Here is a 143,574-nt window from a genome sequence, read left to right as displayed (position 1 = left end):
ATGTACTCCTCACATATTACATATACCCTGATGTACTCCTCACATATTACATATACCCTGAAGTACTCCTCACATCTTACATATATCCTGAAGTACTCCTCACATATTACATATACCCTGATGTACTCCTCACATATTACATATACCCTGATGTACTCCTCACATATTACATACACCCTGATGTACTCCTCACATATTACATATATCCTGATGTACTCCTCACATATTACATATACCCTGATGTACTCCTCACATATTACATATACCCTGATGTACTCCTCACATCTTACATATACCCTGATGTACTCCACACAGCTCACATATACCCTGATGTACTCCTCACAGATTACATATACCCTGATGTACTCCTCACAGATTACATATACCCTGATGTACTCCTCACAGATTACATATACCCTGATGTACTCCTCACATATTACATATATCCTGATGTACTCCTCACATCTTACATATACCCTGATGTACTCCTCACATATTACATATATCCTGATGTACTCCTCACATATTACATACACCCTGATGTACTCCTCACATATTACATATACCCTGATGTACTCCTCACAGATTACATATACCCTGATGTACTCCTCACATATTACATATACCCTGATGTACTCCTCACATATTACATATACCCTGATGTACTCCTCACACATTACATATACCCTGATGTACTCCTCACATCTTACATATACCCTGATGTACTCCTCACATATTACATATATCCTGATGTACACCTCACAGATTACATATACCCTGATGTACTCCGCACATCTTACATATACCCTGATGTACTCCTCACAGATTACATATACCCTGATGTACCCCTCACATATTACATATACCCTGATGTACTCCTCACATATTACATATATCCTGATGTACTCCTCACAGATTACATATATCCTGATGTAGTCCTCACATCTTACATATATCCTGATGTACTCCTCACATATTACATATACCCTGATGTACTCCTCACATATTACATATACCATGATGTACTCCTCACATATTACATATACCCTGATGTACTACTTACATATTACATATACCCTGATGTACTCCTCACAGTTTACATATACCCTGATGTACTCCTCACATATTACATATATCCTGATGTACTCCTCACATCTTACATATACCCTGATGTACTCCTCACATATTACATATACCCTGATGTACTCCTCACATATTACATATATCCTGATGTACTCCTCACATCTTACATATACCCTGATGTACTCCTCACATATTACATATATCCTGATGTACACCTCACAGATTACATATACCCTGATGTACTCCGCACATCTTACATATACCCTGATGTACTCCTCACAGATTACACATATCCTGATGTACTCCTCACATATTACATATACCCTGATGTACTCTTCACATCTTACATATACCCTGATGTACTCCTCACATATTACATATACCCTGATGTACTCCTCACATATTACATATACCCTGATGTACTCCTCACATATTACATATATCCTGATGTACTCCTCACAGATTACATATATCCTGATGTAGTCCTCACATCTTACATATATCCTGATGTACTCCTCACATATTACATATACCATGATGTACTCCTCACATATTACATATATCCTGATGTACTCCTCACAGATTACATATATCCTGATGTACTCCTCACAGATTACATATACCCTGATGTACTACTTACATATTACATATACCCTGATGTACTCCTCACAGTTTACATATACCCTGATGTACTCCTCACATATTACATATATCCTGATGTACTCCTCACATCTTACATATACCCTGATGTACTCCTCACATATTACATATACCCTGATGTACTCCTCACATATTACATATATCCTGATGTACTCCTCACATATTACATATATCCTGATGTACTCCTCACATATTACATATACCCTGATGTACTCCTCACATATTACATATACCCTGATGTACTCCTCACATATTACATATACCCTGAAGTACTCCTCACATCTTACATATATCCTGAAGTACTCCTCACATATTACATATACCCTGATGTACTCCTCACATATTACATATACCCTGATGTACTCCTCACATATTACATATACCCTGATGTACTCCTCACAGATTACATATATCCTGATGTACTCCTCACATATTACATATACCCTGATGTACTCCGCACAGATTACATATACCCTGATGTACTCCTCACAGATTACATATACACTGATGTACTCCTCACATATTACATATATCCTGATGTACTCCTCACATATTACATATACCCTGATGTACTCCTCACATATTACATATACCCTGATGTACTCCGCACAGATTACATATACCCTGATGTACTCCTCACATATTACATATAACCTGATGTACTCCTCACATATTACATATACCCTGATGTACTCCGCACATATTACATATACCCTGATGTACTCCTCACATATTACATATAACCTGATGTACTCCTCACATATTACATATACCCTGATGTACTCCTCACATATTACATATACCCTTATGTACTCCTCACAGATTACATATACCCTGATGTACTCCTCAGATTACATATACCCTGATGTACTCCTCACAGATTACATATACCCTGATGTACTCCTCACATATTACATATACCCTGATGTACTCCTCACATATTACATATACCCTGATGTACTCCTCACAGTTAACATATACCCTGATGTACTCCTCACAGATTACATATACCCTGATGTACTCCTCACATATTACATATACCCTGATGTACTCCTCACAGATTACATATACCCTGATGTACTCCTCACATATTACATATACCCTGATGTACTCCTCACAGATTACATATACCCTGATGTACTCCTCACAGATTACATATACCCTGATGTACTCCTCACAGATTACATATACCCTGATGTACTCCTCACATATTACATATACCCTGATGTACTCCTCACAGATTACATATACCCTGATGTACTCCTCACATATTACATATACCCTGATGTACTCCTCACATATTACATATACCCTGATGTAGTCCTCACAGATTACATACACCCTGATGTAGTCCTCACATATTACATATATCCTGATGTACTCCTCACAGTTTACATATATCCTGATGTACTCCTCACAGATTACATATACCCTGATGTACTCCTCACATATTACATATACCCTGATGTACTCCTCACAGATTACATATACCCTGATGTACTCCTCACAGATTACATATACCCTGATGTAGTCATCACATATTACATATACCCTGATGTACTCCTCACATATTACATATACCCTGATGTAGTCCTCACAGATTACATACACCCTGATGTAGTCCTCACATATTATATATATCCTGATGTACTCCTCACAGTTTACATATATCCTGATGTACTCCTCACAGATTACATATACCCTGATGTAGTCATCACATATTACATATACCCTGATGTACTCCTCACATATTACATATACCCTGATGTACTCCTCACAGATTACATATACCCTGATGTACTCCTCACATATTACATACACCCTGATGTAGTCCTCACATATTACATATATCCTGATGTACTCCTCACAGTTTACATATATCCTGATGTACTCCTCACAGATTACATATACCCTGATGTACTCCTCACATATTACATATACCCTGATGTACTCCTCACAGATTACATATACCCTGATGTACTCCTCACAGATTACATATATCCTGATGTACTCCTCACATATTACATATACCCTGATGTACTCCACACATATTACATATACCCTGATGTAGTCATCACATATTACATATACCCTGATGTACTCCGCACAGATTACATATACCCTGATGTACTCCTCACATATTACATATACCCTGATGTACTCCTCACAGGTTACATATATCCTGATGTACTCCTCACATATTACATATACCCTGATGTACTCCTCACATATTACATATACCCTGATGTACTCCTCACATATTACATATACCCTGATGTACTCCGCACATATTACATATACCCTGATGTACTCCTCACATATTACATATACCCTGATGTACTCCTCACATATTACATATACCCTGATATACTCCTCACAGGTTACATATATCCTGATGTACTCCTCACATATTACATATACCCTGATGTACTCTTCACATCTTACATATACCCTGATGTACTCCTCACATATTACATATACCCTGATGTACTCCGCACAGCTCACATATACCCTGATGTACTCCTCACAGATTACATATACCCTGATGTACTCCTCACATCTTACATATACCCTGATGTACTCCTCACAGATTACATATACCCTGATGTACTCCTCACATATTACATATATCCTGATGTACTCCTCACATCTTACATATACCCTGATGTACTCCTCACATATTACATATATCCTGATGTACACCTCACAGATTACATATACCCTGATGTACTCCGCACATCTTACATATACCCTGATGTACTCCTCACAGATTACATATACCCTGATGTACCCCTCACATATTACATATACCCTGATGTACTCCTCACATATTACATATATCCTGATGTACTCCTCACAGATTACATATATCCTGATGTAGTCCTCACATCTTACATATATCCTGATGTACTCCTCACATATTACATATACCCTGATGTACTCCTCACATATTACATATACCATGATGTACTCCTCACATATTACATATATCCTGATGTACTCCTCACAGATTACATATATCCTGATGTACTCCTCACATATTACATATACCCTGATGTACTACTTACATATTACATATACCCTGATGTACTCCTCACAGTTTACATATACCCTGATGTACTCCTCACATATTACATATATCCTGATGTACTCCTCACATCTTACATATACCCTGATGTACTCCTCACATATTACATATACCCTGATGTACTCCTCACATATTACATATATCCTGATGTACTCCTCACATATTACATATACCCTGATGTACTCCACACATATTACATATACCCTGATGTAGTCATCACATATTACATATACCCTGATGTACTCCGCACAGATTACATATACCCTGATGTACTCCTCACATATTACATATACCCTGATGTACTCCTCACAGGTTACATATACCCTGATGTACTCCTCACATATTACATATACCCTGATGTAGTCCTCACAGATTACATACACCCTGATGTAGTCCTCACATATTACATATATCCTGATGTACTCCTCACAGTTTACATATATCCTGATGTACTCCTCACAGATTACATATACCCTGATGTACTCCTCACATATTACATATACCCTGATGTACTCCTCACAGATTACATATACCCTGATGTACTCCTCACAGATTACATATACCCTGATGTAGTCATCACATATTACATATACCCTGATGTACTCCTCACATATTACATATACCCTGATGTAGTCCTCACAGATTACATACACCCTGATGTAGTCCTCACATATTACATATATCCTGATGTACTCCTCACAGTTTACATATATCCTGATGTACTCCTCACAGATTACATATACCCTGATGTAGTCATCACATATTACATATACCCTGATGTACTCCTCACATATTACATATACCCTGATGTACTCCTCACAGATTACATATACCCTGATGTACTCCTCACATATTACATACACCCTGATGTAGTCCTCACATATTACATATATCCTGATGTACTCCTCACAGTTTACATATATCCTGATGTACTCCTCACAGATTACATATACCCTGATGTACTCCTCACATATTACATATACCCTGATGTACTCCTCACAGATTACATATACCCTGATGTACTCCTCACAGATTACATATATCCTGATGTACTCCTCACATATTACATATACCCTGATGTACTCCACACATATTACATATACCCTGATGTAGTCATCACATATTACATATACCCTGATGTACTCCGCACAGATTACATATACCCTGATGTACTCCTCACATATTACATATACCCTGATGTACTCCTCACAGGTTACATATATCCTGATGTACTCCTCACATATTACATATACCCTGATGTAGTCCTCACATATTACATATACCCTGATGTACTCCTCACATATTACATATACCCTGATGTACTCCGCACATATTACATATACCCTGATGTACTCCTCACATATTACATATACCCTGATGTACTCCTCACATATTACATATACCCTGATATACTCCTCACAGGTTACATATATCCTGATGTACTCCTCACATATTACATATACCCTGATGTACTCTTCACATCTTACATATACCCTGATGTACTCCTCACATATTACATATACCCTGATGTACTCCTCACATATTACATATACCCTGATGTACTCCTCACATATTACATATATCCTGATGTACTCCTCACAGATTACATATATCCTGATGTAGTCCTCACATCTTACATATATCCTGATGTACTCCTCACATATTACATATACCCTGCTGTAGTCATCACATATTACATATACCCTGATGTACTCCTCACAGATTACATATACCCTGATGTACTCCTCACATATTACATATACCCTGATATACTCCTCACAGGTTACATATATCCTGATGTACTCCTCACATATTACATATACCCTGATGTACTCCTCACATATTACATATACCCTGATGTACTCCTCACATATTACATATACCCTGATGTACTCCGCACATATTACATATACCCTGATGTACTCCTCACATATTACATATACCCTGATGTACTCCTCACATGTTACATATACCCTGATATACTCCTCACAGGTTACATATATCCTGATGTACTCCTCACATATTACATATACCCTGATGTACTCCTCACATATTACATATATCCTGATGTACTCCTCACATCTTACATATACCCTGATGTACTCCGCACATATTACATATACCCTGATGTACTCCTCACATCTTACATATACCCTGATGTACTCCGCCCAGCTTACATATACCGATGTACTCCTCACAGATTACATATACCCTGATGTACTCCTCACATATTACATATACCCTGATGTACTCCTCACATATTACATATACCCTGATGTACTCCTCACATCTTACATATACCCTGATGTACTCCGCACAGCTCACATATACCCTGATGTACTCCTCACAGATTACATATACCCTGATGTACTCCTCACATCTTACATATACCCTGATGTACTCCTCACAGATTACATATACCCTGATGTACTCCTCACAGATTACATATACCCTGATGTACTCCTCACATATTACATATATCCTGATGTACTCCTCACATCTTACATATACCCTGATGTACTCCTCACATATTACATATATCCTGATGTACACCTCACAGATTACATATACCCTGATGTACTCCGCACATCTTACATATACCCTGATGTACTCCTCACAGATTACATATACCCTGATGTACCCCTCACATATTACATATACCCTGATGTACTCCTCACATATTACATATATCCTGATGTACTCCTCACAGATTACATATATCCTGATGTAGTCCTCACATCTTACATATATCCTGATGTACTCCTCACATATTACATATACCCTGATGTACTCCTCACATATTACATATACCATGATGTACTCCTCACATATTACATATATCCTGATGTACTCCTCACAGATTACATATATCCTGATGTACTCCTCACATATTACATATACCCTGATGTACTACTTACATATTACATATACCCTGATGTACTCCTCACAGTTTACATATACTCTGATGTACTCCTCACATATTACATATATCCTGATGTACTCCTCACATCTTACATATACCCTGATGTACTCCTCACATATTACATATACCCTGATGTACTCCTCACATATTACATATATCCTGATGTACTCCTCACATCTTACATATACCCTGATGTACTCCTCACATATTACATATATCCTGATGTACACCTCACAGATTACATATACCCTGATGTACTCCGCACATCTTACATATACCCTGATGTACTCCTCACAGATTACACATATCCTGATGTACTCCTCACATATTACATATACCCTGATGTACTCTTCACATCTTACATATACCCTGATGTACTCCTCACATATTACATATACCCTGATGTACTCCTCACATATTACATATACCCTGAGGTACTCCTCACATATTACATATATCCTGATGTACTCCTCACAGATTACATATATCCTGATGTAGTCCTCACATCTTACATATATCCTGATGTACTCCTCACATATTACATATACCATGATGTACTCCTCACATATTACATATATCCTGATGTACTCCTCACAGATTACATATATCCTGATGTACTCCTCACAGATTACATATACCCTGATGTACTACTTACATATTACATATACCCTGATGTACTCCTCACAGTTTACATATACCCTGATGTACTCCTCACATATTACATATATCCTGATGTACTCCTCACATCTTACATATACCCTGATGTACTCCTCACATATTACATATACCCTGATGTACTCCTCACATATTACATATATCCTGATGTACTCCTCACATATTACATATATCCTGATGTACTCCTCACATATTACATATACCCTGATGTACTCCTCACATATTACATATACCCTGATGTACTCCTCACATATTACATATACCCTGAAGTACTCCTCACATCTTACATATATCCTGAAGTACTCCTCACATATTACATATACCCTGATGTACTCCTCACATATTACATATACCCTGATGTACTCCTCACATATTACATATACCCTGATGTACTCCTCACAGATTACATATATCCTGATGTACTCCTCACATATTACATATACCCTGATGTACTCCGCACAGATTACATATACCCTGATGTACTCCTCACAGATTACATATACACTGATGTACTCCTCACATATTACATATATCCTGATGTACTCCTCACATATTACATATACCCTGATGTACTCCTCACATATTACATATACCCTGATGTACTCCGCACAGATTACATATACCCTGATGTACTCCTCACATATTACATATAACCTGATGTACTCCTCACATATTACATATACCCTGATGTACTCCGCACATATTACATATACCCTGATGTACTCCTCACATATTACATATAACCTGATGTACTCCTCACATATTACATATACCCTGATGTACTCCTCACATATTACATATACCCTTATGTACTCCTCACAGATTACATATACCCTGATGTACTCCTCACAGATTACATATACCCTGATGTACTCCTCACAGATTACATATACCCTGATGTACTCCTCACATATTACATATACCCTGATGTACTCCTCACATATTACATATACCCTGATGTACTCCTCACAGATTACATATACCCTGATGTACTCCTCACAGATTACATATACCCTGATGTACTCCTCACATATTACATATACCCTGATGTACTCCTCACAGATTACATATACCCTGATGTACTCCTCACATATTACATATACCCTGATGTACTCCTCACAGATTACATATACCCTGATGTACTCCTCACAGATTACATATACCCTGATGTACTCCTCACAGATTACATATACCCTGATGTACTCCTCACATATATCCTGATGTACTCCTTGTTATCGTTTCTTTCTTTTTGAATATAAAGAAATTTTGAGCTAAAACTACTTTTTATTTCCACTGCTCAATTCTAATACAATCGATGTAACACCTGTGGGCTCAAAATGCTCACTGCAGCCCTAAATGAATGCCCTGAGGGGTGTAGAATCCAAAATGGGGTCATTTGGGGAGGGTCTCCATACCTCCCAACAGTCCCAGATTCCAGGTGGTGTCCCGATCGGCCGCTGGCATGTCCCGGTGTAACCAACATCTACGTTCTCAGGACACAGATCAGGGCCACCGTCCACACATGGTCGAACCGGGCAAATGCCGGGGCCCCCTGCTCTTATAGGGGGGTCCACTCAGCTGACGGGTGCTTTATGCTGCCCAGCTCAATTTCACTTTGTACAAACTGGGGGTCTTTCATATTTGTTCTCCCGTTTCTGCCGCCGCGTGAGTTGCTCCGCAAAGAGTCCAGTAAGTCACATGGCACACTAGGGCCACATATGTCATATCACTAAACACTGCACAATCGGGGTAATAAATATTGAGCTGTGATTCTCTGTTATCATCTGCTGTGTTAGTGAAATAAAGGAATAAAATGATATCTGCAGAATAAGAGAAACATTCGGACATTTCACCCCCACTTTTTAGGGGGGGGGGGTAATATATTGTCCCTTGTTGGCATTACTTTATCTGTCCTTCTGTTTTATGTCGTTAGAAAATGTATAAATTTACCAGCAATTGTTTATATTTTCAAGAAAAATGCCAAAAAGCCTCCAGACAGATACAGAGTGATATATTCTGCAGATTATTACACCACTGACCTCTCTACAGATCTGCAGAACATTGCTCTGTCCTCTACTGACAGATACAGAGTGATATATTCTGCAGATTATTACACCACTGACCTCTCTACAGATCTGCAGAACATTGCTCTGTCCTCTACTGACAGATACAGAGTGATATATTCTGCAGATTATTACACCACTGACCTCTCTACAGATCTGCAGAACATTGCTCTGTCCTCTCCACCTCCTGACAGATACAGAGTGATATATTCTGCAGATTATTACACCACTGACCTGTCTACAGATCTGCAGAACATTGCTCTGTCCTCTACTGACAGATACAGAGTGATATATTCTGCAGAGTATTACACCACTGACCTCTCTACAGATCTGCAGAACATTGCTCTGTCCTCTACTGACAGATACAGAGTGATATATTCTGCAGATTATTACACCACTGACCTCTCTACAGATCTGCAGAACATTGCTCTGTCCTCTACTGACAGATACAGAGTGATATATTCTGCAGATTATTACACCACTGACCTCTCTACAGATCTGCAGAACATTGCTCTGTCCTCTACTGACAGATACAGAGTGATATATTCTGCAGATTATTACACCACTGACCTGTCTACAGATCTGCAGAACATTGCTCTGTCCTCTCCACCTCCTGACAGATACAGAGTGATATATTCTGCAGATTATTACACCACTGACCTCTCTACAGATCTGCAGAACATTGCTCTGTCCTCTACTGACAGATACATAGTGATATATTCTGCAGATTATTACACCACTGACCTCTCTACAGATCTGCAGAACATTGCTCTGTCCTCTACTGACAGATACATAGTGATATATTCTGCAGATTATTACACCACTGACCTCTCTACAGATCTGCAGAACATTGCTCTGTCCTCTACTGACAGATACAGAGTGATATATTCTGCAGATTATTACACCACTGACCTCTCTACAGATCTGCAGAACATTGCTCTGTCCTCTACTGACAGATACATAGTGATATATTCTGCAGAGTATTACACCACTGACCTCTCTACAGATCTGCAGAACATTGCTCTGTCCTCTACTGACAGATACAGAGTGATATATTCTGCAGATTATTACACCACTGACCTCTCTACAGATCTGCAGAACATTGCTCTGTCCTCTACTGACAGATACATAGTGATATATTCTGCAGATTATTACACCACTGACCTGTCTACAGATCTGCAGAACATTGCTCTGTCCTCTACTGACAGATACATAGTGATATATTCTGCAGATTATTACACCACTGACCTCTCTACAGATCTGCAGAACATTGCTCTGTCCTCTCCACCTCCTGACAGATACAGAGTGATATATTCTGCAGATTATTACACCACTGACCTGTCTACAGATCTGCAGAACATTGCTCTGTCCTCTACTGACAGATACAGAGTGATATATTCTGCAGATTATTACACCACTGACCTCTCTACAGATCTGCAGAACATTGCTCTGTCCTCTACTGACAGATACATAGTGATATATTCTGCAGATTATTACACCACTGACCTCTCTACAGATCTGCAGAACATTGCTCTGTCCTCTCCACCTCCTGACAGATACAGAGTGATATATTCTGCAGATTATTACACCACTGACCTCTCTACAGATCTGCAGAACATTGCTCTGTCCTCTACTGACAGATACATAGTGATATATTCTGCAGATTATTACACCACTGACCTCTCTACAGATCTGCAGAACATTGCTCTGTCCTCTCCACCTCCTGACAGATACAGAGTGATATATTCTGCAGATTATTACACCACTGACCTCTCTACAGATCTGCAGAACATTGCTCTGTCCTCTCCACCTCCTGACAGATACAGAGTGATATATTCTGCAGATTATTACACCACTGACCTCTCTAGATATCTGCAGAACATTGCTCTGTCCTCTACTGACAGATACAGAGTGATATATTCTGCAGATTATTACACCACTGACCTCTCTAGATATATGCAGAACATTGCTCTGTCCTCTACTGACAGATACAGAGTGATATATTCTGCAGATTATTACACCACTGACCTCTCTACAGATCTGCAGAACATTGCTCTGTCCTCTACTGACAGATACAGAGTGATATATTCTGCAGATTATTACACCACTGACCTCTCTAGATATCTGCAGAACATTGCTCTGTCCTCTACTGACAGATACATAGTGATATATTCTGCAGAGTATTACACCACTGACCTCTCTACAGATCTGCAGAACATTGCTCTGTCCTCTCCACCTCCTGACAGATACATAGTGATATATTCTGCAGATTATTACACCACTGACCTGTCTAGAGATCTGCAGAACATTGCTCTGTCCTCTACTGACAGATACAGAGTGATATATTCTGCAGATTATTACACCACTGACCTCTCTACAGATCTGCAGAACATTGCTCTGTCCTCTACTGACAGATACAGAGTGATATATTCTGCAGATTATTACACCACTGACCTCTCTACAGATCTGCAGAACATTGCTCTGTCCTCTACTGACAGATACAGAGTGATATATTCTGCAGATTATTACACCACTGACCTCTCTACAGATCTGCAGAACATTGCTGTCCTCTCCACCTCCTGACAGATACATAGTGATATATTCTGCAGATTATTACACCACTGACCTCTCTACAGATCTGCAGAACATTGCTCTGTCCTCTACTGACAGATACAGAGTGATATATTCTGCAGATTATTACACCACTGACCTCTCTACAGATCTGCAGAACATTGCTCTGTCCTCTACTGACAGATACAGAGTGATATATTCTGCAGATTATTACACCACTGACCTCTCTACAGATCTGCAGAACATTGCTGTCCTCTCCACCTCCTGACAGATACATAGTGATATATTCTGCAGATTATTACACCACTGACCTCTCTACAGATCTGCAGAACATTGCTCTGTCCTCTACTGACAGATACAGAGTGATATATTCTGCAGATTATTACACCACTGACCTCTCTACAGATCTGCAGAACATTGCTCTGTCCTCTACTGACAGATACAGAGTGATATATTCTGCAGATTATTACACCACTGACCTCTCTACAGATCTGCAGAACATTGCTCTGTCCTCTACTGACAGATACATAGTGATATATTCTGCAGATTATTACACCACTGACCTCTCTACAGATCTGCAGAACATTGCTCTGTCCTCTCCACCTCCTGACAGATACAGAGTGATATATTCTGCAGATTATTACACCACTGACCTCTCTACAGATCTGCAGAACATTGCTCTGTCCTCTACTGACAGATACATAGTGATATATTCTGCAGATTATTACACCACTGACCTCTCTACAGATCTGCAGAACATTGCTCTGTCCTCTCCACCTCCTGACAGATACAGAGTGATATATTCTGCAGATTATTACACCACTGACCTCTCTACAGATCTGCAGAACATTGCTCTGTCCTCTCCACCTCCTGACAGATACAGAGTGATATATTCTGCAGATTATTACACCACTGACCTCTCTAGATATCTGCAGAACATTGCTCTGTCCTCTACTGACAGATACAGAGTGATATATTCTGCAGATTATTACACCACTGACCTCTCTAGATATCTGCAGAACATTGCTCTGTCCTCTACTGACAGATACATAGTGATATATTCTGCAGAGTATTACACCTATGACCTTCGGACCCCCATAGAACACAGGTTCCCTGGATAAATTCCCCAATCTAGAAATGAAAACACTAAAAATGGTAAAAAATAAATCTGTTTATTATAGAATCTGGTAGAATTTCTGTGCGGTTTTCTGTGGCTCCGGCCCTTTAACATGCGATGATCGGTGAGATGAAGAGGGGGAGGGTCCTTCTTCACCCGTGGATATGGCCGCCAGTCCACCCTTACACAGCTCGATCCTGGATCAGAAGAAACCGAAAACGTTTTTCATATTTTCCAAAGTCGGATCCTAGAAAAGGAAAAAATACAAATAAGCAAAAAAAAATCACAAAACCTTCACCACAAGGAGAAGATGAAGACGAGCGGAAGACGTCAGACTTACCGGATCTCGCGTCTGCTCATCACTGGAGGAGTCTTCATGGGAATTTCTGATGTTTTAGGTGGTAAAGACCACGATGTTGGGGTGACAACTGCAAAACAAATCAGAAATTCAGTGTCCAGGCGGCTGTAGAAGAGTCGTGAGGTGAGAAGATCATCAGTGGACGGCACTTACCTCACCTAAAGATGGTAAATGGGCCCCGAGCGGCAGATGGAAATAAGATGGCCGCTATCTCTCCCGGGGGTTGGGGGCCCTGATGGTAAATGGGCCCCAAGTGGCAGATGTTACTAAAATGGCCACTTTCTCTTTCGGGGGTTGGAGGCCCTGATGTTAACCGTAGCCCCCGAAAGGTCGTCCATCTCCACATCAGGAGCTGGAAATTGGCGTCCGCCAACCTCCATCTTCCCATCCTCCATCTCCACGTCCTCTGGAAACTGGCGTCCGCCAGCCTCCATCTTCTCATCCTCCTCCTCCATCTCCACGTCCTCTGGAAACTGGCGTCCGCCAACCTCCATCTTCTCATCCTCCTCCTCCATCTCCACGTCCTCCGGAAATTGGCGTCCGCCAACCTCCATCTTCTCTACAACACTCATCATTGGAAACATCACCATCCTCCTCTTCTTCATATGAGACACGTCCATGACGAGAGCCAGCAAGAGAAACTGACACCGCGGTCAATTTGTGACCCCAATTTATAAACTTGATGATGTCACAACCTGAGGGCCATTATGTGCAAACGGAACACATGCAGATCACAGGCCCCGCCCTTCACATGACATCACGCTCAGATTCTCTAGAGGACGTCACGCTCAGAGAAATAGAATCTGCCCACATTCTAGATGACATCACAAGAAGCGTATACCAGTGAACCGTTACAACAGAGCGGCCATTTATAACGTAATATGGTAGAAGAATACAGACAGTCGGGGGTTTTAAATAAAACATTTTTACACCGTTCACTGTGTGAGTCAAATAATGCTATATTGTAATAGTTCCGGACTTTTACCGATGCAGCGATACCAATTTTGTTATTATTTTTTTCTTTTTACATTGTTCTTGGGGAAAAATGGGAAATGTTTTTGTTTTTTTTTACACACATTTTATTAGTTCCCCTAGGGGACTTGAACCAGTGATCATTAGATCGCTGGTACAATACACTGCAATACATGGATGAGTTACGGAAACAGCGTAACTCGCTGAGCTACGCTGTTTCCGGAACTCCCATAGTAGTGAATGTCAGTTATAGAAGCAGCGTAGCATGCTACTCTGTAGCCGTAACTACTATTCAGTTCTATGGGAGTTGCGGAAACTGCGTAGCTCAGAGAGTTACGCTGTTTGCGTAACTCGAACATGTAACCAGAAAGTGAAGTGGCCGGAAGACCGCGGAGCCGGGTAAGATGGAATGGGGCTTAGGGGGCCCCGTTCTAGAGATATTACACCTGTGGATATGTCATAAATGTCCTTCGTAGGAAAACCAATATAAATGCCGCGGTCGCTATTGACCGCAGTATTTAACTAGTTAAACAGCGCCATCTCTGTTCCTAGCCGTTAGTGCAGCGTGTCAGAAGCTGACACCTGCAGTGTATGGGGCAGGCTCAGCGCGTGAGCCCGCTCCATACATCATCCCCTCCCCGCCTGATGATGTGCTGGATGTGCTGGCTGGTACGGGTCGGGAAGGGGTTAAGTAAGGAGCGGTCAGGGGGCCCGGCACTGCCGACTAGAACACGCAGGGACTTGTTAGCAAGATTTATTCTTGCTAAAAACGGCGCCTTATAGTCCGAAAAATACTTTATATATATATATTGATTGTAGATTTTGTCAATTGTATTTTCGGTACATAATTAACCCTTTCATGACCAGGGGTCATTGATGCCCCTGCGTCCAGGGCAAATTTTCAGTTTCTGATTTGCACTTCTTTAGACGATAATAACTTTGCAACCGCTTTGAATATCACAACTATTTTAACTTTGATTTTTACAAGACTTATGAGGCTTTCATTTTCTAGATTAGTTTAATTAATTCCATGTTTTACAATTTTATTATGAGCAGAAAAATCACCAAAAAAATTGAAAAATAAACAATTTTGTAATTTTTTAAAATAGATTTACCCGTTATTTATGTGTGTGTGTGTGTGTTATATATATATATATACACACATACATATATACACATACATACACACATACATATATACACATACATACACACATACATATATACACATACATACATACACATACATACACATACATACATACACATATATACACATACATACACACACACATACATATATACACACACACACACACATACATACATACACATGCTACACGATAGCGGCCGGTGATGGTGACTATGGCAACCGGACACCAAACAATGGCGTCCGGCTATGCCATAGACGGAAGCCTAGTGGTTCCTGACAACGTCAGGACCCACTATGCTTGCTGTCAGTGAGTAGCTGACAGTTCTAATACACTGCACTACGCATGTAGTGCAGTGTATTAGAATTGCGATCAGGGCCTCCTGCCCTCAAGTCCCCTAGTGGGACAAAGTAATAAAGTTAAAAAATAGTTAAAAAAAAGATGTGTAAAAATAAGAAAATAAAAGTTTTAAAAAGTATTAAAAGTAAAAATCCCCCTTTTTCCCTTATCAGTCATTTATTATTAATAAAAATATATAAACAAACAAACTATACATAATTGGTATCGCCGCGTCCGTAACGGCCTGAACTACAAAATTATTTCGTTATTTATCCCGCGCGGTGAAAGCCGTAAAAGAAAATAATAATAGACCGAACCACAATCACAATTGTTTGGTCACTTCACATCCCAAAAAATGGAATAAAAAGAGATCAAAAAGTCGCATGTACCGAAAAATGGTCCTGATCGAAACTACAGTTCGTTACGCAAAAAATAAGTCCTCGCACGGCTTATTTGAAGGAAAAATAAAAAAGTTCTGGCTCTTAGAATAAAGTAACACAAAAAGGGAATGATTGTTTACAAAACGTATTTTATTGTGCAAACGCCATAAGACATAAAAAAAACTATAAACATCTGGTATCGCCGTAATCGTATCGCCCTGCAGAATAAAGTGAATGTCATTTATAGCGCACGGTGAACGCAGTAAAAAAAATAGAATAACAAAACAATAGTAGAATTGCTGTTTTTTAGTCACCACGCCACCTAAAAATAGAATAAAAACTGGTCAAAAAGTCGCATGCACCCCAAGAAAACTACAATGAATTACTCAAGGGGGTCTAGTTTCCAAAATGGGGTCACTTTTGGGGGGTTTCCAATGTTTTGGCACCACAAGACCTCTTCAAACCGTACATGGTGCCTAATAAAAAGGAGGTCTCATAATCCACTGGGTGCTCCTTTGCTTCGGAGGCCGCTGCTTCAGTCCATTACCGCACTAGAGCCACATGTGGGATATTTCTAAAAACTGCAGAATCTGGGCAATACATTTTGAGTTGCGTTTCTCTGATAAAACCTTTTGTGTTGTAAAAAAAATGGTATAAAGAGGATTTTCTGACAAAAAAAAAATGTAAATTTCACCTCTACTTTGCTCTAAATTTCTGTGAAACACCTAAAGGGTTCATAAACTTTCTAAATGCTATTGTGAATACTTTGAGGGGTCTAGTTTCTAAAATGGGGTGTTTGATGGGGGTTTCTAATATATGGGCCCCTCAAAGCAGCTTCAGAACTGAACTGGAACCTCAAAAAATAAATAAATGAGGCAACACTTCGCTTCTTACATTATACTGATAATGAGCCGTGCCCACCCCGAGATGGCCCCAGTTTTGACCGTTTGTATAAACGGAGACCCCTATTAGACCGTTCCAGTGCCCGGTTTTCCCAAGCATTCACCCCCGAGAAGTGTATTTCTATTGATGAGTCCCTGGTACATTTTAAAGGGAGGGTTCAATTCCACGAGTACCTGCCGGGTAAGAGGGCAAGGTATGGCGTGAAGATGTATAAGCTGCGAGAGTGCATCAGGGTATACCTACAGGTTTAGGATATATGAAGGAAAGGCCAACCCCAAACCAGACTGCATCCTGGACTACAATAGGTACATGGGAGGTGTGGACTTGTCAGATCAAGTCCTGAAGCCCTACAGCGCCATGCGGTGTGGTATAAGAAGCTGGCCGTGCACATCATACAGATGGCATTGTACAATGTGTTACGTGCTACGTCGATGTGCAGGCCAGAGGGGAACTTTCCTGGAATTTCAAGAGGTGGTTATCAAGAAACTAATCTTTAGGGACCAGGAAGGGGGGGCACCCAGTACTTCTGGAAGCGAGCCCACACACATCGTACCAGGGCAACACTTTCCAGGAGAAGTTCCAAAACCGGTGGAAAGGGAAAGAGTCAAAAGGGGTGCAGAGTCTGCTATAAGAGGGGGATAAGGGAGGACACAATATATCAATGTGACACGTGTCCCGAATAACCAGAGCTCTGTATGAAAGAGTGTTTTAAAATTGATCATACATCCCTTGATTTTTAATTTAGCCCAGTTTTACTTACCCTGATGCACTCCGCACAGCTTATCCCCCCTCGTCTTTCCCTTCTGAGCCCTGCGGTGTGCCCAGGCAGCTGATAACAGCCACATGTAGGGTATTGCCGTACCCAGGAGAACCCACATTACATCTTATGGGGTGTATATCTCCGGTGGCGCATGCTGGGCACACTATATCGGACACTGACATGCCATATATATATATAAAATTGCAAATCTCACTCTGCACCATCTGCTGCGCATTATCTTTTACACAGTACCTGTGGGGTCAAAATGCTCACTACACCTCTAGTCTTAAGGGGTGTCGTTTTTAAAATGGGGTCACTTCTCGGGGGTTTCAACTGTACTGGTGCCTCAGGGGCTTCTGCATACATGACTTAGCACCAGAAAAGCTTCAGTAGGCCAAATGGTGGTCCTTTCCTTCTGAGCCCACCCCCCCCCCCCATGGGCCCAAACGTCAGTTTATCGCCACAAATTGGGCATTGCCGCACTCAGGACAAATTGGGCAACAAAATGGGGTATTTTATTTCTTGTGAAAATAAGACATTTTCACCCAAAACTACATATTATTGGAAAAAATTAATTTTGTTTGAATTCCCAGTCCAATTCAAATAAGTTATGTGAAAAAACTATGGGGTCAAAATGGACACAACACCAATAAATGAATTCCTTGAGGGGTGTAGTTTCCAAAATGGGGTCACTTCTGGTGGGTTTCCATTGCTTTGATACCTCTGGGGCTCTGCAAATGCGACATTGCACCCGAAAACCAATCCAGCAAAATCTGCACTCCAAAGAACACACAGCGCTCCTTCCCCTCTGAGGCCACCCATGGGCCCAAACGGCAGTTTATCACCACAAATGGGGTATTGCTGCACTCAGGACAAATTGGGCAACAAAATGGGGTATTTTGTTCCCTGTGAAAATAAGAAATTTTTATCAAAAATGACATCTTATTGGAAAAAATTTCATTTTTTTAATTTCACAGCCCAATTCAAATACGTGCTGTGTAAAAACTGTGGGGTCAAAATGGTAACAACAACCATAAATGAATTCCTTGAGGGGTGTAGTTTCCGAAATGGGGTCACTTTTTGGGGATTCCTACTGTTTTGGTACCTCAACACCTCTCCAAACCTGGCATGCTGCCTAAAATATATTCTAATAAAAAAGGAGGCCCCAAAATGCACTAGGTGCTTCTTTGCTTCTATGGCTTGTGTTTTAGTCCACGAGCGCACTAGGGCCACATGTGGGACATTTCTAAAAACTGCAGAATCTGGACAATACATATTTAGTAGTGTTTCTCTGGTAAAACCTTCTGTGTTACAGAAAAAAATTTAAATTCAGCAGAAAAAATTTAATTTGCAAATTTCATTTCCACTTTGCTTTAATTCCTGTGAAATGCCTGAAGGGTTAAAAAACTTCTAAATGCTGTTTTGAATACTTTGAAGGGTCTAGTTTTTAAAATGGGGTGTTTTATGGGGGTTTCTAATACATAGGCCCCTCAAATCCACTTCAGAACTGAACTGGTACCTTCAAAAAAAGGCTTTTGAAATTTTCTTAAGAATATGAGAAATTGCTGTTTATGTTCTAAGCCTTGTAACGTCCAAGAAAAATAACAGAATGTTCAAAAAACGATGCCAATCTAAAGTAGACATATGGGAAATGTGAACTAGTAACTATTTTGGGTGGTATAACCGTCTGTTTTACAAGCAGATGCATTTAAATTCTGAAAAATGCTATTTCTTGTAAATTTTCTCAAAATTTTGCAATTTTTCACAAATGAAGACTGAATATATCGACCAAATTTTACCACGAACATAAAGCCCAATGTGTCACAAGAAAACAATCTCAGAATCGCTTGGGTAGGTTTAAGCATTCCGACGTTATTACCACATAAAGTGAAATATGTCAGATTTGAAAAATCTAGGCTGCGTCCTTAAGGCGTCACGGAAAATTGTATTTTTTTATATAATATTGCTTTTAGTAGGTCATTAAAATAAATTGTATTTATTTGTGTAGTACTTTTTATTTTTTTCTGGGGGCTACCATTTTTTTTTTCATCTCTGTATGTGTTGATTAACGACACATACAGAGATGGAATACGGCAGCTACAATGCATAGTAGTCAATGAACGGCTCCCGTCCATTGCCTCTGCTCTCTGGCTCTGTACTGCGCAGACGCAGGTCAGAGTCACACAGCAGAGCAGCTGTTTGCAGGGAGAGAGCAGGCGCCATCATGAAGACCGGCTGCACTGCATGTAAGGTGTGTGTGTCTGTCCCACTCTCTATCTCACAGACCCCCGCTCTCGTGACCCCCCCCCACCCGACGGCCCCCCCTGTGGTCGTGCAGGAGACTCTGTATAAAGGACACATGATGTAACTGTCCTGGGAATGCTGGGTGATAATATGCCCGGTGTTAGTGTGGTACCCAGCTTTCCCAGACCCCTGTCACATTCCCAAACAGTCTCAGCACAACTAGAGAGATTTACCGTTCAGGGGTCTGGGAAAGCTGGGTGACCACAATTACCCCTCCTACTGGAGTGTGTTTGGGGATGTGACTAATGAACCTCTCACACTCCAGTAGGAGGGGTAATGGTGGTCACCCAGCTTTCCCAGAAGCAGATATAACCAGGAAAGGGCTGGATTGACGGGCTGAGGGTGCACAGGGTTTTTGGTGATCCCCCTCTGTCATGTGATCGGACCTAGGTTACCGGTTCATCAGACGGGGTTCATGTGACTATAAATCTGTCCATAACAAGAGACAGTGCATTCAGGACAAGCCCTGCCCTCATGCCGTAGTTGTGGTTCTGTCTGCAGTGATGGCGGTGGGTGGCTCTGACACCCGCCTCCCCCGTCGGGTCATCTCAGGACAGAAGGGGTGTCCGGATTGGAGACACAGCGCCGCACCTGTCCTCAGGTTGTGTCTGGTATTGCAGTTCACCTCCATTGAAGTGAATAGGACAGAGCTGTAATACCACACCCGACCTGAGGACAGGTGCGGCGCCATGTTTTCCTGGACGACCCCTTTAACACTTTTCTCGTGTCTGCAGTGCTGTGTGTGTGTGTGTGTGTGACAGAGCGGAGTGTTAACGCGCGCCGCTGATACTTCATAGCCGCTTATCAGCTCTTTTGAAGAATCAGCGGCAAGCACCCCCCCCCCCACACACACACACACACACACACACACACACGCAAAATCAAGTGTAATCAAGCGGTTTTTGATTTTTTTGATGTGGTTTTTATAGCAAAAAAAGGGAAAGGGAGACCCCGCTGGCTGGCAGGCACAACACTGTAACAAAGTGAAACTAATCTGCGGTTAGGCAAAATAGAGAAGGGTTGCCCTTGTTTCCAGCCAGATACAGGAGTATTCAATAAGATAAAATATAACTTTTATTGGGTATGATTAAATAAGTAAATGATCAAAGACAAAACGACACTCGTTTAAAAACGAGCCAATGCTCACTGGCAGTAGAAGATCTGCGTGCTGAGATGCAAACAGTCAGTCCAGTGTAATGGGTCAGTGTTTAGACAGCGTCTGCAGTACGCTGAAATTGCAAAACAAGATCATAGCAGCGGCTGACAGTCAGTGAGACATTGCGTATAAAACATAGCGAGAAGCCCCCCCGACATGTTTCGCTACGAACGTAGCGTCCTCAGGGGTTCAAATGGGGCTACTGACGGCGTATTGTGGATCCACACCCTTTTAAAGCCTCGGTCCGCCATGACAGTGGGCGTCGGTCCGCAGGGACCCAATGAAAAGAGGCTAAACAGACCGGCCGTCAATAGTGAGACGAGCGGGTCGTAAGGCCAATCAGAATGGCCAATGGACTGCACCAATCAGAAATCCAGGAGGGCGCGCCTGCGCACAAAAAGTCGGCGTACATCCTTAAAGGGTGGGAAGACCTTCTAACCGATAATTCTCTACGCATGCTTCACTACCCCTTGGACTTTGAAAAAAGTGCCTTTGATCAAATTAACCTCCAGTTGCAAAAGGAAATTGAGGATATTAAAATCTTCAGTACCACATCCGAATATAACAACTGTGAAATCAAACTACAAAGAAATATCGAAAGCCTGCAAAGAGAAATGAAGGAACGCAACACCGTAAATATATACGAGACCGCAAAGACTTTGAAACGGGACAAGCGTATTCGTTCCGTAAACACACACCCCCTGTTATCCATCGTGAAATTAGATCTACTGACTACTCTGAATCTGATATCTCCGGTACAGATGACCCTAGGCCATCCCTTGAGGATAAGAGACTGGGGACAAAGCGAAAAACCAATAACAGGAGATATAATCCTCCAAAAAGAACCTTTTTACCTCTTAAAGTAAATAAACAAATATGCCCTATACAACCTGGCCAAGAAAATCCATCCAGAGTACCCATGTCGGCTCCCTCTTCTTCCTCCTCCTATGCTTTACCCACTATGTTCACGACCAATACGGTTACCACCCCCTTCACAGCGGGGAAAAACACTGGACCATTGGGAGCAAGCATTACAGTGTCAAGTGGCACTGGGAAGAGTCCATCTACTCTAAATACTCCGTTTCCTTTTTTAGGACCACCCAATTTGGGATGGAATCAGGTGAGTTGAGGGACTTGAAGTCAGGGGACCTGATGACTAAAAATGACAGAATGCAGATATATAATTTATCTTCTTTCCAACTGAACCCATATCAGATGGCGCTTCTACAGAAAGGCCTTTCATACCCTCCCACCCCTGGCTATGACGAATTCACTTGGACCAAAGATCTACATTTATTTGCACGGAAGTTAGCTCTACTTAAACATTTTAAAGTTAACCCTTCTCCGAACACTCCAAATACTACCAATGAATTGAGGACTCTTACTGACCTCGAAGCACTTCTTAATGAAAATGAATTTGGAGCTACTATGGCCACGGGTCCTTTCTCGTCTTTGCGACCAAAGTCACACATGACACCACCGTTCTCCCAATATGGCCACATCGACATATTTGTCAAGATTGTCAGTGCAGATATACGAGGGTTAAAATACGCTAAATCCAAAGTCTTTGGTAACCTCAGTCATATGGAGCAGGTTGCATTGGATGAACTCTCTAAGAATGAATCCATCATTGTTAAGCCATCTGACAAGGGGGGTAACACTGTCGTTATGGATAGGGATGATTACACATCTATGGTCCACAGACTTTTAGATCATGTGTCCACTTATACCATTCTTGCAAAAAATCCTACCGAACAGTTCACTAGTGAATTACATTCCTTCGTTTCGGAGGCGAAATCACAGTTTCTCATCACACAGGATGAGTTTAAAAGAATGTTTAATCCTAATCCAACCCTTTCAACATTCTACGCCTTGCCTAAGGTTCATAAAACATCTCGTCCAAAACCAGGCAGACCTATGGTTTCGGGGAACGATAACCTCACGCAAGGGATTAGTTATAAGTAGATGAGATGCTCTCATCCTTTGTCACAGCCTTGCCCCCTATCTTAGAGATACTAAGGACACTGTCACCAGGATCCAGGGGATTTCTGTTACAGCCACCACCTTAATAGCCAGCATTGATGTTGAATCTCTATACACTAACATTAGACACGATCTTGGTTTAACTGCTGTTCAATATTTTTTGAGCACGAAGGGCACTCCGTTCCAAGCACACAATGAATTCATTATTTGACTACTTAAAATTCTTTTATCCCACAATAATTTTATGTTCGATGGTGAATTTTACCATCAAATAAAAGGCAGTGCCACGGGCACAGTTTGTGCACCCACATATGCTAATCTTTTTTTACGGTGGTGGGAAGATAGTTTGGTTTTCACGGATGATTTATGTTTTTTTACCTGTCACATTTTATTCTGGGGTCGATACATTGATGATATTCTTATTTTTTGGGATGGGGACAAATCACTTTTCTTGGACTTTATGGAGATTCTCAACATCAATGACATAGGCATGAAATTCACTTACGAAATACACGAGAAAGAAATTAATTTCCTGGATCTCAAAATCTCGCTGGACCCTGGTGGCAGTGTGCACACCGACATCTATCAGAAGACTACTGCTACCAACAATTTCCTACATTGGGAAAGTTTCCACCCTCCGGCCCTGAAAAAGGGTATTCCCATAGGACAGTATCTCAGAGCGAAAAGAAACTGCTCCGATGAGAAGTCCTTCCAATCTGAATGTGACAAACTTTATGACAAATTTTGCGCACGTGGGTACCCTAAAAAGTCCCTACATAGAGCTTATGCCAGAGCTAGAGCCATCACTAGAGGGGAGTTACTTTATGGAAGAGGGAAGATAAATGCTCCATTATCACCCCAAATTAGATGCATAGGCAATTTTGATATATGCTCTCCTCAGATTTTCTAAATACTGCAAAAACATTGGCCTATTCTTCAAGCTGAGACAACCTAAACAAAACCTCACACCAAAAAATGGTGTATGCTGGGGTCCCTTATTGCAAGTAGACAACCTAGAAGCGAACCATGAAGGGACATAGCCCTTAAAGAAATAGTATACTGAATGATATACAAAAGTACAAAAAATCTTTATTAAATATAATCACCAATAACATATAATGGAATAAAAGATGGGATACATCATACACGGAGATATATACAGCAGGGTCAGATGGCATAGACCATAGACAAACAGAGTCAACCATACAAGGATGACCAAACCACGCTCAGATAGTTCATATGACAGAATTATAAACCCATGGGTATAAGGTAATAAGGCCCACACGTAGTATAGAGCTACCAGCTGATTATGACAATATGCAGAGATAGACAATAAGGTCTATCATTGCCTACAAAATATATAGCAATACATGAAAAGTGAAGCTAGAAGCATCCAAAGACAACATATAGGCTCAAATGGCCAGAAAGATATAACTCTGACGAAGCCGGTCTACATGGCGAAACGCGCGTCGAGGCGTTCATTCATCCATCCACTTTTTTGATCTCCTGCACTCCTTATCATGTCCCAGGGTATGTGCTAGCTTTTTCAGCCTCTACATGATTGTACTATTGCGTCCAGCTATTGTCAGTTATATCTTTCTGGCCGTTTTAGCCTATATGTTGTCTAACACAGGGCTGTGTTGGGTGAATAAATTCAAATTTTTTGCTGAGTGCTGCTTCTAGTCTCTTTTCTTGGATATATGTATGAGGAGTACGTCACTCCTTAATTTTTGAAGCTAGCACCAACCGTTTCTTGGCTATCTACACAGTGCCGCTCCTAAACCCTGTTCTGTAGTGTATATATATATATATATATATATATATAGGTGTAACCTGTCAGTGTAACCCTGCCTGTAATGATAATGAGATGGTACATTATGAATGGTGGATCCTGTGTTATCTATATATACACGTTACCTGTCAGTGTAATCCTGCCTGTGATGATAATGAGAGGTGTGATGAGAAGTGATCTATACAGAACAGGAAGGGTCAGTCCATTATGAATGGTGGATTCTGTATTATCTATATATAGATGTTACCTGTCAGTGTAATCCTGCCTGTGATGATAATGAGATGAGTGCTGAGAAATGATCTCTACAGAACAGGAAGGGTCAGTCTATTATGAATGGTGGATTCTTTGTTATCTACATATATAGATGTTACCTGTCAGTGTAATCCTGCCTGTGATGATAATGAGAGGTGTGATGAGAAGTGATCTATACAGAACAGGAAGGGTCAGTCCATTATGAATGGTGGATTCTGTATTATCTATATATAGATGTTACCTGTCAGTGTAATCCTGTCTGTGACGATAATGAGATGAGTGCTGGGAAATGTTCTCTACAGAACAGGGAGGATCAGTCTATTATGAATGGTGGATTCTGTATTATCTATATATAGATGTTACCTGTCAGTGTAATCCTGCCTGTGATGATAATGAGATGACTGCTGAGAAATGATCTCTACAGAACAGGAAGGATCAGTCCATTATGAATGGTGGATTCTGTATTATCTATATATAGATGTTACCTGTCAGTGTAATCCTGCCTGTGATGATAATGAGATGACTGCTGAGAAATGATCTCTACAGAACAGGAAGGGTCAGTCTATTATGAATGGTGGATTCTTTGTTATCTACATATATAGATGTTACCTGTCAGTGTAATCCTGCCTGTGATGATAATGAGATGACTGCTGAGAACTGTAAGGAGCAGTCTACTATGAGACTCATTGGCCAGAGGGCAAACTGCAAGATTAGATAAAGACAAAAAAATAATATAAAAAAAACGCACCAAAAAATCATAAAAAATATGTTTAAACGAAAATTGATTTAAACAATAGATCATTTTCTGATGACACATTCTCTGTAAGTGGTTGAACTGAGCTTTCCTAGATCTCGGCCTAGAGTGCAGCTGTTAATCGCAGCCGCTGCCCCCCAAAATCTGATGCTAAACCTAGTGCATGACCGGATTCATAGAACACCTTGTAGAGAACTTCTATGTGCAGTCACAGCTCCCTCAGGTGCTGCACTATGTATAACACATTGTCTGACGTGTTACTGTAATGTAGAACTAAGGAGGAACCCCACCTTAAAGAGAACAGAAAGGAGAAGACCTTTTCTCTCCTCAGTAGATGTTGACTCGCTCATTGCTGTGACGCTATCTAATCATAGTGGACAGCCTCACAGCGATGCAAAAGACCTGCAGGAAATTTCACAAAATCAGCAGGTTTTCTGCATCGCTGTGAAGCGGTCCGCTCTGATTGGACAGTGTCACAGCAAAAAGTGAGGCAACGCCTACTGAGGAGAGATGGTGTCTCCTCTTTGTACCTTTAATTACAACACGCATATGTTAGGTGCAAAACGGAGTAAGGGCTGTAGTGGAACAACATGGAGGGGGGCAAAAAAGAAAAAGACAGCGTTGGAATCTGGAGGACGCCAAGTATAAGGGGAGGAATGTGGTTAAAAAAACAACAACAAATAACACAGCAGGTCCTGCTTAATAAACCACGGAGTTCACTTTCTAAATTCATTATTACTGACCTCTGGTAACACCTCCTGGAATTTCCTCCTCCGGTTCACTCTTACACGGTTGATCGACCCTCACTCGCTCTTCTTCTTCATCCTCTGTTTTAATATTAGTCAGATCTTCCTCCTGATTTCACATATGTAACAATTCAGTACAATACAGCAGAGAGTGTGAAGAATCTAACAGATCAACATAAGAAACCACCAAACTCTATGACCTCATCTATGACCGTTAGGGATGCACGATGCATCGAAACTTCCATACTGTTTAGATACCGTTATTTCATGTATTTCGATACTTAGCTCTGCGGCCGCACAGCTCAGTATAGTAACACATGAATGTATGAGAGCGGGGCTGCGGCTGTGTGATAGTCATTGCCCGGCTCCTGAGTCATGACGAGTGCGCGGGGTCAGGATGATGCGTTGCGGCCAGCGCTGCACTAATGATTGCCGGCACTGAAGACAGAACATGGCGGGCGCGCTGCAAAACACCCCCATGTTCTGTCTTCAGTGCCTGCACCGCCGCTTATTATAGTGCAGCGCCGGCCGCATCACCTCATGCTGACCGCGCTCTCACTTATGTCAGGAGCGGGGCAATGGTTGTATTACACAGCCACAGCCCCCCTCTATAACGGCGGAGATCAGAGAAACCTCATGTCCGCCGCTATTCCCCTGAATGCTGCGATCACAGCGGACTGCAGCATTCAGGAGAAAGGGAGATGCCCCTTGGATCGCATCGCAGGAATCCCTGTGACGCGATTGAGGGACATACCATATATGGGCAGACAGCCCAGGGTCCATTGAAGGACCCCAGGGCTGTCCTACCATATTTCCTGTTGTTAGGGCATATTGAGGTATGTCCTAACAGCTGCCTGTGTACTATCAGTGCACAGGCTAATATACTGGTATGTAGCTATATGCCTGTGTGCTATCAGTATATAGATATATGCCTGTGTGCTATCAGTATATAGATATATGCCTGTGTACTATCAGTATATAGATATATGCCTGTGTACTATCAGTATATAGATATATGCCTGTGTGCTATCAGTATATAGATATATGCCTGTGTACTATCAGTATATAGATATATGCCTGTGTACTATCAGTGTATAGATATATGCCTGTGTACTATCAGTATATAGATATATGCCTGTGTACTATCAGTATATAGATGTATGCCTGTGTACTATCAATATATAGATATATGCCTGTGTACTATCAGTATATAGATATAATAAATCCTATATACAGGGCATGCATGCTGCATCATCTGGCAAAATATATATATATCCTCCCTTATGACTTGCGACTGTACTCCCAAAATATATTAAACCGAGCAAAGAAAGGACCGAGGAGTCTTTAAGTCAAAAAAATATATAATCTCTTTATTCAACATATTACACTATCAATACAATACGAGTTTCTAAAATGAATCACAAATAAAAAGCATGGCCGCCACATGAGTCAAAATATTATTAATCAGAATATAATCATGTGAGTAGGTATGGCTACAAGTAATATATTTAAACTACTTTACAAGTGGGTGAAAGGGATGTAACTTCCAACCATGCAAAGTGCAATTGAGACAGGACTGATATACCAATCATATAGTGTCCACAAAAAGGACTAATGCATGTATGAGTACTGAAATACCCGCATATATATAAGAACCCAGACAGCACCAGCAGCAATTAGTACAAAGACCGAAGTACTTAACAAAGTACTAACCCATGTAGCTGAGACTCCACAAATGGCGGCCGGCCCCAACGCGTTTCGGCTTCCGCCTTCGTCCGGGGGTGGCATCTACAAATATGACCCTCCTATTTAAACTAAGATGACGACCAATCAGAAATCGATTGGCCAGGTGAAAGTATTATACTATATACTTACCCCAATCAACTGTGGCGTCATGTCCGCGTTTGTCAATAGACAAACATCACATAGTGTGGGCATCATGTGATACGTGATGGGTGCGCCGCGTGATGATGTCACAGCGGCGCCCTTCATCCTGTGCACATTCAGATGCCGACTCGCAGTGAGTTGCTAAGGACGCCAGCGCATGCGCACTAGATTGGGGTAGGTTAATGATAATTCCACCGGATACAGTATATATATACGTGTAACGAAAGATTACACTCCATACAATGAAAACTAAGTATGCAATATTTCTAAATATGTCAATCCCCTAAGCGATCCATAAAAATATGTAATTTGTGATTTTTTATATATACTTTTAGATAGTTTTTTGAAACAACAAAAGAGTCCTTTTGATATACATCACACAATTTACAAGGGAATGCGCAAATAAATTTAAAAACATCACTTTGTATTACAACATATAAAAATTATTCAATAAACAGTAAATGTGGGGTAAACCATATCCGCACAAGGTATACCGTATTTAGAAGGCACACATATAAATATTATATGCATACACATATTTTATGTTAAATGTGACATGATGAAATATTAAAACAAATATAAGTAAGTGTAATCATAATACGAAATATAATAGATTTAATAACCTTTAAGTCATTCTAAAATAAGTATTATGCATGTTATGCATGTATAAACAAACGTGCACAAAAGATACATGATAATCTGTTATATACAAAAAGAATATAAAAATAAACATATATTATATGGTGGTAAACAATTATTATCATACTAATACATACATACGTACATAAGGCATATAGCCATATGATCAAGTGAAAAAATATATATATATATATACACATATATTTTTGTGAAATATATAAGGCAATTAATGCTAATATTATGAATACGTAGATATAGAAAAATATATACATATAAGTGACTAAAGTGCAGTAGTGCAGAAATTCATAGAATATAAAATTGTTTATTAAAAATTGCGCATTTCATTACTTTGTTTACACTGTCATATATAGACTATTATAGAAATTGAGAACATATAGATCACAAGTTGCTCGATATATATCTATAAATCATTGTGACACATCGCTTAAGCATGATTTGTTGTCTTTCACTGCAAGGATGATGAGTATCGATGGTATTTCATGCACGTATATACAGTGGAGGAAATAAGTATTTGATCCCTTGCTGATTTTGTAAGTTTGCCCACTGTCAAAGTCATGAACAGTCTAGAATTTTTAGGCTAGGTTAATTTTACCAGTGAGATATAGATTATATAAAAAAAAAAAAAGAAAATCACATTGTCAAAATTATATCTATTTATTTGCATTGTGCACAGAGAAATAAGTATTTGATCCCCGACCAACCATTAAGAGTTCAGCCTCCTCCAGACCAGTTACTGCTCCAAATCAACTTGGTGCCTGCATTATAGACAGCTCTTACATGGTCACCTGTATAAAAGACTCTTGTCCACAGACTCAATGAATCAGTCTGACTCTAACCTCTACAATATGGGCAAGACCAAAGAGCTTTCTAAGGATGTCAGGGACAAGATCATAGACCTGCACAAGGCTGGAATGGGCTACAAAACCATAAGTAAGACGCTGGGTGAGAAGGAGACAACTGTTGGTGCAATAGTAAGAAAATGGAAGACATACAAAATGACTGTCAATCGACATCGATCTGGGGCTCCATGCAAAATCTCACCTCGTGGGGTATCCTTGATCCTGAGGAAGGTGAGAGCTCAGCCGAAAACTACACGGGGGGAACTTGTTAATGTTCTCAAGGCAGCTGGGACCACAGTCACCACGAAAACCATTGGTAACACATTACCCCGTAATGGATTAAAATCCTGCAGTGCCCGCAAGGTCCCCCTGCTCAAGAAGGCACATGTACAGGCCCGTCTGAAGTTTGCAAATGAACATCTGGATGATTCTGAGAGTGATTGGGAGAAGGTGCTGTGGTCAGATGAGACTAAAATTGAGCTTTTTGGCATTAACTCAACTCGCCGTTTTTGGAGGAAGAGAAATGCTGCCTATGACCCAAAGAACACCGTCCCCACTGTCAAGCATGAAGATGGAAACATTATGTTTTGGGGGTGTTTCTCTGCTAAGGGCACAGGACTACTTCACCGCATCAATGGGAGAATGGATGGAGCCATGTACCGTCAAATCCTGAGTGACAACCTCCTTCCCTCCACCAGGACATTAAAAATGGCTCGTGGCTGGGTATTCCAGCACGACAATTACCCGAAACATACAGCCAAGGCAACAAAGGAGTGGCTCAAAAAGAAGCACATTAAGGTCATGGAGTGGCCTAGCCAGTCTCCAGATCTTAATCCCATCGAAAACTTATGGAGGGAGCTGAAGATCCGAGTTGCCAAGCGACAGCCTTGAAATCTTAATGATTTACAGATGATCTGCAAAGAGAAGTGGGCCAAAATTCCATCTAACATGTGTGCAAATCTCATCATCAACTACAAAAAACGTCTGACTGCTGTGCGTGCCAACAAGGCTTTTGCCCCCAAGTATTAAGTCTTGTTTGCCAAAGGGATCAAATACTTATTTCTCTGTGCACAATGCAAATAAATATATATAATTTTGACAATGTTATTTTTTTTATTTTTTTTTATATAATCTATCTCTCACTGGTAAAATTAACCTAGCCTAAAAATTCTAGACTGTTCATGTCTTTGACAGTGGTCAAACTTACAAAATCAGCAAGGGATCAAATACTTATTTCCTCCACTGTATCTGATAAACTAGGAAGGAAAGGAACATGTGTGTTAAAATCACAAAAATATTATTACATTACACAAAATGAAAGTTAAAAAATGATGCCACACAAACACATACACAGTGATCAGAGAAACGAAGCATACCCATGCGATTCGTTTAAGCCTCTCGGCTGCATGGTCTTCAAGGTCCAGATCCATTTGCTTTCCAATCTTAACAATTTCTTCATCAAATCTCCACCTCTTATGTTTAGTTCCACATGATCTATTCCTCGTACCTTCAATAACCTGGAATTACAGTTATGATGTTGTTTAAAATGACGTGGAATCGTTTTTAATTTTTCTATTTTATCAACATCATGGACCTCCTTTGCGGATTCAATATCTCGCACATGTTCACGGACTCTAATTCGGAATTCGCGTGTGGTCAATCCTATGTACACTTTGTTACATGGACACATTGCATAGTGTACCACCCCGCGTGTAGCACATGTAATGTGCCATACAATTTTAAATGTTTTAATTCTTTCAGAGTCAGTGAACTCTTCTGCGCGTTCGATGTTGGGGCATGAAATGCACCCTCCACAAGGGGAACACCCCCATTTGGGGCCCTTAGTTCCAAAGAATTTCATTCCCTGCGGAACTGGGGTGTAAAAACTTCGGACTAAATGGTCTTTCAGATTTTTAGCACGACGGTAGGTTACAGATGGAAAAGTGGGCAATATTTTATTGAGTATAGGATCGGCTTTCAGGATTGGCCAAAATCTTTTTAAATGGTCTTTCATCTCTTCCCACCGGGAATGGTATGGCGTGATAAACCTCACCTCATTGATTTTATTTACTCGAGTCGATGGTTGTAGGAGTTTATTTCTCTCCATTTCTTGAGCTCTTTTTTTCGCTTTCCTAATGCATCGATTGCTATAGCCCCGATCCATAAACCTATATTCTAAGTCCTTAGCCTGTGTTCTAAAGTCTTCTTCCCTAGAGCACGTACGTTTTAATCTAAGAAATTGGCCTGTGGGGATAGCAGCAATAGTTTGTTTCGGGTGTGCAGAGGTAGCGTGCAGAAGAGAGTTCACAGATGTCTCTTTCCTGAATAGATCAGTTTGGACATCACCATTTTCATCACATTGGATTTTGATGTCCAAAAATTCTACTTGTTTTTTATTACATTTATATGTGAGTTTGATATTCTGATCGTTCAGGTTCAGTTCTGCCATAAATTGTTGCAATTGCTCAAAAGTTCCCTGCCAGATCAAGAAGATATCATCAATGAAGCGGGCCCAAAAAATGACCCGGTTCATTGACGTACCGTGATCTGACAGGAATAAATTTCTCTCCCACAGCCCCAGGAAAAGATTGGCATATGAGGGCGCACAAGATGCCCCCATTGCCGTTCCCTGGAGCTGTAGGTAGAAAGACTCGTTAAACGTAAACACATTGTGTGTCAAAGCAAAATCTAATAATGTACCAAGCAGTTTAATGAGCCCTTCCTCCAAATTACTCATGCTCAGAAAGAAATTGGTAGCTTTAATCCCATCGTGGTGTCTGATGCTGGTATACAGCGATTCAACGTCGCAGGTGACTAACCACATATCGACATCTAGATGGGTGCATTCCAATTTCTGTAGAAGATCTGATGAGTCCCTAATGTAAGAGGGTAAGCATTCCACTAATGGCTTCAGATGATAATCTATAAATCTGCAAATATTTTCTGTAAAGTTACCTTGGCCAGAGATGATCGGTCTTCCTGGTGGAATCTTTATATTTTTGTGGACTTTTGGCAACAGGTACAATGTTGCTACTACAGGTATTGGGACAAGCAGTGCATCATATAAGTTTTTAGTCATAACTCCATCATCCATCGCTTGTTTCAGAATTTTTGCCAATTGTTCACTATATAAGGAAATAGGATTAAATGTTAATTTTTTATAGCATTTTTTATCCCTTAACTGACGATTCGCTTCGTTTTCGTACATTGTCCTCGGCCATACAACAATATTTCCCCCCTTATCGGCGGGTTTATAAATGACATCTCTCAGATTTTTTAATTTACGAAGGCTTTCTCTTTCCTGTTTAGATAGATTATCGTCAACCACCGTTGTCGATATCTTTTCAAATTCTTTGGACACTGTTTTTACGAATGTGTCAATTGCTGGACATAGGAATAAAGGTGGAAATTTTACCGATTTTCTTTTTATACAGTCAGGAATGGCTCTTACCTGTATGTCATCTTGTTCGCCCATAAGTATTTCTAAATCTCTTAATGTATTCCTTTCCTCAATAGTTTCAAAAATCTGATCCTCTTCCTTGTAGTGCCATCTCTTAAACATCAAGGTTCTGGCAAACAGGTTCAGATCTTTTATTGCTGTAAATGCATCAAATGGTGCAGTTGGTGAGAAGGTCAAACCTCTACTTAACACATTTATATCTGTTACAGAAAGTATATGTTCCGACAAATTGATTACCTTAGGGTTCCGATCCAGAGGCTCACCAGGCCTTTTAGCTCTTCTCTTATTATAGCCACTGTCTTTATAATCAAATTTACGTTTGGATCTAGTTGGCCTTTGGCTAAGTGTGAGAGACTGTTGTGCTTCATTCTCACTCTGAAGTGAAGTAGAGGATATGGATGATGATCTGCTCAAGTTTCCCTGACGTTCTTTTTGTCTCCAACGATATACTCTATGTTGAGATGCATCATTTTGATCTCTTAGAAGTTTTTTGGTTTTAATACCTTGAATCTCCTTTTCCCATATCTCAAACTGTTTATCCAAATCTTGGCTGAACAGTGAGAGATTATCTGGTGTAGTTGTATCTTTCAGTGCAACCTGAAGTGCCTCAATTTCACCATCTAGTATTTCTAGTGTTCCTTTATTAAGGCCCATAAGTAGATTCATAAACTTTTTTGAGCATATATTACAGGCTTCTTCCCAATCAGAGATGAAGTTCTCATTATCTATAGGGAAGGAGGGAAATAGCTGTATACGCAACCCCCTAGGTATTAACCCTTTCTGTATGTATTGTTCAAGAAAAGCTCTGTTCCACCAGGTTTTTGTTCGTCTGTGGAGTAAATTCTTAAGTTTCTTTTGTATGTCTAGACTGTTTCTCTGATCACTGGTGCTCGTATCTGCGGACTCATTATTAAAAACAGATTCAATTTTGGACTGCCAGGCACGTTCTCTGGCTTTGTAGTCCATCGGGATTGTGATGCCCAATTCTGTAATAAATACAGACGAAAATACAATAAACTATCTAAAAGTATATATAAAAAATCACAAATTACATATTTTTATGGATCGCTTAGGGGATTGACATATTTAGAAATATTGCATACTTAGTTTTCATTGTATGGAGTGTAATCTTTCGTTACACGTATATATATACTGTATCCGGTGGAATTATCATTAACCTACCCCAATCTAGTGCGCATGCGCTGGCGTCCTTAGCAACTCACTGCGAGTCGGCATCTGAATGTGCACAGGATGAAGGGCGCCGCTGTGACATCATCACGCGGCGCACCCATCACGTATCACATGATGCCCACACTATGTGATGTTTGTCTATTGACAAACGCGGACATGACGCCACAGTTGATTGGGGTAAGTATATAGTATAATACTTTCACCTGGCCAATCGATTTCTGATTGGTCGTCATCTTAGTTTAAATAGGAGGGTCATATTTGTAGATGCCACCCCCGGACGAAGGTGGAAGCCGAAACGCGTTGGGGCCGGCCGCCATTTGTGGAGTCTCAGCTACATGGGTTAGTACTTTGTTAAGTACTTCGGTCTTTGTACTAATTGCTGCTGGTGCTGTCTGGGTTCTTATATATATGCGGGTATTTCAGTACTCATACATGCATTAGTCCTTTTTGTGGACACTATATGATTGGTATATCAGTCCTGTCTCAATTGCACTTTGCATGGTTGGAAGTTACATCCCTTTCACCCACTTGTAAAGTAGTTTAAATATATTACTTGTAGCCATACCTACTCACATGATTATATTCTGATTAATAATATTTTGACTCATGTGGCGGCCATGCTTTTTATTTGTGATTCATTTTAGAAACTCGTATTGTATTGATAGTGTAATATGTTGAATAAAGAGATTATATATTTTTTTGACTTAAAGACTCCTCGGTCCTTTCTTTGCTCGGTTCAGTATATAGATATATGCCTGTGTACTATCAGTATATAGATATATGCCTGTGTACTATCAGTATATAGATGTATGCCTGTGTACTATCAGTATATAGATATATGCCTGTGTGCTATCAGTATATAGATATATGCCTGTGTACTATCAGTATATAGATATATGGCTGTGTAATATCAGTATATAGATATATGCCTGTGTGCTATCAGTATATAGATATATGCCTGTGTACTATCAGTATATAGATATATGCCTGTGTGCTATCAGTATATAGATATATGCCTGTGTACTATCAGTATATAGATATATGCCTGTGTACTATCAGTATATAGATATATGCCTGTGTATTATCAGTGTATAGATATATGCCTGTGTACTATCAGTATATAGATATATGCCTGTGTGCTATCAGTATATAGATATAGGCCTGTGTACTATCAGTGTATAGATATATGCCTGTGTGCTATCAGTGTATAGATATATGCCTGTGTACTGTCAGTATATAGATATATGCCTGTGTACTATCAGTATATAGATATATGCCTGTGTGCTATCAGTATATAGATATATGCCTGTGTACTATCAGTATATAGATATATGCCTGTGTACTATCAGTATATAGATATATGCCTGTGTATTATCAGTGTATAGATATATGCCTGTGTACTATCAGTATATAGATATATGCCTGTGTGCTATCAGTATATAGATATATGCCTGTGTATTATCAGTGTATAGATATATGCCTGTGTACTATCAGTATATAGATATATGCCTGTGTACTATCAGTATATAGATATATGCCTGTGTACTATTAGTATATAGATATATGCCTGTGTACTATCAGTATATAGATATATGCCTGTGTACTATCAGTATATAGATATATGCCTGTGTGCTATCAGTATATAGATATATGGCTGTGTACTAATATATGCCTGTGTTCTATCAGTATATAGATATATGCCTGTGTACTATCAGTATATAGATATATGCCTGTGTGCTATCAGTATATAGATATATGCCTGTGTACTATCAGTATATAGATATATGCCTGTGTACTATCAGTATATAGATATATGCCTGTGTACTATCAGTATATAGATATATGCCTGTGTACTATGAGTATATAGATATATGCCTGTGTACTATCAGTATATAGATATATGCCTGTGTACTATCAGTATATAGATATATGCCTGTGTACTATCAGTATATAGATATATGCCTGTGTGCTATCAGTATATAGATATATACCTGTGTACTATCAGTATATAGATATATGCCTGTGTACTATCAGTATATAGATATATGCCTGTGTACTATCAGTATATAGATATATGCCTGTGTGCTATCAGTATATAGATATATGCCAGTGTACTATCAGTATATAGATATATGCCTGTGTGCTATCAGTATATAGATATATGCCTGTGTACTATCAGTATATAGATATATGCCTGTGTACTATCAGTATATAGATATATGCCTGTGTGCTATCAGTATATAGATATATGGCTGTGTGCTATCAGTATATAGATATATGCCTGTGTACTATCAGTATATAGATATATGCCTGTGTATTATCAGTGTATAGATATATGCCTGTGTACTATCAGTATATAGATATATGCCTGTGTGCTATCAGTATATAGATATATGCCTGTGTACTATCAGTATATAGATATATGCCTGTGTACTATCAGTATATAGATATACGCCTGTGTACTATCAGTATATAGATATATGCCTGTGTACTATTAGTATATAGATATATGCCTGTGTACTATCAGTATATAGATATATGCCTGTGTACTATCAGTATATAGATATATGCCTGTGTGCTATCAGTATATAGATATATGCCTGTGTGCTATCAGTATATAGATATATGCCTGTGTGCTATCAGTATATAGATATATGCCTGTGTGCTATCAGTGTATAGATATATGACTGTGTACTATCAGTATATAGATATATGCCTGTGTACTATCAGTATATAGATATATGCCCGTGTACTATCAGTATATAGATATATGCCTGTGTACTATCAGTATATAGATATATGCCTGTGTGCTATCAGTGTATAGATATATGCCTGTGTGCTATCAGTATATAGATATATGCCTGTGTATTATCAGTGTATAGATATATGCCTGTGTACTATCAGTATATAGATATATACCTGTGTACTATCAGTATATAGATATATGCCAGTGTACTATCAGTATATAGATATATGCCTGTGTGCTATCAGTGTATAGATATATGCCTGTGTACTATCAGTATATAGATATAGGCCTGTGTACTATCAGTATATAGATATATGCCTGTGTACTATCAGTATATAGATATATGGCTGTGTACTATCAGTGTATAGATATATGCCTGTGTGCTATCAGTGTATAGATATATGCCTGTGTACTATCAGTATATAGATATATGCCTGTGTACTATCAGTATATAGATATATGCCTGTGTACTATCAGTGTATAGATATATGGCTGTGTACTATCAGTATATAGATATATGCCTGTGTATTATCAGTGTATAGATATATGCCTGTGTACTATCAGTATATAGATATATGCCTGTGTACTATCAGTATATAGATATATGCCTGTGTATTATCAGTGTATAGATATATGCCTGTGTACTATCAGTATATAGATATATGCCTGTGTGCTATCAGTATATAGATATATGCCTGTGTGCTATCAGTATATAGATATAGGCCTGTGTACTATCAGTATATAGATATATGCCTGTGTACTATCAGTATATAGATATATGCCTGTGCACTATCAGTATATAGATATATGCCTGTGTGCTATCAGTATATAGATATAGGCCTGTGTACTATCAGTATATAGATATATGCCTGTGTGCTATCAGTGTATAGATATATGCCTGTGTACTATCAGTATATAGATATATGCCTGTGTGCTATCAGTATATAGATATAGGCCTGTGTACTATCAGTGTATAGATATATGCCTGTGTACTATCAGTATATAGATATATGCCTGTGTACTATCAGTATATAGATATATGCCTGTGCACTATCAGTATATAGATATATGCCTGTGTACTATCAGTATATAGATATATGCCTGTGTACTATCAGTATATAGATATATGCCTGTGTACTATCAGTATATAGATATATGCCTGTGTACTATCAGTATATAGATATATGCCTGTGTACTATCAGTATATAGATATATGGCTGTGTACTATCAGTATATAGATATATGCCTGTGTGCTATCAGTATATAGATATATGCCTGTGTACTATCAGTATATAGATATATGCCTGTGTACTATCAGTATATAGATATATGCCTGTGTATTATCAGTGTATAGATATATGCCTGTGTACTATCAGTATATAGATATATGCCTGTGTGCTATCAGTATATAGATATAGGCCTGTGTACTATCAGTGTATAGATATATGCCTGTGTGCTATCAGTGTATAGATATATGCCTGTGTACTATCAGTATATAGATATATGCCTGTGTACTATCATTATATAGATATATGCCTGTGTGCTATCAGTATATAGATATATGCCTGTGTGCTATCAGTATATAGATATATGCCTGTGTGCTATCAGTATATAGATATATGCCTGTGTACTATCAGTATATAGATATATGCCTGTGTACTATCAGTATATAGATATATGCCTGTGTGCTATCAGTATATAGATATATGCCTGTGTGCTATCAGTATATAGATATATGCCTGTGTACTATCAGTATATAGATATATGCCTGTGTACTGTCAGTGTATAGATATATGCCTGTGTACTATCAGTATATAGATATATGCCTGTGTACTATCAGTATATAGATATATGCCTGTGTACTATCAGTATATAGATATATGCCTGTGTACTATCAGTATATAGATATATGCCTGTGTACTATCAGTATATAGATATATGCCTGTGTACTATCAGTATATAGATGTATGCCTGTGTACTATCAGTGTATAGATATATGCCTGTGTACTATCAGTATATAGATATATGCCTGTGTGCTATCAGTATATAGATATATGCCTGTGTGCTATCAGTATATAGATATATGCCTGTGTACTATCAGTGTATAGATATATGCCTGTGTACTATCAGTGTATAGATATATGCCTGTGTACTATCAGTATATAGATATATGCCTGTGTACTATCAGTGTATAGATATATGCCTGTGTGCTATCAGTATATAGATATATGCCTGTGTGCTATCAGTATATAGATATAGGCCTGTGTACTATCAGTGTATAGATATATGCCTGTGTGCTATCAGTGTATAGATATATGCCTGTGTGCTATCAGTATATAGATATATGCCTGTGTACTATCAGTATATAGATATATGCCTGTGTATTATCAGTATATAGATATATGCCAGTGTACTATCAGTATATAGATATATGCCTGTGTACTATCAGTATATAGATATATGTCTGTGTACTATCAGTGTATAGATATATGCCTGTGTACTATCAGTATATAGATATATGCCTGTGTACTATCAGTATATAGATATATGCCTGTGTACTATCAGTATATAGATATATGCCTGTGTACTATCAGTATATAGATATATGCCTGTGTGCTATCAGTATATAGATATAGGCCTGTGTACTATCAGTATATAGATATATGCCTGTGTACTATCAGTATATAGATATATGTCTGTGTACTATCAGTGTATAGATATATGCCAGTGTACTATCAGTATATAGATATATGCCTGTGTACTATCAGTATATAGATATATGTCTGTGTACTATCAGTGTATAGATATATGCCTGTGTACTATCAGTATATAGATATATGCCTGTGTACTATCAGTATATAGATATATGCCTGTGTGCTATCAGTATATAGATATATGCCTGTGTACTATCAGTGTATAGATATATGCCTGTGTACTATCAGTGTATAGATATATGCCTGTGTACTATCAGTATATAGATATATGCCTGTGTACTATCAGTGTATAGATATATGCCTGTGTGCTATCAGTATATAGATATATGCCTGTGTGCTATCAGTATATAGATATAGGCCTGTGTACTATCAGTGTATAGATATATGCCTGTGTGCTATCAGTGTATAGATATATGCCTGTGTGCTATCAGTATATAGATATATGCCTGTGTACTATCAGTATATAGATATATGCCTGTGTATTATCAGTATATAGATATATGCCAGTGTACTATCAGTATATAGATATATGCCTGTGTACTATCAGTATATAGATATATGTCTGTGTACTATCAGTGTATAGATATATGCCTGTGTACTATCAGTATATAGATATATGCCTGTGTACTATCAGTATATAGATATATGCCTGTGTACTATCAGTATATAGATATATGCCTGTGTACTATCAGTATATAGATATATGCCTGTGTGCTATCAGTATATAGATATAGGCCTGTGTACTATCAGTATATAGATATATGCCTGTGTACTATCAGTATATAGATATATGCCTGTGCACTATCAGTATATAGATATATGCCTGTGTGCTATCAGTATATAGATATATGCCTGTGTACTATCAGTATATAGATATATGCCTGTGTATTATCAGTATATAGATATATGCCAGTGTACTATCAGTATATAGATATATGCCTGTGTACTATCAGTATATAGATATATGTCTGTGTACTATCAGTGTATAGATATATGCCTGTGTACTATCAGTATATAGATATATGCCTGTGTACTATCAGTATATAGATATATGCCTGTGTACTATCAGTATATAGATATACGCCTGTGTACTATCAGTATATAGATATACGCCTGTGTACTATCAGTGTATAGATATATGCCTGTGTGCTATCAGTGTATAGATATATGCCTGTGTGCTATCAGTGTATAGATATATGCCTGCGTACTATCAGTATATAGATATATGCCTGTGTGCTATCAGTATATAGATATATGCCTGTGTGCTATCAGTATATAGATATATGCCTGTGTGCTATCAGTATATAGATATATGCCTGTGTGCTATCAGTATATAGATATATGCCTGTGTGCTATCAGTATATAGATATATGCCTGTGTACTATCAGTATATAGATATATGCCTGTGTGCTATCAGTATATAGATATATGCCTGTGTACTATCAGTATATAGATATATGCCTGTGTACTATCAGTATATAGATATAGGCCTGTGTGCTATCAGTATATAGATATATTCCTGTGTACTATCAGTATATAGATATATGCCTGTGTGCTATCAGTATATAGATATATGCCTGTGTACTATCAGTATATAGATATATGCCTGTGTACTATCAGTGTATAGATATATGCCTGTGTACTATCAGTATATAGATATATGCCTGTGTACTATCAGTATATAGATATATGCCTGTGTACTATCAGTATATAGATATATGCCTGTGTACTATCAGTATATAGATATATGCCTGTGTACTATCAGTATATAGATGTATGCCTGTGTACTATCAGTGTATAGATATATGCCTGTGTACTATCAGTATATAGATATATGCCTGTGTACTATCAGTATATAGATATATGCCTGTGTACTATCAGTATATAGATATATGCCTCTGTACTATCAGTGTATAGATATATGCCTGTGTACTATCTGTATATAGATATACGCCTGTGTACTATCAGTATATAGATATACGCCTGTGTACTATCAGTATATAGATATACGCCTGTGTACTATCAGTATATAGATATACGCCTGTGTACTATCAGTATATAGATATATGCCTGTGTACTATTAGTATATAGATATATGCCTGTGTACTATCAGTATATAGATATATGCCTGTGTACTATCAGTGTATAGATATATGCCTGTGTACTATCAGTATATAGATATATGCCTGTGTACTATCAGTATATAGATATATGCCTGTGTACTATCAGTATATAGATATATGCCTGTGTACTATCAGTATATAGATATATGCCTGTGTACTATCAGTATATAGATATATGCCTGTGTGCTATCAGTATATAGATATATGGCTGTGTACTAATATATGCCTGTGTTCTATCAGTGTATAGATATATGCCTGTGTACTATTAGTATATAGATATATGCCTGTGTACTATCAGTATATAGATATATGCCTGTGTACTATCAGTATATAGATATATGCCTGTGTGCTATCAGTATATAGATATATGGCTGTGCACTAATATATGCCTGTGTACTATCAGTATATAGATATATGCTGTGTACTATCAGTATATAGATATATGCCTGTGTACTATCAGTATATAGATATATGCCTGTGTATTATCAGTGTATAGATATATGCCTGTGTACTATCAGTATATAGATATATGCCTGTGTACTATCAGTATATAGATATATGCCAGTGTACTATCAGTATATAGATATATGCCTGTGTGCTATCAGTGTATAGATATATGCCTGTGTGCTATCAGTATATAGATATATGCCTGTGTGCTATCAGTATATAGATATATGCCTGTGTGCTATCAGTATATAGATATATGCCTGTGTACTATCAGTATATAGATGTATGCCTGTGTACTATCAGTGTATAGATATATGCCTGTGTGCTATCAGTGTATAGATATATGCCTGTGTACTATCAGTATATAGATATATGCCTGTGTACTATCAGTATATAGATATATGCCTGTGTACTATCAGTATATAGATATATGCCTGTGTACTATCAGTATATAGATATATGGCTGTGTACTATCAGTATATAGATATATGGCTGTGTGCTATCAGTGTATAGATATATGCCTGTGTACTATCAGTGTATAGATATACGCCTGTGTACTATCAGTATATAGATATACGCCTGTGTACTATCAGTATATAGATATACGTCTGTGTACTATCAGTATATAGATATACGCCTGTGTACTATCAGTGTATAGATATATGCCTGTGTGCTATCAGTATATAGATATATGCCTGTGTGCTATCAGTATATAGATATGTGCCATGTGTACTATCAGTATATAGATATATACCTGTGTACTATCAGTATTAGATATGCCTGTGTACTATCAGTGTATAGATATATGCCTGTGTACTATCAGTATATAGATATATGCATGTGTACTATCAGTGTATAGATATATGCCTGTGTACTATCAGTGTATAGATATATGCCTGCGTACTATCAGTATATAGATATATGCCTGTGTGCTATCAGTATATAGATATATGCCTGTGTGCTATCAGTATATAGATATATGCCTGTGTGCTATCAGTATATAGATATGTGCCTGTGTACTATCAGTATATAGATATATACCTGTGTACTATCAGTATATAGATATATGCCTGTGTACTATCAGTATATAGATATATGCCTGTGTACTATCAGTATATAGATATATGGCTGTGTGCTATCAGTGTATAGATATGTGCCTGTGTACTATCAGTATATAGATATATACCTGTGTACTATCAGTATATAGATATATGCCTGTGTACTATCAGTATATAGATATATGGCTGTGTGCTATCAGTGTATAGATATATGCCTGCGTACTATCAGTATATAGATATATGCCTGTGTGCTATCAGTATATAGATATATGCCTGTGTGCTATCAGTATATAGATATATGCCTGTGTGCTATCAGTATATAGATATGTGCCTGTGTACTATCAGTATATAGATATATACCTGTGTACTATCAGTATATAGATATATGCCTGTGTACTATCAGTATATAGATATATGCCTGTGTACTATCAGTATATAGATATATGGCTGTGTGCTATCAGTGTATAGATATATGCCTGTGTACTATCAGTATATAGATATATGCCTGTGTACTATCAGTATATAGATATATGGCTGTGTGCTATCAGTGTATAGATATATGCCTGTGTACTATCAGTGTATAGATATATGCCTGTGTACTATCAGTATATAGATATACGCCTGTGTACTATCAGTATATAGATATACGTCTGTGTACTATCAGTATATAGATATACGCCTGTGTACTATCAGTATATAGATATATGCCTGTGTACTATTAGTATATAGATATATGCCTGTGTGCTATCAGTATATAGATATATGCCTGTGTGCTATCAGTATATAGATATATGCCTGTGTGCTATCAGTATATAGATATATGCCTGTGTGCTATCAGTATATAGATATGTGCCTGTGTACTATCAGTATATAGATATATACCTGTGTACTATCAGTATATAGATATATGCCTGTGTACTATCAGTATATAGATATATGCCTGTGTACTATCAGTATATAGATATATGGCTGTGTGCTATCAGTGTATAGATATGTGCCTGTGTACTATCAGTATATAGATATATACCTGTGTACTATCAGTATATAGATATATGCCTGTGTACTATCAGTATATAGATATATGGCTGTGTGCTATCAGTGTATAGATATATGCCTGCGTACTATCAGTATATAGATATATGCCTGTGTGCTATCAGTATATAGATATATGCCTGTGTGCTATCAGTATATAGATATATGCCTGTGTGCTATCAGTATATAGATATGTGCCTGTGTACTATCAGTATATAGATATATACCTGTGTACTATCAGTATATAGATATATGCCTGTGTACTATCAGTATATAGATATATGCCTGTGTACTATCAGTATATAGATATATGGCTGTGTGCTATCAGTGTATAGATATATGCCTGTGTACTATCAGTATATAGATATATGCCTGTGTACTATCAGTATATAGATATATGGCTGTGTGCTATCAGTGTATAGATATATGCCTGTGTACTATCAGTGTATAGATATATGCCTGTGTACTATCAGTATATAGATATACGCCTGTGTACTATCAGTATATAGATATACGTCTGTGTACTATCAGTATATAGATATACGCCTGTGTACTATCAGTATATAGATATATGCCTGTGTACTATTAGTATATAGATATATGCCTGTGTGCTATCAGTATATAGATATATGCCTGTGTGCTATCAGTATATAGATATATGCCTGTGTGCTATCAGTATATAGATATATACCTGTGTACTATCAGTATATAGATATATGCCTGTGTACTATCAGTATATAGATATATGCCTGTGTACTATCAGTATATAGATATACGCCTGTGTACTATCAGTATATAGATATATGCCTGTGTACTATAGTATATAGATATATGCCTGTGTACTATCAGTATATAGATATATGCCTGTGTACTATCAGTATATAGATATATGCCTCTGTACTATCAGTATATAGATATATGCCTGTGTACTATCAGTATATAGATATATGCCTGTGTACTATCAGTATATAGATATATGCCTGTGTGCTATCAGTATATAGATATATGGCTGTGTACTAATATATGCCTGTGTTCTATCAGTGTATAGATATATGCCTGTGTGCTATCAGTATATAGATATATACCTGTGTACTATCAGTATATAGATATATGCCTGTGTACTATCAGTATATAGATATATGCCTGTGTACTATCAGTATATAGATATATGCCTGTGTATTATCAGTGTATAGATATATGCCTGTGTACTATCAGTATATAGATATATGCCTGTGTACTATCAGTATATAGATATATGCCAGTGTACTATCAGTATATAGATATATGCCTGTGTGCTATCAGTGTATAGATATATGCCTGTGTACTATCAGTATATAGATATACGCCTGTGTACTATCAGTATATAGATATATGCCTGTGTACTATTAGTATATAGATATATGCCTGTGTACTATCAGTATATAGATATATGCCTGTGTACTATCAGTATATAGATATATGCCTGTGTGCTATCAGTATATAGATATATGGCTGTGTACTAATATATGCCTGTGTTCTATCAGTGTATAGATATATGCCTGTGTGCTATCAGTATATAGATATAGGCCTGTGTACTATCAGTATATAGATATATGCCTGTGTACTATCAGTATATAGATATATGGCTGTGTACTATCAGTGTATAGATATATGCCTGTGTGCTATCAGTGTATAGATATATGCCTGTGTACTATCAGTATATAGATATATGCCTGTGTGCTATCAGTATATAGATATAGGCCTGTGTACTATCAGTATATAGATATATGCCTGTGTACTATCAGTATATAGATATATGGCTGTGTACTATCAGTGTATAGATATATGCCTGTGTGCTATCAGTGTATAGATATATGCCTGTGTGCTATCAGTATATAGATATATGCCTGTGTACTATCAGTATATAGATATATGCCTGTGTATTATCAGTGTATAGATATATGCCTGTGTACTATCAGTATATAGATATATGCCTGTGTACTATCAGTATATAGATATATGCCTGTGTATTATCAGTGTATAGATATATGCCTGTGTACTATCAGTATATAGATATATGCCTGTGTGCTATCAGTATATAGATATATGCCTGTGTGCTATCAGTATATAGATATATGCCTGTGTGCTATTAGTGTATAGATATATGCCTGTGTGCTATCAGTATATAGATATATGCCTGTGTACTATCAGTGTATAGATATATGCCTGTGTGCTATAAGTATATAGATATATGCCTGTGTGCTATCAGTATATAGATATATGCCTGTGTACTATCAGTGTATAGATATATGCCTGTGTACTATCAGTATATAGATATATGCCTGTGTACTATCAGTATATAGATATATGCCTGTGTACTATCAGTATATAGATATATGCCTCTGTACTATCAGTGTATAGATATATGCCTGTGTACTATCTGTATATAGATATACGCCTGTGTACTATCAGTATATAGATATACGCCTGTGTACTATCAGTATATAGATATACGCCTGTGTACTATCAGTATATAGATATACGCCGGAGTACTATCAGTATATAGATATATGCCTGTGTACTATTAGTATATAGATATATGCCTGTGTACTATCAGTATATAGATATATGCCTGTGTACTATCAGTATATAGATATATGCCTGTGTGCTATCAGTATATAGATATATGCCTGTGTACTATCAGTATATAGATATATGCCTGTGTACTATCAGTATATAGATATATGCCTGTGTACTATCAGTATATAGATATATGCCTGTGTACTATCAGTATATAGATATATGCCTGTGTACTATCAGTGTATAGATATATGCCTGTGTACTATTAGTATATAGATATATGCCTGTGTGCTATCAGTATATAGATGTATGCCTGTGTACTATCAGTATATAGATATATGCCTGTGTGCTATCAGTATATAGATATATGCCTGTGTGCTATCAGTATATAGATATATGCCTGTGTGCTATCAGTATATAGATATATACCTGTGTACTATCAGTATATAGATATATGCCTGTGTACTATCAGTATATAGATATATGCCTGTGTACTATCAGTATATAGATATATGCCTGTGTATTATCAGTGTATAGATATATGCCTGTGTACTATCAGTATATAGATATATGCCTGTGTACTATCAGTATATAGATATATGCCTGTGTATTATCAGTATATAGATATATGCCTGTGTGCTATCAGTATATAGATATATGCCTGTGTGCTATCAGTATATAGATATGTGCCTGTGTACTATCAGTATATAGATATATACCTGTGTACTATCAGTATATAGATATATGCCTGTGTACTATCAGTATATAGATATATGCCTGTGTACTATCAGTATATAGATATATGGCTGTGTGCTATCAGTGTATAGATATATGCCTGTGTACTATCAGTATATAGATATATGCCTGTGTACTATCAGTATATAGATATATGGCTGTGTACTATCAGTATATAGATATATGGCTGTGTGCTATCAGTGTATAGATATATGCCTGTGTACTATCAGTGTATAGATATATGCCTGTGTACTATCAGTATATAGATATATGCCTGTGTACTATCAGTATATAGATATACGTCTGTGTACTATCAGTATATAGATATACGCCTGTGTACTATCAGTGTATAGATATACGCCTGTGTGCTATCAGTATATAGATATATGCCTGTGTGCTATCAGTATATAGATATGTGCCTGTGTACTATCAGTATATAGATATATACCTGTGTACTATCAGTATATAGATATATGCCTGTGTACTATCAGTGTATAGATATATGCCTGTGTACTATCAGTATATAGATATATGCCTGTGTACTATCAGTATATAGATATATGCCTGTGTGCTATCAGTATATAGATATATGCCTGTGTACTATCAGTATATAGATATATGCCTGTGTACTATCAGTATATAGATATATGCCTGTGTACTATCAGTATATAGATATATGACTGTGTACTATCAATATATAGATATATGCCTGTGTACTATCAGTATATAGATATATGCCTGTGTACTATCAGTATATAGATATATGCCTGTGTACTATCAGTATATAGATGTATGCCTGTGTACTATCAGTATATAGATATATGCCTGTGTGCTATCAGTATATAGATATATGCCTGTGTGCTATCAGTATATAGATATATGCCTGTGTACTATCAGTATATAGATATATGCCTGTGTACTGTCAGTGTATAGATATATGCCTGTGTACTGTCAGTATATAGATATATGCCTGTGTACTATCAGTATATAGATATATGCCTGTGTACTATCAGTGTATAGATATATGCCTGTGTGCTATCAGTATATAGATATATGCCTGTGTACTATCAGTGTATAGATATATGCCTGTGTGCTATCAGTATATAGATATATGCCTGTGTGCTATCAGTATATAGATATATGCCTGTGTGCTATCAGTATATAGATATATGCCTGTGTACTATCAGTGTATAGATATATGCCTGTGTGCTATCAGTATATAGATATATGCCTGTGTACTATCAGTGTATAGATATATGCCTGTGTGCTATCAGTATATAGATATATGCCTGTGTGCTATCAGTATATAGATATATGCCTGTGTACTATCAGTGTATAGATATATGCCTGTGTGCTATAAGTATATAGATATATGCCTGTGTGCTATCAGTATATAGATATATGCCTGTGTGCTATCAGTATATAGATATATGCCTGTGTGCTATCAGTATATAGATATATACCTGTGTACTATCAGTATATAGATATATGCCTGTGTACTATCAGTATATAGATATATGCCTGTGTACTATCAGTATATAGATATACGCCTGTGTACTATCAGTATATAGATATATGCCTGTGTACTATTAGTATATAGATATATGCCTGTGTACTATCAGTATATAGATATATGCCTGTGTACTATCAGTATATAGATATATGCCTCTGTACTATCAGTATATAGATATATGCCTGTGTACTATCAGTATATAGATATATGCCTGTGTACTATCAGTATATAGATATATGCCTGTGTGCTATCAGTATATAGATATATGGCTGTGTACTAATATATGCCTGTGTTCTATCAGTGTATAGATATATGCCTGTGTGCTATCAGTATATAGATATATGCCTGTGTACTATCAGTATATAGATATATGCCTGTGTATTATCAGTGTATAGATATATGCCTGTGTACTATCAGTATATAGATATATGCCTGTGTACTATCAGTATATAGATATATGCCAGTGTACTATCAGTATATAGATATATGCCTGTGTGCTATCAGTGTATAGATATATGCCTGTGTACTATCAGTATATAGATATACGCCTGTGTACTATCAGTATATAGATATATGCCTGTGTACTATTAGTATATAGATATATGCCTGTGTACTATCAGTATATAGATATATGCCTGTGTACTATCAGTATATAGATATATGCCTGTGTGCTATCAGTATATAGATATATGGCTGTGTACTAATATATGCCTGTGTTCTATCAGTGTATAGATATATGCCTGTGTGCTATCAGTATATAGATATAGGCCTGTGTACTATCAGTATATAGATATATGCCTGTGTACTATCAGTATATAGATATATGGCTGTGTACTATCAGTGTATAGATATATGCCTGTGTGCTATCAGTGTATAGATATATGCCTGTGTACTATCAGTATATAGATATATGCCTGTGTGCTATCAGTATATAGATATAGGCCTGTGTACTATCAGTATATAGATATATGCCTGTGTACTATCAGTATATAGATATATGGCTGTGTACTATCAGTGTATAGATATATGCCTGTGTGCTATCAGTGTATAGATATATGCCTGTGTACTATCAGTATATAGATATATGCCTGTGTACTATCAGTATATAGATATATGCCTGTGTATTATCAGTGTATAGATATATGCCTGTGTACTATCAGTATATAGATATATGCCTGTGTACTATCAGTATATAGATATATGCCTGTGTATTATCAGTGTATAGATATATGCCTGTGTACTATCAGTATATAGATATATGCCTGTGTGCTATCAGTATATAGATATATGACTGTGTGCTATCAGTATATAGATATATGCCTGTGTGCTATTAGTGTATAGATATATGCCTGTGTGCTATCAGTATATAGATATATGCCTGTGTACTATCAGTGTATAGATATATGCCTGTGTGCTATAAGTATATAGATATATGCCTGTGTGCTATCAGTATATAGATATATGCCTGTGTACTATCAGTGTATAGATATATGCCTGTGTACTATCAGTATATAGATATATGCCTGTGTACTATCAGTATATAGATATATGCCTGTGTACTATCAGTATATAGATATATGCCTCTGTACTATCAGTGTATAGATATATGCCTGTGTACTATCTGTATATAGATATACGCCTGTGTACTATCAGTATATAGATATACGCCTGTGTACTATCAGTATATAGATATACGCCTGTGTACTATCAGTATATAGATATACGCCGGAGTACTATCAGTATATAGATATATGCCTGTGTACTATTAGTATATAGATATATGCCTGTGTACTATCAGTATATAGATATATGCCTGTGTACTATCAGTATATAGATATATGCCTGTGTGCTATCAGTATATAGATATATGCCTGTGTACTATCAGTATATAGATATATGCCTGTGTACTATCAGTATATAGATATATGCCTGTGTACTATCAGTATATAGATATATGCCTGTGTACTATCAGTGTATAGATATATGCCTGTGTACTATTAGTATATAGATATATGCCTGTGTGCTATCAGTATATAGATGTATGCCTGTGTACTATCAGTATATAGATATATGCCTGTGTGCTATCAGTATATAGATATATGCCTGTGTGCTATCAGTATATAGATATATGCCTGTGTGCTATCAGTATATAGATATATACCTGTGTACTATCAGTATATAGATATATGCCTGTGTACTATCAGTATATAGATATATGCCTGTGTACTATCAGTATATAGATATATGCCTGTGTATTATCAGTGTATAGATATATGCCTGTGTACTATCAGTATATAGATATATGCCTGTGTACTATCAGTATATAGATATATGCCTGTGTATTATCAGTATATAGATATATGCCTGTGTACTATCAGTATATAGATATATGCCTGTGTGCTATCAGTATATAGATATATGCCTGTGTGCTATCAGTATATAGATATATGCCTGTGTGCTATCAGTGTATAGATATATGCCTGTGTACTATCAGTATATAGATATATGCCTGTGTACTATCAGTATATAGATATATGCCAGTGTACTATCAGTATATAGATATATGCCTGTGTGCTATCAGTGTATAGATATATGCCTGTGTACTATCAGTATATAGATATATGCCTGTGTACTATCAGTATATAGATATATGCCTGTGTGCTATCAGTATATAGATATAGGCCTGTGTACTATCAGTGTATAGATATATGCCTGTGTGCTATCAGTGTATAGATATATGCCTGTGTACTATCAGTATATAGATATATGCCTGTGTATTATCAGTGTATAGATATATGCCTGTGTACTATCAGTATATAGATATATGCCTGTGTACTATCAGTATATAGATATATGCCTGTGTATTATCAGTGTATAGATATATGCCTGTGTACTATCAGTATATAGATATATGCCTGTGTGCTATCAGTATATAGATATATGCCTGTGTGCTATCAGTATATAGATATAGGCCTGTGTACTATCAGTGTATAGATATATGCCTGTGTGCTATCAGTGTATAGATATATGCCTGTGTACTGTCAGTATATAGATATATGCCTGTGTACTGTCAGTATATAGATATATGCCTGTGTACTATTAGTATATAGATATATGCCTGTGTACTATCAGTATATAGATATATGCCTGTGTACTATCAGTATATAGATATATGCCTGTGTGCTATCAGTATATAGATATATGGCTGTGTACTAATATATGCCTGTGTTCTATCAGTGTATAGATATATGCCTGTGTGCTATCAGTATATAGATATATGCCTGTGTGCTATCAGTATATAGATATATACCTGTGTACTATCAGTATATAGATATATGCCTGTGTACTATCAGTATATAGTTATATGCCTGTGTACTATCAGTATATAGATATACGCCTGTGTACTATCAGTATATAGATATATGCCTGTGTACTATTAGTATATAGATATATGCCTGTGTACTATCAGTATATAGATATATGCCTGTGTACTATCAGTATATAGATATATGCCTGTGTGCTATCAGTATATAGATATATGGCTGTGTACTAATATATGCCTGTGTTCTATCAGTGTATAGATATATGCCTGTGTGCTATCAGTATATAGATATATACCTGTGTACTATCAGTATATAGATATATGCCTGTGTACTATCAGTATATAGATATATGCCTGTGTACTATCAGTATATAGATATATGCCTGTGTATTATCAGTGTATAGATATATGCCTGTGTACTATCAGTATATAGATATATGCCTGTGTACTATCAGTATATAGATATATGCCAGTGTACTATCAGTATATAGATATATGCCTGTGTGCTATCAGTGTATAGATATATGCCTGTGTACTATCAGTATATAGATATACGCCTGTGTACTATCAGTATATAGATATATGCCTGTGTACTATTAGTATATAGATATATGCCTGTGTACTATCAGTATATAGATATATGCCTGTGTACTATCTGTATATAGATATATGCCTGTGTGCTATCAGTATATAGATATATGGCTGTGTACTAATATATGCCTGTGTTCTATCAGTGTATAGATATATGCCTGTGTGCTATCAGTATATAGATATATACCTGTGTACTATCAGTATATAGATATATGCCTGTGTACTATCAGTATATAGATATATGCCTGTGTATTATCAGTGTATAGATATATGCCTGTGTACTATCAGTATATAGATATATGCCTGTGTATTATCAGTGTATAGATATATGCCTGTGTACTATCAGTATATAGATATATGCCTGTGTACTATCAGTATATAGATATATGCCTGTGTGCTATCAGTATATAGATATAGGCCTGTGTACTATCAGTGTATAGATATATGCCTGTGTGCTATCAGTGTATAGATATATGCCTGTGTACTATCAGTATATAGATATATGCCTGTGTGCTATCAGTGTATAGATATATGCCTGTGTACTATCAGTATATAGATATATGCCTGTGTACTATCAGTATATAGATATATGCCTGTGTGCTATCAGTATATAGATATATGCCTGTGTATTATCAGTGTATAGATATATGCCTGTGTACTATCAGTGTATAGATATATGCCTGTGTGCTATCAGTATATAGATATAGGCCTGTGTACTATCAGTGTATAGATATATGCCTGTGTGCTATCAGTGTATAGATATATGCCTGTGTACTATCAGTATATAGATATATGCCTGTGTGCTATCAGTGTATAGATATATGCCTGTGTACTATCAGTATATAGATATATGCCTGTGTACTATCAGTATATAGATATATGCCTGTGTGCTATCAGTATATAGATATAGGCCTGTGTACTATCAGTATATAGATATATGCCTGTGTACTATCAGTATATAGATATATGGCTGTGTACTATCAGTGTATAGATATATGCCTGTGTTCTATCAGTATATAGATATATGCCTGTGTACTATCAGTATATAGATATATGCCTGTGTACTATCAGTATATAGATATATGCCTGTGTATTATCAGTGTATAGATATATGCCTGTGTACTATCAGTATATAGATATATGCCTGTGTACTATCAGTATATAGATATATGCCTGTGTATTATCAGTGTATAGATATATGCCTGTGTACTATCAGTGTATAGATATATGCCTGTGTGCTATCAGTATATAGATATATGCCTGTGTGCTATCAGTGTATAGATATATGCCTGTGTACTATCAGTATATAGATATATGCCTGTGTACTATCAGTATATAGATATATGCCTGTGTACTATCAGTATATAGATATATGCCTGTGTACTATCAGTGTATAGATATATGCCTGTGTGCTATCAGTATATAGATATATGCCTGTGTGCTATCAGTATATAGATATATGCCTGTGTGCTATCAGTATATAGATATATGCCTGTGTACTATCAGTGTATAGATATATGACTGTGTACTATCAGTATATAGATATATGCCTCTGTACTATCAGTATATAGATATATGCCTGTGTACTATCAGTATATAGATATATGCCTGTGTACTATCAGTATATAGATATAGGCCTGTGTACTATCAGTATATAGATATATGACTGTGTACTATCAGTATATAGATATATGCCTGTGTGCTATCAGTATATAGATATATGCCTGTGTGCTATCAGTATATAGATATGTGCCTGTGTACTATCAGTATATAGATATATACCTGTGTACTATCAGTATATAGATATATGCCTGTGTACTATCAGTATATAGATATATGCCTGTGTACTATCAGTATATAGATATATGGCTGTGTGCTATCAGTGTATAGATATATGCCTGTGTACTATCAGTATATAGATATATGCCTGTGTACTATCAGTATATAGATATATGCCTGTGTGCTATCAGTATATAGATATATGCCTGTGTACTATCAGTATATAGATATATGCCTGTGTACTATTAGTATATAGATATATGCCTGTGTATTATCAGTATATAGATGTATGCCTGTGTACTATCAGTATATAGATATATGCCTGTGTACTATCAGTATATAGATATATGCCTGTGTACTATCAGTATATAGATATACGCCTGTGTACTATCAGTATATAGATATACGCCTGTATACTATCAGTATATAGATATATGCCTGTGTACTATCAGTATATAGATATATGCCTGTGTACTATTAGTATATAGATATATGCCTGTGTATTATCAGTATATAGATGTATGCCTGTGTACTATCAGTATATAGATATATGCCTGTGTACTATCAGTATATAGATATATGCCTGTGTACTATCAGTATATAGATATACGCCTGTATACTATCAGTATATAGATATATGCCTGTGTGCTATCAGTATATAGATATATGCCTGTGTACTATCAGTATATAGATATCTGCCTGTGTATTATCAGTATATAGATATATGCCTGTGTACTATCAGTATATAGATATATGCCTGTGTACTATCAGTATATAGATATATGCCTGTATACTATCAGTATATAGATGTATGCCTGTGTACTATCAGTATATAGATATAGGCCTGTGTACTATCAGTGTATAGATATATGCCTGTGTACTATCAGTATATAGATATATGCCTGTGTACTATCAGTATATAGATATATGCCCGTGTACTATCAGTATATAGATATGTGCCCGTGTACTATCAGTATATAGATATATGCCTGTGTACTATCAGTGTATAGATATATGCCTGTGTGCTATCAGTATATAGATATATGCCTGTGTACTATCAGTATATAGATATATGCCTGTGTGCTATCAGTATATAGATATATGCCTGTGTGCTATCAGTATATAGATATACACCTGTGTGCTATCAGTATATAGATATATGCCTGTGTGCTATCAGTATATAGATATATGCCTGTGTACTATCAGTATATAGATATATGCCTGTGTACTATCAGTGTATAGATATATGCCTGTGTGCTATCAGTGTATAGATATATGCCTGTGTGCTATCAGTATATAGATATATGCCTGTGTGCTATCAGTGTATAGATATATGCCTGTGTGCTATCAGTATATAGATATATGCCTGTGTACTATCAGTGTATAGATATATGCCTCTGTGCTATCAGTATATAGATATATGCCTGTATACTATCAGTATATAGATATATGCCTGTGTACTATCAGTATATAGATATATGCCTGTGTACTATCAGTATATAGATATATGCCTGTGTACTATCAGTATATAGATATATGCCTGTGTGCTATCAGTATATAGATATATGCCTGTGTGCTATCAGTATATAGATATATGCCTGTGTACTATCAGTGTATAGATATATGCCTGTGTACTATCAGTATATAGATATATGCCTGTGTGCTATCAGTATATAGATATATGCCTGTGTGCTATCAGTATATAGATATATGCCTGTGTACTATCAGTGTATAGATATATGCCTGTGTACTATCAGTATATAGATATATGCCTGTGTGCTATCAGTATATAGATATATGCCTGTGTACTATCAGTGTATAGATATATGCCTGTGTACTATCAGTATATAGATATACGCCTGTGTACTATCAGTATATAGATATATGCCTGTGTGCTATCAGTATATAGATATATGCCTGTGTACTATCAGTGTATAGATATATGCCTGTGTACTATCAGTGTATAGATATATGCCTGTGTGCTATCAGTGTATAGATATATGCCTGTGTACTATCAGTATATAGATGTATGCCTGTGTACTATCAGTATATAGATGTATGCCTGTGTACTATCAGTATATAGATATATGCCTGTGTACTATCAGTATATAGATATATGCCTGTGTACTATCAGTATATAGATATATGCCTGTGTACTATCAGTATATAGATATATGCCTGTGTGCTATCAGTATATAGATATATGCCTGTGTGCTATCAGTATATAGATATATGCCTGTGTACTATCAGTGTATAGATATATGCCTGTGTACTATCAGTATATAGATATATGCCTGTGTGCTATCAGTATATAGATATATGCCTGTGTACTATCAGTGTATAGATATATGCCTGTGTACTATCAGTATATAGATATACGCCTGTGTACTATCAGTATATAGATATATGCCTGTGTGCTATCAGTATATAGATATATGCCTGTGTACTATCAGTGTATAGATATACGCCTGTGTACTATCAGTATATAGATATATGCCTGTGTGCTATCAGTATATAGATATATGCCTGTGTACTATCAGTATATAGATGTATGCCTGTGTACTATCAGTATATAGATGTATGCCTGTGTACTATCAGTATATAGATATATGCCTGTGTACTATCAGTATATAGATATATGCCTGTGTACTATCAGTATATAGATATATGCCTGTGTACTATCAGTATATAGATATATGCCTGTGTGCTATCAGTATATAGATATATGCCTGTGTGCTATCAGTATATAGATATATGCCTGTGTACTATCAGTGTATAGATATATGCCTGTGTACTATCAGTATATAGATATATGCCTGTGTGCTATCAGTATATAGATATATGCCTGTGTACTATCAGTGTATAGATATATGCCTGTGTACTATCAGTATATAGATATACGCCTGTGTACTATCAGTATATAGATATATGCCTGTGTGCTATCAGTATATAGATATATGCCTGTGTACTATCAGTGTATAGATATACGCCTGTGTACTATCAGTATATAGATATATGCCTGTGTACTATCAGTATATAGATATATGCCTGTGTACTATCAGTGTATAGATATATGCCTGTGTGCTATCAGTATATAGATATATGCCTGTGTACTATCAGTATATAGATGTATGCCTGTGTACTATCAGTATATAGATGTATGCCTGTGTACTATCAGTATATAGATATATGCCTGTATACTATCAGTATATAGATATATGCCTGTGTACTATCAGTATATATTTCTGTCACTTATTATTGTGGGGCACGAGGTGTGATGATGAATTTAACCTCCATGTACCTCAGTAATAGTAATTAACCCCTTCATGTACCTCACACATTAACCCATTATGACTGAGAAACATGATGGGGTTAATTACTATTAATGAGGTACATGGAGGTTACATTCATCATCGCACCTCGCGTCTCACATCAGAAAATGGAAGAACTTTTTTATTATTTTTTTATTACTATTGGTAAAGTATCGTTTTGATATCGAAATCGCAATACTACACGAAGTATCGGTATCGGAGTCCAAATTCTGGTATCGTGACATCCCTAATGACCGCAGGACCGAAAAGCTCCGCACCCCCTATATAGACCTGGTATACGGCTCAGCTTCATCTACCTGATGATTCTCTGGGACATTGTGATTTTCCTCTGGACAGTCCTGGGAATACAGAGGACTGGGACATCTCTCTGGTGGATTTCTCCTACTGGATCCATCTGTAGGAAACACACAGGGACTGAATACATGACTACTGTATATCTGTCTATATATCAGACACTTCTCTCTACACTTCTATGTTTACTGATCAGAGCCGGAATTACAATGTTGAGGTCCTCACTACCGGTGTCGATGTTCCTGCACCTTGTAAGCCGCAGGCCTAAAGGAGACTGTGCCCTACCAGAGCGAACGGCGGGGCGTAACTGGCTCCCTGCTCCACCATAGTATTTACCTGTATCTGCCCTCTGTGGACGCGGATACACATGAAAGTGGCGGGACACAGGACGCCTCTATTTAGTTACCTGCAACCAAAAATGGTCTGGGTGTCACTTGCTTATTAGCCTCTTAAAGGCTGTGTACACCTCTGTAGGCAATATTTTCTATACATATTAATTAACCCCTTCACGACATGGCTATATACTTTCCAACTCCTGATGCCCTGGGCAGGTGTCACATAAATAAATATTGGCAGAATGGAACAGGGTTGTACTTTCCTGTCCGCCGGCTCTCTACACAAGTGCCGGCACATCTCCCCCTTAGTTTAATCAAACTTATGCCAAACCCCTGCAGATAGCACCTCATCCCCTGTAGATAGCGCCACTGAAGCTCCCTCTAGGAGCGGAATCATTTGCCAGAGCGTTGCCGTCAACTTGGCTGGAAATTGTGCTTCTAGAGGGAGCCCCTGACGTCTCTGTCCATATATGGACAGTGATGTCAGGGACTCCTCTGGGAGTGGAATCCATGGCCTATTTTTGACCTGTTTAAGAGAACCATTTCTCAAATCTGACGTGTCACTTTAAGGGTATGTGCACACGGGGCTGATAAGATGCAGATTTTCTGCAAAGTATTTAATTGCGAGAAAATCTGCAGCGTATTACAGTAGTAGCAATGAGGGTGAGATTTTAACAAATCTCATCTACACGTCGCGCCAAAAATGAGTTTTGGACGTTCCGCCGTGTTTACGCCATGTGGAGACGTATCAGAAGTGGGAATAAGATTTTACTTATCCAAGACATTGTGAGATTGTTTTTTCAGAACACGTTGTACTTTATATTAGTGGTAAATTTAGCTTCATACATTCTGTGTTACAGTTACTAAGGATGAAAAAAGACACAAGTCCATCAAGACCAACCTATAATCCGACCGTGTTGATCCAGAGGAAGATAAACCCCCATGAGGTGGATGACAATTGTCTAATTAGGGGAAAACTCCTCCCCGACTCCAAATCTGGAAATCAGAATAAATCCCTGGATCAGCGTCCCATCTCCAGAATCTAGTGCCCAGAACTTGTAATATTAAAGAGAACCTCCGATTATACTGACATTATATAGGAAACTATTATACTGCCGGAGTGTGCCGATAATCGTCTTTCTACATGACTTGTATTACCAGGTTTACTTCTGACTACAGCACGACTGCCCATAGTCCTCGCTGCCGGCTGCCCATAACTCTGCATTAGGAGACAGCGCGTCCTGCTCGTCTTCATGGCTCCCGTATCCAGAACGGCCGCCAGCGCTGTACAATGTAATGTGACCTCTAATGCAGAGTTATGAGCAGCCGGCAGCACGAAACACAGGGATCTAATGTCATGTAAAAGGAGCCGAAATTGTGGAGCTCCTACATTACATGTCATTGTACACACGTGTATATGTGCTTCACATGACGGTATTAAGGCCTCAACATGGCCACCAGTCCAGCCTGTGCCCACAGTAATGCCAATATAGATCTGTCTCTTCTCACCTTGTGATGTGCGCGGCCGGTAGTCCTCCATCATGACCTCCTCGTACAGATCCTTGTGTCCTTCTAGATACTCCCACTCCTCCATGGAGAGATAGACAGTGACATCCTGACACCTTATAGGAACCTGACACACACAATGATACAGTCATTACCCAGACACCTCCAGTGCTGTTACTGTAGAATTTCCCAGCATTCCCAGCAGTGTCACCTCTCCAGTCAGCAGCTCCGTCATCTTGTAGATCAGTTCTAAGATCTTCTTCTCATGTATCCGGGAGTGAGGGGGAGGCTCTGTGATGGGACTACTGCTCCATCCTCCTGACTCATGGATGATGGGACTCGTACAGTCACCCGATGTCTTCTTCACTATTGTGTACTCCTGTGTATGGAGAGAGACACTTAGAGAACTGAACACAGTATTCCCCCCTCAGTAGAAAGAGGGAGATTGTGACCCCACTGTATAGAGCTCTAGTGACCCCACATCTGTAATACTGGAGACCTCACCTACAAAAAGACATTGAGAAAATAGAACGAGGCCAAAACTAAAAAGGAAATAATATTGGGGGGACTAGATGGACCATGTGCTGTCCTCCTGCCGTCATCTTCTATGTTTCTATATAGAGGTCATCCTGATCCTCCTGGTTCCTGGTCATTCTCATTGCTCTACAACATTACTATTGCTGCATTGGTGACATGACACATAACTGACCATATTGGTGGCTGACCTTCAGCTTCTTGACGTCACTTGGAAGATCTGGACGTTGTTATACAGGACACTGGATTCTTCCTATTATGTATTGTCCCTTCCCTATGTGGGACTTGTTCTATAATGTAGAAAAGTTTACCTCTCCGCTCAACAGGTAGATGATCTCCAAGGTGAAGTCTAATATTCTTCTGCTCATCTCATTCCTGTCCTTGTCCATCCTTGGTGGGTCATTCAGCAGAAGGAACGTTGTGGAGGAGAAGATGAGAAAACTGGAGGAACTGGAGGATCTAGTACTGCAGACGTCTTTAGGAAGAAAGGAGAAGATGAGAAAACTGGAGGATCTGGAGGATCTAGTACTGCAGACGTCTTTATGAAGAAAGGAGAAGATGGAGATCATACAGGGGACATCATGTGTGACATACAGAACCTCACTTATTGATCATTGAGAGAAACATCTTCTCAGAGCCGTCACCACATGGAATAAAGGGGTATTCCCAACACGGACATTTCTCCCCAGGATATGCCAGAAATGTCTGATAGATGCGGCTCCACCTCTGGGTGGCCTTGTTAGGCGGTTTCCGTAGCTCCTATAGAAGTGAATGGAGAGACACAATCTGCTCAGGTCCTCCTGCTATATAATCTGCTGCCAACAGATCAGACTGGTGGTCAATGTGACAGATGCCCTTTATGAATGAATACACCCCTAATATAAGTTTTTACAGATATTAGAAGTTACCTCAGAGATCCTGGATCTTCAGAGACATCTAAAATTCTTAATTATTATAGTATTCCCCTTTTCCTTGTAGATTATTTTACCGGATAGTAACTTTATTCACATCTGAAAGACAGATACTAACCATGGTTAATGGGAACCAGCGGTCACGTGTGAATGTGCAGAAGGTCCCGCCAGTCCTGCGAGCATGTGCGGAAGGTCCCGCCAGTCCTGCGAGCATGTGCGGAAGGTCCCGCCAGACCAGTGGGCAGGAGCGGAAGGTCCCGCCAGACCAGTGGGCAGGCGCGGAAGGTCCCGCCAGACCAGTGGGCAGGCGCGGAAGGTCCCGCCAGACCAGTGCGCAGGCGCGGAAGGTCCCGCCAGACCAGTGCGCAGGCGCGGAAGGTCCCGCCAGACCAGTGTGCATGCGCAGTACGTCCCACCAATACAGTGTGTATGTCCTGGTAGTTTAGTGTGAGGTAGCAGCATGTATTGTGCTGGGTGTGCAGGATCTCTGCATCATCTTATCACTTAGCAGTCACATCTTACACACAGACTTCTGTAAAGCGTGACCTGTCCTCCATCGCCTACATTACTTGGTGCTTTTCCTTTTAAACCTGTTCCCCCACTTCTTCATTATTCTGTGCTCCTTCTAGACCTGTCCTCTGCTTCTACATTACTCTGTGCTCCTCCTTCTAGACCTGTCCTCTGTTTCTACATTACTCTGTGCTCCTCCTTCTAGACCTGTCCTCTGCTTCTACATTACTCTGTGCTCCTCCTTCTAGACCTGTCCTCTGCTTCTACATTACTCTGTGCTCCTCCTTCTAGACCTGTCCTCTGCTTCTACATTACTCTGTGCTCCTCCTTCTAGACCTGTCCTCTGCTTCTACATTACTCTGTGCTCCTCCTTCTAGACCTGTCCTCTGCTTCTACATTACTCTGTGCCTCTCCTTCTAGACCTGTCCTCTGCTTCTACATTACTCTGTGCTCCTCCTTCTAGACCTGTCCTCTGCTTCTACATTACTCTGTGCTCCTCCTTCTAGACCTGTCCTCTGCTTCTACATTACTCTGTGCTCCTCCTTCTAGACCTGTCCTCTGCTTCTACATTACTCTGTGCTTCTCCTTCTAGACCTGTCCTCTGCTTCTACATTGCTCTGTGCTCCTCCTTCTAGACCTGTCCTCTGCTTCTACATTACTCTGTGCTCCTCCTTCTTCTAGACCTGTCCTCTGCTTCTACATTACTCTGTGCTCCTCCTTCTAGACCTGTCCTCTGCTTCTACATCACTCTGTGCTCCTCCTTCTAGACCTGTCCACCACCTTCGGCACAGTCGATCACACCCTCCTGATACAAATTCTCTAGTCCCTTGACATCACAGACTTGGCCCTCTCCTGGATCTCCTCATACCTTACCAACTAAAGATTTACTATCGCTCCCTCATGGGTCTCAGTGTTCTGGATCCCTTACTTTTCTCCATCTAAATCTTTGGTCAAATTTACCTCTGGTCAGGGGCGTAGCTAGAGGCTCATGGGCCCCGATGCAAAGATTCTTACTGGCCCCCCCCCCCGCAAACTTCTCATGGCCGACGGTCCGCTTTCAGCTGCATCGCTGGGTCTCCTAAGTGACCCAACAATGCAGCACTAGCATCCGGGGCGTCACTAAGGCTGGGTTCACACACACTATTTACGGACGTAATTCGGGCGTTTTAGCATTGAATTACGTCCGAAAATGCGGCTCAAAAGCGTCGGCAAACATCTGCCCACTCATTTGAATGGGTCTTACGATGTTCTGTGCCGACGGTCATTTTTTTTTACGCGCCGCTGTCAAAAGGCGGCGCGTAAAAAAGTGCCTGTCACTTCTTCAGACATAAATGGAGCCGTTTTCCATGGACTCCATGGAAAACCAGCTTCAATTACTTCCGTAATGGACGCAGCAAAAGACGCCTGCACATGCCATTACGGCTGAAATTACGGTGCTGTTTTCTCCTGAAAACAGCACAGTAATTTCAGCCGTAACGGACGCTGCCGTGTGAACATACCCTCAGGGCTTAAAATGTCCGGGAAATAGCCCCAATACATATGTGTCCGCCCCCAAAAAAAGTGTGTATATGAGACAGCATAGCATATCTATAGCACTACGACCCTATAAACTATGGATAGGATTAGATACAGTGGCTGAGCAGACAGTATCACACATGATAGGATTAGATACAGTGGCTCAGAAGGCAGTATCACACATGATAGGATTAGATACACAGCTCAGCAGACAGTATCACACATGATAGGATTAGATACAGTGGCCCAGCAGACAGTATCACACATGATAGGATTAGATACAGTGGCTCAGCAGACAGTACCACACATGATAGGATTAGATACAGTGGCTCAGCAGACAGTATCACACATGATAGGATTAGATACAGTGGCTCAGCAGACAGTACCACACATGATAGGATTAGATACAGTGGCTCAGCAGACAGTATCACACATGATAGGATTAGATACAGTGGCTCAGCAGACAGTATCACACATGATTGGATTAGATATAGGGCCCAGCAGACAGTATCATACATGATTGGATTAGATACACAGCTCAGCAGACTGTATCACACATGATAGGATTAGATACAGGGCCCAGCTCGCTGACATTGCGGCTCCAGCGCTGGACCCAGGATAGGTAAGAATAATAATTTTGTTTCTTTATGTGTTACTGATTATTTTTGTGTGTTTGTGTTTTTTTTTACAGGTTCGGTTGTTGGACTTCGGATACGAGGACTTCAATGACGGCGTTTCTTTTATTCTCAATAAAATGGTTAATGAGGGTTGTGTTTTTTTATTTCAATAAAATATTTTTTCTATGTGCTTGTATCTTTTTAAACTTTATTATCACCGCCTTAGTAATGGCCGCTGGCTGATTGACAATCTCCATTACTAAGGCGAGGCTTAATGTTAGCCGGTGCAGAGGCTACACTAACCTCCATTATTACCCCGGTACCCACCGCCACCAGGGGTACTGGGAAGAACCGGGTACAAACCAGTACCCGACCATCTGTAGTGACGGGCAGGCACCGGGGTGGCCGCAGGCTGGTAGTATTAGGCTGGGGAAGGCCAAAAACAGTGGCCCTTCCCACCCTTGTAATGCTGCCTGCTGCTGCTGTGTTGTATCTGGCTGGTTATGAAAATTGGGGGGGACCCGACATCGTTCTTTCCAATAATTTTTTTTAATTTATTTTTTTAAATTACGTGGGGTCCCCCCCATTTTCATAACCAGCCAGATACAATAAAGCAGCAGCAGGCAGCATTACCAGGATGGGAAGGGCCACTGTTTTTGGCCTTTCCCCTCCTGGTAATACCAGCCTGCGGCCACCCCGGTGGCCGACCATCACTACAGATGGTCAGGTACTGGATCGTACCCGGCTCTTCCCAGCACCCCTGGTGGCGGTGGGTACCGGGGTAATAAAGGGGGTTAGTGTTAGCCTCTGCAGCAGCTAACACTAAGTCCCGCCTTAGCAATGGACGCTGTCAATCAGCCGGCGGCCATTACTAAGGCGGTAGTAATATAGTTTAAAAAAAAACCACAAAGACATAGAAAAAATATTTTATTGAAATAAAAAAAAAAACACACACAACCCTCATTAACCATTTTATTAATAAAAAAAAAAGCTGTCATCGAAGTAGTCCTGGAATCCGCCGTAGTCCAACGACCGAACCTGTAAGAAAACACACAAAAAATGATTAGTAACACATGTGTTAGGGTATGTGCACACACACTAATTACGTCCGTAATTGACGGACGTATTTCGGCCGCAAGTACCGGACCGAACACAGTGCAGGGAGCCGGGCTCCTAGCGTCGTACTTATGTACGACGCTAGGAGTCCCTGCCTCGCTGCCGGACAACTGTCCCGTACTGAAAACATGTTTACAGTATGGGACAGTTGTCCTGCAGCGAGCCAGGGACTCCTAGCGTCGTACATAACTATAATGCTAGGAGCCCGGCTCACTGCACTGTGTTCGGTACTTGCGGCCGAAATACGTCCGTCAATTACGGACGTAATTAGTGTCTGTGCACATACCCTAAGGCTTAGATACAGGGCCCATGTGTGATACTGTCTGTGGGACCCTGTATCTAAGCCTACCACAAGGTAGGCTTAGTTACAGGGTCCAGCAGACAGTAATCTTATACAGTATAAGATTACTGTGTGCTGGGGCCCTGCATCTAAACCTACAGTGTGGTAGGCTTAGATACAGGGCCCAGCAGACAGGATCACGCATGGGCCATGTATCTAAGCCTACCATGTGATTGGCTTAGATACAGGGCCCAGCAGACAGGATCACACAATCTGTGATCCTGTCTCATGGGCCCCCTAAGCCTGCTACATCGTAGGCTTAGGGGTTGTGCAGTCCCTAAACATTGATGGCCTATCCACAGGATAGGCCATCAATAGCTGATGTGTCTCCCGGGTCCCGCCAATCATCTGTTTTGAAGGGGCCGCAGCACTCGTACGAGAGCTGCTTCCCCTTCATTTCACTACTCGCCCACACTGTGAATCGCCGACACCGTTTCACAGTGTGACCGGAATGAAGTGACAGGAATGAAGGGGAGCAGCTCTCGTACGAGTGCTGCGGCCCCTTCAAAACAGCTGATTGGCGGGTCCCGGGAGTCAGACCCCGCCAGTCAGGGCTAACCTTACCTTCCTCTTCGGCCGCGGCGGGAGTTCTGTAGTCTCGATGCTGTGCGCGGCGGCATAGCGCTGTGACGTCATGCGCTGCGCACAGCGCTTGACGTCAGGACCTCCGCTGCGATCCGGAACCAGGAAGGTAAGTAAAGTATGTTACTATAGTAACAGGGGCCCGCGGCCCGAGTTACTATAGTAACTTTTTATTGATGTGGTGCGGGGGCCGTGGGCCCCCCTGGCTTCGGGGCCCGGTCGCAATTGCGACCGCTGCGACCCCTATAGCTACGCCAGTGCCTCTGGTCTTGATGTTACCTCCCTGCTATCTAGAATGTCTAACAGTTATCTCCTCTTTCACCTCCCACTTCCTTAAGATTAACATGGAGAAAACGGAATCATCTTTACCCCATTTCACTCAACCCCCTTACCAGAACTATCAAATCACAGTTAATGGCTCCACACGTTTCCCGGTCTCACAGGTCCGCTGCATTGGGATAACCCTTAATTTCAAATAGCACAGCCAAGCGCTTACCACTTCTTGCTGTCTCCACCTCAAAAACCTCTTGAAGTCAGTCTTTCCTCGAACAGACAAACATGCCAGTATATATGCCCTCATCATCTACTGTCTAGACTACTCCAACACCCTTCTCTGTGGCTTCCCATCTAACACTATTGCACCCCTCCTACCCATTCTCAACTCAGCTGCAAGGATAAATCTACCTTGTCCCCTCATTCCACCTCTGCGGTCACTGGCCACCCATTGCCTACTAAATTAAGTTATACATATTAAAAATGACATGCAAGGATGTCAACAAACCATCCCCTCCATACATCTCTGCCCTAATCTCCTGATACCTTCCCACACATAATCTCCGGTCCTCACAAGACCTTCTTTGTTCTCATTTTATCTGTTCCTCACATCATCATCTAGATTTCTCCCGTGCTTCCCCCACATTCTGACCTCTTTAGCCCAACTCATCAGATCTCTCCCACTATCCAAACCTTCACTAGTAACCTGAACACCCCCTCTTCAGAAAAGCTTACACCCTAAAATAACCGGCTGCCACTACTCCACCGGATGACCAGCTTCTACCCTCACCTACTGTCTCCTCTTGTAGTGTCTATGCGGGCAGGGTCTCTCCTATTGTAGAGTGCAGTCTATGTGGGCAAGGTCTCTCCTTCTCTTGTAGAGTGTAGTCTATGTGGGCAGGTTCTCTCCTTCTCTTGTAGAGTGCAGTCTACGCGGGCAGGGTCTCTCCTCTTGTATAGTGCAGTCTATGTGGGAAGGTTCTCTCCTTCTCTTGTAGAGTGCAGTCTATGTGGGCAGGGTCTCTCCTCTTGTAGAGTGCAGTCTACACGGGCAGGATCTCTCCTTCTCTTGTAGAGTGCAGTCTACACGGGCAGGATCTCTCCTTCTCTTGTAGAGTGCAGTCTATGTGGGCAGGGTCTCTCCTTCTCTTGTAGAGTGTAGTCTATGTGGGCAGGATCTCTCCTTCTCTTGTAGAGTGTAGTCTATGTGGGCAGGATCTCTCCTTCTCTTGTAGAGTGCAGTCTATGTGGGCAGGGTCTCTCCTTCTCTTGTAGAGTGCAGTCTACGCGGGCAGGGTCTCTCCTCTTGTAAAGTGCAGTCTATGTGGGCAGGGTCTCTCCTTCTCTTGTAGAGTGCAGTCTACGCGGGCAAGGTCTCTCTCCTATTGTAAAGTACAGTCTACGCGGGTAGGGTCTCTCCTTCTCTTGTAGCGTGCAGTCTATGTGGCCAGGGTCTCTCCTTCTCTTGTAGAGTGCAGTCTACGCGGGCAGGGTCTCTCCTTCTCTTGTAGAGTGCAGTCTACGCGGGCAGGGTCTCTCCTTCTCTTGTAGAGTGCAGTATACGCGGGTAGGGTCTCTCCTTCTCTTGTAGAGTGCAGTCTATGTGGGCAGGGTCTCTCCTTCTCTTGTAGAGTGCAGGCTACGCGGGCAGGGTCTCTCCTCTTGTAGAGTGCAGTCTACACGGGCAGGGTCTCTCCTTCTCTTGTAGAGTGCAGTCTATGTGGGCAGGGTCTCTCCTTCTCTTGTAGAGTGCAGGCTACGCGGGCAGCGTCTCTCCTTCTCTTGTAGAGTGCAGTCTATGTGGGCAGGGTCTCTCCTTCTCTTGTAGAGTGCAGTCTACACGGGCAGGGTCTCTCCTTCTCTTGTAGAGTGCAGTCTACATGGGCAGGGTCTCTCCTTCTCTTGTAGAGTGCAGTCTACGAGGGCAGGGTCTCTCTCCCTCTGGACCAGTCTGTCATTCATTAATGTTTGTCTCTTCTTATGTACTTAACCCCTTGGACACGCAGCCAATTCAAATTTTTCCTCCCTCCTTCCAAAAGCCAGAACTTTTTTGTTTTTCCGTTGGCGTAGCCGTATGAGAACATGTCTTGTGCTGGACGTGAAGTAATTTTAAAAGGGGTTTTCCACGATCAGACAACGGATGACCTCCACTGGATAGGTCATCAGTATATGATGGTGGGGGTCCGACACCCGGACCCCGAACAGATCAGCTGCTCCGGCTGCCGGATGTTTTGAACGGTATGCAGTAGTTGGAGCCGGAAGCAAATGGCTCCGACCACTGCACAGCGGCCGTTCTGCAGAACTAAAGGCTCTGCTCCTATTCACTTTAACACAGCAGCACGACCGCTCTATTCCGTGACCGGAGCATCTGCTTTCAGCATGGACTTCTGGTGCCCGGAGGCAGCTGGAGCAGATGATCGGTGCGGAGTCCGGGTGTCGGACCCCCACAGATCATATACTGATGACCTATCTGGTGAAGGTCATCAGTTGTCCGATCGTGGAGAACCCCTTTATTGTCCCCTATAATGTGCTGGGAAAGAGGAAACAATTGTGGGCTGGAATAGAGGAAAACGCAGTGAATCCTATTGATTTTTAGGTTTAGTTTTTGCGGCGTTCACCATGCGGTGAAAATGACTTGTTACCTTTATTCTCCGGGTCAATACGATTACGACGACACCAAATTTTGAGATTTATCTTCGACAAGGAAAGAAAAATTTGTTCAAAAAAGAAAACCGTTTTGCGTCGCTATTTTGTGAGACAGAACGTTTTATATCTCCGGTGATTGCGCGGTGTGAGGAGTTTTATATTTCCGGTGATTGCGCGGTGTGAGGGGTTTTATATTTCCGGTGATTGCGGGGTGTGAGGAGTTTTATATTTCCGGTGATTGTGCGGTGTGAGGGGTTTTATATTTCCGGTGATTGCGCGGTGTGAGGGTTTTATATTTCCGGTGATTGCGCGGTGTGAGGGGTTTATATTTCCGGTGATTGCGCGGTGTGAGGAGTTTTATATTTCCGGTGATTGCGCGGTGTGGGGGGGTTTATATTTCCGGTGATTGCGCGGTGTTAGGGGTTTTATATTTCCAGTGATTGCGCGGTGTGAGGGGTTTATATTTCCGGTCATTGCGCGGTGTGAGGGGTTTATATTTCCGGTGATTGCGCGGTGTGAAAGGTTTATATTTCCGGTGATTGTGCGGTGTGAGGGTTTTATATTTCCGGTGATTGCGCGGTGTGAGGGGTTTATATTTCCGGTGATTGCGCGGTGTGAGGGGTTTTATATTTCCGGTGATTGCGCGGTGTGAGGGGTTTTATATTTCCGGTGATTGCGCGGTGTGAGGGAGTTTATATTTCCGGTGATTGCGCGGTGTGAGGGGTTTATATTTCCGGTGATTGCGCGGTGTGAGAGGTTTTATATTTCCGGTGATTGCGCGGTCTGAGGGGTTTATATTTCCGGTGATTGCGCAGTGTGAGGGGTTTATATTTCCGGTGATTGCGCGGTGTGGGGGGTTTATATTTCCGGTGATTGCGCGGTGTGAGGGGTTTTATATTTCCGATGATTGCGCGGTGTGAGGGGTTTTGTATTTCCGGTGATTGCGCGGTGTGGGGGGTTTTGTATTTCCGGTGATTGCGCGGTGTGGGGGGTTTTATATTTCCGGTGATTGTGCGGTGTGAGGGTTTTATATTTCCTGTGATTGCGCGGTGTGAGGGGTTTATATTTCCGGTGATTGCGCGGTGTGGGGGGTTTATATTTCCGGTGATTGCGCGGTGGGGGGGGTTTATATTTCCGGTGATTGCGCGGTGTGGGGGGGGTTTATATTTCCGGTGATTGCGCGGTGTGAGGGGTTTATATTTCCGGTGATTGCGCGGTGGGGGGGGTTTATATTTCCGGTGATTGCGCGGTGTGAGAGGTTTTATATTTCCGGTGATTACGCGGTGTGAGGGGTTTATATTTCCAGTGATTGCGCGGTGTGAGGGGTTTTATATTTCCGGTGATTGCGCTGTGTGAGGGGTTTATATTTCCAGTGATTGCGCGGTGTGAGGGGTTTATATTTCCGGTGATTGCGCTGTGTGAGGGGTTTTATATTTCCGGTGATTGCGCGTTGTGAGGGGGTTTATATTTCCTGTGATTGCGCGCTGTGAGGGGTTTATATTTCCGGTGATTGCACGGTGTGGGGGGTTTTATATTTCCGGTGATTGCGCGGTGTGGGGGGTTTTATATTTCCGGTGATTGCGCGGTGTGAGGGGTTTATATTTCCGGTGATTGCGCGGTGTGAGGGGTTTTATATTTCCGATGATTGCGCGGTGTGAGGGGTTTTGTATTTCCGGTGATTGCGCGGTGTGGGGGGTTTTATATTTCCGGTGATTGCGCGGTGTGAGGGGTTTTATATTTCCGGTGATTGCGCGGTGTGAGGGGTTTTATATTTCCGGTGATTGCGCGGTGTGAGGGAGTTTATATTTCCGGTGATTGCGCGGTGTGGGGGGTTTATATTTCCGGTGATTGCGCGGTGTGAGGGGTTTATATTTCCGGTGATTGCGCGGTGTGAGGGGGTTTATATTTCCGGTGATTGCGCAGTGTGAGGGGTTTATATTTCCGGTGATTGCGCGGTGTGGGGGGTTTATATTTCCGGTGATTGAGCGGTGTGGGGGGTTTATATTTCCGGTGATTGCGCGGTGTGAGGGGGTTTATATTTCCGATGATTGCGCGGTGTGAGGGGTTTATATTTCCGGTGATTGCGCGGTGTGGGGGGTTTATATTTCCGGTGATTGCGCGGTGTGAGGGGTTATATTTCCGGTGATTGCGCGGTGTGAGGGGTTTATATTTCCGGTGATTGCGCGGTGTGAGGGGTTTATATTTCCGGTGATTGCGCGGTGTGAGGGGTTTATATTTCCGGTGATTGCGCGGTGTGGGGGGTTTATATTTCCGGTGAATGCGCGGTGTGAGGGGTTTATATTTCCGGTGATTGCGCGGTGTGAGGGGTTTTATATTTCCGGTGATTGCGCGGTGTGAGGGGGTTTATATTTCCGGTGATTGCACGGTGTGAGGGGGTTTATATTTCCGGTGATTGCACGGTGTGAGGGGTTTATATTTCCGGTGATTGCGCGGTGTGAGGGGGTTTATATTTCCGGTGATTGCGCGGTGTGAGGGGTTTATATTTCCGGTGATTCGCGGTGTGAGGGGGTTTATATTTCCGGTGATTGCGCGGTGTGAGGGGGTTTATATTTCCGGTGATTGCGCGGTGTGAGGGGTTTTATATTTCCGGTGATTGCGCGGTGTGAGGGGTTTATATTTCCGGTGATTGCGCGGTGTGAGGGGTTTATATTTCCGGTGATTGCGCGGTGTGGGGGGTTTATATTTCCGGTGATTGCGCGGTGTGAGGGGTTTATATTTCCGGTGATTGCACGGTGTGAGGGGTTTTATATTTCCGGTGATTGCGCGGTGTGAGGGGTTTATATTTCCGGTGATTGCGCGGTGTGAGGGGTTTTATATTTCCGGTGATTGCGCGGTGTGGGGGGGTTATATATTTCCGGTGATTGCGCGGTGGGAGGGGTTTTATATTTCCGGTGATTGCGCGGTGTGAGGGGGTTTTATATTTCCGGTGATTGCGCGGTGTGAGGGTTTTATATTTCCAGTGATTGCGCGGTGTGGGGGTTTTATATTTCCGGTGATTGCGCGGTGTGAGGGGTTTATATTTCCGGTGATTGCGCGGTGTGAGGGGTTTATATTTCCGGTGATTGCGCGGTGTGGGGGGGGTTTATATTTCCGGTGATTGCGCGGTGTGAGGGGTTTATATTTCCGTTGATTGCGCGGTGGGGGGGGTTTATATTTCCGGTGATTGCGCGGTGTGAGAGGTTTTATATTTCCGGTGATTACGCGGTGTGAGGGGTTTATATTTCCAGTGATTGCGCGGTGTGAGGGGTTTTATATTTCCGGTGATTGCGCTGTGTGAGGGGTTTATATTTCCAGTGATTGCGCGGTGTGAGGGGTTTATATTTCCGGTGATTGCGCTGTGTGAGGGGTTTTATATTTCCGGTGATTGCGCGTTGTGAGGGGGTTTATATTTCCTGTGATTGCGCGTTGTCAGGGGTTTATATTTCCGGTGATTGCGCGGTGTGGGGGGTTTTATATTTCCGGTGATTGCGCGGTGTGGGGGGTTTTATATTTCCGGTGATTGCGCGGTGTGAGGGGTTTATATTTCCGGTGATTGCGCGGTGTGAGGGGTTTTATATTTCCGATGATTGCGCGGTGTGAGGGGTTTTGTATTTCCGGTGATTGCGCGGTGTGGGGGGTTTTATATTTCCGGTGATTGCGCGGTGTGAGGGGTTTTATATTTCCGGTGATTGCGCGGTGTGAGGGGTTTTATATTTCCGGTGATTGCGCGGTGTGAGGGAGTTTATATTTCCGGTGATTGCGCGGTGTGGGGGGTTTATATTTCCGGTGATTGCGCGGTGTGAGGGGTTTATATTTCCGGTGATTGCGCGGTGTGAGGGGGTTTATATTTCCGGTGATTGCGCGGTGTGGGGGGTTTATATTTCCGGTGATTGCGCGGTGTGAGGGGGTTTATATTTCCGGTGATTGCGCGGTGTGAGGGGTTTATATTTCCGGTGATTGCGCGGTGTGGGGGGTTTATATTTCCGGTGATTGCGCGGTGTGAGGGGTTATATTTCCGGTGATTGCGCGGTGTGAGGGGTTTATATTTCCGGTGATTGCGCGGTGTGAGGGGTTTATATTTCCGGTGATTGCGCGGTGTGAGGGGTTTATATTTCCGGTGATTGCGCGGTGTGGGGGGTTTATATTTCCGGTGATTGCGCGGTGTGAGGGGTTTATATTTCCGGTGATTGCGCGGTGTGAGGGGTTTTATATTTCCGGTGATTGCGCGGTGTGAGGGGGTTTATATTTCCGGTGATTGCACGGTGTGAGGGGGTTTATATTTCCGGTGATTGCACGGTGTGAGGGGTTTATATTTCCGGTGATTGCGCGGTGTGAGGGGGTTTATATTTCCGGTGATTGCGCGGTGTGAGGGGTTTATATTTCCGGTGATTCGCGGTGTGAGGGGGTTTATATTTCCGGTGATTGCGCGGTGTGAGGGGGTTTATATTTCCGGTGATTGCGCGGTGTGAGGGGTTTTATATTTCCGGTGATTGCGCGGTGTGAGGGGTTTATATTTCCGGTGATTGCGCGGTGTGAGGGGTTTATATTTCCGGTGATTGCGCGGTGTGGGGGGTTTATATTTCCGGTGATTGCGCGGTGTGAGGGGTTTTATATTTCCGGTGATTGCGCAGTGTGAGGGGTTTTATATTTCCGGTGATTGCGCGGTGTGAGGGGTTTATATTTCCGGTGATTGCGCGGTGTGAGGGGTTTTATATTTCCGGTGATTGCGCGGTGTGGGGGGGTTATATATTTCCGGTGATTGCGCGGTGGGAGGGGTTTTATATTTCCGGTGATTGCGCGGTGTGAGGGGGTTTTATATTTCCGGTGATTGCGCGGTGTGGGGGTTTTATATTTCCGGTGATTGCGCGGTGTGGGGGTTTTATATTTCCGGTGATTGCGCGGTGTGAGGAGTTTATATTTCCGGTGATTTCGCGGTGTGAGGGGTTTTATATTTCCGGTGATTGCGCGGTGTGAGGGGTTTATATTTCCGGTGATTGTGCGGTGTGAGGGGTTTATATTTCTGGTGATTGCGCGGTGTGAGGGGTTTATATTTCCGGTGATTGCGCGGTGTGAGGGGTTTTATATTTCCGGTGATGGCGCGGTGTGAGGGGTTTATATTTTCGGTGATTGCGCGGTGTGAGGGGGTTTATATTTCCGGTGATTGCGCGGTGTGAGGGTTTTATATTTCCGGTGATTACGCGGTGTGAGGGGTTTTATATTTCCGGTGATTGCGCTGTGTGAGGGGGTTTTATATTTCCGGTGATTGCGCGGTGTGAGGGGTTTTATATTTCCGGTGATTGCGCGGTGTGAGGGGGTTTATATTTCCGGTGATTGCGCGGTGTGAGGGGTTTATATTTCCGGTGATTGCGCGGTGTGGGGGGTTTATATTTCCGGTGATTGTGCGGTGTGGGGGGGTTTATATTTCCGGTGATTGCGCGGTGTGAGGGGTTTATATTTACGGTGATTGCGCGGTGTGAGGGGTTTATATTTCCGGTGATTGCGCGGTGTGAGGGGTTTTATATTTCCGGTGATTGTGCGGTGTGAGGGGTTTATATTTCCGGTGATTGCGCGGTGTGAGGGGGTTTATATTTCCGGTGACTGCGCGGTGGGAGGGGGTTTATATTTCCGGTGATTGCGCGGTGTGAGGAGTTTATATTTCCCGTGATTGCGCGGTGTGGGGGGTTTTATATTTCCGGTGATTGCGCGGTGTGAGGGGGTTTATATTTCCGGTGATTGCGCGGTGTGAGGGGGTTTATATTTCCGGTGATTGCGCGGTGTGAGGGGGTTTATATTTCCGGTGATTGCGCGGTGTGAGGGGGTTTATATTTCCGGTGATTGCGCGGTGTGAGGGGTTTATATTTCAGGTGATTGCGCGGTGTGAGGGGTTTTATATTTCCGGTGATTGCGCGGTGTGAGGGGGTTTATATTTCCGGTGATTGCGCGGTGTGAGGGGTTTATATTTCCGGTGATTCCGCGGTGTGGGGGGTTTATATTTCCGGTGATTGCGCGGTGTGAGGGGTTTTATATTTCCGGTGATTGCGCGGTGTGTGGGGTTTATATTTCCGGTGACTGCGCGGTGTGGGGGGTTTATATTTCCGGTGATTGCGCGGTGTGGGGGGAGGGGTTTATATTTCCGGTGATTGCGCGGTGTGAGGGGGTTTATATTTCCGGTGATTGCGCGGTGTGGGGGGGTTTATATTTCCTGTGATTGCGCTGTGTAAGGGGGTTTATATTTCCGGTGATTGCGGGGTGTGAGGGGTTTATATTTCCGGTGATTACGCGGTGTGAGGGGTTTATATTTGCGGTGATTGCGCGGTGTGAGGTGTTTTATATTTCCGGTGATTGCGCGGTGTGAGGGGTTTTATATTTCCGGTGATTGCGCGGTGTGGGGGGGTTATATTTCCGGTGATTGCGCGGTGTGAGGGGTTTATATTTCCGGTGATTGCGTGGTGTGAGGGGTTTATATTTCCGGTGATTGCGCGGTGTGGGGGGTTTATATTTCCTGTGATTGCGCGGTGTGAGGTGTTTTATATTTCCGGTGATTGCGCGGTGTGAGGGGTTTATATTTCCGGTGATTGCGCGGTGTGGGGGGTTTATATTTCCGGTGATTGCGCGGTGTGAGGGGGTTTATATATCCGGTGATTACGGGGTGTGAGGGGTTTATATTTCCGGTGATTGCGCGGTGTGGGGGGGGTTTTATATTTCCGGTGATTGCGCGGTGTGAGGGGTTTTATATTTCCGGTGATTGCGCGGTGTGAGGGGTTTATATTTCCGGTGATTGCGCGGTGTGAGGGGTTTATGTTTCCGGTGATTGCGCGGTGTGAGGGGTTTTATATTTCCGGTGATTGCGCGGTGTGAGGGGTTTATATTTCCGGTGATTGCGCGGTGTGAGGGGTTTATATTTCCGGTGATTGCGCGGTGTGAGAGGTTTTATATTTCCGGTGATTGCGCAGTGTGAGGGGTTTATATTTCCGGTGATTACGCGGTGTGGGGGGTTTTATATTTCCGGTGATTGTGCGGTGTGAGGGGTTTTATATTTCCGGTGATTGCGCGGTGTGGGGGGGTTTTATATTTCCGGTGATTGCGCGGTGTGAGGGGGTTTATATTTCCGGTGATTGCGTGGTGTGAGGGGTTTTATATTTCCGGTGATTGCGTGGTGGGAGGGGTTTTATATTTCCGGTGATTGCGCGGTGTGAGGAGTTTTATATTTCCGGTGATTGCGCGGTGTGGGGGGTTTTATATTTCCGGTGATTGCGCGGTGTGAGGGGTTTATATTTCCGTTGATTGCGCGGTGTGAGGGGTTTATATTTCCGGTGATTGCGCGGTGAGAGGAGTTTTATATTTCCGGTGATTGCGCGGTGTGAGGGGTTTATATTTCCGGTGATTGCGCGGTGTGGGGGGGGTTTATATTTCCGGTGATTGCGCGGTGTGAGGGGTTTTATATGTCCGGTGATTGCGCGGTGTGAGGGGTTTTATATTTCCGGTGATTGCGCGGTGTGAGGGGTTTTATATTTCCGGGGATTGTGCGGTGTGGGGGGTTTATATTTCCGGTGATTGCGCGGTGTGAGGGGTTTTATATTTCCGGTGATTGCGCGGTGTGGGGGGGGTTTATATTTCCGGTGATTGCGCGGTGTGAGGGGTTTTATATTTCCGGTGATTGGGGGTGTGAGGGGTTTATATTTCCGGTGATTGCGCGGTGTGGGGGGGGTTTTATATTTCCGGTGATTGCACGGTGTGAGGGTTTTATATTTCCGGTGATTGCGCGGTGTGAGGGGTTTTATATTTCCGGTGATTGCGCGGTGTGAGGGGTTTATATTTCCGGTGATTGCGCGGTGTGAGGAGTTTTATATTTCCGGTGATTGCGCGGTGTGAGGGGTTTTATATTTCCGGTGATTGCGCGGTGAGGGGGGGGTTTATATTTCCGGTGATTGCGCGGTGTGAGGGGTTTATATTTCCGGTGATTGCGCGGTGTGAGGGGTTTTATATTTCCGGTGATTGCGCGGTGTGAGGGGTTTATATTTCCGGTGATTGCGCGGTGTGGGGGGTTTTATATTTCCGGTGATTGCGCGGTGTGAGGGGTTTATATTTCCGGTGATTGCGCGGTGTGAGGGGTTTATATTTCCGGTAATTGCGCGGTGTGGGGGGGTTTATATTTCCGGTGATTGCGCGGTGTGGGCGGTTTATATTTCCGGTGATTGCGCGGTGTGAGGGGTTTATATTTCCGGTGATTGCGCGGTGTGAGGGATTTATATTTCCGGTGATTGTGCGGTGTGAGGGGTTTATATTTCCGGTGATTGCGCGGTGTGGGGGGTTTATATTTCCGGTGATTGCGAGGTGTGAGGGGTTTTATATTTCCGGTGATTGTGCGGTGTGAGGGGGTTTATATTTCCGGTAATTGCGCGGTGTGGGGGGGTTTATATTTCCGGTGATTGCGCGGTGTGGGGGGTTTTATATTTCCGGTGATTGCGCGGTGTGGGCGGTTTATATTTCCGGTGATTGCGCGGTGTGAGGGGTTTATATTTCCGGTGATTGCGCGGTGTGAGGGATTTATATTTCCGGTGATTGTGCGGTGTGAGGGGTTTATATTTCCGGTGATTGCGCGGTGTGGGGGGTTTATATTTCCGGTGATTGAGCGGTGTGAGGGGTTTTATATTTCCGGTGATTGTGCGGTGTGAGGGGGTTTATATTTCCGGTAATTGCGCGGTGTGGGGGGGTTTATATTTCCGGTGATTGCGCGGTGTGGGGGGTTTTATATTTCCGGTGATTGCGCGGTGTGGGGGGTTTTATATTTCCGGTGATTGTGCGGTGTGAGGGGGTTTATATTTCCGGTAATTGCGCGGTGTGGGGGGGTTTATATTTCCGGTGATGGCGCGGTGTGGGGGGTTTTATATTTCCGGTGATTGCGCGGTGTGGGGGGTTTTATATTTCCGGTGATTGCGCGGTGTGGGGGGTTTTATATTTCCGGTGATTGCGCGGTGTGAGGGGTTTATATTTCCGGTGATTGCGCGGTGTGAGGGGTTTTATATTTCCGGTGATTGCGCGGTGTGAGGGGTTTATATTTCCGGTGATTGCGCGGTGTGAGGGGTTTATATTTCCGGTGATTGCGCGGTGTGAGGGGGGTTTATATAACCGGTCGGCATCGCGCAGTTTCTTCGGAGGACAGAGGAAGCCGCAATCTCTAACTGATCAGACGCCGCCATCGCTATTAATCACGAGGGGTTAAGCGGCCGGGATTGCGCGGTCTCTGATCTTGGCGGTTGCCCGCGGCTGTCAGTAGCCGTGTACGGTGCAGGCTCCGCTCCTTCTAGTGTGACGGCGCACGTACAGCATAATACTATAGATCTGATGTCACCAAGGGGTTAATCCCTCCTGTATTTTATATTTACACCACTTAAAATAAATAATAATAATTACCAACACTGTGCCAGACAAAAACGCACCAAAACCGGACAGAAATGACCTCATGTAACCTTACTACTGCATCATGGGAAATCTCCTGACTGATAACAGAGAGAACACTAAACAACAGCGGTGACCGGAAGTCACGTACACCCGACCAGCGCTGCTCTCTACATCATACACGGCAAGAGCTGAAGGACCAGTAATGACGTCACCACCATGTGACCGGGAGAAGAGAGGCGGAGCTTATAACTGGAGAGGAGGCATAGCCCCACCCCTCATGTGACGTAATCATGAACGCTTCTCAACATAGCACAGGAGACCGACCACTCACAGAGCTCCGCCCCCCACATGTCACGTGATCAGCTTCATAGGTCTTTCCTCCACCACTTTTCTCAAATGATAAGCTCCACCCGTCCCAGTCACGTGGTGGTGATGTCATCACAGGTCCTTTTACCACAACACATTATATTTTGCACTGTTATGACCGATCACTCCTTCATCGCTCATATGATGCTCAGGACCCCTCATGTCACTTGATCATCACACAGGTCCTTCATACATCGCTCACACTTCTAAACCCCCCCCCCCTGATGCCGCGGTCACGTGACCTTGATATCCCAGGTCCTTCCACCTCCGCCTCTCTTCACTAATAAGCTCCGCCTTTTCCTGTCACTTGGTGGTGACGTCATCACAGGTCCTTCCGCAGTTACGTGATGAGGTAAAGAGCAGCGCTGGTCGGGTGTTCTCTCTGTTGTCAATCATTGAGTGACCCCGCCCACTGGACTCCTAGCCCGGATTTAACCCCTCCAGTGCCGGCCTCTTTGGGGTAAGTGGTTATTTCTGGTCTTTGTAGTGGTCGGATGGTTTGTGGGACGAGTCGTGTTTTGTAATGACATAATATTCGGGACATACAACTTATTCACTGACTTTTATACATTTCTTGTTAATGTCGTTCACCGTGCGGTTTAAGGGAATGTTCACACGTAGTGAATACGACCCACAACACGCAAGGAAATCACCCCGAATATTCACCCCAAATGGTGGACGTATAATCCCCCCGAATATCTACTACAGAAATACAACAAGGCCGATCCTCACCTCTCCCAGCGTTACCATAGCAACACGCCCCTGCTCTTCCGGCTGTGTCCAGGTGACCCCTATAATGACATGTGACCTCTCCGGCCTGTGATTGGCTGCAGGGGTCACATGACGCCTTCTTTTTTATATATGTGTAACCTGCAGCGTTGCTGTGAACACGCGGTGGAGCCGCAGAGGATTCTGGGAACAATGGCGGTTGTTGCGGAACTTGACTTTCCCATTGAACTTAATGTGGAAATTCTGCAACAAATGCGCAGCGAATCCGCGGTATAAATGCGATATCCTGCGTGTCTATAATCCGCACCGCAGGTTAACCCCTTCATCACCAGGACGGGTTTAGTTGTTCCCTCAGATCTATTTCTTGTTTCTTTTTCTGCCGGTCCCGCGGTGCGAGGATTACATTCTGCGGGACGATACCAAATTTCTATGGTTTTTTTCATGATGTGCGATATTTACATAGAAATAACTTTTTGTTAGAAAACAATGTTATTTAGTGTCGCCATATTCTCATAGTTGCCAACAGTCCTGAATTTGCCGGGACTGTCCCAAATTTACAGAGACAGTCCCGGCAAATAACTGTCCCGGCCATTTTCAATTGTATTTGCATCCTCAGGACGCAGGTACTACTGAATACTGTGGCGGAGCAGGAAACTCTCCGCTCCCTGCTCTGCCATTCACTCCTCCGGGAGCGGAATACCCGGCCAGAGCGTCGGCAACCCTCTGACTGGGGAATCTACACTTAGCCTGGGCTCAGTCACTTACACATTAACGTTACTGAAGTGTTTAGACAGTGAATAGACATTCCTTCCAGCCAGGACACCATGTCTATTCACAATCCCGACACTTCGGTAACGTTTCTGTGGTACTTACAGCAGAGCAAAGTGTAATCTCGCGAGATCTCGCTGTAAATGACCGGTTACAGGGAGATTACGCTTTGCTCTGCTGTAAACGTTACCGAAGTGTCGGGATTGTGAATAGACATCGCGTCCTGGCTGGAAGGAATGTCTATTCACTGTCTAAACACTACAGTAACGTTAATGTGTCAGTATAAGACAGCAGATCGTGAACAACGCAGTGTCACTATGCACTGACTAAATGAATGGAGAGGAGTGCATGATGCTGATTGGTCAGTGATTGGTCAGCGTCATACACTCCTCTGTACAACGCCCACTTGGTCTAAAGTAAAAACACGCCCACTTGGGCATTAACAAACTCATTAGCATAAATGTAAAATCGCTCCTAACGTGGTAAATATAGAACGTTTTTCTAAATATAAAGCATTACTGTCACCGACATTACAGCGCCGATCCCCTTATGTAGGAAATGGGGCACTTCTGCCAATTAACCCTAAGCCCAGAAAATGGCAAAAAGGCATCTAACAAGCGGACAGCGTGACCAAAAGACTCATGAGGGCTGCGCAGGAAAAGGACCTTCTCGTCAGCGTACAGGCCCACCACAGCAGACCCTCCCTCCCACTGCACACCAGTTACCATAGGGGTGGATCTCAATCTAATAGCTATAGCTTCAATGGCAATAGCAAATAAAAGCGGTGAGAGGGGACATCCCTGCCGCGTACCCCGTGCCAGAGGAGAAGAATCCGAGGGGATGCCATTGACCACCACAATAGCCATAAGGGATTTATAGAGAAGTTGGATCCATGAGATAAATGTAGGAGCAAAGCTGTGAAGGCCGGCCAGAAGGAAGGAGCACTCAACAGAGTCGAACGCCTTCATAGTATCTAATGAAGCGACAGCCCAAGGCAAATGACGCATTCTACCCATCTGCATAAGTGTCTGTACACGTGTAATGTTTATAGATGTAGATTTACCGCGCATGAATTCAGTTTGGTCAGGGTGAATAATTGTTAGAACAACTTGATTCAGTCGCTTTGCCAGGATCTTAGGTAGGATTTTATAGTCCACGTTAACTAGGGAAATTGGTCTATAAGAACCACAATCAACAGGGTCTTTATCCGGCTTCAGTAGCACAATAATAGAAGCATCATCAAATGTAGAGGGAAGTGAGTGGCTGAGTAAAGCCTGGTTAAGAGTATCTAACAACATGGGGCCCATATGTTCCCGATACCTCCTATAACCTTCAATAGGGAGCCCATCAGGACCTGGGGATTTATGGAGAGACATTTCCTGAATAGCCTCTTGAAGATCCGCCATCATCATAGGGGAGTCAAGCAATGTAACCTGCGATGAAGAGAGAGTAGGAAAAGTCAGATCCCTCAGATAAACTACAACGTCTGCGATGGTATGATTAGAGGTGGAACTATATAAAATGGTATAGTCCTTTCTAAATCTGGTAGCAATGGCATCCCCCTCTGTTAATAGACCACCCTCATTATCCTGAATTGGGGTGTTATTGTGTCTAATTAAGTGGGCCAATAACTGACTGGATTGATTCTCCATCTCAAAATAATATTGACGTGTAATAAAACAATTTGCGCTTAGTCTTAAAGGCAATGTGTTACCAGAAAAACATGTTTTTTTTTTTAAATTAAACATTTAGTGTGTGGGTGATTAAACATTGTTCAAATTTTTTTTATTTTTTTCACCAGTCAGGAAATATTATAAATTGGATTCAATTGGATTCAAATTTATAGTATTTACCATTTCTTGTCACTAGATGGAGCCATTCCCAAAAATATGTGGTAAAGCAACCACATAGCTTTTCTGCTGCAAAATTGGGTAAAAAGCCCTCGCTCTAGTGAGCTCTCAGCATCCCCCCCTCCTTTATCCTGGCTAGTGCCGGGATAAACGAGGGGTTTGAACGGTGTAACCTCCTACACTGTGTGTCGCCATTTTTTGAGCTAACACACAGTGTAGTAGGTTTACATACAGTAGTGAACACACACAAACACGAACATACATTGAAATCTCTTACCTGCTCCTGCCGCCGCGACTCCCTCCGGCCCGTCCGCTCCGTCTGCTGCCGCTGGTCCAAGTGCACAAGTCCGGAAGCCGCGACCGGAAGTAGTAATATTACTGTCCGGCCGCGACTTCCGGTCCACAGGAAAATGGCGCCGGACGGCGCCAATTTCAAATTGGACTGTGTGGGAGCGGCGCATGCGCAGTTCCCACACAGACGCCGTACACACAAGTGAATGGGACGGGAGCCGTTCGCATTCCCTATGGGACTGTGGCTGCCGTATTCCATGTCTGTATGTGTCGTTAATCGACACACAGAAATGGAACAAAAAATGGCAGCCCCCATAGGGAAGAAAAAGTGTAAAAATAAGAAAAAGTAAAACACAAACACACAAATAAATATAAACGTTTTTAATAAAGCACTAACATCTTGAACATATGAAAAAAAAATTTGTGATGACACTGTTCCTTTAAGGTGAAGCACATGTTTATATAAACGAGTGAAATGTAACCAACCTGACCAGTATCGCACTGTGGTCCGAAATCCCCCTGGGAGAGAGTGATATGGAGGACACATAAAGCAGGAGAACCAAAAACATAATCAATCCTGGAGAGAGCCTGTCTCCCAGGAGAATGACAAGTGTATTCCAGAACCTGTGGGTGACAATGTCTTCATAGATCAATCCTGGAGAGAGCCTGTCTCCCAGGAGAATGACAAGTGTATTCCAGAACCTGTGGGTGACAATGTCTTCATAGATCAATCCTGGAGAGAGCCTGTCTCCCAGGAGAATGACAAGTGTATTCCAGAACCTGTGGGTGACAATGTCTTCATAGATCAATCCTGGAGAGAGCCTGTCTCCCAGGAGAATGACAAGTGTATTCCAGAACCTGTGGGTGACAATGTCTTCATAGATCAATCCTGGAGAGAGCCTGTCTTCCAGGAGAATGACAAGTGTATTCCAGAACCTGTGGGTGACAATGTCTTCATAGATCAATCCTGGAGAGAGCCTGTCTCCCGGGAGAATGACAAGTGTATTCCAGAACCTGTGGGTGACAATGTCTTCATAGATCAATCCTGGAGAGAGCCTGTCTCCCAGGAGAATGACAAGTGTATTCCAGAACCTGTGGGTGACAATGTCTTCATAGATCAATCCTGGAGAGAGCCTGTCTCCCAGGAGAATGACAAGTGTATTCCAGAACCTGTGGGTGACAATGTCTTCATAGATCAATCCTGGAGAGAGCCTGTCTTCCAGGAGAATGACAAGTGTATTCCAGAACCTGTGGGTGACAATGTCTTCATAGATCAATCCTGGAGAGAGCCTGTCTCCCGGGAGAATGACAAGTGTATTCCAGAACCTGTGGGTGACAATGTCTTCATAGATCAATCCTGGAGAGAGTCTGTCTCCCAGGAGAATGACAAGTGTATTCCAGAACCTGTGGGTGACAATGTCTTCATAGATCAATCCTGGAGAGAGCCTGTCTTCCAGGAGAATGACAAGTGTATTCCAGAACCTGTGGGTGACAATGTCTTCATAGATCAATCCTGGAGAGAGCCTGTCTCCCAGGAGAATGACAAGTGTATTCCAGAACCTGTGGGTGACAATGTCTTCATAGATCAATCCTGGAGAGAGCCTGTCTCCCAGGAGAATGACAAGTGTATTCCAGAACCTGTGGGTGACAATGTCTTCATAGATCAATCCTGGAGAGAGCCTGTCTCCCAGGATAATGACAAGTGTATGCCAGAACCTGTGGGTGACAATGTCTTCATAGATCAATCCTGGAGAGAGCCTGTCTCCCAGGAGAATGACAAGTGTATGCCAGAACCTGTGGGTGACAATGTCTTCATAGATCAATCCTGGAGAGAGCCTGTCTCCCAGGAGAATGACAAGTGTATTCCAGAACCTGTGGGTGACAATGTCTTCATAGATCAATCCTGGAGAGAGCCTGTCTCCCAGGAGAATGACAAGTGTATTCCAGAACCTGTGGGTGACAATGTCTTCATAGATCAATCCAGGAGAGAGCCTGTCTCCCAGGAGAATGACAAGTGTATTCCAGAACCTGTGGGTGACAATGTCTTCATAGACCAATCCTGGAGAGAGCCTGTCTCCCAGGAGAATGACAAGTGTATTCCAGAACCTGTGGGTGACAATGTCTTCATAGATCAATCCTGGAGAGAGCCTGTCTCCCAGGAGAATGACAAGTGTATTCCAGAACCTGTGGGTGACAATGTCTTCATAGATCAATCCTGGAGAGAGCCTGTCTCCCAGGAGAATGACAAGTGTATTCCAGAACCTGTGGGTGACAATGTCTTCATAGATCAATCCTGGAGAGAGCCTGTCTCCCAGGAGAATGACAAGTGTATTCCAGAACCTGTGGGTGACAATGTCTTCATAGATCAATCCTGGAGAGAGCCTGTCTCCCAGGAGAATGACAAGTGTATTCCAGAACCTGTGGGTGACAATGTCTTCATAGATCAATCCTGGAGAGAGCCTGTCTCCCAGGAGAATGACAAGTGTATTCCAGAACCTGTGGGTGACAATGTCTTCATAGATCAATCCTGGAGAGAGCCTGTCTCCCAGGAGAATGACAAGTGTATTCCAGAACCTGTGGGTGACAATGTCTACATAGATCAATCCTGGAGAGAGCCTGTCTCCCGGGAGAATGACAAGTGTATTCCAGAACCTGTGGGTGACAATGTCTTCATAGATCAATCCTGGAGAGAGCCTGTCTCCCAGGAGAATGACAAGTGTATTCCAGAACCTGTGGGTGACAATGTCTTCATAGATCAATCCTGGAGAGAGCCTGTCTCCCAGGAGAATGACAAGTGTATTCCAGAACCTGTGGGTGACAATGTCTTCATAGATCAATCCTGGAGAGAGCCTGTCTCCCAGGAGAATGACAAGTGTATTCCAGAACCTGTGGGTGACAATGTCTTCATAGATCAATCCTGGAGAGAGCCTGTCTCCCAGGAGAATGACAAGTGTATTCCAGAACCTGTGGGTGACAATGTCTTCATAGATCAATCCTGGAGAGAGCCTGTCTCCCAGGAGAATGACAAGTGTATTCCAGAACCTGTGGGTGACAATGTCTTCATAGATCAATCCTGGAGAGAGCCTGTCTCCCAGGAGAATGACAAGTGTATTCCAGAACCTGTGGGTGACAATGTCTTCATAGATCAATCCTGGAGAGAGTCTGTCTCCCAGGAGAATGACAAGTGTATTCCAGAACCTGTGGGTGACAATGTCTTCATAGATCAATCCTGGAGAGAGCCTGTCTCCCAGGAGAATGACAAGTGTATTCCAGAACCTGTGGGTGACAATGTCTTCATAGATCAATCCTGGAGAGAGCCTGTCTCCCAGGAGAATGACAAGTGTATTCCAGAACCTGTGGGTGACAATGTCTTCATAGATCAATCCTGGAGAGAGCCTGTCTCCCAGGAGAATGACAAGTGTATTCCAGAACCTGTGGGTGACAATGTCTTCATAGATCAATCCTGGAGAGAGCCTGTCTCCCAGGAGAATGACAAGTGTATTCCAGAACCTGTGGGTGACAATGTCTTCATAGATCAATCCTGGAGAGAGCCTGTCTCCCAGGAGAATGACAAGTGTATTCCAGAACCTGTGGGTGACAATGTCTTCATAGATCAATCCTGGAGAGAGCCTGTCTCCCGGGAGAATGACAAGTGTATTCCAGAACCTGTGGGTGACAATGTCTTCATAGATCAATCCTGGAGAGAGTCTGTCTCCCAGGAGAATGACAAGTGTATTCCAGAACCTGTGGGTGACAATGTCTTCATAGATCAATCCTGGAGAGAGCCTGTCTCCCAGGAGAATGACAAGTGTATTCCAGAACCTGTGGGTGACAATGTCTTCATAGATCAATCCAGGCCAAACCTTCTATCAGCTGACACAAAGGAGTAGTGGGTGTTAAATTATGGGCGGGATCTTGTGAGAAACGGTCTATAGCCGGAGACATTACCTAATATGATGTACAAAAGCAATAGCTGCCTGAAGGACGGAGGTGTTAGCCTGTGGTGGATTATATATACACAGAATAACATATGGCTTCGTGTCTATTTCAGCATAAACAAAAACGAAACCTCCAGCTGGGTCTCTTCGCGTCTGTATTGGATTCCATCGTACAGTGCGATGTATCAGCAGGGAAACCCCTCTAGAATAAAAAGTGTGAAAGTATAGTGAGCAGGTGAGCCAAATCAGTGACATAGATGTATAACAGGCATATATGCAAAATGGCTCCGTTAGGCCGCAACTCACCACCCAGATACTGGTAACAATGGAATCTCAGGGTCTCCCTTGAGAGAAATCAAAACTGTCGTCCCCAACTGAGCCTGAGTTCTGTACCTTCACCGGCTGTCAGGGGAGACAGAGAAAGAATGTTTCATCATGCGTGCCTTGCAGACACAGACAGGCCGCCATTAACCACCAGCCGTCACGAGGAACAGAAGCCCATGCAACCAGGACCACGGAGTCTGACAGAGAGGACCAAAAGACACCTGGGAGAAGCAAGAGATGTCGGGCATAAACCGTGTACCTCCGATGCAAGTGGATGCAAGTCCTTCGTTGTCTCCTGGGCTGGGTTAATATCAAGTGGAAGTGCGTCGAGTGCAGGCTGCAGCAGAACACCAGGCCGTCGTGCACTGTTTCCGTCCGCAGGGCCGACTAAGTCACCGAAGAATGTCCCCGGGTAGCCTGCGAGGGGGAGAGGTAGGCCCAGAGTTTGTCTGGTCCCAGTAAAAAGATTTACCAGCCAGGATAATTAGCAGGAGAAGTTACGGTCCCCGGGAGCTCAGCTCAGATACGACTATCCATGCTGCTTGCTGGCCACGCCCCAAAAATAATAATAATATTTAATAATATATTATTACCCCTTTAAGGACACAGTATTTTGTCCTCTAATTCTGCCCACACAGTGTTTTGCCCCCTAAGTGCCATACACAGTAGATTTCCCCCTGTAGTGCCCTTACACAGAATAATGTCCGCTTAGTGGCCTTCACACAGTATAATGCCCCCCTCCCCTGGCTGGCACACACACAGCCCCCCTTGTAGATAGTGCCCCCTGTAGACTGTGCCATACAGCCTCCCTGTAGACTGTGCCATAATCCCCCACCCCTCCTTGTAGACAGTGTCATACAGCCCACCACCTCCCCCTTGTAGACAGTGGTGTTCATTCCCCCACCTCCCCCTTGTAGATCGTGGCATACAACCCCCCCACCTCCCCCATGTAGACATCGCCATACAGAGCCGCAACTCCCCCTTGTAGATCATTCCATGTAGCCCCCCACCTCCCCCATGTAGACAGTGCCATACAGCCCCTCACCTCCCCCTTGTAGACAGTGCCATACAGCCCCCCACCTGCTCCTTGTAGACAGTGCCCCAAACACAAAAAAATTGTAATCCTCTAGGCCCCGTTCCCAAGACAAACTGAGCTGCTCCGCGACGGGATCCTTGCGTAGGCCGGCGTGATCCTGTAGCCTAGTGCAGAGTTTCCCAACCTTTTCGGACTCGAGGCACCACTGGAAAAATAAAATTTCCTCAGGGCACCCCTACCAAAAATTGTTTCGAGAAAGACAGAAAACAGCTAAAAACAAGCACTCCACTTAGAATATGTTCACACAGCGTTTTTTGTAAGGCAGAAAATATATTCCTCAAAATTCCTTCAGGAATTTTAAGGCAGATTTTAAATTGACAGCATTGTTTGAGGGTTTTTTGTTTTTTTTGCGTGATTCTTTAATCCGTTGAAGCTAACGGAAAAGACGTAGGCAAAAAAAGCTCCAAACGAACGCCACAGGTATTTTCTGCCTCCTATTAACTTTAATTGGAGGTCAGAGGTGAAAACCACTTGAAGACCATCAGCCCCCCACTCACAGTAAAATGACCATCAGCCCGCCACTCTCACTTAAATGACCATCAGCCCACCACTCACAGATTCCCCTGTAGATAGTTCCACACAGCCCCATTTTAGATAGTGCCACAGAGCCCCCTTGTAGATGATAGAAACCCCCCCCCCCCTTCCTGTACATAGCGCTACTGTAGCTCCCTGAAAGAGCGGAATCCCCCTGTGGCCGAAGATTCCGCTCCTGGACGGAGCGCTTGATGACTCTGTCTATTTATGGACCGTGACGTCAAGGGCCTCTACTGAAGTGGAATCCCCGGTCACCGCATCGGCAACGCTGTGGACGGGGATTCCGCTTCAGTAGTTGTCACTGTCCATATATGGACAGAGACATCAAGCGCTCCATCCAGGAGCGGAATCCCCAGCCACACAGTGGCTCTAGCAGATAGCAGAGCTGGGAGATACCTTCCTGCTTTGCTATAGTATGCAATAGTACCTGTGTACTAATGACGCAGACACTATTGAATGTGGCTTTGCTACAGCTGTAGCAGCTGCTAGCAGTGCCGCCGGCCATGGGGGGCCCATCCCAACTGGCAGCATGGGCGTCCTCATGCACGATGTCGCCGCTAGTAGCCGCTATGGCTGCTACGGGCGGAAAGGCGGATGCTGAGTCGCCGGGCCCGGGCGCTTCTGAAACAAGCAGGGGAAAGGTAGCCAGCGCAGCGCCCCCTTCCACCTGCTGGAGTGATGCACCCAGTGCAATGGCACACCGTCCTGGCCGTCCCTTTGTGGCACTATGTACAACGGGGGTGTGGCGCAATTACAAGGGAATGTTTGTGGCACTATCTACAAGGGGGGTTTGTGGCGTTCTCTACAAGGGGGGTTTGTGGCGTTCTCTACAAGGGGATGTGTGTGGCATTATCCACAAGGTGATGTGTGTGGCTCTCTCTACAAGGGGGCTGTGTGTGGCGCTATCTACAGGGGGCTGTGTGTGGCGCAATCTACTGGAGGGCTGTATGTGGCGCAATCTACAAGGGGGTATGGTGCTTTCTACAAGGGGGGGTGTGGTGCTATCTACAGGGGGGCTGTGTGTGGCGTTATCCACAGTAGGGCTGTTTGTGGCGCGATCTACAGGGGGCTGTTTGTGGCGCTATCTGCAGGGGGCAGTGTGGAGCGCCATCTACAAGGGGCACTGAGTGTGGCGCTATCTACAGGGGGGCTGTGTGTGGCCCTATGTACAGGGGGGCTGTGTGTTGCCCTATGTACAGGGGCACTGTGTGTGGCCCTATGTACAGGGGGGCTGTGTGTGGCCCTATGTACAGGGGGGCTGTGTGTTGCCCTATGTACAGGGGGGCTGTGTGTGGCGCTATCTACAGGGGGCTGTGTCTGGAGCTATGTACAGGGAGCTGTGTGTGGCGCTATGTACAGGGGGGCTGTGTGGCCCTATGTACAGGGGGGCTGTGTGTTGCGCTATCTACAGGGGGGCTGTGTGTGGCGCTATCTACAGGGGGGCTGTGTGTGGCGCTATCTACAGGGGGCTGTGTGTGGCGATATCTACAGGGGGCTGTGTGTGGAGCTATCTACAGGGGCAGTGTTGAGCGCCATCTACAAGGGGCACTGAATGTGGCGCTATCTACAGGGGGCTGTGTGTGGCACTATCTAAAGGGGGGCTGTGTGTGGTGCTATGTACAGGTGGGCTATGTGTGGCCCTATCTATAGTGGGCTGTGTGTGGTGATATCTACAGGGGGCTTTGTGTGGCATTATCTACAGGGGGCTTTGTGTGGCATTATCTACAGGGGGCTGTGTGTGGCCCTATCTATAGTGGGCTGTGTGTTGTGATATCTACAGGGGGCTTTGTGTGGCATTATCTACAGGGGGCAGTGTGGAGCACCATCTACAAGGAGCACCCCATCTACAGTGTGACACTATCTGCGCTGGTATTTACGCTGCTAGTAGTGGTCAGCACATATCACCTCGCCCTAGTGATAAAGTGAGACATCACCTGCCTGTAAACAACCAGATAACCAGAGAGATACCGGCCACCATAGTGGTTGTCAGCCAAACTAGTGCAGACGGTTTTGTTTGCTTATTTGGATGCAGAAATTCTGGGAAGAAAACCATGCCCCATTAGCCAGACCCATGAGATAAACCACGCCCCATAAGACACCCACCAAAGAACACACGCTAATTGTCCTTGGAATTTTTTTTAAAAAGTTCGCAACTATGTATAATCAGAAGCAGAACTTTTTTTATTTTTCCGTCGATGTAGCGGAGTGAGGGCTTATTTTTTGTGGGACGAGCTGCAGTTTTTGATCATTTTATAATATTTTGTATTTATATTTTTAGAGCTGCTAGTCTTTTTTTATTTTTTAAAAATGTTTTTTACGGTGTTCACCGTGCGGGTAAATAACATTATATTGTAATCGTTCTGACTCTTACGGATGCGGTGATACCAGTTATGTTTATGTTTTTACGGTGTTCACCGTGCTGGTAAATAACATTATATTGTAATCGTTCTGACTCTTACGGATGCGGTGATACCAGTTATGTTTATGTTTTTTACGGTGTTCACCGTGCGGGTAAATAACATTATATTGTAATCGTTCTGACTCTTACGGATGCGGTGATACCAGTTATGTTTATGTTTTTACGGTTTTCACCGTGCTGGTAAATAACATTATATTGTAATCGTTCTGACTCTTACGGATGTGGTGATACCAGTTATGTTTATGTTTTTACGGTGTTCACCGTGCGGGTAAATAACATTATATTGTAATCGTTCTGACTCTTACGGATGCGGTGATACCAGTTATGTTTATGTTTTTACGGTGTTCACCGTGCGGGTAAATAACATTATATTGTAATCGTTCTGACTCTTACGGATGCGGTGATACCAGTTATGTTTATGTTTTTACGGTGTTCACCGTGCGGGTAAATAACATTATATTGTAATCGTTCTGACTCTTACGGATGCGGTGATACTAGTTATGTTTATGTTTTTTACGGTGTTCACCGTGCGGGTAAATAACATTATATTGTAATCGTTCTGACTCTTACGGATGCGGTGATACCAGTTATGTTTATGTTTTTACGGTGTTCACCGTGCGGGTAAATAACATTATATTGTAATCGTTCTGACTCTTACGGATGCGGTGATACCAGTTATGTTTATGTTTTTACGGTGTTCACCGTGCGGGTAAATAACATTATATTGTAATCGTTCTGACTCTTACGGATGCGGTGATACCAGTTATGTTTATGTTTTTACGGTGTTCACCGTGCGGGTAAATAACATTATATTGTAATCGTTCTGACTCTTACGGATGCGGTGATACCAGTTATGTTTATGTTTTTACGGTGTTCACCGTGCGGGTAAATAACATTATATTGTAATCGTTCTGACTCTTACGGATGCGGTGATACCAGTTATGTTTATGTTTTTACGGTGTTCACCGTGCGGGTAAATAACATTATATTGTAATCGTTCTGACTCTTACGGATGCGGTGATACCAGTTATGTTTATGTTTTTACGGTGTTCACCGTGCGGGTAAATAACATTATATTGTAATCGTTCTGACTCTTACGGATGCGGTGATACCAGTTATGTTTATGTTTTTTACGTTACTTTAGAGAAAAAATGGGAAAAGGTTTTGTGGAGGGTTTTTTTACATTTTAAATTATTTTTATTCATAAATGAAAACTTTATTTTACTGTTTTTTCTAAAAAAATGTATTCCTGTTCTGGGGGACTTGAACTAGTGATGATTAGATCTCCGGAACAAATCACTGTAATACTAATGTATCGCAATATATCGTGATTAATATTAAGGGGTTTGTAGGAGCAGAAAGATGGCGGACCTTCATTGCCCCCCATGCTGCCATGACAACCATCCATGGTGTCGCGTGGGGACGATGAGCTGTCAGGGAGGACCCCCGTCTTTCTTACAGCTTAGTTTCTGCAGTCGCTGTTGACCACAGAATCTAAGTATATAAATGGCCTTAATCACAGTTCTCTCAGGTTTCCAGCCTTTGCAGGTTTCCAGCCCAGGGTGTCAGGTGTTCCCTATGTCGGTAAATGTCCTGTTCAGGAAGGGGTTAAATGAGTAAAATACAAGTTTATACTGAATCTTATTCCACAAAACAATGTATCACTCTGCTCTGCTCTACCTGCGCTATAACATGATGATAAGAGATCACACTGCATGTGCCCTTTATATATAATGTCACCTCAGCTGCTGCAGAACCTCACAGTTCATATCAAAACACTGACTGCATAGTGTGCACCACGTCTTGTGCGATGTCAGCAATGTCTCCCCAGTATCCGCCATGTGTCAGGTTGTCATGAGTCAGGTCTTCATTGTCTGGGGGGAATGTCTTCATTTTACTCTTCTCATCTGAGAGATATGCCATAAATGTCTGATATATGGGGGTCCCACCTCTATGTGGAGAACAGAAAATCTACATCTTATCCGCCCCATGTGCACATACCCTTAAAGAGGCTCTGTCACCAGATTTTCAAACCCCTATCTCCTATTACAGCAGATCGGCGCTGCAATGTAGATAACAGTAAAGTTGTTTTTGGCCAAGCATTTTTGGCCAAGTTATGACCATTTTTATATTTATGCAAATGAGCCTTTCTTAAGTACAACTGGGCGTGTTTAAAGTTAAGTCTAACTGGGCGTGTATTATGTGCGTACATCTGGGTGTGTTTACTTGTTTTAATAGCTGGGCGTTGTGAATGGAAGTGTATGATGCTGACGAATCAGCATCATCCACTTCTCTTCGTTACCACCCAGCTTCTGGCAGTGCACAGACACACAGCGTGATCTCGCGAGATCACGCTGCGACGTCACTCACTTCCTCCCACAGGAACTTCATCGCGTTGGATGAGCGAGGACACGCGGTGTGTCTGTGAACTGCCAGAAGCTGGGTGTTAACGAAGAGAAGTGGATGATGCTGATTCGTCAGCATCATACACTTCCATTCACAACGCCCAGCTATTAAAACAAGTAAACACACCCAGATGTACGCACATAATACACGCCCACTTGGACTTCACTTTAAACACGCCCAGTTGTACTTAAGAAATGCTCATTTGCATAAATATAAAAATGGTCATAACTTGGCCAAAATTGCTCGTTTTTGAAAAAAAAAAACGTTACTGTTATCTACATTGCAGCGCCGATCTGCTGCAATAGGAGATAGGGGTTTCAGAATCTGGTGACAGAGCCTCTTTAAAGTGACACGTCAGATTTGAGAAATGGTTCTGTCTTAAACAGGTCAAAAATAGGCTGTGCATTCCACTCACAGAGGAGTCCCTGTCGTGACTGTCCATATATGGACAGAGACATCAGGGGCTCCCTCTAGGATCACAATTCCCAGCCAAGTTGACGGCAACGCTCTGGCAAAGCATTCTGCTCCTAGTGGGAGCTTCAGTGGCGCTATCTACAGGTGCTGGGGTGCTATCTGCAGGGGTTTGGCATATAAGTTTGATTAAACTAAGGGGGAGATGTGCCGGCACTTGTGGAGAGAGCCGGCGGACAGGAAAGTGCAGCGCTGCACACATTAAACCCCTTTCCATTCTGCCAATGTTTATTTATATGACAACTGCCCGGGGCATCAGCGGTTTGAAAGAATATTGCCGTATGGCCGTTGTGAAGGGGTTAATAAAAGCGTATAGAAAATATTGTCTATAAAGGTGTACACAGCTAATAAGCATTTGACACACTGACAATTTTTTTGGGTTGCAGGGCACTCTCAAAATAGAGGCCCCTGTGTCCCGCCACTTTCATGTGTATCCGCGTCCACAGAAGGCAGATACAGGTAAATACTATGGTGGAGCAGGGAGCCAGTTACGCCCCGCCGTTCGCTCTGGTAGGGCACAGTCTACTTTAGGCCTGTGGCTTACAAGGTGCAGGAACATCGACACAGGTAGTGAGGACCTCAACATTGTAATTCCGGCTCTGATCAGTAAACATAGAAGTGTAGAGAGAAGTGTCTGATATATAGACAGATATACAGTAGTCATGTATTCAGTCACTGTGTGTTTCCTACAGATGGATCCAGTAGGAGAAATCCACCAGAGAGATGTCCCAGTCCTCTGTATTCCCAGGACTGTCCAGAGGAAAATCACAATGTCCCAGAGAATCATCAGGTAGATGAAGCTGAGCCGTATACCAGATCTATATAGGGGGGTGTGGAGCTTTTTGGTCCTGCGGTCATAGATGTGGTCATAGATTTTGGTGGTTTCTTATGTTGATCTGTTAGATTCTTCGCACTCTCTGCTGTATTGTACTGAATTGTTACATATGTGAAATCAGGGGGAAGATCTGACTGATATTAAAGTGGAGGATGAAGAAGAAGAGCGGGTGAGGGGCGATCAACCGTGTAACAGTGAAGTGGAGGAGGAAATTCCAGGAGGTGTTACCAGAGGTAAGTGATAATGAATTTAGAAAGTGAATTGGAAGGTTTGTTAAGGTGGGGTTCCTCCTTAGTTGTACATTACAGTAACACGTCAGACACTGTATTATACATAGTGCAGGACCTGAGGGAGCTGTGACTGCACATAGAAGTTCTCTACAAGGTGATCTATGAATCCGGTCATGCACTAGGCTTAGTATCAGATTTTGGAGGCACCAGCTGTGATTAACAGCCGGGATCTGAGGAAACTCCGTTTAACCATTTACTCAGAAAATTACCTATTGTTTAAATCAAGTTTTTATGTTAAAAATATTTTTAAGATTTGTTGTTTTTTTTAAGTCATCTTTATTTAAAAATAATCCTAAAATCTTGCATTTTTCCCTCTGGCCACTGAGTCTTATAGTAGACTGATCCTTCCTGTTCTGTAGAGATCAATTCTCAGCAGACATCTCATTATCATTACAGGCAGGATTACACTGACAGGTAACACCTATATATAGATATCACATGATCAGGACTGGTCTTAGGTTGGATGGCGCCCTGTGCGGTACTCCCTGTTGCCGCCCCCTACACAAACCAAATATGAACCACATATATAGACACGCACATACTGGAACATATATACTGTGCATACATAGAGACAGATATTTAGACATACAGGCAATTATACATACACACATCTGGAATATATACATACAGGTAAATATGTAGACGTACACACACACACACACACACACACACACACACGTAAATACACAGACGGGAACATATACAAATACATAAAAGGCACAAAGATACAAGCACAAAGACACATTCACAAACAGACCCATATATACCCAGTACAGATAATGTAGCAGATTTCGCATGCAGTCCTATGTAACACAACAGATAATACTGTGAAAATATCCACTACATTATCTGTACTCTGTTATCACTGAATTATCTGTTGTTTTACTTAGGACTGCAGGTAACGCTACTACATTATCTGTTCTCAGAGAGTTATCACTGTGTTATCTGTGGTGTTACATAGGACTGCAGGTAACATCTACTACAATATCTGTACTCAGAGTTATCTGCAATCCTATGTAACACCACAGATAACACACAGTGATAACTCTCTGAGTACAGATAATGTCGTAGATGATAACTATACCCACAGACACATATAAACTCACCCACACACAGAGGCATATATATATATAAGGGGAAGCAGGTTATATAAGGGGAAGCAGGTTATATAAGGAGCAGCAGGGTATATTATGGACCAGTAGGGTATATAGGGGGCAGCAGGGTATATAGGGGCAGCAGGGTATATAGGGGCAGCAGAGTATATAAGGGGCAGCAGGGTATATAGGGGGCTGCAGGGTATATAGGTGGCAGCACAGATATCTTCATTTTATCTTTTCTACTTTAATATTGAACACACACTTTTACAAAGAGACATAAACACATACAGGCGCGCGCATACACAAACACACACACACTGTAACATATACACATACTGTATACACACACATACACATACACACAGACACACATAGATTCTCACCATCTCTCCTTGCTGACAGGATCACAGGTTTCTTGCAGGACAGGCTGTGGGCGGAGCTTCCTCCTTTTCTCTTGCTCCTCGGCTCTATTTACTCCATGTGTGTAACTAAGAGAAGAGCACAGAGTAGAGGCAGAGCCCAGTGGCGCCCCCTACATGCTTGGAGGGGGCAGCGCCCTGTGTGCTCGCGCACCCCTAAGATCGGCCCTGCACAGGATACACCATTCACAATAGACTGACACTTGCAGTTCTGTAGAGATCACTTCTCAGCAGTCATCACAGGCAGGATTACATAAAGAGGAAAACATTTTTAACCCCAATGTTGCCGTTATGTGCGGAAAATGAAGGGGGAAATTTTTAATGTGAGGCACAGAGTCTTATGAATTTTGAACCTCGACGTGCCTCATATTAGTAGTAATTAATCCCATCATGTACCTCACACATTAACTCATGTAAGGAGAAAGAGGCAGCACTCTAGGCTGCCTCTTTCTCCTTACATTTGTATACCATTGGGGATTTACAAGTCGGATCCCTGGAGGCCGGCACCCTTATGCCCTGGAGGTTTTTGTTCTACTGTGCTGCCCATACACCTTCTCTCACACATTAACTCAATGTTGCCCATTATGACTGTGAGCTACATAATGGGATTAATTACTATTAATGGAGGTTCAAAATTCATAAGACCATGAGGCTCAAATCAGAAAGTGGAAGGACTTTTTATTTTTGGGCGTTTTTTTTATTTATTATTATTGTTAGCAAAGTATCGTTTTGGTATCTCAAATTGTAATTCTACATGAAGTATCGGTATCGAAGTCCAAATTCTGGTATTGTGACAACCCTATTGTAGAAATCGCTTCTCAGCAGTCACCTCATTATCATCACAGGCAGGATAACACTGACAGGTAACCCCTATATATAGATAACACAGGATCCACCATTTATAAGAGACTGATCCTTCCTGTTCTTTAGAGATCACTTCTCAGCAGTCACCTCATTATCATCTCAGGCAGGATTACACTGACAGGTAACCCCTATATATAGATAACACAGGATCCACCATTTATAAGAGACTGATCCTTCCTGTTCTTTAGAGATCACTTCTCAGCAGTCCTCTCAGTATCATCACAGGCAGGTTTACACTGACGGGTTACACCTATATCCTCAACATTAAAATTGCAACACCAAGGAGGAAACGTTTTGGAATTGTGGAAATCACAGGATCGATCGACATGTTAATAATATGCAAATGATAAAAAAATGGAAACAAAATATTCCAAACGCCTTGATTTATTCTGTGCCGAGTATGAGCGCCAAGTGCAGAAATACACGTACGTACATGCCTTGGCATTCTATCAATGAGGTTATTAATAGTTGTTATGCCACGCTGAATGCACTTCAGCACGCAAATTATCAAGATTGGCTGTTGGCAGCTTCCTTGCATTTGCTGTCCAATGACGTCCCAGATGTGCTAGATGGGAGACAAGTCCAAAAGACGCTGCAGGCCATGGTAGCACGTTTAGGCCACACAGGCTGCTCACAGTAGCATGAGCAACATGCAGCCTGGCATTGTTCTGTTGAAAACCGGCTTCTGGGACACTTTGGAGAAATTGCTCCACAACCAAATGAATGTAACGCCGAACTGTTCGTGTACCTGAAATGAAGACTAGAGGGGTCAGGCTACTGTACATTATGCCACCCCACACCATAATCCCGGGAGTAGGGCCGGTGTCACGTTCCCTTGTGAAGGCCTCTTCATGGCATTGCCTATGTGGTTTTCAGACCAATTTCCGGCTATCATTGTGCCCGAGACAAAAGCGGGACTCATCGCTGAAGAGGATAGACCTCCATTCCATCCTCCATTGCCATCTTGCTGTGCACCATGATAGCCTTTGAGAGCAGTGGTGTGTAGTCAATGGCACGTCTGGCTCATAGCCCAATGTCGTTCAAATGCCTTTTGATGGTTTGTGTCGACACTGGTTGCGGCCCTAGGCTTTTTGATGTGATGTCCAATTTCACTTGCAGTACAGAGTCAATCATTATGCGCCATTCTTCCAATCAGACGATCGGTTCGTGCATATATTCGCATCCGCGCACCTCTTTCTGTCATTCCCGTTCGTTGTTTTTCTCCTAACCTCCGGGACACTCAACGTTGAACAGTGCTGACATCTCGGCCTAGGTGCGTAGCGATCTGCAGGAGTGATAAACCAATGTCTCTCAGTTCAAGGATTCTGTCTCTCTCCGTTTGCGACAAGTGGCGATAACGGGCACGTCAATGAACAGGAGACATTGCACAATCATCCCATAACATTTGATCTGATTTTTGAGGTTTCATGTGGCTGAAAAACTTTGCTCTCAATCTGGCGTTCATGCCTGTCCCACATGCCACAGATTGGAGCTACGTAGGTGCTTGAAAATGTGATAATTTGCAGATCTTCGCGACACCTGCTACTTCCTCGATTTGCATAACCTTATGGCTTGTCCTACTTGGTGTTGCAATTGCAATGTTGAGTGTAAAATGAAGGCCCAAAACCCGCTAGATACTGCTTTGTTTCTGAGGCCTGTGTTGGAGTCTAGTAGCACACTAGGGCCACATATGGGATATTTCTAAAAACCGCAGAATCTGGGCAATAAATATTGAGTTGTAAACAGTAAAGAAGGGAGGGAACCTCCAGCTCACCAGTTTGAAGCGTCTCCAGACTCTCCGCTCGGATCCCCGCTACGGCTGGCGGTATATAATGGAAGAAATAGAAGAAATGATCCAGCGCTGAGTCGTGCTTTGAGTTTAAAAAGGAAACGATATTCTCACCTTTATTGGGGTGTAGAAGATTAAAATTGTAGGGAGACGCAGTCCCGAGACAAGTGTGAGTAGTAGGCGATTTTGCCTTAGCCTACGCGTTTCGAGCACGTCCTGTGCTCTTACTCATGGCAAAGAAATGTGACAAACATGTATGTAGCAGTGGTGTGTGTGTCCGTATGTAGCAGTGCTTAGTATGTGTCTGTGTAGTAGAGCTGAGTGTGTGTCTGTAGCAGAGCGGAGTGTGTGTCTGTGTAGCAGAGCTGAGTGTGTGTCTGTGTAGCAGAGCTGAGTGTGTGTCTGTAGCAGAGCTGAGTGTGTGTCTGTAGCAGTGCTGTGTGTGTATGTATGTAGCAGTGCTGACTGTGTGTGTATGTATGTAGAAGTGCTGTGTGTGTCTGTATGTAGCAGTGCTGAGTGTGTGTCTGTGTAGTAGATTTGAGTGTGTGTCTGTGTAGCAAAGCTGAGTGTGTGTGTTTGTGTAGCAGTGCTGAGTGTGTGTGTATGGATGTATGTACCAGTGCTGACTGTGGGTGTAGCAGTGCTGTGTGTGTGTGTGTGTAGCAGAGCGGCGTATGCACGGGCGCCGCTGATGCTTCATAGCCGCATATCAGCTGTTTTGAAGAATCAGCGGCAAGCACCCCCCTCCCCCCCCCCCCCCCACACACACACACACACACACACACACACACACACAAATCCCCCTAAACATGCAAAATCAAGTGTAATCAAGCGTTTTTTAATGCGGTTTTTGGCACGTAAAATGCGCAAAAAAAACTTGTCAAATACACGCCGTGTGAAACGGTCAACTGAAAAGTCAGTCACTTTCATTATTCTAAGGGTATGTTCACACGCAGTTTTCAGCTATTTTTCGGGCCGAAAACGTCCCGAAAAAAGCCTAAAAAATCGGAAACAACGCCTACAAACATCTGCCCATTGGTTTCAATGGGATATACGGCGTTCTGTTCCGACGGAGCATTTTTTTACGTGGCCGTTTTCCAAAAACTACACGTAAAAAGACGGCGGCCAAAAAGAAGTGCATATCAGTTCTTGGGACGTATTTTAAGCTGTTTTTCATTGACTCTATAGAAAAAACGCTCCAAAAACTACCGTAAAAAAACTTCCAAAAACGTGAGTTTGATTAAAAAATGGCTAAAGATCAGGAGCTGTTTTTCCTTTGTTTAGTAAGCGTGTGAACATACCCTTAGCCATTTGGTGTGTCCTATAGCTTCTGCCATTTGGACAATCACACCCAAAATGGCTGCCAGACACTGCTTAGCAATTTGAAGACACCTTTTCCTGGCTTGTAGGAGGGGGGGGTGAGATTCCCTCCCACATTTACGGCAGCTGTGAGTCAGGTTGCTTTGCCTTATTCACCTTGCTGTAATTCTGGGAAGTGCTCCCTCTGGTGGCCAACATAGGAAAACATTTAATTTTTAATACTTTCCACCATGTGGAAGAAAAAAAAAATACAGCAAAAAATATAATAGAAATAAGTAACTTACTTTAAAAAAAAGTTTAATTTGCGACACATTCCCTTTAGTGGTTAACCTCGTCCCTACATCCACTGTGTATATACGGTGCACATTGCTTGGAGGAGTATGGAGCTCCATTGAACGAGCGCGTCGGCTGTATCTATCTCGAGCGCGATGCTGCTTGTTTAACGCCTTAAACACCACGGTCATAGCGACCGCGGCATTTAAGAGGTTAGAAATAGGGGTCGGCCCCCTGTAATGTGCATAATAATTAGGAACATCGTGTATGTTACCTGTCGTGGAAATCAATGTCTCAAAATATATTAGACTGAAATTTAGACGAGTCCAACAGACTCTCAGGCCAGGCCCCATTATTCAGCATCCCAATCAGGATATTTCACTGATATATATCGAGAGAGGAGAAGAAAACACACAGACGCTGCTGAAATGCTCAAAATACTCCTCTGAAGGTTTATTTCCAAACTCAAACTATAATACTGAAATTCAGAAGGGGTGTAACCAATCAGAGACAATGTGACAATATTTGTTATTCAGTAAAAAAAACAGACCATAACGTACATCCCAGATACATCATTATAATTCTTCACACATCAGGTTTGCAGGTGGCTTTATCTCTCTTGGGCAGAATGTTCCCGTAAGATGGGGGAGGTTCTCGCACACGCATTCTTGCCACCCTCCCTTCTCACTCCCTGTTCCTTCTCTGCAAGCTTCGTACGGGAGCTAAGGTCAAAGATAAAACATATGAAATCAACATTACTTGTATTAAAGGAACAATGACTTTCATATTCACTACAAAAGAACCAAGATGGGAACTCCAGACATTATTATCATCACTTTCACATAATACATATCTTAGTAATTCGGCATCCTGCTTGATAATTCATAATGTAATTTCATACAGAGAATATAAGCAAATAAACCGTCCTTCACAAACCCGCAAGGTGAACGTTGAAAAAATGTAGCCGCCAGAATCGCTGTTTTTTGGTCACTTCATCTCCCACAAAAAATTGAACAAAAAGTGATCAAAAAGTCTCATGTACCCCAAGGTGGTACTAATAGAAACTACAAAATAAGCCCTCATACCGATCAATCGACGGAAAAAAAAGTTATGGATTTCCGAATATGGCGACAGATTTCATATTATATTTGTAACAATCAGTTTTTTTCCTTGTAAAAGTAGTAAAACAAAAAAAAACGATATAAATACTATAAAACTATATAAATTTGGTGTCGCCGTAATCGTATTGACTGGTAGAATAAAGTTAACATTTCGCTTTTACCGCACGGTGTATGCCGTAAAAATGAAACCCCCCAAAAGATTGAGGAATTGCTGTTATTTTCCTATTCCACCCCGCAAATGCCAGTGAAATGGTGGTGTGAAAATCAAGCACTTGTCCTGCAATATACAAGCCATTGTACGGATATATTGATGGGAAAATAAAAAGGTTATGGGTTATGAAAGGTGGGGAGGAAAAAACGAAATCTGAAAAATGGCTGCGGCGGGAAGGGGTTAAATACCATATTATCAACAATTCCCTAATATATATTTTCGAGGTCCTTTCCTTAACTCCTTTTCGCCGCAGCCCTTTTTCAGATTTTCATTTTCGTTTTTTCCTCCCCACCATCCAAAAGCCATAATGTCTTTATCGATCTCACCCGTTTAACCCTTCAGATGCGATGCTGAATAGCGTGCACCGCATCTGAGTGGTTTTGGAGAGCGGGAGGGAGCTCCCTCTTATCCCACGGACACCAGGCGATAAGATCACCAATTGTCTGTGTCTCCGATGGCAGCCGGGGGCCTAATAAAGGCCCCCAGGTCTGCCTGTAATGAATGCCTGCTAGATCATGCCGGAGGCATGACCTAGCAGATGCCTGTCCGTTTTACACGGACAGGCATAATACACTGCAATACAGAAGTATTGCAGTGTATTATAAATGCGATTGGAGGATCGCATAGTGAAGTCCCCTAGTGGGACTAGTAAAAAAGTTAAAAAAAAAGTTTAAGAAAAATTTAAGAAAAAAAATAATGAAAAAACCCACTTTTTCCCCCTTACAAACTCCTTTACTATTAACAAACAAAATAAAGTAAAAAAGTTACACATATTTGGTATCGCCTCGTCCGTAACGACCCCGACTATAAACTTATTACATCATTTAACCCGCAAGATGAACGCCGTAAAAAAATAAAATAAAAAACCATGCAAAAATTGCTGTTTTCTTTGAATCCAGCCTTAAAAAAAATGTGATAAAAAGTGATCAAAAAGTCGCATTTACTCCAAAATGGTACCGATAAAAACGACAAGTCGTCCCGCAAAAATAAGCCCTCCTACAATTGCATCGACGAAAAAAAACCTGTTACGGCTGTTTAAATATGGAGACACAAAAACAAATAATTTTGAAAAAAAAGTGTTTTTGCTGTGTAAAAGTAGTAAAACATACAAAAACTCTACAAATTTGGTATCATTGCAATCGTAACAACCCAATGAATAAAGTTATTGTGTTATTTATACTACGGTAAAAGGCGCAAATTTAGGACGCAAAGAAGTGTGGCGAAATTGCTGTTTTTTTTCTATCCCCCCCCAAAAAAAAGTTAATAAAAGTTAATCAATAAATTCTATTTTACCCCAAAATGGTGCTATGAAAAATTACAACTTGTCCCGCAAAAAACAAAAAAATAGTGTATAGCTCTTTAAATGAGACGATGGAAAAACGTAAAAAATGGCTTGGTCATTACCGTCTAAAATAGGCTCGTCATTAAGGGGTTAAAGCCTAGTTTGGGCCTTAAGGCTCAGAGCCCATTTTTCAAATCTGACATATTTCACTTTATGTGGTAATCTCTTCGGAATCCTTAAACCTATCCAAGCGATTCTGAGATTGTTTTCTCGTGAGACATTGGGCTTCATGTTAGTGGTAAAATTTGGTCGATTTATATTCAGAGTTTATTTGTGAAAAATTGCAAAATGTAGAAAAAATAGCATTTTTCTGAATTTAAATGCGTCTGCTTGTAAAACAGATGTTTATACCACCCAAAATATTTACTAGTTCACATTTGCCATATGTCTACTTTAGATTGGCATCGTTTTTTGAACATTCTGTTATTTTTCTTGGACGTTACAAGGTTTAGAACATAAACAGCAATTTCTCATATTTTTAAGAAAATTTCACAAGCCTTTTTTTTAAGGTACCTGTTCAGTTCCGAAGTGGCTTTGAGGGGCTTATGTATTAGAAACCCCCATTAAAAAACCCATTTAAAAATCTAGACCCCTCAAAGTATTCAAAACAGCATTTAGAAGTTTTTTTTTAACCCTTTATGCATTTCACAGGAATTAAATCATAGTGGATGTGAAATTTGCAAGTTTCATTTTTCTTGCTGAAGTTCAATTTTATAAAAAAAAATTCTGTAACACAGAAGGTTTTACCAGAGAGACACTACTAAATATGTATTGTCTAGATTCTGCCGTTTTTAGAAATGTCCCACATGTGGCTCTACTGCGCTCGTGGACTAAAACACAAGCCCCAGAAGCAAAGAAGCACCTAGTGCATTTTGGGGCCTCTTTTTTTATTAGAATATATTTTAGGCAGCATGCCAGGTTTGAAGAGGTGTTGAGGTGCCAAAACAGTAGGAATCCCCCAAAAGTGACCCCATTTTGGAAACTACATCCCTCAAGGAATTAATTTATGGTTGTTGTTACCATTTTGACCCCACAGTTTTTACACAGCACATATTTGAATTGGGCTGTGAAATTTAAAAAATGAAATTGTTTCCAATAAAATGTAATTTTTCATCAACATTTCTTATTTTCACAGGGAACAAAATACCCCATTTTGTTGCCCAATTTCTCCTGATTGCAGCAATACCCCATTTGTGGTGATAAACTTCCGTTTGGGCCCATGGGAGGCCTCAGAAGGGAAGGAGCGCTGTGTGTTTTTTGGAGTGCAGATTTTCCTGGATTGGTTTTCGGTGCCATGTCGCATTTGCAGCACCCCAGAGGTATCAAAGCAATGGAAACCCACCAGAAGTGACCCCATTTTGGAAACTACACCCATCAAGGAATTCATTTATGAGTGTTGTGACCATTTAGACCCCACAGTTTTTTCACAGAATTTATTTGAATTGGGCTGCGAATTAACAAAAATGTAATTTTTTCCAATGAGATGTTTTGGCTAAAAATTTCACATTTCACAAGGAATAAAATAGCCCATTTTGTTGCCCAATTTGTTCTGAGTGCGGCAATATCCAAGTTGTGGTGATAAACTGCCGTTTGGGCCCATGGGGGGGCTCAGAAGGAAAGACCACCATTTTGCCTACTGGGGATTTTCTGGTTCTAAGTCATGTATGCAGAAGCCCCTGAGGTACCAGTACAGTTGAAACCTCTGAGAAGTGACCCCCGTTTTAAAAACTACACCCCTTAAGCAATTCATCTAGAGGCTTAGTGAGCATTTTGACCGGAGACATACACCACATAAAGTGTAATGTGGGTTCTCACAGATATGGCAATACCCTACATGTGGCTGTTATCAGCTGCCTGGGCACACAGCAGGGCTCAGAAGGGAAAGATGAGGGGGATAAGCTGTGCGGAGGGCATCAGGGTAAGTAAAACTGGGGTAGATTAAAAATCAAGGGATGTATGATCAATTTTAAAACACTTTCATACAGAGCTCTGGTTATTTGGGACACGTGTCACATTGATATATTGTGTCATCCATTATCGCCTCTTATAGCAGACTTTGCACCTCTTTTGACTTTTTCCCTTCTTGCCAGTTTGGGGAACTTCTCCTGGAAAGTGTTGCCCTGGTACGATGCGTGTGGCCTCGCTTCTAGAAGTACTGGGTGCCCCCCCTTCAGGTCCCTTAAGATTAGTTTCTTGATAACCACCTCTTGAAATTCCAGGAAAGTTCCCCTCTGGCCTGCACATCGACGTAGCACGTAACACATTGTACAATGCCATCTGTATGATGTGCACAAACAGCTTCTTATACCACACCTCATGGCGCTGTAGGGCTTCAGGACTTGATCTGACAAGTCCACCCCTCCCATGTACCTATTGTAGTCCAGGATGCAGTCTGGTTTGAGGGTCTCTGTACTGGTACCTCGTAGAGGTACATGGGTACTGGTGTGGCATCTCTCTTGTCTTGTACGTGACACACAATATGTTGCTGCTAGATTGTGCCCTTCTCTCACCCCTTCTGAGTGTTTGCCCAAGCAGAGTCTTAGGAAGGCCTCTCAGATTTCTTCTAGCAGTGCCGCATGCCGCAGGATTTCTGGAAGCGAGGCAGTTGAAGAGTGGGACGCTGGTATAAAAATTATCCAGGTAGAGGTGGTAACCCTGGTCCAGCAGTGGGTGCACCAAATCCCACACAATTTTTGCATTAACTCCCAGTAAGGGGGGGGACGACATTCTGGGGGCTGAATACTGGTGTCCTTCCATTCATATATCCTAAATCTGTAGGTATACCCTGATTCACTCTCGCACAGCTTATACATCTTCACGCCATACCTTGCCCTCTTACTCGGCAGGTACTGGCGGAATTGAAGCCCCCCTTTAAAATGTACCAAGGACTCATCAATAGAAATACACTTCTCGGGGGTGAATGCTTGGGAAAACCGGGCACTGGCACGGTCTAATAGGGGTCTCCGTTTATACAAACAGTCAAAACTGGCGTCATCTCAGGGTGGGCACGGCTCATTATCAGTATAATGTTAGAAGCAAAGTATTGCCTCATTTTTATTTTTTTTTAGGTTCCAGTTCAGTTCTGAAGTTGCTTTGAGGAGCCTATATATTAGAAACTCCCATCAAACACCCCATTTTAGAAACTATTAACCCTTTAGGTGTTTCACAGGAATTTAGAGCAAAGTAGAGGTGAAATTTACATATTTTTTTTTTGTCAGAAAATCCTTTTTATTTCATTTTTTTCTGTAACACAAAAGGTTTTATCAGAGAAACGCAACTCAATACTTATTGCCCAGATTCTGAAGTTTTGAGAAATATCCCACATGTGGCCCTAGTGCGGTAATGGACTGAAGCACCGGCCTCCGAAGCAAAGGAGGACCTAGAGGATTATGAGCCCTCCTTTTTATTAGGAACCATGTACGGTTTGAAGAGGTCTTGTGGTGCCAAAACAGTGGAAACCCCCCAAAAGTGACCCCATTTCGGAAACTAGACCCCTTGAGGAATCCATTGTAGTTTTCTTGGGGTGCATGCGGCTTTTTGATCAGTTTTTGTTCTTTTTTTAAGTGGCGTGGTGACTAAAAAACAGCAATTCTACTATTGTTTTTTATTAATTTTTTTTTACAGCGTTCACCGTGCGCTATAAATGACATTCACTTTATTCTGCGGGGCGATACGATTACGGTGACACCAGATGTTTATAGTTTTTTTTATGTCTTATGGTGTTTGCACAATAAAATACTTTTTGTAATAAATCATTTTCTTTTTGTGTTACCTTATTCTAAGAGCCAGAACTTTTTTATTTTTCCATCAATAAAGCCGTGCGAGGACTTGATTTTTGCGTAGCGAACTGTAGTTTCGATCAGGACCATTTTTAGGTACATGCGACTTTTTGATTTCTTTTTATTCAATTTTTTGCGAGGTGAAGTGACCAAACAATTGTGATTCTGGTACAGTTTATTATTATTTTCTTTTATGGCGTTCACCGTGCGGGATAAATAACAAAATACTTTTGTAGTTCAGGCCGTTACGGACGCGGCGATACCAATTATGTATAGTTTTATTTTTTTTTAAACTTATTTTCTTATTTTTGCACAACTTTTTTTTTACTTATTTTTACTTTGTACCACTAGGGGACTTGGGGGCAGGAGGCCATGATCGCTATTCTAATACACTGCACTACATGCGTAGTGCAGTGTATTAGAGCTGTCAGCTACTCACTGACAGCAAGCATAGTAGGTCCTGACACTGTCAGGACCCACTAGGCTTCCGTCGATGGCGTAGCCGGAGTCCATTGTTAGGACTCTGGTTGCCATAGCCACCATCGCCGGCCGCTATCATGTAGCGGGCCGTCGATGGCGGTTTAACCCCTAAGAAGCCGCGTTCGCTATTGAATGCGGCTTCTGAGGAGTTAATCTGCGGGGACCACTGCGATCGGTCCCTGCACACTGAGCTGTGATAGCCTGCTGTCGGAAACAGCAGCTATCACAGATCATGAACGCGCCGCTCGAACGGCACCGTGTTTCAGCCATGACATACTATTATGTCATGGAGCGCAAACGATGCAGTTACCATGACATAATAGTATGTCCTGAAGCGTTAAGGGGTTAAGGTGAATTTGATGACCTTGCTGCTGCACGCCTCTTTTATTTGAGATGTCCCCTAATATAAAACAAAGCATTCCATTAGGCGGTGTGTCGGACCCTTATTCAGCTGACTGATGTCTCTGATTTGATTCTCAGTTAAACGGCTACAATATTTTTATTTGTTGGTCTTTGACGTTTTCTATTATTAATGCTTTTGCTTTTTCAGCATTTTTAGGCTTATATCTTGGAAAAAAAAATGTTAAAAAAAATATGCATTTTGCTCTAACTAATTTTATCTAGCAATAAAGTGTTACCCTAAATTAGACTTTTTATTGGGACCGTCATTGTCTACCATAAATTTATTTGTGTCAATGGCAATGATTGTGGTGGGGGGGTGTTATGTGTAATTAGTTATTTTTTAACCTTTTTATTTTAACCCCTTAAGGACGCAGCCACATTTGGACAATATAACACAGCCTCATTTTTTAAATCTGACGTGTATGTGGTAATAACTTGGGAATGCTTTTACCTATCCAAGCGATTCTGAGATTGTTTTCTCGTGACATATTGTACTTTAATACAAAAAGAAAGGATTTGATCCAGCGCTGCAGTGATGTACTTTAAAAAGGAACGTATTCCCACTTTTATTGGTATCAAAAAAGACTTGTTAAAATGTCAATAACAGGCTTGGCGTCAAGGCAGTATTCGGTAGGTGTAATGGGCCTACGCGTTTCAAGCACGGCTGGTGCTCTTAGTCATGGCATTCATTCACTCCTAGGAGTGAATGAATGCCATGACTAAGAGCACCAGCCGTGCTTGAAACGCGTAGGCCCATTACACCTACCGAATACTGCCTTGACGCCAAGCCTGTTATTGACATTTTAACAAGTCTTTTTTGATACCAATAAAAGTGGGAATACGTTCCTTTTTAAAGTACATCACTGCAGCGCTGGATCAAATCCTTTCTTTTTGTACCATTGCCTACCGTGGACCGTTGCGGAGATCCGGGCGAAGCAGGACTGTCAGGAGGCGAGCTGGTGAGCTGGAGGTTTCCTCCCCCTGTATTATATTGTACTTTAAGTTAGTGAAAAAATTTGGTCGATATATTCAATATTTTTATGTGAAAAACACCAAAATTTAGAGAAAAGTTGCAAAAAATTAGCATTTTCTAAATTCAAATGTATCTGCTTGTAAGACAGATAGTTATACCACACAAAATAGTCACTAGCTACAATTTCCCATATGTCTACTTTAGATTGGCATTGTTTTTTGAACATCCTTTTATTTTTCTAGGACGTTACAAGGCTTATAAATTTAACAGCAATTTCTCAAATTTTCAAGAAAATTTCAAAAGCCTATTTTGTTAGGGACCAGTTCAGTTCTGAAGTGGCTTTGAGGGCCTTATATATTAGGAACCACAACAAATCACCCCATTTTAAAAACTGCACCCCTTGAAGTATTAAAAACAGCATTTAGAAAGTTTCTTAACCCTTTATGCGTTTCACAGGAATTAAAGCAAAGTGGAAGGGAAATGTGCAAATGTAATTTTTTTTTTTGCAGAAATACCATTTTAGGCAATTTTTCCTGTAATACTGAAGTTTATTTTTACCAGAGAAACACAACTGAATATTTATTGACCTGATTCTGAAGTTTTTAGAAATATTCCACATGTGGCCCTAGTGCGCTACTGGACAAAAAAAAGCCCCAGAAGCAAAGGAGTACCTAGAGGATTTTTGGGCCTTCCTTTTATTAAATTATATTTCAGGCACCATGTCAGGTTAGAAGAGGTCTTGTGGTGCCGAAACAAAGGAAACCCCACAAAAGTGACTCCATTAGGGAAACTACACCCTTTGAGGAATTCATCTAGGGGTGTAGAGAGCATTTTGTCCCCACAGGTGTTTCATAGATTTCATTTGAATTGGGCAGTGAAAATGTAAAAATTACATTATTTTCCAATAAGATGTAGCTTTGTCAGGTCCGTATTTCAGGGTATCTTCCTTTCCCCTGTTATTTAACACCGAATAACCACCTCTGTAAACTGAAAGCTGAAGGGATGCCTGGAAAGAAGTAAACAAGCCAAAGATGTTGGTACACAGCTTTCCCAAATCAGACAGGAAGCAAACTAACTTTATTCAGAACAAAGAAACACAGGAAAAGACACATGCCTCCTCCCTAGGGATGTGGGAGTGCCCAAGCCCCCACCGGCTTCTCAGCTGCAAGTTCTCAGACTCACTCTTCTTGCATTCCAGGGGGCGGTGTCTTCCATAGGTGTGTCCGACATGAACAAAGAACTTATTATATATCAGTATATTACACAAAGAACTGAAATGTATATACATATGTGTGAGGATAATATTTTTGCAAAATTGAGTAGGGAGTAGGGAGTAGGGGGAAGAGGAAAGATGTGGTCTAGAGATGAATTAATATATAACTTTTATTGATATGGTATGTGTGAGTGACCCCCAAACTCACATACCCTTGGCTTTGAATGGTATAGTGTGGTAATGTATTGAGTAATTAAACTGTCACTATGGCTCCATTGTCGTCCACAAATCACTGAGCTGTGGGTATTAGTTGAAGCTGCAGGTGGAATAGAGTGGAGTCAATGCGCTGATATATGTAGCATTGTATCAGTCTCAGGAGCCTAGGTTGTGCTAGATGGCAGGCTGAAATTGTCTTTGCTGCACTGTTGTCACGACAGGCAGCAAAGTAAATGTGTTCAAATTGGCCCTGCAATACATGTAATATTTTTGCAAACAATATACATGGTAATGATCCCTGACAGTCCCCCCTAAAAATATTATTACTCTATCCCGGAGTCTGGACTATCAACCTACCACCGACCACTCGAACCAGGCGGGTAGGGGTTTTGATTTTTTCACCAGCTTGAGACGAGCTACTCCTGATGAGTAACCCCCCTTTGTACCTGGACTTCCAAGGTTTCGGAGTGGTCCTAACTTTCCCTATTCTCCTCAGGATGGTTGTCTTGGTAAAATCTACAAACCGCTGCTGGTTGTAATATATATATATATATATATATATATATATATATATAATTAATCCAGTCTACATTTTTGCTAATGTTAATAATTGTCGCACTGTCACTTACTGTCCTAAGGGACTTTTACCCCTGCAGATATAACAGGTCATGGGCAGCACAGTGACCTTCACTTCACACCTTCACATAAACTCCTCAGATTGTAATTTGCAGCACCGTGGCATATTTGCACACATTATAATTATAAACCTCAGACATTATAAACAATAGGGCCTCAACTAATAGCATGAGATTGGTGATAGCATTATGTTATCACCCTCAGGTTTCGGGTCCCATCAGTTCATTGCCAGTCCTGTACATCATCGTCCCCTTCTTCTCCTGTCTTCTGCTCTTCACTGACTGTCACCCTCAGGGTAACCCATACAATTGTGGAGTCAGACTACGTTGGTGTCCAGTGGGGGAGTTATTATTACCCCCTCCTAGCCACTTACTTATCAAAACACTTGATACTGCTGACGGAGTCACTCAGGTCTTTGATCTTTACTTTGATCTTTGCTGATGTCATCAGGACTTGGTTTGGTCCTTCTCATCTGTCAGACACCGTCTCCTTTAGTTTACGTCACCAGGCTGTACATAGCACCTCATACTGTGAGCCTGGGGTGAGATCCCACGTAGGCGGATTAGTGGAGTTGTATTGTAACTACCACAAACCCTCCGCATCTGTACTCTTCCTCTGGCAAGTTACTTGTCTGGGCGGCCGCTTAGAATTGTGACACTGCCGTCAGTTCATGATAAACGCGTTGTACTGGCTCAGGCTGTGCCTGCCGTATCTCCGTGATGGAGTTCATCGTGTTAAAAGTCTTTTAGTTCATATTTACTGGCACTTGCTGGGGACCCCCAACTCTTGTCAATTGTTAAAATAAATACTAATCTGGTGATAACATCATCCGCATACACTATAAACGTTGTTCTAAGTACATACAATAATGTCAGGCCCCTAAATGACATCAAAAACCTTTATATAAGGAAAAACTTCTCTGTTACAATGGACATGGCGCCTAGAAGATGTGTGATTACTGGGTACATTTCATTTGCACTTGGTGATACTCTTTCAGCAGGATTTGTACCTTGATCTCAGCTGATTGCCTAGAACATCTTCTACCCACAGAAATATACACAGATTCCACATGTTTATCTGACAAGTGTCTTAAACCAACTTTTCTTACTCTAATCTGGTTCGTTCTACCTGGGAAGGCCTCTCAAGGTCGGTTCTCTTTGTGTGTGGCGGGTATGATAAGGTTGGCACCAGTCTGCCAGGACTGTTCTGTAGGCAAATCAAACAGCTCTAACAGAATTTAGCAGCAACAGCTGTAAAACCTGGGACATACCAATTAGATCTTACCACGTCAATCCTTGCAGTCTTGGGGCATATGTGAGGTCATACACCATCAATACAAGTGCTATCAAGAATGCATTGGGCGCTACCGGTTTACCTTCCTTTATCCGTCCACATTCTGTTAGAATCTGGTTCTTACGCCTTCCGCTCCCAGTTGGACTCTTCCTGTGAAGAACAAGCTTTTCATCGCATAATCAGTAATTGATCTTAATCAGATAATTAACTTGAAGAAAAACATTAACAATGACAGATTTATTTTAAACGTTCACACTGGTCAGTAACTAAAACTGATACCTACAAACTGATTCTTCTTCTTTATATATATCTATACATACACATATACACAGCACAGAATTCTCTGCTCTAAAATTTCCCTTTCACAACAACAACAAAAATAAACAAATAAAAATGTTTTCGAATGGGAATATTCCGCTTCTGTACCTTTTATCTGACACATCCAACAGTCCAATGCTGAGGCTGGTCTAGAACTTTACATAAAACTTAACCTCCGTATTTAATATTCCCACAACACTTCTTAAATACAGTTATTAAACAAACTAACTTTGGGATAACCCTGTTCCCCTGTCACTTACACACAACGTCTGCAGTGGGGAAGATACTGGCTGGGCTTCAGGCCCCCCTGAGAACAGGTCTACACACACGAGCACATTGTCATACACTTCTTCCTCGGGTAGTTGTATGTTCTGCAGTCGGTGGGATGGGTAATCTGGCCGGGCTGCACTTTTCACAGGTACCTTTGCTGTTTTACCTATGACATGCCGTGCGCACATCATGCCGGCTGCTACAAACCTAGCGGTGGCATTATTGTATCCAGGGACAAGCCAATTTACTGACAACTGACTGCACATACCCTTGTCAGTTCTGTCTTCTCTTGCTCTCTCAATTGGCTTACCCGATGATCCAATAAAGTTCCTACTACCAATGGGCCCATAATTGTGGGCGATGCCAAAAGCGTACCTAGAGTCAGTGTAAATGTCGGCCGTCTTACCTTCTGCCAGGTTACAGCCTCAGCGAGCACCTCCAGCTCCGCTCCTTGAGATGAACAAGAAGGTGAGAGTGGTTTCTGGGTAATTTACCTGGTGCCTTGTATCCTGTCTTGCACATACTGTATGAAGTATTTCTACATTACAAATTTACATTAAAAACCCACGTCACATATAGATAGAACATTTCAAAGGGGTGGCGTCTTCATCCTCTAAAATAAAACCAAATGTTATACACTTCTCCACACTCCTCTGATAATCCAGAACACTTTGAGAATCTCACTTTTATCACGTTCTGCAAATACTTGATTAATACAAAAACAAATAAAAATATATTACTGAAATCTGGCATAAAATAAACAATGTTCAGACAATTTTTTGTTTTGCCTTCTCCCCCATCTAAATCTGTAAAGACTCATCTGTGAGTGACCCCACACCTCTTGTGTAAATTTGCTGGAGGGGGAGGGTCTTTTACACATTACCTCATATTGGGTGGAGACTACAGAACAGCATACCCAGTGCCATATTCACCGTTCTGGAAAGATTTGGAACCATCTACACAGAAAAACCTCACCATTTAGGTTACTCTTCTACACATTTCATCTGGATTACTCATTGGGGTCTCAATTGTACCTGATCAGTTCCTTCACCATTCCCCCTTTTGTGGACTCTGCGAAAGTAATGTAGCAGAGTTCAAAACTACATCTCAACATAACAAAGTCGGGCACTAGTTTAACCCCCTGTACTGTACAACAGCTTGAAACAAAAATGACTTTTTCCTGACAAATACATTTTATCTTTACAATGACATAACTCATGTGTGAAATCAAAAACAAAACAATTGTAGTTAGTTATTCAATAAAACAGAAAATATTATATCTGATAACATTAATTACTGCAAACCAATAAACTGTATATAAAAATAGGGAACGGTGGGGGGCACATACATTTTCAAAACCCTGTGTCTCACAGTATCTATAGTTTAATACATCTGAATTAACATCAAAACACATTAAATCTGATCACATCATAACACATAAATATTGTAACTTTTATAAACAACAGCGCATGCGCAAAGAGAAGAAATGTATTTAGGTTTGTAGACATTACTGATATACATCTAAAAGCAGTGCATATTGAAATCCTTTTGTCTGCAGACTGCACCCAGTCAGCCACCCCCCTCCTCCTCCCAAACGCAGCATACTACAGGGGGGGGGGGGTCACACACTCATTCCTCACAGCTTCTAGTCTCACAATCTTAACCCTTTCAATGCCGGCAAAACAACATACGTATCTGCAATCATTCATCACACTATTGTATAGGAATTATCTACGTTCAAAACATCAAACACATAATCTGTAACAGTCCAATCTGTCGGCCACCATCTCTATATTATGATGACGTGTTGTTTCATCAGTGAACAGCGTCCCGCACACTAGAATGGAACCTAAAATAGAAAAGACACTGCAGCATGTGTTACAAATGACAAAATTAACAAGGCGATTATTTCATACTGAGTTGGTTGGGCCGGGCGTGGTCACATCAGGGGCAGGGGGGTTTCCTGCCCACAATGAGGACACACTCAACATGAGGTACGGACGCCATTACCGGGCGTTGGCTGGTCCTGTGTTTTCTAATACATATAACATACAATACCTTTCTTATTCCTAACTTCCTCTTCTGCAAATCCCTCTAAAGCACTTTCCATCAACTTACTACCTTTCAACTTCCCTTTGTTCTCCAGAATACCTTTTGCCCAATCTCCGGCTTGCAGCCGCCCTCCTCTATGGATTCCACACACTTCCATCAATTTCTTCATTTTACGGACGATCCTGGAGATTTGAATATGGACTGTAAACCATCCATTCTAACAGTCTATATTATACACGTAATTTATATAACAATTTTCGATCTGCAACTCTTGGTCTGGCCGGAAATATTACAATTTCGCAGTCTGCAACACTAAGTCTCGCCGAAATAGTACAATCTCTAGTCTGCAATGTATTTATTACATCTCGCTACGATATAACAATCTTTATCTAGACTCTCTGGCCTCGCTGGAAATATTAACATTTCGCAGTCTACAGCTCTCCGGTCTGTTATATTTTCTATCTAGTCCCTAATTACCCAGAGGATGATTAGTCGGGCGCGACTAAGGTCTCACAGGTTTGCGACCTCACAGCGGAAAATATCGCCTCTGTCGCCTGAGATAATCCAGGAAATCAACAAAAGGGTTCTACAGATCGCCACAAGACTGTCCACTAACACAGAAAAGTCGAAGATTTATAAAATCAACTGACTTACCGTGCTTAGTATGGAGATGATCAGACTCTTTCAGTGGGCAAGTTTGAGTCCTCTGTTTCACCCTGTGATTGTCGATTGTCCGGATTTTGATATTTCCACGAGTGAGGCCCCACGTTCGGGCGCCAAATGTCAGGTCCGTATTTCAGGGTATCTTCCTTTCCCCTGTTATTTCACACCGAATAACCACCTCTGTAAATTGAAAGCTGAAGGCATGCCTGGAAAGAAGTAAACCAGCCAAAGATGTTGGTACACAGCTTTCCCAAATCAGACAAGAAGCAAACTAACTTTATTCAGAACAAAGAAACACAGGAAAAGACACATGCCTCCTCCCTAGGGATGTGGGAGTGCCCAAGCCCCCACCGGCTTCTCAGCTGCAAGTTCTCAGACTCACTCTTCTTGCATTCCAGGGGGCGGTGTCTTCCATAGGTGTGTCCGACATGAACAAAGAACTTATTATATATCAGTATACTACACAAAGAACTGAAATGTATATACATATGTGTGATGATAATATTTTTGCAAAAAATATACATGGTAATGATCCCTGACAGCTTTACCTCAAAATTCTTATTTTTTTCAACAAATAAATGAGGAAAAGCACCCCAACATTTGTAAAGCAACTTCTCCAGCGTACGGAAATACCAAACATGTGGTCATAAACTGCTGTTTTGGCAAGCAGCAGGACTTGGAAGAGAAGGCACGCCATTTAGCTTTTGGAGTGCTGGATTGATTTCTCTGCACCATGTCGCATTTGTAAAGGTGCCAGTGCAGTGGAAGCCCCCCAAAAGTCACTCCATTTGGGAAACTACACCCCTCAAGGAATTTTTCAAGTGGTATAGTGAGCAGTTTGACCCCATAGGTGTTTCATACACTGGGCAGTAAAATAATAAAATTTAGATTTTTTCAAATAAAATGTTGCTTTAGCCCCAAATTCATAATTTTCACAAGGGGTTAAAGGAGAAAAAGCACCCACAGTTTGTTACGCAATTTCTCCTGAATACGGCAATACCCCATTTGTGGAGATAAACTGCTGTTTGAGCACGTGGCGGGGCTCAAAAGGTAAAGAGCACCATGCAACATCTGAGGCCTACTACGATGGCATTTACTGCCCTGTGTCATGAAAACAGAGGCTCTGTGTGTCAAAACATTAGAAACCCAGAAAAGTGACCCCATTTAGGAAACTAAACCCCTCAAAGAATTCATCTACCGGTATAGTGAGAAGATTTAGATTGTAATGTAACACCTTTCAAGGTATTCATCTAGGGGTATAGTGAGAATTTTTAATTTGTGAAGTGACAACCCTCTAGGTATTCATCTAGGGGTATAATAAGAAATACTTTAATTTTAGTAAATAAGGAGGACAACCTGGAAAACCCGCAATGGAGGGAGAGGGAATGGCATGTCCTACTACCAACCTACCCACCATTCCATAAAATCCAGCCCAAAAAATAATTTGCAACCTAGGTGAGAGAGACACTCCCTCGGGTCCTTGGTATAGTGAGAATTTTTAGTTTTGTTTTAGGTGTTTTTTTTACAAATTTTGAGTGATCAAATTTTAAATGGGGCTGGTCAGTAAAAAAATGAATAATTGGTCATGGCCAATATGGGAGACAGAAGAGGTGAATGAAGAATAAATAAATTAAAAATCCAATGAGGTATGATATATTTTGCACAGACTGGAATTTGTGGGACACGTCTCACATTGGTATGTGGTGTCCTTACGGATGCCTCGCTTGGTGCACACACTGCATTTTCTTGGGGGCTTCTGTTTTTTTTCAGTGGGTTGGATTTCTGTGGGGAAATGCTGACCGGGAATTATCCTGCTGACGGAAGAACCGGATGAACTGCCCTCCTCTTCCTGGTTACCAAATATCAGGGACTTGATGACCTCTTCCTGAAATTGCAGGAACGTATCCCCACTGCCGGCATATCTGTAGAGGACAAAGGCGTTGTCTGCTGCCATCTGTGTAAGATGCACAGACAGCTTTTTATACCATACCTTTGTCTTGCGCATGGCGTTGTATGGTTTTATGACCTGGTCAGACAGGTCAACGCCACCCATATATTTGTTGTACTCCTGTACGCAGAATAGTTTGGGAAATTGGGTGGTGGATCCGCGTACAGGGACAAGGCTGCCTCTGCTGTCATGAATGCTGGTCAGTATAAGGACGTCCCTTTTATCCCTATACTTCAGGAGGAGCAGATTGTCGCTGCAGACAGCTCCGCTCTCTCCTAATTTTAGGATCTGACCCAGCAAAGTTTTGGGGAGGCCCTTCTGATTTTTGCGGATTGTTCCGCACGCCAAGGTGGATCTGGACGAGAGAACTTTTAACAATGGGACACTATTGTAAAAGTTGTCCAGATAAAGATGATATCCTTTGCCAAGTAAAGGATGGATAAGATCACATACGATCTTTCCACTAATTCCTAGGAAGGTGGGGCATTCTGGGGGATCTATTTGGGAGTCTTTCCCCTCATAGACCCTAAAAGAGTAGGTGTAACCGGTGGCACTTGCGCACAGCTTGTAGAGTTTTATGCCATACCGGGCTCTTTTATTGGGTAGATACTGCCTAAAGTGCAGTCTACCCTTGAAGCGCAGTCTACCCTTGAAGCTGACTAGTGATTCATCCACCAAAATATTTTGTTGGGGGGTATAAAGTTGGGAAAAATTTTGGGAGTAGTGGGCAATTAATGGTCTTATTTTATATAGCCTATCAAAATTTGGGTCCTGTGGGGGTGGACACTGACTATTGTAATTTTAATGCAGGAACTTTACGATGGCTTCGAATCGCTTCCCTGTAATTACTGTGCGGTAAAGGGGGGTGTTATATAAAATATCAGGGGACCAATAGTCTCTAATACTGGGCTTTTTTATGAGACCAAAACTTAAAAATATGCCCCAAAACTTCCGCAATTCAACTGGGTTTGTGGGGGTCCAATTTTGGCTTCTCCCATAAAAAGAGTCGGGGTTCTGGGCGATAAACTGTTCCGCATAGATGTTGGTCTGCTGGACAATTAATTCTGAAAAAAAAGTTTCAAATAATCAATGGGGCTGAAACCCGTAATTTCAATTTGAATGCCTGAGGGGGCTGTAAATTCAGGAACCTGAGGGGTATAATTGTCCGCAGCTTCCCAGGTCAGCTCAGGCAGAGCAGGACCTACTGCTCTTCTGCGCCGACTGGGAGATGCAGACTCAGCGTCACTGGATGCAGAGGAAGGTGGAAGCACGAGCTGTGCTTCACCTTCACTCGCGCTGTCCGTATCGGAACACAGCATTTCATATGCTTCCTCGGCTGTGAAGACTCTTTTGGCCACACTAACGAACTCTTGCTACCTAACTAACAAACAAATTTTTTTTGTAACTTTTTTTTTCTTCATTTTTAAAAAAAATGTTTTAAAAAACTTTTATTTATCAAAAAATAAACCGCTACTCTCAACTGTGGAATGAGAACAGACCAGCGACCCTGCTGTATTCAATTAGTAAGGGTACCCTACCTAACAGGCAACTTGGGCAGTATCTAGGGACACAGCAGGGTGATGGCAACCGGGTACTGCGACAGGTGACAGATCACAGCACGGCAGAAGGACACTGTGGGGGACTGAAATGATATATATATATATATATATATTTATTTATTTATTTTTATTAACCAGTGGGCACCAAAGGGGGTGATCACTGGTTAGTGGGCAGAAAAGTGGCAGATCGCTGGGTTTTTTGGTTCTTTTTTTCACAATCTTCACTGTATTTGTACTTGTCTCCGACTCTGACAAGCTCTCTGACAGGAATGAGCTTGTCAGAGACGGAGATGCCGGCAAACCACTGCTCCTGCGCTGTGATTGGCTGGACAATCACAGCTCGTGCCGGCACGGGACCACTCTGATTGGTCCTGTGCCGCGAGTCCTGCTCTATGACAGTTGCGATCGGGACGCTGTCACCATGTCTGTTGAGATGGTGACAGTTTGAAGCTTGGGCGTAACTGTACGCCCGAATGCGTTAAATCACTTTCATTCCAGACGTACAGTCACTCCCAATCGCGGGAAGGTGTTAATGGCCTTTCCCTCAAAGGTAAGAAAAGACATTTGGGGAACTTTATTATTACATTTTATTTTTATTACACTATACATTTCCTCTGTAACTGGTGGTGCACAGTAGGGGAGATCAGCCGTGTTACACTGACTATGGTCACTGATAGGGCTGTGCTGGGTCTAGCTAGACCCTGCAGCAGGCTCCTACTACCCGCATCTCCGCAATCATGTGACCAGTCACATGACCACCGGGACCAATAGCGGAAGCAGCCTCTATTCTATAAATGTGTACATGAGTACAGAGTAGACAGAAGTGGTGAAAACTACTTGGATCTTCTGTCCGGGGTCCTTTGACGGACGGGCACCCAAAATTGTAATCCTGCCTGTGATGATAATGAGATGTATGCTGAGAAGTGATCTCTACAGAACAGGAAGGATCAGTCTATTATGGATGGTGGATCCTGTATTATCTATATATATACACTACCGTTCAAAAGTTTAGGGTTACTTAGAAATTTCCTTATTTTTGCAAGAAAAGCACAGTTTTTTTCAATGAAGATAACATTAAATTAATCAGAAATACACTCTATAGATTGTTAATGTGGTAAATGACTATTCTAGCTGCAAACGTCTGGTTTTTAATGCAATATCTACATAGGTGTATAGAGGCCCATTTCCAGCAACCATCACTCCAGTGTTCAAATGGTACATTGTGTTTGCTAACTGTGTTAGAAGGCTAATGGATGATTAGAAAACAGTTGAAAACCCTTGTGCAATTATGTTAGCACCGCTGTAAACAGTTTTGCTATAGAGGAGCTATAAAACTGACCTTCCTTTGAGCTAGTTGAGAATCTGGAGCATTACATTTGTGGGTTCGATTAAACTCTCCAAATGGCTAGAAAAAGAGAGCTTTCATGTGAAACTCGACAGTTTTTTCTTGTTCTTAGAAATGAAGGCTATTCCATGCGAGAAATTGCCAAGAAACTGAAGATTTCCTACAACGGTGTGTACTACTCCCTTCAGAGGACAGCACACACAGGCTCTAACCAGAGTAGAAAGAGACGTGGGAGGCCCCGCTGCACAACTGAGCAACAAGACAAGTACATTAGCGTCTCTAGTTTGAGAAATAGACGCCTCACAGGTCCTCAACTGGCAGCTTCATTAAATAGTACCCGCAAAACGCCAGTGTCAACGTCTACAGTGAAGAGGCGACTCCAGGATGCTGGCCTTCAGGGCAGAGTGGCAAAGAAAAAGCCATATCTGAGACTGGCTAATAAAAGGAAAAGATTAATATGGGCAAAAGCACACAGACATTGGACAGAGGAAGATTGGAAAAAAGTGTTATGGACAGACGAATCGAAGTTTGAGGTGTTTGGATCACACAGAAGAACATTTGTGAGACGCAGAACAACTGAAAAGATGCTGGAAGAGTGCCTGACGCCATCTGTCAAGCATGGTGGAGGTAATGTGATGGTCTGGGGTTGCTTTGGTGCTGGTAAAGTGGGAGATTTGTACAAGGTAAAAGGGATTTTGAATATGGAAGGCTATCACTCCATTTTGCAACGCCATGCCATACCCTGTGGACAGCGCTTGATTGGAGGCAATTTCATCCTACAACAGGACAATGACTCAAAGCACGCCTCCAAATGATGCAAGAACTATTAAGGGAAGAAGCAGGCAGCTGGTATTCTATCTGTAATGGAGTGGCCAGCGCAGTCACCAGATCTCAACCCCATAAAGCTGTTGTGGGAGCAGCTTGACTGTATGGTACGACGCAAGAAGTGCCCATCAAGCCAATCCAACTTGTGGGAGGGGCTTCTGGAAGCATGGGGTGAAATTTCTCCACATTACCTCAGCAAATTAACAGCTAGAATGCCAAAGGTCTGCAATGTTGGAATTGCTGCAAATGGAGCAATCCAAGACGAAAGCAAAGTTTGAAGGAGAAAATTATTATTTCAAATAAAAATCATTATTTCTAACCTTGTCAATGTCTGGACTATATTTTCTAGTCATTTTGCAACTCATTTGATAAATATAAGTGTGAGTTTTCATGGAAAACACAAAATTGTCTGGGTGACCACAAACTTTTGAACGGTAGTGTATACCTTGATGTACTACTCACAGATTACATATATCCTGATGTACTCCTCACAGATTATATATACCCTGATGTACTCCTCACATATTACATATACCCTGGTGTACTCCTCATATATTACATATACCCTGATGTACTCCGCGCAGATTACATATACCCTGATGTACTCCTCACATATTACATATACCATGATGTACTTCGCAGAGATTACATATATCCTGATGTACTCCTCACAGATTACATATACCCTGATGTACTCCTCACAGATTACATATACCCTGATGTACTCCTCATAGATTACATATACCCTGATGTACTCCTCACATATTACATATACTCTGATGTACTCCGCACAGATTATATACACCCTGATGTACCTTGCACAGATTACATATACCTTGATGTACTCCTCACAGATTACATATACCCTGATGTACTCCTCACATCTTACATATACTCTGATGTACTCCTCACATCTTACATATACCCTGATGTACTCCTCACATATTACATATACCCTGATGTACTCCTCACATATTACATATATCCTGATGTACTCCTCACATATTACATATACCCTGATGTACTCCGCACAGATTACATATATCCTGATGTATTCCTCACATATTACATATACCCTGATGTACTCCTCACATATTACATATACCCTAATGTACTCCGCACAGCTTACATATACCCTAATGTACTGCTCACATATTACATATACCCTGATGTACTCCTCACACATATTACATATACCCTGATGTACTCCGCACATATTATATATACCCTGATGTATACCTCACAGATTACATATACCCTTATGTAGTCCTCACAGATTACATATACCCTGATGTACTCCGCACATATTATATATACCCTGATGTATACCTCACAGATTACATATACCCTTATGTAGTCCTCACAGATTACATATACCCTAATGTACTCCTGGGGGCTTGTTATCGTTTCTTTCTTTTTGAATATAATTTTTTTTTTAGCTAGAACTACTTTTTATTTCCACTGCTCAATTCTAATACATTCTATGTAACACCTGTGGAGTCAAAATGCTCACTGCAGCCCTAAATGCTCACCCTGAGGGGTGTAGAATCCAAAATGGGGTCATTTGGGGAGGGTCTCCATACCTCCCAACAGTCCCAGATTCCAGGTGGTGTCCCTATCGGCCGCTGGCATGTCCCGGTGTCAACTACATCTACGTTCTCAGGACGCAGATCAGGGCCAGCGTCCACACATGGTCGAACTGGGCAAATGCCGAGGCCCACTGCTCTTATAGGGGGTTCCACTCAGCTGACGGGTGCTTTATGCTGCCCAGCTCAATTTCACTTTGCACAAACTAGGGGTCTTTCATATTTGTTCTCCAGTTTCTGCCGTTATACTGCCGCCGTGTGAGTTGCACCGCAAAGAGTCCAATAAGTCACATGGCACACTAGGGCCACATATGTCATATTACTAAAAACTGCAGAATCGGGGTAATAAATATTGAGCTGTGATTCTCTGTTATCATCTGCTGTGTTAGTGAAATAAAGGAATAAAATGATATCTGCAGAATAAGAAAGACATTCGGACATTTCACCTCCACTTTTTATGGGGGGGGGGGTAATATATTGTCCCTTGTTGGTATTAATTTATCTGTCCTTTTGTTTTATGACGTTAGAAAATGTATACATTTACCAGCAATTGTTTATATTTTCAAGAAAAATGCCAAAAAGCCTCCAGACAGGTACAGAGTGATATATTCTGCAGATTATTACACCACTGACCTGTCTACAGATCTGCAGAACATTGCTCCTGTATCACATGACTGATATATGGTGATATATTCTGCAGATTATTACACCACTAACCTATATAGAGATCTACAGAACATTTCTCCTCTACCTCCTGACAGATCGTGATATATTCTGCAGATTATTACACCACTGACCTGTCTAGAGATCTGCAGAACATTGCTCTGTCCTCTCCACCTCCTGACAGATACATAGTGATATATTCTGCAGAGTATTACACCTATAACCTTCGGATCCCCATAGAACACAGGTTCCCTGGATAAATTCCCCAATCTAGAAATGAATACACTAAAAATGGTTAAAAAAAAATATGTTTATTATAGAATCTGGTAGAATTTGTGCGGTTTTCTGTGGCTCCGGCCCTTTAACATGCGATGATCGGTGAGATGAAGAGGGGGAGGGTCCTTCTTCACCCGTGGATATGGCCGCTAGTCCACCCTTACACAGCTCGATCCTGGATCAGAAGAAACCGAAAACGTTTTTCATATTTTCCAAAGCAAAAAAATTCACAAAACCTTCACCACAAGGAGAAGATGAAGTCGAGCGGAAGACGTCAGACTTACCGGATCTCGCGTCTGCTCATCACTGGAGGAGTCTTCATGGGAATTTCTGATGGTTTAGGTGGTAAAGACCACAATATTGGGGTGACAACTGCAAAAAAAAAAACAAACAGAAATTCAGTGTCCAGGCGGCTGTAGAAGAGTCGTGAGGTGAGAAGATCATCAGTGGACGGCACTTACCTCACCTAAAGATGGTAAATGGGCCCCGAGCGGCAGATAGAAATAAGATGGCCGCTATCTCTCCCGGGGGTTGGGGGCCCTGATGGTAAATAGGCCCCAAGCGGCAGATGTTACTAAAATGGCCACTTTCTCTTTCGGGGGTTGGAGGCCCTGATGTTAACTGTAGCCCCCGAAAGATCGTCCATCTCCACATCAGCAGCTGGAAATTGGCGCCCGCCAACCTCCAGTTTGTCATCATTATCCTTCACTTCCTCCATCTCCAGGTCCTCCGGAAACTGGCGTCCACCAACTTCCATCTTCCCGTCCTCCTTCTCCACGTCCTCCGGAAACTGGCGTCCGCCAACTTCCATCCTCTCGTGATCCTCCTCCATCTCCACGTCCTCCGGAAACTGGCGTCCGCCAACTTCCATCCTCTCGTGATCCTCCTCCATCTCCACGTCCTTCGGAAACTGGCATCCGCCAACTTCCATCTTCTCGTGCTCCTCCTCCATCTCCACGTCCTCCGGAAACTGGCGTCCGCCAACCTCCATCTTCCCGTCCTTCTCCATCTCCACGTCCTCCGGAAACTGGCGTCCACCAACTTCCATCCTCTCTTGATCCTCCTCCATCTCCACGTCCTCCGGAAACTGGCGTCCGCTAACTTCCATCTTCTCGTGCTCCTCCTCCATCTCAACGAACTCCGGAAACTGGCGTCCGCCAACCTCCATCTTCTCTATAACACTCATCATTGGAAACATCTTCACCATCCCCTTCTTCTTATAAGACACGTCCATGATGAGAGCCAGCAACAGAAACTGACACCGCGGTCAATGTGTGATCCCAATTTATAAACTTGATGTCACAACATGAGGGCCATTATGTGCAAACGGAACGCATGCAGATCACAGGCCCCGCCCTTCACATGACATCACGCTCAGATTCTCTAGAGGACGTCACGCTCAGAGAAATAGAATCTGCCCACATTCTAGATGACATCACAAGAAGCGTATCCCAGTGAACCGTTACAACAGAGCGGCCATATATAACGTAATATGGTAGAAGAATACAGACAGTAGGGGGTTTTAAATTTAAAAAAATTACACCGTTCACTGTGTGAGTCAAATAATGCTATATTGTAATAGTTCTGGACTTTTACCGATGCAGCGATACCAATTTTGTTATTATTTTTACATTGTGCTTGGGGAAAAATGGGAAAAGTTTTTTTTTAACTTTAAATTTATTTTTTTACACCCATTTTATTAGTTCCCCTAGGGGACTTGAACCAGTGATCATTAGATCGCTGGTACAATACACTGCAATACATGGATGAGTTACGGAAACAGCGTAACTCGCTGAGCTACGCTGTTTCCGGAACTCCCATAGTAGTGAATGTCCGTTATAGAAGCAGCGTAGCATGCTACGCTGTTTCCGTAACTACTATTCAGTTCTATGGGAGTTGCGGAAACTGCGTAGCTCAGAGAGTTACGCTGTTTGCGTAACTCGAACATGTAACCAGAAAGTGAAGTGGCCGGAAGACCGCGGAGCCGGGTAAGATGGAATGGGGCTTAGGGGGCCCCGTTCTAGAGATATTACACCTGTGGATATGTCATAAATGTCCTTCGTAGGAAAACCAATATAAATGCCGCGGTCGCTATTGACCGCAGTATTTAACTAGTTAAACAGCGCCATCACTGTTCCTAGCCGTTAGTGCAGCGTGTCAGAAGCTGACACCTGCAGTGTATGGGGCAGGCTCAGCGCGTGAGCCCGCTCCATACATCATCAAAAATATGTTTATTATAGAATCTGGTAGAATTTCTGTGCGGTTTTCTGTGGCTCCGGCCCTTTAACATGCGATGATCGGTGAGATGAATAGGGGGAGGGTCCTTCTTCACCCGTGGATATGGCCGCTAGTCCACCCTTACACAGCTCGATCCTGGATCAGAAGAAACCGAAAACGTTTTTCATATTTTCCAAAGTCGGATCCTAGAAAAGGAAAAAATACAAATAAGCAAAAAAATTCACAAAACCTTCACCACAAGGAGAAGATGAAGACGAGCGGAAGACGTCAGACTTACCGGATCTCGCGTCTGCTCATCACTGGAGGAGTCTTCATGGGAATTTCTGATGGTTTAGGTGGTAAAGACCACAATATTGGGGTGACAACTGCAAAAAAAAACAAACAGAAATTCAGTGTCCAGGCGGCTGTAGAAGAGTCGTGAGGTGAGAAGATCATCAGTGGACGGCACTTACCTCACCTAAAGATGGTAAATGGGCCCCGAGCGGCAGATAGAAATAAGATGGCCGCTATCTCTCCCGGGGGTTGGGGGCCCTGATGGTAAATAGGCCCCAAGCGGCAGATGTTACTAAAATGGCCACTTTCTCTTTCGGGGGTTGGAGGCCCTGATGTTAACTGTAGCCCCCGAAAGATCGTCCATCTCCACATCAGCAGCTGGAAATTGGCGTCCGCCAACCTCCAGTTTGTCATCATTATCCTTCACTTCCTCCATCTCCAGGTCCTCCGGAAACTGGCGTCCACCAACTTCCATCTTCCCGTCCTCCTTCTCCACGTCCTCCGGAAACTGGCGTCCGCCAACTTCCATCCTCTCGTGATCCTCCTCCATCTCCACGTCCTCCGGAAACTGGCGTCCGCCAACTTCCATCCTCTCGTGATCCTCCTCCATCTCCACGTCCTCCGGAAACTGGCGTCCGCCAACTTCCATCTTCTCGTGCTCCTCCATCTCAACGTCCTCCGGAAACTGGCGTCCGCCAACCTCCATCTTCTCTATAACACTCATCATTGGAAACATCTTCACCATCCCCTTCTTCTTATAAGACACGTCCATGATGAGAGCCAGCAACAGAAACTGACACCGCGGTCAATGTGTGATCCCAATTTATAAACTTGATGTCACAACATGAGGGCCATTATGTGCAAACGGAACGCATGCAGATCACAGGCCCCGCCCTTCACATGACATCACGCTCAGATTCTCTAGAGGACGTCACGCTCAGAGAAATAGAATCTGCCCACATTCTAGATGTCATCACAAGAAGTGTATCCCAGTGAACCGTTACAACAGAGCGGCCATATATAACGTAATATGGTAGAAGAATACAGACAGTAGGGGGTTTTAAATAAAAAAAAATTACACCGTTCACTGTGTGAGTCAAATAATGCTATATTGTAATAGTTCTGGACTTTTACCGATGCAGCGATACCAATTTTGTTATTATTTTTACATTGTGCTTGGGGAAAAATGGGAAAAGTTTTTTTTTAACTTTAAATTTATTTTTTTACACCCATTTTATTAGTTCCCCTAGGGGACTTGAACCAGTGATCATTAGATCGCTGGTACAATACACTGCAATACATGGATGAGTTACGAAACAGCGTAACTCGCTGAGCTACGCTGTTTCCGGAACTCCCATAGTAGTGAATGTCAGTTATAGAAGCAGCGTAGCATGCTACGCTGTTTCCGTAACCACTATTCAGTTCTATGGGAGTTGCGGAAACTGCGTGGCTCAGAGAGTTACGCTGTTTGCGTAACTCGAACATGTAACCAGAAAGTGAAGTGGCCGGAAGACCGCGGAGCCGGGTAAGATGGAATGGGGCTTAGGGGGCCCCGTTCTAGAGATATTACACCTGTGGATATGTCATAAATGTCCTTTGTAGGAAAACCAATATAAATGCCGCGGTCGCTATTGACCGTAGTATTTAACTAGTTAAACAGCGCCATCACTGTTCCTAGCCGTTAGTGCAGCGTGTCAGAAGCTGACACCTGCAGTGTATGGGGCAGGCTCAGCGCGTGAGCCCGCTCCATACATCATCAAAAATATGTTTATTATAGAATCTGGTAGAATTTCTGTGCGGTTTTCTGTGGCTCCGGCCCTTTAACATGCGATGATCGGTGAGATGAAGAGGGGGAGGGTCCTTCTTCACCCGTGGATATGGCCGCTAGTCCACCCTTACACAGCTCGATCCTGGATCAGAAGAAACCGAAAACGTTTTTTATATTTTCCAAAGTCGGATCCTAGAAAAGGAAAAAATACAAATAAGCAAAAAAATTCACAAAACCTTCACCACAAGGAGAAGATGAAGACGAGCGGAAGACGTCAGACTTACCGGATCTCGCGTCTGCTCATCACTGGAGGAGTCTTCATGGGAATTTCTGATGGTTTAGGTGGTAAAGACCACAATATTGGGGTGACAACTGCAAAAAAAAAACAAACAGAAATTCAGTGTCCAGGCAGCTGTAGAAGAGTCGTGAGGTGAGAAGATCATCAGTGGACGGCACTTACCTCACCTAAAGATGGTAAATGGGCCCTGAGCGGCAGATAGAAATAAGATGGCCGCTATCTCTCCCGGGGGTTGGGGGCCCTGATGGTAAATAGGCCCCAAGCGGCAGATGTTACTAAAATGGCCACTTTCTCTTTCGGGGGTTGGAGGCCCTGATGTTAACTGTAGCCCCCGAAAGATCGTCCATCTCCACATCAGCAGCTGCAAATTGGCGTCCGCCAACCTCCAGTTTGTCATCATTATCCTTCACTTCCTCCATCTCCAGGTCCTCCGGAAACTGGCGTCCACCAACTTCCATCTTCCCGTCCTCCTCCACGTCCTCCGGAAACTGGCGTCCGCCAACTTCCATCCTCTCGTGATCCTCCTCCATCTCCACGTCCTCCGGAAACTGGCGTCCGCCAGCTTCCATCCTCTCGTGATCCTCCTCCATCTCCACGTCCTCCGGAAACTGGCGTCCGCCAACCTCCATCTTCCCGTCCTTCTTCTCCATCTCCACGTCCTCCGGAAACCGGCGTCCACCAACTTCCATCCTCTCGTGATCCTCCTCCATCTCCACGTCCTCCGGAAACTGGCGTCCGCTAACTTCCATCTTCTCGTGCTCCTCCTCCATCTCAACGTCCTCCGGAAACTGGCGTCCGCCAACCTCCATCTTCTCTATAACACTCATCATTGGAAACATCTTCACCATCCCCTTCTTCTTATAAGACACGTCCATGATGAGAGCCAGCAACAGAAACTGACACCACGGTCAATGTGTGATCCCAATTTATAAACTTGATGTCACAACATGAGGGCCATTATGTGCAAACGGAACGCATGCAGATCACAGGCCCCGCCCTTCACATGACATCACGCTCAGATTCTCTAGAGGACGTCACGCTCAGAGAAATAGAATCTGCCCACATTCTAGATGACATCACAAGAAGCGTATCCCAGTGAACCGTTACAACAGAGCGGCCATATATAACGTAATATGGTAGAAGAATACAGACAGTAGGGGGTTTTAAATTTAAAAAAATTACACCGTTCACTGTGTGAGTCAAATAATGCTATATTGTAATAGTTCTGGACTTTTACCGATGCAGCGATACCAATTTTGTTATTATTTTTACATTGTGCTTGGGGAAAAATGGGAAAAGTTTTTTTTTAACTTTAAATTTATTTTTTTACACCCATTTTATTAGTTCCCCTAGGGGACTTGAACCAGTGATCATTAGATCGCTGGTACAATACACTGCAATACATGGATGAGTTACGGAAACAGCGTAACTCGCTGAGCTACGCTGTTTCCGGAACTCCCATAGTAGTGAATGTCAGTTATAGAAGCAGCGTAGCATGCTACGCTGTTTCCGTAACTACTATTCAGTTCTATGGGAGTTGCGGAAACTGCGTAGCTCAGAGAGTTACGCTGTTTGCGTAACTCGAACATGTAACCAGAAAGTGAAGTGGCCGGAAGACCGCGGAGCCGGGTAAGATGGAATGGGGCTTAGGGGGCCCCGTTCTAGAGATATTACACCTGTGGATATGTCATAAATGTCCTTCGTAGGAAAACCAATATAAATGCCGCGGTCGCTATTGACCGCAGTATTTAACTAGTTAAACAGCGCCATCACTGTTCCTAGCCGTTAGTGCAGCGTGTCAGAAGCTGACACCTGCAGTGTATGGGGCAGGCTCAGCGCGTGAGCCCGCTCCATACATCATCAAAAATATGTTTATTATAGAATCTGGTAGAATTTCTGTGCGGTTTTCTGTGGCTCCGGCCCTTTAACATGCGATGATCGGTGAGATGAATAGGGGGAGGGTCCTTCTTCACCCGTGGATATGGCCGCTAGTCCACCCTTACACAGCTCGATCCTGGATCAGAAGAAACCGAAAACGTTTTTCATATTTTCCAAAGTCGGATCCTAGAAAAGGAAAAAATACAAATAAGCAAAAAAATTCACAAAACCTTCACCACAAGGAGAAGATGAAGACGAGCGGAAGACGTCAGACTTACCGGATCTCGCGTCTGCTCATCACTGGAGGAGTCTTCATGGGAATTTCTGATGGTTTAGGTGGTAAAGACCACAATATTGGGGTGACAACTGCAAAAAAAAACAAACAGAAATTCAGTGTCCAGGCGGCTGTAGAAGAGTCGTGAGGTGAGAAGATCATCAGTGGACGGCACTTACCTCACCTAAAGATGGTAAATGGGCCCCGAGCGGCAGATAGAAATAAGATGGCCGCTATCTCTCCCGGGGGTTGGGGGCCCTGATGGTAAATAGGCCCCAAGCGGCAGATGTTACTAAAATGGCCACTTTCTCTTTCGGGGGTTGGAGGCCCTGATGTTAACTGTAGCCCCCGAAAGATCGTCCATCTCCACATCAGCAGCTGGAAATTGGCGTCCGCCAACCTCCAGTTTGTCATCATTATCCTTCACTTCCTCCATCTCCAGGTCCTCCGGAAACTGGCGTCCACCAACTTCCATCTTCCCGTCCTCCTTCTCCACGTCCTCCGGAAACTGGCGTCCGCCAACTTCCATCCTCTCGTGATCCTCCTCCATCTCCACGTCCTCCGGAAACTGGCGTCCGCCAACTTCCATCCTCTCGTGATCCTCCTCCATCTCCACGTCCTCCGGAAACTGGCGTCCGCCAACTTCCATCTTCTCGTGCTCCTCCTCCATCTCAACGTCCTCCGGAAACTGGCGTCCGCCAACCTCCATCTTCTCTATAACACTCATCATTGGAAACATCTTCACCATCCCCTTCTTCTTATAAGACACGTCCATGATGAGAGCCAGCAACAGAAACTGACACCGCGGTCAATGTGTGATCCCAATTTATAAACTTGATGTCACAACATGAGGGCCATTATGTGCAAACGGAACGCATGCAGATCACAGGCCCCGCCCTTCACATGACATCACGCTCAGATTCTCTAGAGGACGTCACGCTCAGAGAAATAGAATCTGCCCACATTCTAGATGTCATCACAAGAAGTGTATCCCAGTGAACCGTTACAACAGAGCGGCCATATATAACGTAATATGGTAGAAGAATACAGACAGTAGGGGGTTTTAAATAAAAAAAAATTACACCGTTCACTGTGTGAGTCAAATAATGCTATATTGTAATAGTTCTGGACTTTTACCGATGCAGCGATACCAATTTTGTTATTATTTTTACATTGTGCTTGGGGAAAAATGGGAAAAGTTTTTTTTTAACTTTAAATTTATTTTTTTACACCCATTTTATTAGTTCCCCTAGGGGACTTGAACCAGTGATCATTAGATCGCTGGTACAATACACTGCAATACATGGATGAGTTACGAAACAGCGTAACTCGCTGAGCTACGCTGTTTCCGGAACTCCCATAGTAGTGAATGTCAGTTATAGAAGCAGCGTAGCATGCTACGCTGTTTCCGTAACCACTATTCAGTTCTATGGGAGTTGCGGAAACTGCGTGGCTCAGAGAGTTACGCTGTTTGCGTAACTCGAACATGTAACCAGAAAGTGAAGTGGCCGGAAGACCGCGGAGCCGGGTAAGATGGAATGGGGCTTAGGGGGCCCCGTTCTAGAGATATTACACCTGTGGATATGTCATAAATGTCCTTTGTAGGAAAACCAATATAAATGCCGCGGTCGCTATTGACCGTAGTATTTAACTAGTTAAACAGCGCCATCACTGTTCCTAGCCGTTAGTGCAGCGTGTCAGAAGCTGACACCTGCAGTGTATGGGGCAGGCTCAGCGCGTGAGCCCGCTCCATACATCATCAAAAATATGTTTATTATAGAATCTGGTAGAATTTCTGTGCGGTTTTCTGTGGCTCCGGCCCTTTAACATGCGATGATCGGTGAGATGAAGAGGGGGAGGGTCCTTCTTCACCCGTGGATATGGCCGCTAGTCCACCCTTACACAGCTCGATCCTGGATCAGAAGAAACCGAAAACGTTTTTTATATTTTCCAAAGTCGGATCCTAGAAAAGGAAAAAATACAAATAAGCAAAAAAATTCACAAAACCTTCACCACAAGGAGAAGATGAAGACGAGCGGAAGACGTCAGACTTACCGGATCTCGCGTCTGCTCATCACTGGAGGAGTCTTCATGGGAATTTCTGATGGTTTAGGTGGTAAAGACCACAATATTGGGGTGACAACTGCAAAAAAAAACAAACAGAAATTCAGTGTCCAGGCGGCTGTAGAAGAGTCGTGAGGTGAGAAGATCATCAGTGGACGGCACTTACCTCACCTAAAGATGGTAAATGGGCCCTGAGCGGCAGATAGAAATAAGATGGCCGCTATCTCTCCCGGGGGTTGGGGGCCCTGATGGTAAATAGGCCCCAAGCGGCAGATGTTACTAAAATGGCCACTTTCTCTTTCGGGGGTTGGAGGCCCTGATGTTAACTGTAGCCCCCGAAAGATCGTCCATCTCCACATCAGCAGCTGCAAATTGGCGTCCGCCAACCTCCAGTTTGTCATCATTATCCTTCACTTCCTCCATCTCCAGGTCCTCCGGAAACTGGCGTCCACCAACTTCCATCTTCCCGTCCTCCTTCTCCACGTCCTCCGGAAACTGGCGTCCGCCAACTTCCATCCTCTCGTGATCCTCCTCCATCTCCACGTCCTCCGGAAACTGGCGTCCGCCAACTTCCATCCTCTCGTGATCCTCCTCCATCTCCACGTCCTCCGGAAACTGGCGTCCGCCAACCTCCATCTTCCCGTCCTTCTTCTCCATCTCCACGTCCTCCGGAAACCGGCGTCCACCAACTTCCATCCTCTCGTGATCCTCCTCCATCTCCACGTCCTCCGGAAACTGGCGTCCGCTAACTTCCATCTTCTCGTGCTCCTCCTCCATCTCAACGTCCTCCGGAAACTGGCGTCCGCCAACCTCCATCTTCTCTATAACACTCATCATTGGAAACATCTTCACCATCCCCTTCTTCTTATAAGACACGTCCATGATGAGAGCCAGCAACAGAAACTGACACCGCGGTCAATGTGTGATCCCAATTTATAAACTTGATATCACAACATGAGGGCCATTATGTGCAAACGGAACGCATGCAGATCACAGGCCCCGCCCTTCGCATAACATCACGCTCAGATTCTCTAGAGGACGTCACGCTCAGAGAAATAGAATCTGCCCACATTCTAGATGACATCACAAGAAGCGTATCCCAGTGAACCGTTACAACAGAGCGGCCATATATAACGTAATATGGTAGAAGAATACAGACAGTAGGGGGTTTTAAATTAAAAAAAATTACACCGTTCACTGTGTGAGTCAAATAATGCTATATTGCAATAGTTCTGGACTTTTAACGATGCAGCGATACCAATTTTGTTATTATTTTTACATTGTGCTTGGGGAAAAATGGGAAAAGTTTTTTTTTAACTTTAAATTTATTTTTTTACACCCATTTTATTAGTTCCCCTAGGGGACTTGAACCAGTGATCATTAGATCGCTGGTACAATACACTGCAATACATGGATGAGTTACGGAAACAGCGTAACTCGCTGAGCTACGCTGTTTCCGGAACTCCCATAGTAGTGAATGTCAGTTATAGAAGCAGCGTAGCATGCTACGCTGTTTCCGTAACTACTATTCAGTGCTATGGGATTTGCCGAAACTGCGTAGCTCAGAGAGTTACGCTGTTTGCGTAACGCGAACATGTAACCAGAAAGTGAAGTGGCCGGAAGACCGCGGAGCCGGGTAAGATGGAATGGGGCTTAGGGGGCCCCGTTCTAGAGATATTACACCTGTGGATATGTCATAAATGTCCTTTGTAGGAAAACCAATATAAATGCCGCGGTCGCTATTGACCGTAGTATTTAACTAGTTAAACAGCGCCATCACTGTTCCTAGCCGTTAGTGCAGCGTGTCAGAAGCTGACACCTGCAGTGTATGGGGCAGGCTCAGCGCGTGAGCCCGCTCCATACATCATCAAAAATATGTTTATTATAGAATCTGGTAGAATTTCTGTGCGGTTTTCTGTGGCTCCGGCCCTTTAACATGCGATGATCGGTGAGATGAAGAGGGGGAGGGTCCTTCTTCACCCGTGGATATGGCCGCTAGTCCACCCTTACACAGCTCGATCCTGGATCAGAAGAAACCGAAAAAGTTTTTTATATTTTCCAAAGTCGGATCCTAGAAAAGGAAAAAATACAAATAAGCAAAAAAATTCACAAAACCTTCACCACAAGGAGAAGATGAAGACGAGCGGAAGACGTCAGACTTACCGGATCTCGCGTCTGCTCATCACTGGAGGAGTCTTCATGGGAATTTCTGATGGTTTAGGTGGTAAAGACCACAATATTGGGGTGACAACTGCAAAAAAAAACAAACAGAAATTCAGTGTCCAGGCGGCTGTAGAAGAGTCGTGAGGTGAGAAGATCATCAGTGGACGGCACTTACCTCACCTAAAGATGGTAAATGGGCCCTGAGCGGCAGATAGAAATAAGATGGCCGCTATCTCTCCCGGGGGTTGGGGGCCCTGATGGTAAATAGGCCCCAAGCGGCAGATGTTACTAAAATGGCCACTTTCTCTTTCGGGGGTTGGAGGCCCTGATGTTAACTGTAGCCCCCGAAAGATCGTCCATCTCCACATCAGCAGCTGCAAATTGGCGTCCGCCAACCTCCAGTTTGTCATCATTATCCTTCACTTCCTCCATCTCCAGGTCCTCCGGAAACTGGCGTCCACCAACTTCCATCTTCCCGTCCTCCTTCTCCACGTCCTCCGGAAACTGGCGTCCGCCAACTTCCATCCTCTCGTGATCCTCCTCCATCTCCACGTCCTCCGGAAACTGGCGTCCGCCAACTTCCATCCTCTCGTGATCCTCCTCCATCTCCACGTCCTCCGGAAACTGGCGTCCGCCAACCTCCATCTTCCCGTCCTTCTTCTCCATCTCCACGTCCTCCGGAAACCGGCGTCCACCAACTTCCATCCTCTCGTGATCCTCCTCCATCTCCACGTCCTCCGGAAACTGGCGTCCGCTAACTTCCATCTTCTCGTGCTCCTCCTCCATCTCAACGTCCTCCGGAAACTGGCGTCCGCCAACCTCCATCTTCTCTATAACACTCATCATTGGAAACATCTTCACCATCCCCTTCTTCTTATAAGACACGTCCATGATGAGAGCCAGCAACAGAAACTGACACCGCAGTCAATGTGTGATCCCAATTTATAAACTTGATGTCACAACATGAGGGCCATTATGTGCAAACGGAACGCATGCAGATCACAGGCCCCGCCCTTCACATGACATCACGCTCAGATTCTCTAGAGGACGTCACGCTCAGAGAAATAGAATCTGCCCACATTCTAGATGACATCACAAGAAGCGTATCCCAGTGAACCGTTACAACAGAGCGGCCATATATAACGTAATATGGTAGAAGAATACAGACAGTAGGGGGTTTTAAATAAAAAAAAATTACACCGTTCACTGTGTGAGTCAAATAATGCTATATTGCAATAGTTCTGGACTTTTAACGATGCAGCGATACCAATTTTGTTATTATTTTTACATTGTGCTTGGGGAAAAATGGGAAAAGTTTTTTTTTAACTTTAAATTTATTTTTTTACACCCATTTTATTAGTTCCCCTAGGGGACTTGAACCAGTGATCATTAGATCGCTGGTACAATACACTGCAATACATGGATGAGTTACGGAAACAGCGTAACTCGCTGAGCTACGCTGTTTCCGGAACTCCCATAGTAGTGAATGTCAGTTATAGAAGCAGCGTAGCATGCTACGCTGTTTCCGTAACTACTATTCAGTTCTATGGGATTTGCCGAAACTGCGTAGCTCAGAGAGTTACGCTGTTTGCGTGACGCGAACATGTAACCAGAAAGTGAAGTGGCCGGAAGACCGCGGAGCCGGGTAAGATGGAATGGGGCTTAGGGGGCCCCGTTCTAGAGATATTACACCTGTGGATATGTCATAAATGTCCTTCGTAGGAAAACCAATATAAATGCCGCGGTCGCTATTGACCGCAGTATTTAACTAGTTAAACAGCGCCATCACTGTTCCTAGCCGTTAGGGCAGCGTGTCAGAAGCTGACACCTGCAGTGTATGGGGCAGGCTCAGCGCGTGAGCCCGCTCCATACATCATCAAAAATATGTTTATTATAGAATCTGGTAGAATTTCTGTGCGGTTTTCTGTGGCTCCGGCCCTTTAACATGCGATGATCGGTGAGATGAAGAGGGGGAGGGTCCTTCTTCACCCGTGGATATGGCCGCTAGTCCACCCTTACACAGCTCGATCCTGGATCAGAAGAAACCGAAAACGTTTTTTATATTTTCCAAAGTCGGATCCTAGAAAAGGAAAAAATACAAATAAGCAAAAAAATTCACAAAACCTTCACCACAAGGAGAAGATGAAGACGAGCGGAAGACGTCAGACTTACCGGATCTCGCGTCTGCTCATCACTGGAGGAGTCTTCATGGGAATTTCTGATGGTTTAGGTGGTAAAGACCACAATATTGGGGTGACAACTGCAAAAAAAAACAAACAGAAATTCAGTGTCCAGGCGGCTGTAGAAGAGTCGTGAGGTGAGAAGATCATCAGTGGACGGCACTTACCTCACCTAAAGATGGTAAATGGGCCCTGAGCGGCAGATAGAAATAAGATGGCCGCTATCTCTCCCGGGGGTTGGGGGCCCTGATGGTAAATAGGCCCCAAGCGGCAGATGTTACTAAAATGGCCACTTTCTCTTTCGGGGGTTGGAGGCCCTGATGTTAACTGTAGCCCCCGAAAGATCGTCCATCTCCACATCAGCAGCTGCAAATTGGCGTCCGCCAACCTCCAGTTTGTCATCATTATCCTTCACTTCCTCCATCTCCAGGTCCTCCGGAAACTGGCGTCCACCAACTTCCATCTTCCCGTCCTCCTTCTCCACGTCCTCCGGAAACTGGCGTCCGCCAACTTCCATCCTCTCGTGATCCTCCTCCATCTCCACGTCCTCCGGAAACTGGCGTCCGCCAACTTCCATCCTCTCGTGATCCTCCTCCATCTCCACGTCCTCCGGAAACTGGCGTCCGCCAACCTCCATCTTCCCGTCCTTCTTCTCCATCTCCACGTCCTCCGGAAACCGGCGTCCACCAACTTCCATCCTCTCGTGATCCTCCTCCATCTCCACGTCCTCCGGAAACTGGCGTCCGCTAACTTCCATCTTCTCGTGCTCCTCCTCCATCTCAACGTCCTCCGGAAACTGGCGTCCGCCAACCTCCATCTTCTCTATAACACTCATCATTGGAAACATCTTCACCATCCCCTTCTTCTTATAAGACACGTCCATGATGAGAGCCAGCAACAGAAACTGACACCGCGGTCAATGTGTGATCCCAATTTATAAACTTGATGTCACAACATGAGGGCCATTATGTGCAAACGGAACGCATGCAGATCACAGGCCCCGCCCTTCACATGACATCACGCTCAGATTCTCTAGAGGACGTCACGCTCAGTGAAATAGAATCTGCCCACATTCTAGATGACATCACAAGAAGCGTATCCCAGTGAACCGTTACAACAGAGCGGCCATATATAACGTAATATGGTAGAAGAATACAGACAGTAGGGGGTTTTAAATTAAAAAAAATTACACCGTTCACTGTGTGAGTCAAATAATGCTATATTGTAATAGTTCTGGACTTTTACCGATGCAGCGATACCAATTTTGTTATTATTTTTACATTGTGCTTGGGGAAAAATGGGAAAAGTTTTTTTTTAACTTTAAATTTATTTTTTTACACCCATTTTATTAGTTCCCCTAGGGGACTTGAACCAGTGATCATTAGATCGCTGGTACAATACACTGCAATACATGAATGAGTTACGGAAACAGCGTAACTCGCTGAGCTACGCTGTTTCCGGAACTCCCATAGTAGTGAATGTCAGTTATAGAAGCAGCGTAGCATGCTACGCTGTTTCCGTAACTACTATTCAGTTCTATGGGAGTTGCGGAAACTGCGTAGCTCAGAGAGTTACGCTGTTTGCGTAACTCGAACATGTAACCAGAAAGTGAAGTGGCCGGAAGACCGCGGAGCCTAATAAGATGGAATGGGGCTTAGGGGGCCCCGTTCTAGAGATATTACACCTGTGGATATGTCATAAATGTCCTTTGTAGGAAAACCAATATAAATGCCGCGGTCGCTATTGACCGTAGTATTTAACTAGTTAAACAGCGCCATCACTGTTCCTAGCCGTTAGTGCAGCGTGTCAGAAGCTGACACCTGCAGTGTATGGGGCAGGCTCAGCGCGTGAGCCCGCTCCATACATCATCAAAAATATGTTTATTATAGAATCTGGTAGAATTTCTGTGCGGTTTTCTGTGGCTCCGGCCCTTTAACATGCGATGATCGGTGAGATGAAGAGGGGGAGGGTCCTTCTTCACCCGTGGATATGGCCGCTAGTCCACCCTTACACAGCTCGATCCTGGATCAGAAGAAACCGAAAACGTTTTTTATATTTTCCAAAGTCGGATCCTAGAAAAGGAAAAAATACAAATAAGCAAAAAAATTCACAAAACCTTCACCACGAGGAGAAGATGAAGACGAGCGGAAGACGTCAGACTTACCGGATCTCGCGTCTGCTCATCACTGGAGGAGTCTTCATGGGAATTTCTGATGGTTTAGGTGGTAAAGACCACAATATTGGGGTGACAACTGCAAAAAAAAAACAAACAGAAATTCAGTGTCCAGGCGGCTGTAGAAGAGTCGTGAGGTGAGAAGATCATCAGTGGACGGAACTTACCTCACCTAAAGATGGTAAATGGGCCCTGAGCGGCAGATAGAAATAAGATGGCCGCTATCTCTCCCGGGGGTTGGGGGCCCTGATGGTAAATAGGCCCCAAGCGGCAGATGTTACTAAAATGGCCACTTTCTCTTTCGGGGGTTGGAGGCCCTGATGTTAACTGTAGCCCCCGAAAGATCGTCCATCTCCACATCAGCAGCTGCAAATTGGCGTCCGCCAACCTCCAGTTTGTCATCATTATCCTTCACTTCCTCCATCTCCAGGTCCTCCGGAAACTGGCGTCCACCAACTTCCATCTTCCCGTCCTCCTTCTCCACGTCCTCCGGAAACTGGCGTCCGCCAACTTCCATCCTCTCGTGATCCTCCTCCATCTCCACGTCCTCCGGAAACTGGCGTCCGCCAACTTCCATCCTCTCGTGATCCTCCTCCATCTCCACGTCCTCCGGAAACTGGCGTCCGCCAACCTCCATCTTCCCGTCCTTCTCCATCTCCACGTCCTCCGGAAACTGGCGTCCACCAACTTCCATCCTCTCGTGATCCTCCTCCATCTCCACGTCCTCCGGAAACTGGCGTCCGCTAACTTCCATCTTCTCGTGCTCCTCCTCCATCTCACCGTCCTCCGGAAACTGGCGTCCGCCAACCTCCATCTTCTCTATAACACTCATCATTGGAAACATCTTCACCATCCCCTTCTTCTTATAAGACACGTCCATGATGAGAGCCAGCAACAGAAACTGACACCGCGGTCAATGTGTGATCCCAATTTATAAACTTGATGTCACAACATGAGGGCCATTATGTGCAAACGGAACGCATTTAGATCACAGGCCCCGCCCTTCACATGACATCACGCTCAGATTCTCTAGAGGATGTCACGCTCAGAGAAATAGAATCTGCCCACATTCTAGATGACATCACAAGAAGCGTATCCCAGTGAACCGTTACAACAGAGCGGCCATATATAACGTAATATGGTAGAAGAATACAGACAGTAGGGGGTTTTAAATAAAAAAAAATTACACCGTTCACTGTGTGAGTCAAATAATGCTATATTGCAATAGTTCTGGACTTTTAACGATGCAGCGATACCAATTTTGTTATTATTTTTACATTGTGCTTGGGGAAAAATGGGAAAAGTTTTTTTTTAACTTTAAATTTATTTTTTTACACCCATTTTATTAGTTCCCCTAGGGGACTTGAACCAGTGATCATTAGATCGCTGGTACAATACACTGCAATACATGGATGAGTTACAGAAACAGCGTAACTCGCTGAGCTACGCTGTTTCCGGAACTCCCATAGTAGTGAATGTCAGTTATAGAAGCAGCGTAGCATGCTACGCTGTTTCCGTAACTACTATTCAGTTCTATGGGATTTGCCGAAACTGCGTAGCTCAGAGAGTTACGCTGTTTGCGTAACGCGAACATGTAACCAGAAAGTGAAGTGGCCGGAAGACCGCGGAGCCGGGTAAGATGGAATGGGGCTTAGGGGGCCCCGTTCTAGAGATATTACACCTGTGGATATGTCATAAATGTCCTTCGTAGGAAAACCAATATAAATGCCGCGGTCGCTATTGACCGCAGTATTTAACTAGTTAAACAGCGCCATCACTGTTCCTAGCCGTTAGTGCAGCGTGTCAGAAGCTGACACCTGCAGTGTATGGGGCAGGCTCAGCGCGTGAGCCCGCTCCATACATCATCAAAAATATGTTTATTATAGAATCTGGTAGAATTTCTGTGCGGTTCTCTGTGGCTCCGGCCCTTTAACATGCGATGATCGGTGAGATGAAGAGGGGGAGGGTCCTTCTTCACCCGTGGATATGGCCGCTAGTCCACCCTTACACAGCTCGATCCTGGATCAGAAGAAACCGAAAACGTTTTTCATATTTTCCAAAGTCGGATCCTAGAAAAGGAAAAAATACAAATAAGCAAAAAAATTCACAAAACCTTCACCACAAGGAGAAGATGAAGACGAGCGGAAGACGTCAGACTTACCGGATCTCGCGTCTGCTCATCACTGGAGGAGTCTTCATGGGAATTTCTGATGGTTTAGGTGGTAAAGACCACAATATTGGGGTGACAACTGCAAAAAAAAACAAACAGAAATTCAGTGTCCAGGCGGCTGTAGAAGAGTCGTGAGGTGAGAAGATCATCAGTGGACGGCACTTACCTCACCTAAAGATGGTAAATGGGCCCCGAGCGGCAGATAGAAATAAGATGGCCGCTATCTCTCCCGGGGGTTGGGGGCCC

The 143,574-nt window shown here is 42.4% G+C and overlaps 1 protein-coding gene and 1 long non-coding RNA gene across 2 annotated transcripts; one reads left to right on the top strand and one right to left on the bottom strand.

The window, feature by feature from the left end:
* Positions 1-60,321: 60,321 nt before the first annotated feature.
* On the bottom strand, positions 60,322-80,768 carry LOC142718381 (gastrula zinc finger protein XlCGF66.1-like). The gene is made up of 6 exons (XM_075848747.1): positions 80,609-80,768; positions 62,996-63,159; positions 62,362-62,529; positions 62,154-62,277; positions 61,546-61,640; positions 60,322-60,412 (listed from the first exon to the last, which is right to left on the bottom strand). The coding sequence occupies exons 2-5, from the start codon at positions 63,071-63,073 to the stop codon at positions 61,546-61,548; spliced, it is 465 nt and encodes a 154-aa protein (XP_075704862.1). The 5' UTR covers positions 63,074-63,159; positions 80,609-80,768; the 3' UTR covers positions 60,322-60,412.
* A 518-nt stretch (positions 80,769-81,286) lies between these two features.
* LOC142718383 (uncharacterized) lies at positions 81,287-108,250 on the top strand. The gene is made up of 4 exons (XR_012872510.1): positions 81,287-81,422; positions 96,481-96,578; positions 96,745-96,856; positions 106,488-108,250. It is a non-coding gene; the product is annotated as an uncharacterized LOC142718383 (long non-coding RNA).
* Positions 108,251-143,574: the final 35,324 nt, after the last annotated feature.

The sequence above is a fragment of the Rhinoderma darwinii genome, unplaced genomic scaffold (assembly GCF_050947455.1).
Source record: "Rhinoderma darwinii isolate aRhiDar2 unplaced genomic scaffold, aRhiDar2.hap1 Scaffold_462, whole genome shotgun sequence".
NCBI classification, from domain to species: Eukaryota; Metazoa; Chordata; class Amphibia; order Anura; family Rhinodermatidae; genus Rhinoderma; species Rhinoderma darwinii.
This window is presented reverse-complemented; position numbering and strand designations above follow the sequence as displayed.

Excerpts from the sequence above, each read along its gene's own strand:
- LOC142718381 (XM_075848747.1), bottom strand. The coding sequence starts at position 63,073 with ATGGACAAGGACAGGAATGAGATGAGCAGAAGAATATTAGACTTCACC. Across the intron at positions 62,530-62,995 it reads TCTACCTGTTGAGCGGAGAG|GAGTACACAATAGTGAAGAA; the intron begins GTAAACTTTTCT and ends CTCCATACACAG. Across the intron at positions 61,641-62,153 it reads CCGGCCGCGCACATCACAAG|ATTTGGAGTCGGGGAGGAGT; the intron begins GTGAGAAGAGAC and ends TCTGATTTCCAG.